Below are 144179 nucleotides of genomic sequence, written 5' to 3'. Positions count from 1 at the left end.
GAGGGAAAAAGGGAAAGTCAGGGCAATTTGGCTCAGAGTATTTTCTACTCCATCATTAAACAGGGATGTCAGTTATTTATGAAGCGGCCCTATTGCAACTGATCCCAGCCCAAACCCACAATATACCCCACAGCCTATCAAAATTATGCACACTTACAATATGAACATCATATTCATGATTTTTACTCTAATGGTCGATATAGTTTGAATACACATTCATGGATTAATCTTTTTTCTGTAATGAGCCTATGATGAGTACAGACTGTCTTTATCTGTGGCCGTCCTAACCAACAGGAGCTAACCAACACTGCCAAGCTCACAGTCCAGTTAAACGGCTAAGTAGGTAGCATGTGATGGGCAAAGTAAGATTGTTTTGTCTAATCTGAATCTAAAGCACCTCATCTTCAAAAAAATCATGGATTTTATGTCCTTGGTAACCTGGAAAACTTGATTCTGAATATAAAAAGCGACCTCACAGAACACAAGCCACGGCGCCATAACCAAGAGTGTCCTTGGGAAAGTACGTACATTAAAGGTAAGGAACACTGACAGCCATTAAGTGCAGGAAAAATACAAAACATAAAAAGTCCTGCCAACTCTTTCAAAAAATAATGGAGCTATCAGCTGTAATGACATGGCCTCTGCAGCGGGAGACTCAGGGAATATTCAATCTGAAGGCTGTAAAAGAGTATTGTCAACCCTGTTAACAGCCGACCCCTAAAAGCAATGTCTGGTTACATGTTAGGACTAAACCGGTGGAAGCACTTCCTCTGTGCACTCCATCTACCCCAGGGAGATTGAGTGTGAAGATAATGCACCAAGAAAGATGTCATAGTCACAGCTTAGGCCTCCCTTCCCATACCAATGTAGTCGTACTCTGGAGGCATCAACAAGGTGTAGGGACAAGAAAGTGATAAATCTAATACACGCTGACTGAAAGCTCACAGAGTCGGATGCTGTTAAGGCAAATTCTTCTCTTTTTCTTCTTTTTTTTTCATCAGTTGAATAAGTGGCTCACTCAGGCTCAAGCAGAAACAGATTTCTATATTCCGTCTATTCCTCCTTGAGATTGATAAAATGAAGCCTGGAAACTGTACTCAGTGATTACTGACGTCATTAAAATTGCACCAACGGCTCCTCGCCGAACAGCGTGTTTGCGCCCCCACCCCGTTGACCTTGCGTGACTGAAGATAGCAAAATGTCATAAGTATGGATTGTAATATATTTTTGACAGGGTTATTTCATGCGGTCACATGGGAAATGGAGATGTCAGCACACTGTTGTCAAGGCATGATGTAAACAGATATTTTACATGCCTGTCACACTGGGGCTAACGTCAGGGAGCAGTTGCCTCAGGACCACATCTCTAATATTAGATTTCCAACAAATACATCAACGTTTATACGAAACAACACCTAGAAAATCATATTACCACAAAATCCATTAGTCTGGGAGAATAAATACAGTCAATTGCAGGGTTTAAGACACAATGTTGAGTCATAAATTATATGAACAACACTCCTCTTTTGTTGTAGCATAGACGAGGCTGCGTGTTGCAGAACACTTGCTCGGCTCTGCGTGCTTGCATGGTGATTGTGTCCTCGCATTAGCAATCAGGGCTATGTACTTTAAGGGTGACAGTAATGAATTACTTGCTCTTTATGGACAGCAGGACACCCAGATAAGTGATGTCTTTCCCTACAAATTATTCTGTTTTAAGATGTGCACTTTCACATCACTGTGACACCGACAATCTCCTGCTGATTAATAATGGCCATCGGTTACAACTAACACCTCTGAGAGTGTAACATAAGATAATGATTAGCCTTAGTTTGTTTTGGAAAAGAAGCTTAATTGATTTTTGTTGTTAACTAATTTTGAGATAAATTGGTGCAGCACTTATTCATTCTGCTTAAAAACAGCTTAAAGTGTAAAGTGTAAGTGTATATACAACAACATAACTATTTAAACCCAAGTCCTCCATATTAAACACGTTTATGGTGTGACAATGCTGTGGTTACGGTTTGGTTAGGTTTAAACACGTGCTTAAAAAACAACATGGAAACTGGACACGAACATAATTACTGCAGCCACTAGAGAGGGCTTTGTCACTTGAATGTAAACATGTGTGGTTTTTGGCCACTTCCTGAAATAACTGATGCTGTTGTTCTTTGGAGGACAGTCTCTTTAAAGCAGTATTAATTAAATGTGTTAGCTACTAAGGGCAGTGGATCAAGCTGTAAACATAACACTGACATATTTTGGTCTCCACCAGCTCCTGAGGGAAATATCTGGCTCTTTATCTGCTATATGTTCGCTAATTCTGAGGTAGCATATATTCATTTCTTTATAGTTTTCTTTTCGCTGAAAATAGCTGCCTGCTGTAGCTGGTGTTGGTGAGAGTGAACCAAAGTGGTAACATTGCGGACCTAAAAACCAAAAGAATGAGCTGAAAGAAGCTAAAACGCTCAAACACGAGTTTGGTGATAACTCAGTGTGTTTGTCACTAAGAGCAACCCCTTTCACATTACACATTGTAATTGAATCCATTGTTAATACAAGAATATTGATCGTTGCCGCTTTAATTTAAATATTTGGTTCTTATGTTTAAGTGATCATGTGCTCATATATTTTGAGCTTTAACAAACATGTCTTCATACTGCACTAACATGAGCCAAAACACTTTTGCTTTTGAAAATATTTTCCTTTTAAATTTTATAGTTATAGTTTCAAACACTTATGGTGAAAAAAAATATGAAGTACAACAGATATATCAATTCAGCAATCCTGAACAAGTGGGAGCTATAAAGCTTTTACGGCCAACAGCGACTGTAACAACACCATCAACGCTTTCACCACCTCACCACTACACTTAAGACACACTTTGAGTACACACCCCACTGCACTGGTTGCAACCTTGGAGTCTCACAAGGGAATATGCAGCCTCCTGCAAGATACACACTGGAGATCATGAATATGGAAATCGAGGCCACCTTCACCTATTAATACGCAGATTCAGACCTAAACTTGGATCATTTTACACTCTTTTTTTTATGCACCCAAAACTCTGCAACATCTGATTTTCCCAGATGTTGTTTACCGATGTTAAACTTAAATCTGCATGCTAATAAATGCCGTGGAAAACAAGTAGAATAAGAACTTTTTGTTAGAAATTCATAAATAAAATTTATAAATATTCAAAAAAATCCTTAATCCATTAGTTTGGACATTATTCTTTTCACTCTTGTAGGCACACTTTTTTTTTTTTTATCACAATGTGATAATAAAGCTTTGTCGCACACACAGAGTCTGGTTGAATTTGAAGGCATCATCAAAAGAAACAGCACTATCCGAGCACATGGAGGGAGCCAAGAAATGATTTTAATGTGCTGCATTTAACATTCAGTGCATCCACTGTACATGGATAGGGCTCGGATCAGCGAGGTGTGCTGCCATGTTTCCTCTAAGCCGGCGGTGTCCAGCCCTGTGCCCTGAAAGATATGCAGGTTTAAATTCCAGCCAAACCCAACACCAGCTGATGTTTTTCCTCTCTGTCTGGTTGAAGGCATGTTGATTAGTAAAATTAGTGGGTGAGGTTTGATTGGATTGAAAACCTGCGCACTCCACCACTGGCTGGAAACGCTTGTGTGAATTATGTTCTGCAGAGCCAGATTGCACAGCAGACACCCTCCCATCAGCCAAACAGGGTGTCCAGGAATGCTGTGACATTATACACACACACACACACACACACACCCACACGTAGAATATGTATATTGGTTGGAAATTGATCTGTTACAAGTGTTACAAAACCACAGAAGAAGAGTACATCAGAAATTCATTTGAAATCCAAAATGTTGCAAGTTGAATCTCTTCACATTTTAAATGTAAGTGAATTAAAGATGCTGTGCAACAACAGCAGAGTTAACAGAAGTGTAACAGTAGCGTAACAGTAGTGTTAAAACCGTACAGATTGCACTCCATGTGAATTGCAGGCTGAATAATTTAGTGTTATTTGGTGTTAGACCTTTTTCACTCAGAAACCGTCTGAGTCTGTGATGTAATAGCGTTTAAGGACTGACAATATGTGATGAGTGCCATCCTTAATTGAGACTTTATCTGTGTCCTCATTGGCTCAACTGAATGACCCAGAAATGACAACTGCTTTCACTTCAGTCGGCCTCTTTGAATCTCATAAAAACTTCTTAAAAGGACATTTCTTTAAAAATGACTTTAGTTGAGTTTCCTTTCTCCACTACTCTTCAGCAAGTGCTTTGTGAAAAAAAATCATTTCGTGTCTGTCATGAATCATTTTATTAAATTTGCAATATGAAACTCATAAAGAAGTGTTTTAATTTTGAATTGAACAATCCTATTGTCCCACATAGATTTCGTATCAGGCTTAAAACAATTCTATTTAAACATCTGGACATGTTAAACATGAATCTTAAAGACATCTATATATTTCTTTGTGATTACAATTTTAAATTGGACAGTAAAATGTCTTCCCGCTCACATTTTTTACGCCTCTCTATCCACCTATTATCTTGAACCAGTGGTTCAACTTTGTACTGCCATTCAGCGCAATACTGCAGACCATGCAGTGCACAACAATGTGTAAAGCTGGCACATGATAAAACGTTGACTCCTATGTCATGTAGGCACTAAATAATGTTCACAGTCAAAGGAAGAATACTACTTTTCCAGTTATGAATCACACAGATGAAAGTACTTACAGGAAGTTAAAGACACACATGATCATTAAGTCTGTACCCTATTATATTTATATTTTTCACACATCGAAGGCTTGTGCATCTGGTTTAATAGACTGAATTGAAGACGTTCTCTGAAATACATATTTTTCAAGATTTCAAGTCTTGTATTAGCGAAAGAAAATATTAAATGGCTTACTCAGCATTATACAAGGACACACACACACGCCATCCTCACATAGTAAGCACAGAATGTTTTTTATCAGAACAATGAATAAACATTTTATTTTTCTAGTTGCAAGATGTCATTTTTAACTGGATGTATGAAAATCCTGTCATATTAATTGTGGCTTTTCATTTGGTTCTAGGCAGTTTGAAATCACAGGGTATTGTAGCTGTGATGCTAAGAGTCAAGAGTCAAAGATAATGAAAACTTGACGCGTAGCTCTGCCCAGATCCTTGGAGTTATGATTTCAATTGCTATGCACGCCTTGATTTTCAAGGTCTGGAGTCTTTCCTGAATGAATGCTTGGAATCTGGCTCTGGGGGTTAACAAGGAGGCTCCATATACTGTTTAACAATTCAGCCCATGCTCAGCCCACGTGACGGTGCATGCAATAGGGCCTGCACTTGTTTATATCTCTGGATAAAGCATCCCACTGGCCGCAAATTAAGCATTCAGGCTCGGCAGCCTTGTTGTGCTCCAGTATGACGTGTTTAGAGTACTAAATCTGACTCTGCGCCCTAGGTACACCGCAATCTTGTTTGGGGTCTCATAAGTTCTAAGGCTGTCGTATCCTTTGAAACGACTTCAATGCACACGTTTCGCACGTGATATAGAAATAAATTCATCCTTTTCTTTAAATGGAAAGACTTTTGTGCGGCTTGTTGCTTGGGAGTGATTACAAATTAGAGGCACAGGTTTGTCAAAAACATAAGAAAAGAAAATGTAGAGAGAAACAGACCTTCTTCTAGATAGTGAATGATGTAAAGATCATTATTTTATTTGTGTAGTCCAATGGTGGAAACCCCCCACCAGAAGACAAAAATGAATATTAAACAAAATGTCATTTGCCACATCTTCAGATCCTTCAGCTGCTCTGACACCGACTGACAGTTGTAATCCTACCTAAAAAAAAAGTATCTGGATACACTGTAGATGATCACCTGGAACTAAGTTAAATGAACTGTGGCCAAAATAAATTCGAGGAATAACCACTCATTCATACTGAGCCTCAGACTTCAGCTTGCTGGGACCGAAATGTCAGCGGAGAAATACAGATCAATGAAATGAAGAGATCCTCTCAAATTCATTTCTATATTTCCCTGAAAACTAACCAGGATAGAGTCGTTTGCCATCAATCAAAAGCTAAATCAAAAGCTACACATGAGCCACTTTACTCGAACCTCCACTGAAAAACTACATCACGTTTTCCTCACGTATGGTTGTTTTTGAGGTGTATGAACTTGGACAAAAGGCATTTTCGACATAAATATTAACGTCTGCATCAACCCCTGCACCAGACACTTAACTGTGTTTTGATTCCAGTCCACCGGATGTTTCAGTTCAGCACGGCCTTGTATGAGATAAAATAGCCCTCCACATATGTCAGAGAGACGTTAGAGAGAGTTCTTATTAGAGCAATTAATAGATCTTATCTCGCACTGACGACGGGGGAAAGCCGGATCACACACTTTAGAGACAATTCCTCTGACAAGATATTACATGCATAATTAAGCACAAGATCTCAGTTAAGCGCTGAGAGGTGAGCCTCTTAGGATGATACATACAAGAAGAGACACATGTCCTTATTTCACATTTTTAGCACTTAGCTCTGTTTCCTGTGTATTTGGCACTGCGGGGCAACGTGGACGGAGACAACCCACAGTGTGAGCTGCCTTCCCTTTTTATTATGACTCCTTCCTTCAATTAAACGCTTCTACATTTTACACAGATCAATACAGAGGAGTCTATAAAAATGTCAATACCTGAAGCATAGACTGCAGCTCCAGAGAAGCAGAAGATAATACAGCATCCCCCGTGTGTTTGGCTAACAAGTTTCCCCCTTTGAGCTTAATGCAGGCTTCCTTTGTGAAATACCAAAGCATTGATTAATCCATCTGTACTGATCTGAATTTTCTCTGAGTTGTGTTGCATCCCTTTGAAATATTCAAAGCAGAGCTCTTGGAATAACTATTGTATGGACCTCTGCTCTCCTAGGGGCAAGCAATGAAAGAGTCTGCATACAAATGAAGTATCAGCAAAGCAAAGGGAGCACAGAGTGATTGAAACCACACTTGCATAATCATGCTTTCAGATAAAAAAAATAGCAAGTCATTCATTACAGAGTAGTTGTAGAGAGAATTGATTGCTTTATTAAGAGCTGCACAGGTGTATCCGTACCTGAGATATGTGAATTATTTACATATGTGCAGTCATGTGGAAAGGTTACTGTAGGTATATCATATAGCTGAGAATTATGTGTCTCCAAATCTGGAGATTTTGAGGATTAAATGTTCCTGCATGTGCTTTCACAGGACAGTGACAGTAGTGCTTTTTCATGTATCTTGTTCCACACAAAGGGACTATTAAGTAATTCAACAAGACTTTAAGAATGTGATAATAGCCCGCACACCGAGAGCATCTTGACACGTTAAATCGTGGGTTGACACACGTCAACTTGTTGGGATACACTACTGTCATATTTCTTAGCGTTGAAGCGCATCAACTCTCCAGAAAAGCTGTCATTTTTTTCATATTCCCTCCCTGGACTGGCACATCCTCGCTACTGCAACTCCACTACTTCCTCTGTCTGTACGATGCATCCAGTGTGTGCTACGGGGGCCGATGGACGTGCGTTAAATGCAGCGTTTCACTCTCCGTATGTGGTTAAAATGTATCACCGTCTCTACATCTAATGAGTTTAATCAGACATTATTGTGTTGCAAGTTGTACACAACGACAGGCAGTGTTCTGTTTACATTCATAAAACAATATCATATCAGGCGATGCATGCTGGTGAAATTTAATAATTATGCTAATAGGTCTGTAGCTTGTCTTTAAATTAATTATATCTGAAAATATATTAATTTTAGATGAGTACATATTTAATGAGCAAATAAATCTTTCCTTTTTGGTGTCTCACTGCTGTCACACTAGGAAGCCGGATGATGTTTAAAGTAAAACTGAAATCAACTGAAGGATTAATGGTGTCATGTTTGTATTACAAAGCATTATGTAAGCCTGCAGGGCGTAAAAAATGCACAGAAAATGAGAAGTTTTAGAGGCGACCAGCAGCTGGTGCTTGACCAGAAAAAAACCCAAATCCTAAAGGCTAAACAAATATTTTTCTTAGCCTACATTTACTATCAAAATACATCCAGGCTCATGGCTTTATTGAAACTGACATGTATATGTGGTATATGAGGTCAGTCATTTTGATTCAATCTGTTTATAACCTTGCTTTCTTAAATGGCACATTTTTCACTGTGTGTTCTTAAATCCCACTGAACACACTTGAAAGATCACACACATGAACTATTTTCATGTGGCTACACTATCGCTTGCTTTCACTGTGAAACTTCCAGTCGAGTTGGGGACTTTCAAACGTTAAAATTTGCTCTATGTAGACAGAAAAAATGTAAGAAAGTGGTTTGCTTACTAGGTAAATTTATTTTTTCAAATTTCAGTGCAGATGAAATTGTGAGAGGAGCCTCTCAGTGCAGGCGAACAACCTAGAATACTCCTACACTTCCTGTTATGTTTATGCTTTTCTGTCTCTGAAAGACAAAAGCTAAGGGTCAGAAACACCTCGTCAGTGGGGTCCATGTTGGCACAAAGCAACAATTCATGCACCTAGCTGGATCATCTGTAGCCCTCAGGGCGAAGCTACCTGGACCTTGACAGACTGCAGGCAGGCTCTGCCCTGACACCCCAGGCGTTCACATCCTCAGCTGCTTTATTCCCTAATTTTGCTTTAAAATATTCAGCAGTGTTAAACTCTCAGCTGTTATCAGCTTGGCTGGCTGTCTCTGTGCAGAAATGCAGGGTGTGTTTGACTTTTCTTAAGAGATTCTGCAACAGGGGTAAGCGTCTCAGCTGGCCCCACAGTGTTATCTCTGGCACGCTGCCAGCGTGATACAGTGTTCTGCACTCGGCTGGTTTCATCCCATTAGAGGCCGACACACTCGTGGGACGATAGGGGGAAATTAGTGGTTAGTCAGCCACCGACTCACAGGACACTACAGTCATGTTAGCAGTGGACACAATGCTGCTCAGTGTGATTTTTGGTAAACTTCTACTACCTTCACTATGAAATGCAACACTGAACCTATGCAGTGAACCAGTCAGACTGCTGTTACTGACCTCTCTGATATGCCTCACTACTCCATGGTGACTATTAAACCTCTGCATACTTTTCAACAAGGATTAGACAAGAGTGGCTCATTCTGATGCTCTGTGAAAAAAGAACATAAAGAGGCTCAGCCGTAAATATAATTCACTGAATAGGATGTTTGTGACAAAGCGACAGTGTTATTGCAGTGAAATACGGTTTGACAAGTTCTCACTGCAACCTCTTGATTAAACATCAGAACCAATGGCATTGTGTTTCTAGTCTATTTGAAGTCATACAGAACAACATAACTTAAAGTGCTGCTAGTGGTATTTTAGCAGCTGGTGCCCTCGTCAAGTGTTGGTATTTTAGTCAGTTTCAATGATTATAACTGCTTTCAGTTACATGGGTGCATACTGCATTAACATGACCAAATAATGAAATACATGAATTACTAACTAAAGAGATTGTTAGTTATTTTCTGAACATAAACATACTTTTGGAGGATTCATTTGGTATGTATCAGATTTTAAATGTTTCTACTCTGATGATAAGTTAACACAGAGGGTTATAAGTGGATGGGATTGTTATATTGATAATATAAAACTATAATCCAAGGATTCTAATTAAAATCTGTAATTAGGTTTTTTAATGAAGTCTCAGTTGACAAAGAGCAAATAATGAGTCTGTGTACTGCACCACCTTAAGGGGCTCAAGGGGCAGCATTGGTTGCAGTATGAAATGCTAATGAACAGACTCATTCAAAGCCATGTACATGAGAGAAAGAATGAAAAAGAAAAGCATTCAAATCCAGTTCTTTTAAGATATCTAGGACAGAAAGACCATTGCTAAAAATAAAAGTGTACAGTATCCACTTCAGTCCTACGTTTTGTTTTGTTTTTTACCAGGGAACATGAACTGCCAAACATATTTTCAGTGGGGGGGGCTTTATTTTCATGAACCCTGCAGCGCGGCACAGATCGTACTCAAGTGCATCTGAGTGGCCAGGCTAGTCGGGCACACCTGTGGCGCACTTGGATGGGGTGGGACCCGAAAGAACACCTTATCATATATTGTAGCTGTACTCTGATTATTCTGTTTCAACAAAATAGGAAACACTGGATTTTCAAGATAAAAGCCACCAGGCAACTGTGTAAATTCTGCATAAATGCGCCTGTTGATGGACAGCCTCACTCTCACTACTGGATCCGTAGATGCTATTTTCTAGTTAGTTTTGGACTATTTGAAGTGAAAATATATTCTATTCAATGTTGTTTTCTGCGCCATTCATTTGCTATGGCCAGTTATCCTCCTCTAATCTTTGAGCTGAGGTGAAGGCACACAGTAAGGATACCTAGAAAACCATATCTATGTTTATCTTCTGATCAAATGTACCATATTTTTCATACTTGAATCAGAATAATGCATCCACAAATACTAAACGTGATTCATTATTGTTATTCAAAAAGGTCAAATAATATTTCCACCTCAGTTTTTTGTAGGTGAGATAGTCATATATTTTTTAATTACAGTGTTTAACAATGAATTCAGTGTTCTGACACATATCATCTTTTAGTGCAGCAGTCGTTGCAGCAGTAGTGGATGCTGACGCCAAGAACTCTCAGTTGAATAGTGTAATTTGTTTCATAGTATAATTTTTATTTCTACTGGGTCCCCCATAAACATAATCTAAACAATAAAATCTGACAATCCTCCCAAATCTGTTTCTTTTCTTTGCCCTAAATAGCATATTAAAGCTAAGCGATTCATAGGCTGTATTCCACCACAGTCCCTCGATCTGTTCTCATTATATTGCAGTCATTACTCTCTCAGCTGACACCGGGACATCTTACATGACAAATGTGAGCATATTTTGCTTTATGCAGGTGGATTTTTCCTCTTTGATTTTTCTGAGCAAAAAAAAAAAGATGACAAATACATTTTCCACTTCAGATGATCTTCATATGAAAGGTGCTTTAATAAATAAAAATTGACTTGAATTGACATATCTCTCCATTGTAAATGTCTGCAGATACTGTATGGAAGAATATGTTTTAAAAACAACACCACAAAACTGTCAGTGCAACTCACCGCTGTAGTGAAGGTAATACAGTATGTAGTAGGATTTGTGAGCAGTCTGTTGAGACCATTGGCAAAGTGTATCGTGGACATAAGGCTGCCTATCTCAAAATACATGCGATATGCGATTAAAGGCCTTGGAATAAGAACACATACTTTATGAAAGCGATGTCAACAAAATCGTGAATCATGAATGAAGGCAGAGCAACGTCTGAAATCTCTCCTTTTTGCGACCTGCACTACATTTGCTGTTTATTTTTTCTTTTTGAAGACTTTTCCGGTTTAAAACCAACACTAACACCAATAAAATATGTGTAATGAAATATGTCCACTGTCCACTGCATGTATACTCCTTTTGGCTAAACAATCCCAAAATGCAATGCTCCACCTGTTTCTGAGATGACGGATGTGTAAACCATTGATATGTGACACCACACCTCTCAGTAGTAACACAGAACGATAATAATTAATACAGAAGGTTTCTGAAGTCTCAACTTCTGCTCATTATACCCTACTGAGAATTTACCTGTGCTGACATCTGGGCTGCTAACTACAGAGGCTTTCTCATGATGACAGTCCACCGGGTGAACGACTACAGGAAGCAGTATAATACAGGAGGCAATGTGAGAAGGCTTTCTGTTTTAGAGGCAGGAACATGTGTGATGTTACTGATGGTGAGATCGTACATTTCATTCTGTTTTATGGTTTAACAAAGTAAGAAAAGTTTTTGAATCTGATCAGGAAGCAAATCAATGAAACCTACTCAATGACTATCATGTTTTGTTTCCATTCCCACACATTAGCTCTATTCTAAAATATGTATTTAGTCTGTAAAACAGTCAACAGATTAAAGTTGGATTTCAGGTGTATTAGCTTGTTGAAGTTGAATGTTAAGTGGATGAGCCAGATAGCACATTTATAAAAGCCCTAATGACCATTTTGCTCCCCCCTCTGGTCCAAGCTGTTGTTGGGTTGTGTCATATTGTGGCTGGTGTAAGCTGCAGGAAGCCTCTTGTGTCCATTACTTGGAGGAAAAGAAGCGATGGATCATATAAGAGCTGTGGAAGGAACGGATGTTCAGGTCCAAAGTTTCAGCCACATTTATACTGTGACTCTTCAGTATCGCTCCTGTTTGTTCAAAGAACTGGGTGGGACTGAAATAGTTAGAGAAGTTTCTCCTTGTCAGATCTAATCTTAATCTTTTGGTTTAAAGGTATGTATGTATATATTGGAAGCAAATGAGTGCATGGCTACACTTTCACATGACAAACTCCACGTGCTGCAAAATATATCTAACGCACCCTTTGCACTCTGGGCTGTTTGAGCTGTCAGTGACCTGCCCACTCTTTTGGACAAGGAAGCACACCTGCCAGCAGTTCACTCATGTTCACTCTTCAGGAAGACTTTGAGGAGGAAAAGGGACCTGGTGACTGAATGAATGTGCTTTTTGCTGAGATGCCTGGGATCACCGCTTCACTTTAACAAGCTAAGTATTTGCAGCTTGTGCTATATGCTAACATGTGCGTGTCCATGTCTCGGCTCTGTTCACTCTTTGTTAGTTTGCTTAGTGATACGCTGACATGAAGCTACGGGGCTGATGGTTTTACTTCTTGCCTGCAGATCTGCTTGCTGTCTGCTAGCTGCTAATTTCTGTTGCTATGCTGCTACTATCAACCTCTGTGCTCTCTTTGCAGTGGTGTTGCTTTTGAATGACTTGATTGTACTTCCTGCTGATTGTTGTTTGGCATGTGCATTGTTTTGCTGTCACGCTGCTGATTGTCATAGCGGTGAAAATGAATTCTCCTGTTTCAGTATGAGGAGTGTTTTGGGCTGAATTGGTTTTGCAGCATATTTTCCCCTTGGTTGTTGTTTGCTGTTGTTTTATTGGCGTCTTTCCTATTGAGACTGCCAGGTCTCTCGTAATATTGTGTGTTGGTTATAGGGATGCAATCACAACTGAAGTTTTTCACACATGCCTTTCACACAAATATTTCCCCTGTAATATTGGCTTCATGGGGAACTTTTTTTTGTCATACAAATTGTAGGTTGACGTTTACATTTTTCCACCCACTTAGCTAAGTAATAAAAAGGGATTTCAACGCAATTCTCACTTATCATATTTCATAAGATAAGTGATAGTAAAACGTCAAAGCTTTGAAATGCTTCTCTTACTGACTTGGAGTAACTATTTTGCATTCTCCTCTCTTCTCCAACCTCAACGCTGCTTCAGCTCGGCACAGCTGGCGCTTTGTTTCCGTGAGATCACAGAATGGCCACCACTTTTTCTTTCCTAAGAAAAGTATTTTATTGTACAAAACGACAGCTAATTTAAGTACCAGAATCCAAACAGCTTCATTTGTGGATGCAAGTGCAAGTATTTTAGAACTACATTAGCATTGTCTCTGTAACATCTGATTACAAACACAATGTGTGTAGAGCATGCAGGGAGGACAAAATGAGTACTTGCTGCATGTTCTCAAAAGTGCTAAAACACAGAAAAGCCCTCTGAATGATCACACATTCAGACACTGTTCTATGGGTTTTAATATTGCTGTCATGTAGGACTCAAACATTAAAAGATCTTAAGCCATCTGGCAATGTATTTGCATAACAAAGTGTTATTCTAAATGGTATTCGAGTGGTATAGTGATTACTGGCAGCGTGGAGGCTTTTGCATCTGTATTGTATCCAAAAATGTGGAGCTAGCAGCTACCGGCTGACTTGTTTGATAAAAGTTCATCTAAATCAAAATTTGGACATCTTTTTACTGCTTTTGTTGCTGGATCAGCCGGAAACATATGGCCATGGTGTACTTGTACGCCATATTCGTTCCACCTTCCTGGTCTTTAGTCATTCCAAAAGACTGATAGTCTGCGGTCAGACTAAATAACTCACTTCTGTGATAAAACAAGAAGTAAAACGGTACATTCAGCTTTCATATGAAGCGTAATGACAATAAGAAGACCCGTACTTCTTCTTTCTTCTCATTATGAGGTCTTCCTCTGCAGAGGAATGTGGTGGATGACGGCCTACAGCCCTGGGACTACATTTCGGCGATACAAGTCAAAGTAAAATATTTAATTGAACACACCCTTCTGCTTCACTGATCACAGCAACAAATCAGATTTAACTTGTCCTGATCATGCCCCCCCTCCCCCGCCACAGAGAACAATCTGACACTCGCGAGACCTGGTATTTAAGGGCTGTCTCTTTTAGACTCATTCAGATTTTTATGTGTGGGACAATGGGAATAAAATAGTTGCCTCAGGAACACTACTGCTCTTGACTATTGCAAATGAAATTTCATAATTCAGAATAGTAATGACAGAATATTATACTGTACATCAGAGTTTTGGGTTGAACTTCAATTAAATAAGCCAAAAAAGTAATATCTAAAAATCTCCCATTACAAGAGAGTATAATGCATTTATTTATTGAATCTTAGTAAAAGCTCATTTACTAGCCATGACAGTTGGATTTCCCTCTTTAGTTCCTACATTACCCACTACCCTTGTGTATTGTTCTGAAATACAGTGGCATGTCCAGACTGTTTTGACTGGGGCACTGACTTATGCAGGAGTGGCATGAAGTATGTGCACGCACACACACACACACACACACACACACATAAACACGTAGTAATAGCATTAATTTACCACTTGTGTCTCCACTACTGTCGAAGTAACCAGGTTACTAAGGTAAGGCGTTTACCTGCACTGCAGTAACCTGATTACTGTAAGTCTGCGTCTACATGCAGCAGATCAGTAATAGGATTCGTCTCCTGCCCCCGACCTTATTTTGGAAGCGCTGCTGTGTTATTTTAGCTGTAGTTAAACAGATGATGCTGCTTCCTGACTTTTTTTTTTACTTTACTTTACTTGGTTTGTGTGTCTCTGTTGGAGCAGACTGACAGTAAGTGCAGTGAGAGGACAGATGGACAGAAAGACAGAGTGGAGCTTTTCATCACAGCGCAAATGTCTGAATTTTAAAAAAATGTTCTCTAGCGGAAACAAACTTATTATTTAGACTAAAAGAAATAAGTCGGACTTTAGTTGGACTGTGGATGGAATTATTTTAAATTCCACGAAGCATTGCTCTGTGTAATTATCCCTCCTTTCACCCACTGAACAACTACACTTTAACAGCAGGCACTGTTTGTATACTTAAGAAGCCGATGAAACACTTGGTTAGCTGTACAGATGGTTGAGAGATTGGCATTCTCCAGGAGAAACTTACCCGGAGAAACCGGATTACTTTAACCCAGGTCTCTGGTTTACGTGACATTTTAGAAATCTGCTTACTGGAGAAAGCAGACTGTAACCCAGTTATTTAAGTACATGTAAATGCTCTGATTGAATATCACTTAAAGAGCTTGGAGCTAATGTTGTTTGTGCAATGACCAACAACAACCACTGGCCCCCTGGATTGTATAACTCCTGGTCCAGCCTTGTGAACCACTTCCTGTTTCGCTTCATGTTGCCTTGCAACGCAAAGGCAAAGAATTCTGAAGACAGGAACAATATTTTATGATATTTAAGATATAGTTCACACAGTCAGAAAGCGGTTGTCTAAGTAAATGCACGAATGACATTTTAAATTTCATTTCATGTGGCATTTCGTTGGCAGGTGTATCAGTGGGCTAATAATATTCCTTACATAGTGCAGTAAACTTCAACTGAAAGGAAGCTATTGTTCATGCCTCAAGTGTTACAGTGAGAAAAAAAATGAATATTTTAACTGTCCTCACATGCAATTATTGTTCATAAAAGTCAATATTGTGTATTCACGGTTTTTAATGTATATCAAGTTCGAATTTAAATGATTAAACAGAAGTAAAATGTAACATTCAAGTGAGTCAAAAGAATTGTTTGAGTTAGTCAGTGAAAGGAACTGACTAAATAACATGCCTGCCTGTCACTGAGGATTGAGCACAATAATCAACCAATCTTAACAACTAGTTATTTTAAATTGTTATGGAAATTAAATCGGAGAGATCATTGGATTCTGCAGTCAGCGGCTCCACACAGCAGCTGTATTTTACTTGTCAGAAAGACCTCAGCTAAACCATTGTGATCTAAAAAAACAATGATGCAAATAAGACATTTTTAACCATGGATCCATAATGAGATTCAGTTTAGAGAACAATATTCCAGCCATCAGAAAAGATCTTGTGGCTCTAAGTTATGTCACACTTACTGTATATATATTTGAATCTCTCCACATATAAGTTTTTATCAAGAGCCACGGCAGTGTGGGCTCCATAACAGCATCGCCATGAATAGTAAAACAGTTTTCAAACCCTTGAATTATGTAAAGCCTACAGTACATCTTGTGATTAAGTTCCCCAAACTTCTATGAATATGCTGTAGAGAAGGAAAAAAAGTAACTCATACTACAGCTTCAGAGTTCCCCATCCCTCTACCAGGGAATCTGCTGCCCTTAGGCAATTAGAGTAGCTGTCAATGCAACAAACGGGACGGCTGATACCATTTATTTGGAGAGAGCAAAAAGGGAGAGAAAGAATTGCAACCGAGAGGGATACAGAAGCTCCCCAACAAGTCTTCTTGCATACTGATCCTTTATTGTTTACTGCCAATAATGCCTTAATTATTTGTTAAACATTTGGCTACCTGACAGAAGCATAACACGGTGGTTGGTTGCATTAAATCTAGCTGTTTTATGAATGTTTCCATGAACATCAAGTAACAAAGTTTCTCTCACTTAAGATATAATGCTGATGGTTTGTGATGAAAACTGAATGCAGGGACGAGTTTCAATGCAAGGACCTACATGCCGAAGCTCCTGCATGCATTTCTGAATTTCTAGTCCTATAAAACTATGAAATCTCTCAGGTCCTCTCACCAGGGTCTGGTTGTCCTGAGGACAAGGTCGTAACTCAAAGGGAATTGTGCATTTGCCATCTGTGCTCTAAAACTTTGGAACAACTTCTCCCTTGGTATTTAACTGATTAAACATGTTTGTCTTTTACTTTTACTGTGCTTGGTGAACCACTTTGTAAGTTTGAAAAGTGCTGAGATTTATTCACGTAAACGGGAGGTTCCATAAAGGTTATCGTTTGTTGAAAAGAGCCAACAAAGGAGAGACGCTACTGTAGATTTTGAGGCAGAGGATGTGTTGAGCTTGACGTGTTTCTCATAGCAACCGTTACAGAGAGGGACACAGAGTTGTGTAGGGTACCACTTCCTGTAGATACATAGATCTTCACATGTGGGGAAACCTTAAATGTTAAATGATGTAAGAAAGAACATCGTATATGTATTCTGTATTGCATACTTTTGAAAATCGGGTAACAACTTAGAAAGTCATGAAAAGTCCATCCATTTTCCTCAGGAGCACTACAGGTGTAGTACTTAATAAGTAAACATCCCATCTGCGCTACCATAACTGTTGGTTTTATGACAATAATGTGATGAGTTATATCTGCAGGGGGTTTAATGCAAAGCTCTTTAACAGAATAGATATTGTTGCTCTGCTTCCTGTTTAGATCGGGTATGAGTTTAATTTGTAGGCTTGGTGTAGTGACACGCCGGAGTCAGTGCACTTCTTTTGTGGGCTGTACAGATTGAGGATCAGATCTGTGAATGGGAAACCACATGGAGGTGTCACGGCCACGCAGCTTTGTGTCAATGATGGTATTTTCAGCTCAGCTGGTATAAAAGGAAATCCGATGGAAGCCATTGCCACAGCTCCAGACTCAACTAGAAGGTAAATGATGCTCTTGAGGTCATTCAAGGTGCACAGCAACACAAATCTGAAGGTGGCACAAATGTGAAAGACTTACAGTTCAGGCTTCAACCATTGTTTCATTGTTAAACATTGTATTTTCAAGGTCCTGACCAGAGGCCCTCATGTTGTGAGCTTGCTGTGACTCACTGTAATTTAAACACTGTATAATACACTGTAATTTATGCTGTCATTGGCATGGAAAAATAATATTCCACTTTCAGAATTTCCTCCAAAAGGTGAAAATAACGTGGAAACGATGGCTGTCTTCCTGCCAGCGTGTCTGGCAGAGTTGACAGGCGTTCCTGTCACTGCCAAAGATTCAGCGTTGTTTGATTTGCCTGGTGGCTAGTGTTAATTTGCCACCCCATACGCTAACATGAATAACTGCTCTTCAAGTCAGACAAAGTGACTAATTGCAGAAGGACTTAGTCTTTTGCAAACAGCAACCAGGGCCAGCCTCATTTGTTTTGATTGATAGACAACCACGCATATGAAAAGTGTCGTCATGAAATAGAAATCAGGAAAACACGTGTCATTTTAAGAAATCTTGCTGCAAAGTAGGTTTTGAAAATAGGTTTCATTCCACTTTATTTAGCATAATACTGTTATAGGCCAATCAAGACAGAGCCATACAGGCTATTTACGGTTATGGCCACCGGACCCCGATCTATCCACCAACACCAGCACTCAGTGAGCAGCAGGGTGAAATGCTCCAACTGTTTTCAGAGAACTAAAGTTACAATGCATAACCTTAATTTCGTTTCTTACCGTCTCTACTGTTGTAACACCAACATAACACAGGGTCATGACACTGAATCAGGCCAGTGGTGTAGGTCACTGCAGCAGCACCCCTCACCCTTTGTGTGAGGGGATTTCCTTATGTGTTCAAGTTTTTTCCTTTTTTCCCTTGTCATCTTAGTGAATTTGGCCTGGGACTGAAAACTGGAAACTGGCTTTTTTGGACAGACATTTTTCTCATGTAAGTAAACTAAATACATAAGACTGTTATTTATTTTGGACGGATGTCACAAAATGTCTTCAACAATAGCAAACCAGCTTTATCTGTAGATTAGGAATCAGAGCTTTGCTCAGTATTTTCTTTTCAAATTCTGTCGTATCACAAAAGAATCCTGGCAAGAGGTCTCTTTGGTGAATCGTAATTGGACTCATGGATTTAAGGTGGATTTTGCAGTACGGCCTCTGCAGAACAGACTTTAGGCTCAGTATTGACACAAGAAGCTGAACATATTCTCAGCCCTGATTTTAAAGCAAGAACCATTTTAGCGTATATGGGAAAAGAGGAGGTCAGCAACTACAGTAGGCACCGTCTGGGTGAACTGTATGCCTGACGTTTCATTGACTTGTCTTGCAATGAACGGGGCAACCTGTATTTGAGTGAGATTTCTCAGATCCTCACAATCCATTTCTTTTGTAACACACCTTGTAGCTGTTTTGAAAAGTACTTTGTTTGCTTATATTGTTGCAGAGCATGCAGTGTTTTAGACATATGCACAACCTGTCTATTACCAAATATTAAGTGCAAACCAAAGCTGAATTAATGCTAATCAGTGATTTCAATAAATATTTATTTTATTTTATCAGATCACATGTGCTCAATACATAACCATTGTATATAGATGTAGCTTCATGTACAAATGATGTGGCTGTAGCATCAGTGTCCCTCGAGAAATAAACTGAATGTCCACTGAAAAAGACACATACCAATACTGTGTATTTGCACAAATCCTGCACTAAACCACTTACCCTCTAGCTATAAACTGCACAACTTCTGTAAGGAAACAATAATCCCATCAAATATTTTTGTTAGTTTTGCATTTTTTTTGGTGCTTTTGTAGAAACTATTTTGGCAAAGCCCTTTTCATTTAACCTCTAGTTTTTGTTTACTTGCATATTTCAGTCTTAAATAAGTAAAATCAAAATTTTCCTTATCCTCTCTGGAAGGAATAGTTTTTATCTCTGGCTACTGTGCCTCTGTCCACTGTCTTCAAATTTTATTTAATAAAGATCAGTAGTGCGGAGCAATGTGGAGAAACAACATCTCAGCTGAACTGCAGAGAGCCAGGACACAAAGTCTTCCCCGACTCCCATCAGCAGGGCAGTGGAGCAAACCCACAGAGCACGAGAAGAAGGAAAACTGGCCTCAGTAGTATTAAATTAGTGATCAAAATAGTAGAAAACCCAACATAAAGCGCAGGAGTAAGAAACTCTTCCTGAAATTCTCAAGATCTTTTTGTGTTGAACGTATTTCTTCCACAATGATAGGCACATAATTAAGCATCCAAATAATACTGGAGAAATTAGTCAGAAAAGCAAAACACAAGATTTGTGTTTTGTCAAATACTGTTTATTTTTTGCACACACTTTCTCATGGAATATATAATTGGTGTCATCAAAATATAACATTTACTCTTTGTCACTTGTGCAGCTGCCATGCTTTATATCTCGGCTGATATGTATTATTTTTATCTTGATATTCATTTTGAATACACTTAACATTTAACTAAGTGAAACAGGCTAGAAAGGCCTGATTTGTCTCTGTTACATTTTAATTTGCTGAAAGAGCGCTTTAGTGATTCCTGAGGAGCCTATTTGACTTCCGTCGGTTACAATCAGTGATTATTCTGGTATTTTTGGAGCTCTCTACAAAATATAGATATAGTTCGTTTAATTAGCATTAAATTAAGCAATGCATGTAATGAAAAACCTTTATATGATGTAAGCATAGGCATGGGTTAACTTCTAAAAACAGAACAAACTAAATAAACAAAATATATATATAATATGATGACTTTATGTAAGTTAACTTCTCCAATTACTTTGTCTCCTAAAAATGGGGAACTTTATATAAAATGCTTACTTTATTTTATACTGTTCACCCTCAAATTAAAGCAGATATGCACATCATGGTCATTGTTTCATTGCAAGTCCAATGTGGGGAGTACAGAGCCAACAACAACAACAACAGTACTGTCAAAATAGTCCATTTTATTTATATAGTCCAATATCACAAAACACAAATTTACCTCAAGGGGCTTTACAATCTGTACGGCATACGACACCCTCTGTCCTTTGACCCCTAAAATGCATTTCTGTCTACATTGTACATGCTTGTGTGTTGCATGCAGGTCTGGACTGGGATTCCTGTAGTTTGTTTGACCATGTGCTTTTGGCAGCAGAGAGAGAGAGAGAGCATATTAATGTCTTATGTAGTTCCTTATATAGCATCAAAGCCTGTGACTGGTTGGCCTCACATCATATAGGATCCTCTCACTTGATGATTTTGCTATTATAGGTATTATTATATTATTATATTATATAGGTATTTTTGCAGTACCTTCACAAACGGCATCGCCTTCTTTAAAAATCATACATACTTGACTGATCATTACTACTGTTATTTTAGTTTAGCGGGGGAAGGCTTATGATGCGCTGCAAACTAGAAAGAAAACAGCACGGGTTTCTTCCTCTTGACTTCACCCACTTGCCATGCTGTTGACACTACAGCTTTTAAACAGGGGAAATCATCTCATTGCTAAAAACAATGAGATTCAAAGGCCATCTGATGACAAGCAGTATGTCCTTCTCTGAAATCACCAAAAAGGCCAGGGAGATCACTTCAGGTCTTTGGTTGAGATGCATTTTTCTGAACCCACATTCACTGTAAACTGAATGCTTCCTTCAGTACCACAGTGCAGTAATTAGAAACTACTTGGTCGTCTGTTTTATGGCCTGGACACAGATCACACACATACACCAGCTGTTTCTGGGTGCTCTCGTATCCCTCCCCAGGTCTCGCATCTACCGCCCTGCCCACTGCGAGAATGAGTTCATTCTTTTCAAGGAGGTCAATATGAAGACAATTTTAGCCAATGATGTATCCTCAGTGGTGCAGCCCAACATTTCTCAACTGTCATCACCATCCTGGCTCAATAACTTTGAAAGATTGTCCTGGACAAGGTCAGTCCTCAGTCACCGTGTCCCAGTAGTTTTCCAGCCGATCTTACTGCAATCACAGGGAGCCGGAAGGCGCTAAGGAGGCTAAAATGATCTAACACATGCTCGGCATATTGTCATCGCCAGCAAACTAGATTCAGACAAACGGAGCAGTTCCCTGCAGCGCGTGGAGCAACAAAGACAATACAGGCATAGAGGAAGAAGAAGACCCAGAATACATAATAGTATATGAATGTGATTAAAGCTTTAATGGTCGACTGTACAAATTTTCCTAATTTTATGGTGTATGTTTTTTGATGTGACAAATGATCTTAGTGGGAGAATATGAAACTAGTCACGCAGATACCTCTCTAAAAACTTCATTATCTTTTGACCTGACGAGAAATGGTCAGCAAAGCTGCTGAAATGGGATGTGGCCGTGAATAAATGTCCCGACAAAATCCAACTGAAAAGTGAGTGATTCATGCTGGCTTTATATTCAGGAAACACCACTGAGGTTCTGCTGTGCCTTACAGCACTGTAAGTCTGAGACACTGTCATTGTCAGGTGTTTCACAAGAGGGGAAATCTAAGTGACTATAGCAAACACTAGTGAACTATCAGCTAGCTATGAACATTTACTGAATGCACTCAGTGCCGCTGAGGTCACTGAAGTGTAACAGTGCAGCATGCAGTACTTACAGTACTCAACTCAAGTTCAGCCATGCTGTACGTAGGCAAAGCAGTGCTTTGAGCTAAACATTAGCATGTCAACATGCTCAGTGACAACATGCTGATGTTTAGCACGTGTACATTTGATCATCGTAGTTTAGTGTGTTAGCATGCTAACATTTTTCTAATTAGCGTCACATGTTGACCTGATGATGGCACTATAGAGCAAAAGTCAAAGGATCATCAAAGACAAAGTATATTATCTATGGACCGTGAATGTCTGCACAAACTTTTATGGCAATCCATTCAATACTTGTTGAGAGACTTTGGTGACATTGACATTGCCATCCCTCGAGTCAGGCTGCTAGCATGGCTAAAAGGGGCAGTCATTTATTTTTGCATGTCATCTCATTTCTTTTTTTCTTTGTTGTTTTTTTTCCCAGAAAACATGTTCTAAAAGGTCTGCTGATATGTTTTTTTTTGATTTTGGTCTGCACTGCCACAATAACAGATGGTGGAAATGCCCTTCACACTGAAAAACAATTTCCACCACTGAGCCAAGAAAACACCTCATGTACGTGCCCTCAGCAACACAGGTTTGGTTCTCAATTGCCAACGTTCTCTACCTTCATTTTTTTCATTTTTCAGACCAGCCATATTAAAACCATTTACATTTTAAAAGATCATTGTGACATGGTAGAATAGAAATACCAGGGTTCAGCGTGAAAGAATGGCAGAGGATATGAGCAATTTGAATCAATTATCGGGGGAATTTCTTTTAATCCTACAGCGAAACACAAAACCGGCCTGTCAGTCAGATTTGAACAAACATGGATTAGCTACAGTATATCAGGAAATAAGAAAGGGCGAAGCAGGAACCGCTTGATTGAAAAAAACCCAACAACCTTTCATTGACAGGGATTAAATCATTTGGGCTTTCAACATGAAGAGCACTCTATGCCTCCAGTGCAAAGCAAAACACTCAATTTCTCAGCAGTGGCTTGACTTGGCCAGTGTGTAGCAGTGACTGTACTCAGGGGTAATGATGCTGCCTTTCACTCTATTAGACTGATCCATAGGAACACAGGTTGCATACAGTGATTTTCTTCAACATGTTCTATATGGTTGCTGCAAATTATACTGCAAAATGTTCACAGTAGGCTACAAAACGTCCACATCTCACATCCCATAATGATGGCGACTGCAGCTGCATTGCCTGCACTAAAAGAAATATGCATAGATTTAAAGCCACAGTGATGTGGCTCTTTCTTTAGCTTAGATGCATGCTGGTAGCTGAATAATTGCAATTGGACCATTAACAGTTTTCACGCTGCAGCCACCAGAAGAGTACAGACAGTACTGTAGGTTGTAATTCTGAAGATTTGGAATTTGTGCTGGAGTATAACACTCGAAATCAAGTAAAGAGTTTTCTTTTTTACAATGAAATTGACCAGAAAAAGACAAAAGAGACACACAAGCACACACATACACACATGCCTTCTCTATATCCTTGTCTATAAACTGGCACTGAATCCCATTCTTGTGATAAGGAATGGCAGACCTGTGATGTTAGACGCCGCTGCTTGATATATTATTGGAAAGGACGCCTGAGCACAGACTATAAAGGAATATGTATTTATAAATCTTTAATATTCGTCCTGGGTTTATGGTGTCGTCTTCCTTTTGTTCTCGTGATGTGAAGTTTACTTTTCAAACCTACATTACACTACATTACATTTACAAGTGGAAAGAAATTATAAGTATATATGAAATGTGTTTAGTGTATACCAGAGGAAAGCCTCTATTTCTAATCCTAATGTATTTATGTCAGATGGAGAAATGTTTCACCAGTTGGATTTAATATATTTTTTTATTATTATTATTATTAGTAGTAAAACCTGGGAGTATGTTCATGTTAGACGTGAGAGCAGTGATGTGTGGATTTAAGACATCTATTAAGCCCAGTGGCCTGGACACCCTGCGTATATTGCTCAGGGTCCCTGCTGTACGAGTTCTAGTCACTCCTTTACAATCAATTAATCAATACTTAAATGCTGCAATACAAAAATGGATTTTTTAAGCTAAAAAATGTTTACTAGACCAATACATCATTACAAATAACAGTGGCTTAGCAGAGCTCTGAAAAATGCTGTTTTGACAGACAACCGCTCGGCTAAATGTATTAAAACACAGAGCGGTCGCTGCGCCATAAAGCACAAGCCTTTCTCCTGCGTGTTCCAGCAAGTCGTTTTTTTCCTGACATTGTGGGAAAATGCAGGTGCATTCATTATCCTGTAATTACCCTGCTGTTAGTCTTCTGGTATATTATTCATTACATGCATTCTCCACACAGTGTTGTGACAGGAAAGGTAAAATGAATGAGCGCCATAGATAGGATCAACTTCACCAGCACTCCCATCATTAATACTGTGCTACAGCCAGGAAGTAACCTGCTCTCAAGGCCACTGCTAAGTGACCGCTCTCTCACACATATACACACACACACACACACACACACACTCTAAACCTTGGCAATCTAATACTGAAAGCACGAGGGCTTGTCCAATATTGGTCCGTGATAAAAACAAATCTCTAAAATCTTTTGTTCACATCACGCTGCAAAGATAAAATTCTAGTCCATTATTGTGGGTACAGGTGGCACTTCATTCTTGGAAGTTTTTCATTTTGGTGCAGGAAAGCGCCAACAGCTGGAAAATGTAATGTTTCCGTAAATGATGCTTCGCGCTTGATGGTGAACGCGATGCCTGCTGACTGATAATGTTTCAGGGGGTTGAAAGCGGGCCAACTTAGAAGGATTTGGGAGGATGTAGGAGAGAGACGGGACAGTGAATCACTCCGCAGGGATCGCTGCACAAGAGGAGCAGCTCACCTAAATGCAAGCAAAGCTCTGGGAGCTAGATCCTTGTGAATAAGGCAAGAACACATCCACATTGCATTGATCCACTAGTGATCCCTGCTGTGAACAAAGTACACAGCAACAAGAGAAGTCTCATGGAGATGAGACACGTCATTATATAGAAAGAAGAAAAAATGGAGATTAAGGGAATCATAGAGAGGGTGTGATTTATACAGTATGTAATATGTGAATGTGTAAATTATAACATGTATTACGCATAGCCCAGTATCCCTAGGAATTATGCTGATGTATCTAACGTGTTAGCAAACAGTTGCCTGTTTACAGAGACACAGAGAAGCATCAGCATTCATATGGAGTCGTGTTTGTGTCCACCTGATGAGTCCAATATTCACTCTCCTTTTTTAGCTCTGGCTCTTTGGCTGCTAAATGCTCCACTGCGTTTACCAGCTAGTCGCTAACTGTGTCTGTCTGCCGTTTGGTGACGGGCAGGTAGTGTACAGCAGAAAACATCTGCCTGCTGCATCTGGAAATGATGCAGATGAGAGCAGTGAAAGTGAACCAGTTGCAGGCTGTAAAACCAAAAACAATGAGCTAAAACAGGCTAAAGATCCATAAAGCTGAGGGGAACTGCAGAGCCGGGTGATAATTATCTTTAGATTCATCACTACTAGCGACCTTTTTTACATCACAGATATGTTGACATATAACCCATTGTTAATATAAAAAATACCGATTAGAGCAGCACATTGTAGTCACAGGTATTTTAGAAATAAATCCTTTGCAACTGAACAAAAAAATGATTGTGGAAGGCAATCTGAGTTTTTGCAGAATCATCTAATATCAGCGTTTCTGACTGATAAGAGACTGGCATCATGTGTGCTTCAAGAGTACTTCCTTAATTGCGATTCCTCCAACAGAGGAATGTGTTATTCTTAAACCAAAGAGACATTATGATCAATGTGTGTTTGTTTTTTCTTAGACATTAATATTTTGATATTGTCTCTGCTAAGGTCGGAAGTATGAACCTCCTTCATGGTTTGACTACACAAGCTACAATATCTTGTGCACTACTTGTATGTCTTTGGTCTGACAAAATCATTTTCTTTTTCTTTTTTGCAACTTTCCAAACTTCACTTGTAATATTTTCCTTCATATGCGAGACCACTATAATTAAAGAAAGGTTTTGGTGTAAAAGCCTGTAGAAGGCAGACACAGAGTCCAGACAACATGTGCTCAGACTGCTCATCAGCACGTCCCAGCAATCAGAAAACACATTTCACTTCTCTGCTGTGAAATTTAATAAGTAAGTTGTGCATAGTGTTATCACTTACAGTACTAGAAATCTTTTGCAAATCATGATCTGAATGAGGAACTGTTTCACATAAAGACCAATTAAATGGCCGTCTTTGTTTACCTGTTCCCCCGTGTGTCTCAGGATAACATTCAAAATTGATTTTGCTTCAGGTGATCAAGAACTGTCCAAAGGAGTCCTCTGCCGTACGTTTTTCCTTCGACCTGCAGACCCACTTGGGGTTTGATTCTGGCCCTCATCTTATGCCTTGGCCTAGCAGAGTTTCTGCAACACAGCAACATTCATATTTCAACGGCAGAATATGAATTATGCACAATAAGCAGTGAGAAGGAATTTAATGATGCCTCGCTGGTACAGTCTGCCTCAACAAACGAAGAGTGATTCGCCCTGTCTTCGCTGCGGGGATGGAGGTGCTGATTTGAACAAATCTTTGACCTCATCCCTCTTGTTGCTTAAGGTTTGCAGTCAATGCACAGGTTTGGAGAGGGAGATGGGAATGAGGGTACCTCACCCTGTCAGAATATTGATCCGCTCTGACATCTAATGTAATGATTCTTTGTCAGTAAAGAAATGACTGGACAGGCTGAATTTGGGTCGTATCAGCAATGACTTTTAATTAAGACTCCTCTGCCATCTCCTTTTGACCTCGTCATCTATATCACACTGCAGCCAATGAGAGTTGATTTTTTTGTCATCCGAAGAGCGAACACTTCTTCCACAGAAATTGGATGAGTTATCCTCTGTCGTTCTGTATAACCTTGATTTGTTAGGCAGATACATCCTCTGCCTCGAGATCAAATATTATTTTGTAACAGCAACAGTATAAACAAACTCTTGTATGCACAGAACGGTTCTCCGAATCTTGAAAAGCTCCGTGCTTGCATCTCTAAGCCTCATAAACAACAGACGGACTGTTTGGGCTGTAAGCTCTGGGACAAATTTAAACATTTAAAAACCCATGTACAGCGATACACACTTCCACTGGTAACATCTGCGCTTATCAGAGACACTAATGTTGTCTTTACGCAGAAAGAAAGGATATCAAAGATGCATGATCTATTCATCCACCTTGTTGTCGAATGTACCAATTTCTGTATTCTTCAACTGAATTTTCATTCAAAATGAAATGTTATTGAAGTCAAAGTCCATTGTGATTTGAAGTAGAGGTCAAATAATTTAGCATTTTGTATCATAGCTGTGAAACCAGGCGGGACGTTGTAATGTAAATTTAAATCTACTCATGGTTGTCATAGAAGCACATTTATGTTTGAATGTAATGACTACTCGGTCTCTCTGTTGCACACGTTAATATTTATAACATTTTGACCTCTTTAACCCTGTGAATGTTTCCCCCCCCTGGGATATTTGTATGTATTAACATGCGTTGCCAATACTTCAATTTCAATTCAATTCGAATTACTTTATTCATCTCTCAAGGGGCAATTTGAAGCAAGCGAGTCTGCAAGCACAAGTACATAAACAATTTATTTACACACAAACAAGTAATATAAATATGACAATGTTAGAGTTGAAATGCACAATATCCAACTCAAAAGCACATTATGTCAAAAAGTGTCTAAGTGCATTTATCAGCCGTACACAAGGCAAACGGACCATTTCTTGTTCTGCGGCTGTTCAGCCTAATGGCTTCTTCTTCTTCCTCTGGCTGACTGACATCAGCAAGATTTTATCCACATAAAATCTTTTTTCTCTGTTTCACCTTCATGAGAAGTGAAGTGTTTCCTGCTGTGAAGAAAGAACATACATGTTAACCCCTGAAAGACTTGGAAACCTCTTATGTTTCATTTGAGCTTTCCTGCCGACGCTGGCTGACATGATGCATGCAGATTTAAAAAAAAGTCTCCTCCTCATCACTCATTAATTCTACATATTCAGAATAGAGTTAATATGGTATGAGACGGTGTCTTTAGCATGAAGAGCTGGTACATGCTAACATGAGATCTTTTCTACATGAGCAGTCGATGACATATAATATTAACTATGATGACTTGGCCAAAAATATGTAGTAAATGTCTGAAGGAGGATTCATGGGGTTTGATTCTCAGCCAAATCAAACACTTTTTAAAATTAGAAGCTGCTTCCTGGGAGTCGGTGTTGAAATAGAAAGGTGAAAGGCTGCATGTTGGCCAGGTGTCCTGTTTGGGGAGGTGCGTTTGTTCACCTGTGGTGCCACATAGATACTATTCACTTCTGCATCACGACACGCAGAGCTGTAATTATAATCATTACTTATGCCCTGTAGGGTGAATAAATACATAAAATGTCATGTATGTTTTGTTTTCTTCTGTGCATGCTCACATGACGTACAGAACAGCATTGCCCTTGTGCTCAGGTAGCCGCAGCCATCAAGTTGTTTTGTTTTGCTATTTTCAAAGATTGGTCTGAAAATAAAACACATTTGAAGGTGTGATTCTGAAGGGTTCTTTATTTTTTTAGGGGCTGAAATGGTTTTCAAAATGTTTTAGTTTGTCTGTGCATGGCCTCAGGCATCCATTTGGTTCAAGTCACAACACTGTAAATGCCTTTGGACATATTCAGTTCACCACAGACTGACTTTCTCAAAATGAATTTTGTCTCAATTTAGGGACAGATTCTTCTTGCTGTGTGTCTGGTTTGCATATCACTGAAACAACAAGGAGTGTTTATGCTCAGGATGAGGATTTTTTTTAGCCTGCTAGCCTACGCATAGCAAATCTCCTCCTCCTGAAACAGATCAAATACTTAGACACTGAAAGCTATGCATCTGGATTATAATTGGGAGGTACACATACTGTAGTACTACAGTGAAAAAAACAGTCGTCCACATATTCTGTAACAAAGGAATCTGCCAGCCAGAGTTTCTACCAGCTAGATCACAAAAACTCAAAAACTGCTCCCTCCTTCTATTAGACCTTCATGGGATGCAGTTATTTTGTGTCTTCTGAGTTCCTCATCTTACCATCTGCTGTGATTTCATATGCCGTCAATTTCCTATTCAATTAAATGATAAGCCCTTTTTCACTATTCAAATGAAGGCAGTGTCCAAACACTTCTCAGGAACAGAGGTTATTCAAAAACCCCCAAAGTTTGCTCTTGCAGTACCTGTAAAAGGCGTTGTGCCATTGCTCTCGAGGAAAAGTATAATCAATATGTTTGCAGGATCTGTGTGCACCTCTGGTAATATGAATCCCCTTCTTCTTTCTTGATTATAAACTAGGTCTTTGAGAGCTGGTTTCTGCTGTAAAATACACAAATTGGCATTTCCAGCAGACGGGAGATGGTCTTATTTGTTGAAGACATTAACATATCGCTTGTTGTTTGACAGCATGGACAGCAGGCTGGGAATACCTGCATGCAGCAGTGTAATCCCAAGAAGGTTCATTACACTAAACCTGCTCAAACCTTATTCCCAGGAGGACACGTCTAAGAATCACACACATACTGTACACATACTCACACACAACTGCTAGATATTTGAGTTGTGTTGTCTTTATGTTTCCTTTGTTTAAAGGAGTTTCTTTTTCTTTTTTTGACTGTGTATTCTGTTGTCTTTCTTAAACATGCTGCAACATATGATGCTAAATACTGAAAACAATACTCTTAATATAACCCAGCCTGTGTTTCAGAGATGTAGGAGTCCTGGTTATCTGTACAAGACCTGTACGTTTCCATTGAATGGCGCTCTAACGATTCCCCTCGTCCGAATCCACATCATAAAATCTACAGGACCACTGAACTGTTTACTGCGACAGAAGAAAAATCAAACATATATATAACTTATTATATTACTGCAAATATGAACTCTAAATACTGTAAATATTCCTGCCATTTCCTTTTAAATCAATGAACTGTTGTTTTACATATGAACTTAAATTATTGCATGCTAATTTGTCAACACACTGCATTTAGGCGCCTATATTTCCAGCCCCTAACTGTTATCAATGTCCTTGAAACAATATTTTAACTTAAATGAAAGGATCCTACATGCTGTTTTACTTAGTTCAAGTTCAACTATCTAAAGAAATCTTCTTCTCGTTCTTCTCCCAGTCCAAAACGGTTAATCGCCTTTGGATTTAAATAGCATGCTAATTAGTCAAACACCAATAAACTGCATCAAGACTCCTACAAGACTAACGATGTTTTCATGCACTGACCATATTTTGCACTTTAATATTGGTCTGCACTGTTTTGCTTAGGAGTTGGATTGCTGGAGGCGAAAACCTGCCATGACTTTGAGTCCTGCATCATTTATGCATTGTCAGCATCAGGATGCAAAGGTTGCAACAGACTCAGTCCAGTGAACAAACATATTGACATGTTGCTGCCCACTAAAAGATTAAATCAGAGCAATTGTTTGCTCCATGTTGTTCCAATGAAAACAAATAAAATTTTTATTTAAATGCGCATTTCACACTGAAGTCTGTCAACATCAGAAGACACTGAGAAAAAGTAAAGGGGGGAAATAATGGTATTTAAAGAGCTGGTAGAGGTAGAATAAAGAGCATAAATCAGGCCAACGCAAACAGCAAGAATATCCTCCAGACACAAAAATAACTTTGTTTGGGAGCATTACGTTCAGTGCATGTGCACTTGAATGCATCTCTGCACGTTAAGTGAACATGTTGTGTTGGCGGTGAAGGTTTTTCAGTGTGCGTTCTTGTACTTTAATGTTTGTGAGAGCCATTTTGAGCTGCAGGCCTTGAGAATCCGAACATTTATTTTGTAAAGTGAGGTCATTTTGGCAGGTACTTACTACTTCAAGAGGCTGTTCTAGGGTCAGAGCATCGGTGAAGGGTTCAGGTTAGAATAGAAGTTTGGGAAACTGTTAGATCTTATTGTAACTCCTTGACCTGTAATCCTTTTTTAATTTTACCTCAAGTAACGTCTCACACGCTGTCACATTCTGTATATTTGGTTTGTCCAGTGCTTTAGCTTTGGCAGTTTATACAGAATGAAACTGAGTCAAACTATTTGTTATGGCTGCACCATTATGGCAAATAGACAACTGTTAAAATGTGCATCATTTTATGCAAATTTCCTTGTAATTTAGCACCACGTACTGTATTCTGTGTCTTTGAAAACCTCAGAATCTTGTCAAGCATTGATCTGTATTTGCACAAAACTTTCCATACAACATTCTTTTGTAATGATGGATCCACCGGACGCTCAGCACAGTTGAAGAAGCTATTCAGGATCAATTACTTGTTAGTGGGGGGTCCTCATAGGAATAGAATGATGTTTCTGTGTGTGTGTAACTGGAAGCTAAGAGAGCTTTTCTTTATTTGTAAATTGTGCATAATTGACCAAAGCCGTCACATGTAACAAGACTTTTCAAGATAGGAAAGAAACACACTGGGGCTCTACTGGAGGAAGTCCTGCTGCCCGGTGAGATGTCGAAACCTTAAACATCAACAGAGTAGTTCTCTCTGATTGTGGATCAGGTTTTTTTTTACTGTAGTCTTTACACAAAACAACAGGGCCTGTATAGAATACATTCAGGAGAAATTCCTTTGGTCTTTTTGATGTTGGAGCTCGTGCAGAGATGATCAGGATGAAAAAGTGTGTTAAAAAGATTAAGTTAAGTCTTTTGGCTGACCTCTGACAAACTTAAAGAGCAGAATATTAAATCTTGATTGAACAAAGGCCCTAACAGTTTAAATTATAGAAGATGTAACAAGGTCATCACTGCAGCCGCCTGGTCAGAAAAATACTGCATGCCAGATGAGGAGTTTCTGCATCTCTCGCAGCCTAAAATCATGATTCTGGTCTTATTTGCATTCCGGCGCGTGATGCTTTTCATCATCCTAAGATTTATGCCTGCCACATGTAGGGTCAAGTATACTCCTTCAAACTTTATCTCCAGGCTGACAGAGGTAGTGCTGGTGTGGGAGAGGATAGTATATCATTTAGTAACATTTAGGGGGAAATTTATGTTGATAGGAAATGTAAACTGTTGTCATGACCAGCGAGGGAGAGGGAGCAATCAAACATGATGAAAAGATGCAGCTGTCAGCATTCCTGTCCCGCTTTGACTGAGGTTAGATTTAATACAAGGGGCATAATAATAATAATAATATGGCATATTTCATCTATTCAATAGCTATTTTTACCAGTGTTATCTTCTATTTATGTTTTTAAGTGCCATTCCATTGTCTCTTATCAATCTCAATACGTCACCCCACTATACTACACTCCCCCTTGTCCCCTGTAACTCATGTTATTCATGTAACATAATAATTAAAAATAATTAAATACTTTCAAGTACATTATACACTTGCATAACTATATCAAGGTTCAACATACTTGAGTGCACACTATAATTTTCCATTAATTTTCTGAAATATTTCATATTTTGAATTACTGCATTTTTTAATAACAAGAAATCGACTTGGAAAATGGATGCATACACATTTGACACTCTACCCCCACACAAAATACCCTCATTAGTGCCAGACAATGGGCCACTGGGTGTTGATTCCCTGAAGTGTGAAAGTTTCTGCCTCCCTTCAGTCTTGCTGTAAAGAAACACACTCACTTCTTTCTTCTACCTACGCAAAGTATTCTTCCTCCACACGAACATTGTCGTCTGATTCCTTTAAGCTATAAACTCCATTTTGATTTACATACAGTATTTTTCATCTTTTGCTCTGCACTGACATGAATGATGGTACTTCTTGTCTGATGTACCCTTTGTCGTTAAATTAAACATATTCAATGGAAAACTTCTCTCTTCCACATACAACCAGTTGCATCGACCAAAACATACTAAACTTGACTGCACCATATCAGGCCTTGCCATTCTGAGCACATACACTTTATGCACCTTTTCTTCCAGTTGTCTTGTTTCTGTAAAACTCCCTGTTTGGAGGAGGATTTACTGGACTCCTGTTGTAGGTGCCTTTCAGAGCAGTCAGTAAAAATGAATGATATTCTGGTGTAGAAGCCCATAAAGTGAAGTGAGGCTCATGCCAGGAGTAATGAAAGCAAAAACAGTAAATGTAATTCACAGCATTATGTAGTGTATTCTCCAATATACAAATGCAGGTTGAGTTACGAGAAGAGATGCACAGTACCAGCTTGGATTCACTCGGCCGCCAACATTTGGGTTTTTCATAGAGAGGACTGAGCTGTCAGGGAGAGACAATTTGAGGAAAGTCACTTTAGCGACTCTGGCAACTGTAATGACCATCACTTTAAAAATCACTTGCAAGCCATGCAGTGTACTTGACCGCGTCAGTAATGGTGCAGTTTGACAGAACTTGAATTCAATTTTAAGAGTAAAGGATTCTTTATTGGATTACTGCTGGCGGCGACTTCTCAGAGAAACACAAACTTTGCTGTGGAACTTTTTTTTTTAAATGTCCAAACAGGGAGCTTTGTTAGAGATCGATATGTTTGGCCTCTAAAAATCCTGATCCTCCCTTTAAAACTTCTTCTAAAACAGTTTCGGTGAACAGAAGACAACAAAGATGTTTTCTCAGGAGATAAATAAGTGTTTGAAGGACTGGTCTGATTAGAGACTGGTCTGTAAAAGCACATATCATATATACATTAGAGACAATTTTCAGAACAATAAAACAATCAATTAAAACTTTTAAATGATCAATAATAGTGCCCTTAGGGTCAGTGCATTTCGTCTGAGGCAAACTGGGAGGCAGTGACCAGGTGCTGTGTGGTAATCCCTGATTGCCTGCTGCAAAGTCATGAGTATTCAGAGCATGATAATCGTCCTCAAAGTACATGCACGAATACACAAAACAACACAAATAATCCCTCTCGTCACTTCTGGGGCAAAACATACCCTGTGTGAGGTGAGGGATTAGAGCAGCTCTGGTGGTGGAGGTGGTTTGTTGTGGGTGGGGGGGGTTCAATAAATCCATCATTTGAGTGTAAGAAGTCAGCTGGACATCATGAAGGACCTCCAACGCCAGGAGCCTATTAATTGTTTTGTTTATGTAACTCCAATCACAACATACCACACCTCTCCCACCGAAAATTAATGATCACTTGCAAAAGGTTAATATCCACTCAGCTGAAAATGAATCAACAGTGAATTAATGAGATCATTACCTGCATGGATTGATAACGAAATTAGTCTTCTTTCAAAGCAGGACTTTGTGGGATGTGGAGGTATTGATTTGAAAAATAACGTATCTGTTGGAGAAGCCCTTGACCAGATGGCCTGTGCTGAGCGAGTCTGACTGTTGGAGGTCGCAGCCAATGAAAGAAGTGTTGGAGCTGGAATAAAATGTCTTTTAGACTCCGTAATGCTTGATATAATTCAATATGATGAATAAGAATGCTGTGTTTTGTAATTAATTTGACTAAATAGAAACGGTATGTTTTTTAGGTCTAACTCTCACAAATTTGAAAGAAATGGCTTTTTCTACCAACCGTGTAAAAATGATAGTCTTATCAGTCTTGCTGAAGAGACTCAAGGTTTTTCTTGCTCTGGCCTGTTTTTGCAGTCTTGAGGAGCTAAACTATATCAGCAGGTCCCCACAGTAATTTCAGGAGTGATTCATACTCATGAAATATGTCTCTGCAGAAAATTGTACTGGGTTATTAATTGGCAGGGAGTCAGACGGTTCTTGGAGAAGACTCTAGAGACGGGTTGATTCATGTATCAATTCTTCATTTGAACAGCACTTCAAAGTTAAATAGTCAAACTGAATCTGCAACAGAACTGACATTTCACATTGGTACCAGCCTATAGCTGGAGTGTGCTTTACACTTTCTCAACGTTAGAAACATAAACCGAATGTTTGCAGAAGAGACGGCTGGTTACCTTCCCCCACCTTCCTCACATATGTCCCACTTTTCAACTTCACCACAGGGCTGTGCTTTGCATTGTTGTAGGAATGTTGGGAAATCTCATTTCCTATTAACTACCTAGGACGTTTCCTGGAAAGAACAATGCAATTTGGTTCTACTTAGTATATTTAACAGTTTTGCAGCAGAGACTTTCTATTTGGCGTCTGTAGGGTCAGTGAGGTGATTTTCGTTATTGGACAACCACATTAGCTGTATTTTTCGGCAGTAGTGTGTAGATAAAAAAAAGATTGGTGCATCAAGCTCCAAGATGATTGGTATTGATGCATTCAAGCAGAGATCTACACTGTAGTCGAGAGATGCTGGTTCCTCCGCCTGCTGCTTCTCATCCTGTTGAACATTTATGTAAATGTGTAACACAGTGCAGACACCCTGGCTGAGCTGTGGTGATGCTTTGAGATGGGGAGCAGACACAGACGAGTAAAAAATTGTGAGCGATCATTTTTTTTTTTTAAGAAAGAAAAGCTAATGTGTCAAAATGTGACTCCATTTTGACAAGATTCAAAACAAGGTTTTGTTTTCAAAAGTTGGAAACAGAAAAAAAGCTCAGAAATCGTGTTGAAGTTCCAGAGTGTATTTCTGACACTGTTCTTCATTCGGTTTAGTTTCTTCTTCATTTAGTTGAACTGATCTGACTTTTCCAAAACTAGATCATAGTTCTTCAGAAAAAAGATATATAAATATCTGTATTGGTATGTTAATATTAACTGAATACATGACTAATCATCTCAATGCGTCTTTTTGAGAAGACTAAAAAATGCACTTTGTTTTTAGATAGAAACTTGAAGCTTGTTTTACTGCTCTTGTTTTAGCCTGTTTCCTATAATACTGCATTTCTGCACTGGCTTTAGGTACAATAAACATTCACAAAGAATATATGAAGCCTTAGCTGGGCCCTTTAGCCTCTTTACCTCCATGTCTTGAATTGGTTAATATTTCTAGATTTACAGTGACACCAACATAATTAAATGTTTTGTTCCCTGTATGTTTCTGTCCTGGAGAAAAGGTTTGTTTTGTGCAATAAAAGCTTTAATCTTTGTCTGACAGCCAACACTACTATTATATCTGGTTCATTTGAGGATTTGTTTTGTTTCTCTTCACAACTCAGAATGCAAATGTTTCCCTTTTTTCCAATATTCAGATCCAAATTTTTCTTCACAGACTGCTGATGTTTTTACCGTCAGTGATTTCAACAAACAGCACTGATCCTAGGAAGGGTTCAGCATTGATGCCACTGATCACACTCTTTGTTTATAAACATATACACCCATCCATCAATCCATTTTCTTCTGCTCATCCGGGGCCGGGTCACGGTGTTAGCAGGTTAAGCAAGGTGGTCCAGACGTTCGTCTCAATGTTTTCCAGGTCCTCCTGGGGGATCCCGAGGCGTTCTCAGGCCAGATGAGATATATAATCTCTCCAGCGTGTTCTGGGTCAATCGCTACCAGCTGGAGGTGCCCGGAAAATGTCCAAAAGAGGGCACCCAGGATGCATCCTGATCAACCACCTCAACTGGCTCCTATCGACGCGAAGGAGCAGCGGCTCTGCTCCGAGCTCCCGCTGGATGTCTGCGCTTCTTGCCCTATCAGAGGAAACTCATTTTGGCTGCTTGTATCTGCGTTCTCATTCTCTGGGTCACCAAAGCTCAGGTGAGGGTTGGAACATAGATCGACTGGTAAATCGAAAGCTTTGCCTTCCAGCTCAGCGCCTTCTTCACCACAACGGTCCGGTACAAGGCCTGCATTGAACACACACATCTCACTGTTAATGCTGTATTTGGGCTTAAGTACAGTTGCTTCAAAACGTCTATGTCACTGATGTTTGCTTGTTTGTCCTCTGGCTTGGATTTTCCAACACCACAGCTCATAAATAAATTGCTGTCCTTGAGCCAGCTCTAAAGTCTCTGACTATGTTCATTAACTCAGAGGCTTGGCTTCTGGAGGAGATGCCGACTGAATCCAACTATGACTTAGTTGCCTCAGGCCTACTCATACTGCCTGCTGAGGGCTCATCATTATCCAAATTAAAATAAATAAATATTTTTTTTTTTTTAAAAAGCTCAGTTCTGCAATTTTCCCAATGATTCTATTCCCACTACAATAGTTGCGAATTTGACACACATTTGAATGTCTTACGTAGGTAAGAGACGGCACACCCGGAATACTCCATGGCTGTCTGGAGCCTTCCCTCAAGTTCCCCAGAGTTTCTGATTCTGCAGTGCGCTTGTCTTTTCTCAAGACCTTGAAAAACTAGACACTACTGCCTAGTGCTTCTATTCCGCTGTATGCAGGCCCTCAATTCAAGGTGACAGAGGAACACCTTAGAAGAGCGTTTCTGCCAGTGGAGTGCTGGGCTTCATGACAAGCCCGTTTTGGCCTCCAGCCTAGACACTCAATTCTGGTCCTTGAGGGCTGGTGTCCTTCAGGTTTTTGATCTTCCTTCTGATCCTCCTTGATAGTTAATGTGGAACACTTGGTGGTAAGGATACAGACCAGGTGTGGCTTGTTATCTGTTGGAAAGATCAAAAATCTGCAGGACACTGGTCCCAGAGGACCAGACTGAAGTCTCTAGTGTCAAACATGTCCTATTCGGTGCCCAAAACACCTAAAGAACGGATCAGAACATCACGTAGTCTGGGGAGGCCATTCGAGGAAAATGTGAAACCTTGATCAGCTTCTAACCATAAATTATATCAATACATACGTTTAGGTGCTGGCGCTGGAAACTGTTTTAGTATCTCAAATATCTCCTTTCCTTTATTTATATTTACACATGATGTGTAAGTGAGGATATCATGATGTGCCCTTGATTGAATTTTCATAGCATACTATTATCATTCTCCAATATGACTGATATCTTATGATTGTATGATTGTAGGCTAAAAAGGTCCTTGGTTTTATCCTTATCTGGTAGTTTTGTTTTAAATTAGTTGCCAAATAGTTTTCCATGTTTTAATTTTTTAGGACAAACTGCAAAACATTGGATTTCCTTTTAAATCCACGTGTTCATGTTTTTAACAGAGTAAGTGAAAATAAATGCATTAAATATGTTAGAAAGAAAAACATGCATAACAAACTGACTGAGTGTATCTGAATGACTGTACTTTTCAAGACATGAAGATATATAATAAAGAGTTATTTCTAGTAACTTTCATTGTTGAAAACTGTTTTTTCAGTTATAACATTTTATGCAATAAGATAAAAAAAATCTAAAAATGCATTATGTGTTTCTCCTTCACAAGTTGGGCTCCTGGGAGCTGAATGAAAAGTAATTAGTGTAAATAATTGCTATTTTGTGCAGATGGAAGCGGAGGAATTCCAAAATTCAGTCTGAGAATATGAATCGGATATATATCAAATCTTACACTGCTTCAGAGTAAATAATGTGCATTTATGCCAAAACCTGCGGCTAGACATACACACCGTTTGTTTACACAACAAATTGATACGGTCCTGTAAAATTCAAATATGTTCAAAATGTTACAAACAAACTAGAAAATCAAAGTTCAGTGAAATATCCCTGTTTCTCTGAGACGTTGAAGAAAAAGGGACACAGAACACAGAAGAGTGCAGGTCATTTAAGGGGGAGAAGAACCACCTTAAATCATTCATGTTCATTTTTTTGGATGTGGAAAAATGTACATGAATGTTTTGTTGGAGACCGTTACAGGAGAGTGTTTTTAGATCCTGGTCTTTGAGGCAGAATAGAGTACTGACAGTTTTCTATCCGACCAGCTAGTTAATTGCAGTCACCTGGCTCTCTCTGATTACAACAAAGTGGGTCCTTAAGACTGGGACTGATCCAGCTTCAACCATCATGCATGAGAATCGTCTAAAAGACTGTGTGTGTGTGTGTGTGAGAGAGAGAGAGAGAGAGAGAGTTGTTGTTGTCGTGCTGTTGTTGTTGATGATATTGAGTATTAATAAAGGAGGAGGGGTGGGGGGAGACTGCTGGGTTAATACTATTCAGTTGCAACTGGATTACTGCACATTATCATAGCACAGTTTCAGCAGCCAATGCGATTTTCTGCCGATTTCATTAAACATACATGAATTATGTATGCCTAATTTATTGGTCTACATTATCAACAGGTTTATCTTCCAGTGATTACTGTTTAATTGGTGATTAGATGATGACTGTGAGCACTGACACTGAGTGGCATTTGTTGCTTTTGAAATCATCTTTGCTTAAGCGGACTTTTTAAACATCCCACAATACCTGCACTGTACACGCAGCATCCCATTAATTAACAGAACACAGGGAAACTGAATTAATAGTAAACACAAGAAGGGTAAAAATAGCTTAGTAGCAAACACTGTGTGCGTGCTGGACCTTTCTGTATATCAGTTGCAGTAATGAGTCGACCTGTATTTCTTCTGGCAATCAAATTGACGTTTTAGTCATTTTTGAACACTTCATCTTTATTTCTAACATCAACATCTGCAATTGTAATGATTCTCTGATCAGAGAGCTCAACAAGGTATTTTAGAGCGTTCAGGCCATGGCTAGGCATTCGCAGAAACACACAAGATGACTGAAATTTCAGTCGCTGTAAGGGCTTCACGCAGGCCTGTGTGTGAGACGGAGGTGGGGGGGTAGAGGAGAGAAGAGGTTTTGAGTCAAGATTTATGAGAGGATGCTTTTCCTCTCCTGAGGTGCTTGAAGGGGAAGTTCCTGATTCAGGAAGCTGCGGCAGATGAAATGATTACTCTGGGTTCCGAAATGGCAGAAAGTGTTGATCTGAGGATATAGGAACCACGTGTGATTGAAGACATTTTTATAAATAATTCCAGTCCCGTTGTTATGGACTTTGTAACGGTTATTACAGCAAGTTCAGACCTAGTTTGAACATCAGTTTCAGCTCTGAAATGAGGTGGAGGATCATTTATACTCCACAAAGCAGGGCAACACTTAAATGCATTTTAGATTCATGAGAAACTTTGCGATGGTGGAAATGAAGAGTCTTGCTGAAGAAATGGAGGAGATAGACGTTTATGTTTGGGTTGTGAATTTCAATATGTTCAGTCACCAATGTACAGGTTGTCCTTGGCAACCAGTGGATGCATTGTCCTCATTTTCTGCTGCCCCCCCCCCCCTTCACTCCTCCATACACCTGAAGACAAAGATATTGGAAAATAGAGAAAAAAGATGAGTGCAGAGAGCGAGACAGGGATTGTGCTTAATCCTTAATTTGGTGATCAATAAGATTCTGGTGCATGGGTAGCAGCTTCATTCAATGTGTGTCTAAGCCACCTTGGGAACTTTTCCATGCAGATACAATTGCAGTATGGATAAATGAATGATTTCATTATGAATGAAAAAGATGAGCGCGTTGGGAGAGTTTACAGTTTCATTTTCATCTTATTTCATTTTGTGGGTATTTGTTTTGCAATTATCCACTGCTGTTAAAAAACCTTTGCTGTATGTAAACAAGGAACAAATACACATTGTTGTTGTTTTTTACAGAATTTCAAACCTTTGCTAAAACTGAACATGTTTTTATTTTATTTATTTACCATTGTGTCTCTTTACATAGCTGGTGATCATTCACTCAAATGAAGTGAAAAAACAATTAGTTGGTGGTAATGGAGGCTTCACTACTCCTGAAGGTTTTTGCAAACATTCATTCGACAGCTAAACTATTCACACTGGTTTGGTTCAAACTGAGCTTATTTTTGCTGTACCCTTTCATTATGCCCCTCAGCAGTATATAATTATAAATCATATAACAGAAAACTGAATGGAACACTTTAAAGCACCTCTCATATACAGATTATAGCCCTTCAACCAAAAATAAAACACATACATCCAAGAAGCTTCTTCACGCCAGGAATTACTGTTTCAGCTTTTTGCCAAATTGTCACTAATGACTGACAAATATGATTTTGTATGTCATTTTGAAATGATGCACTTAAGCAGCAACAGTTTGATGAGCGGGCGATGCTCATTTATCATCACAGCCTTCTTTACTGGATGCTGGAATCACTGATGAACCACATAACGCAGCATGACCCCCACCGGGAGGAACACATGAAGGACAAGCTTAGCATGTCTTTCATGCGTCGCAACTCTCGCAGGACGTATCACAGCACTCCGCCTGTACCTAAAACAAGCAAGGTACAAAAGAAAGAGGTGTGTGTTTCTGTTAATGAGAGGTTGGATCCAAGTTTTTACTTTGGAGTGGAATTCCCTTATGTGATCCAGGAAATGCAAATGACAAGCAGGAGTGCATATTCATAGATGGAAAATAGAGTCCTCATCTGTCCTAATAACACTGTGGGGTGCCTTCTGTGGATTTCTTTGAGAGCCTCTAGACTGAGTAGGAGGGACTATCTGGTATGGAAGGTGGATTATACATGTTCTGAGGCTTGGGGAATTGATACATTAATAAATAATGATGCAGGCTTTCCTTAAATGTATGATTATCTTTATACAGAGCGTTGCGCCTTGTGAAATGGCTTCCCACCAAACTATGTCGGCTCAGAGGATGACGTGTGTGCAGACAGACAGAGAGGACGGGGGGAGGTAAAAGTGCAGAGAGACAGAGAAGAAGGGGGGAGGTAAAAGTGCAGAGAGACGGAGAGACTGTCAAGAAAACACCAAGGGATGGCTGCACCGAAAAGCCACAAAGTGGAAGTTGGGACTCTGGGATAGTGAGACTCAGAGGAAAGTGTTCAGGCTTGGCGCTACAAAGGGCAGTATAGTGCTTACTTTGATTGAATCAATTGCTCTGTGTAAGTAGCTGCTGGTGCCGGCCTCCCCTGGGTGACAGAGGGGTCTGCGGAGAGTGAACCAATCCAGCCATCCATGGCCAGAGAACAGGGAGGATTAACAGAGCAATGCATCATAGCTGTAGCAACCAGTGATGTGTAGCAGACTGTATTTATTGACTCATTGACTGTATTGATTGTCTCAATTGATGAAAAGTCCAGAGACAACAGACAGACGCACAGCGAGTTATGCAAAATAAAACCAAATAAAAAAGAAAAGACGATGGGTCATGTTGGTATTTCATTGCATGAGTAAAGGAGCATTTCACAGCAAAACCCTGTTATCACAAGCACCCGCCCAGTTAGTCCTGCTGATCACAAGTGTTTGGTAGTAAACCTCTGGTTACAGCACATTTCCCTGGCAGACATCATCTCATTCAAGTTGAGTACATACAGTAATGGCTTGGTAATTTACCTGGGCACGTATGTAGCTTTCTCTCTGACATTGACATTGTTCCAGCAGCAGCGGTTTATTTAACACGCCATTAATCTCTAACGACAGAAGACCGCGTCGCAGCAGATGTTTGTTAACAAACTTGTGCTCGGTCCTCCCGTGTTGTTCTTCACCCTCATTGACATGTATTACTGTGACAAGAGGAGGGTCACGAGGCAAACAGTCGAGCACTGTAAGAGTTAACTGATATATTTTAGGTTTGTATTGGCAACAGGAAAATTGTTTTCGTCAAGATGCAGAATTGTTTGATCCTCAGCTAACCCTTGATATTTGTAGTACATGGATTCATTTGTCAAATTATGCCAAAACCACTGATACTGCACCACATCTGAGTGCATGGTCATCAGTATGCTAATGTCCAACTATGCAGTGAAACAATCCAATTATTGAATGATGGCCACTGTACATCAGCTCTCTTATTGAATGTGTGTGCAATTAATGAGTGCAGAGCAACCAGAACACTGACACTGAGTAAATTAACACTTTGGTAAACTTAGACTGACAAAAAAAAAAAAAAAAAAAGATTGTCTCCACTCAGAATATGGACAACTGAAAAGATGAGCACATGTCAAACGATTATTGTACTATATGTCTATAATTTTTCTCTTTTCTCTCTCTTCTAAAGCAGCAGGACAGTGTGAGGAGACATAATACAGAGCACTTCATGGCCTTAGCCATTGAAATAGAATATCTTTTTGTACTGAATGCTGGTGAGTGGGTGTGAGGGCAACAAACTGCAGGAAAGTAAAGGGAGAAGAAACAGGCAGAGTTTGCCCTTAGGGCTCATGAGGTAAGGACACTTAACTCATCGCATGCATTGCCATAGTCAACATGATTTTATATCAGGTCTATGCTTTAAAAACAAAATGAATAAATCATCTCCTTTTCACAAATATAAATATATTTTATGTTTAGTATATACAATAATGACTTGCCATCATCAACAACATTAGTATTGAAGGGAGAGAAAAAGCATGTCAGTAAACTCTTGCTAATGGATACAGACACTGCAAAGACAGCCATGATTGATTGGCGTGCTCAAGCACTCTCTGAAGACGAAGCGAGACAAGAGTAGTTTCATTGAGAAGGCTGTTGGTGTGGCTGCGAGCCGTGCCATGCCGCAGTCTACTAGTCCTGAGAGCTACGAGACTCACTGTCCTCCTCCAGCTCCCATTCAAAGTTCTGGCCGGTCATTTGGTAGAACATCATGTTAAAGGGTTTGTAGAACTTGTGCAGCCGCCGAATCACGTCCGGGTCAATTTTAGGGTGAGTTCTCCCTTTAGACTTGCCGAGGCATCTGGGAGTGCTGCTGTCCTCCGGCTTCTTCAGACACGGAAATCCTTTAGTTTTATTGAAGTAAAAGTGCTTGTCTGTGACGATCCGTTTGAGTCCCAAGAAGTCCTGCACTTTGGCCATCTCACCTGCAGGATCCACAATGAGCCGCTCCCCGCTCACAAAGTGCATTTGGGAGAGAGGGAAGTACTGCATCCAGCTCTCCAAGTGGAGCGCATATATTCCTATACGCAACGCGCTCCATGAGGCGTCGATAAGACCCAGCGTCCGGTTCTTAAAAGCCAGAACCTCAAAGGTGGGGATCTCAGGTTTCTTGGACAAAGTCTGTGTGTAGTCTGAAATGGCTCTCGTGACAGGATTACGCACCACAATAATAAGCTTGATGTCCCTGGCCATGGAGTGGATGCGCTTTGGGGCATGGTTAGTCACAAAGTAGCTGGGTGTCTTCTCCATGGTGATCTGCCCCTCCAGCGTTGAAGGCATCAGGTCTCTGGGAACACAAACAGGAGAAGAGAAAAAAAAAAAGCAGCTTAGCTCAGTTTTCTCCTCAACACCTCTCGCTGTGAAAATGAAATACCTAAGGACACAGTGCAAGCAAATTTGGTACATTTATTAAGCAGTACATTATTTGAAATTACAACTGAAAATAACTGTTATTATCACTGGACATTATGTTGCGAGGAGAAACATACAGCTAATTACATCCACGGAGTAATATGCAGGAGATAAAAGAAAGAGGATGAAACGGCAGGCAAGCAAGTATGCTCATTGCTTAATTGACTCCATCTGTGTTACTCCAGGAGCTGTTTTGGAACTTTAATAATGAGTTCGTTGCATATCATTAATACCGGGGTGCCTGGGGTATTGTTTTGTCATACATTTATTATGCATGCAAGGCTCACACTCTGTGCAGGCAGTTTTATTTCTTGTGCACATGCACTTCCAATGCAACGGGTGCAGGCAGCTCTGTTCCTCTCCTCTCTGCACCATGTTTAAGGTTAGTGGCTGTTCATTGAAGACAGCAGTGATTAATTATAAGATTCAAGGTGATAATTTGTAGTACAATAGAAATGTCCCAGACTTGAGAAATTTATCCCGGGAATAACGGGCGGCCATTTGCCATTGCCACAAATATTATGTTCAACTTGGTCTGTGAGAATGAGTTGTAGGATACGACAGTGCAGAGGCAAGTATATCATACGCACAGAGGCAAGTCTTGTTTCTTCACTTTCTATTTTTGCATCAATAATAAAGCATAGCAGTCGCCTCAAGCAAATCCTTATCAAATGTTTACACTGATGTTCATTTCAATCCGTGTTGTTTTCTTTGTTTGTAGGCTATGTGATTCAGTGCTAAATTGGTACATTAAATCCTCTGTGAGACACGCCGTTTATTTAACTACTAACAATTACGAGCTCAGGAGCTCCACAATATAATGTAAAGTGAAACAGAATCCAAGCATGCACACTGTTTTTTCCTCCCCAGAATTAAGTAATGCTTGCTTGGAAATTAATGCGTAAACAGCCAACCAAAAATCCAAAGGATTCGATCTGGTGACTCAGAGTTAAGTGCAGAAAAATTCTCCGTAATTCTGGGATAAAAGCCATTTCCTTCTCCCTGCAATATTTTTTCCATTAGGCTGCCCTGCACCCCAAACCTACAGTTGTAACGATATAGTCACATCAATCATTTGCATCTTGGACATATTCTAAATGAACTGTTCTCCAGCAAAGAATCCAATTTACTCTGCAAAACATAAGAGCTGTTATGCACATATCGACCACCCTCACACACGCATGCACCCATGGATACTGGGCTGAAAGTCTCACAAGTGGCCTGGTAATTGCATCTCAGTAACAGTATTGCCTTCCTGATGGGTAATTTCCCTCCGGATTATGTTTGTCTCTTGACAGTATAGAACTGTGGTTACTTCTGGGCCTGTAATGGGATATTAAACATATCTACAGATAGCATGGTGACTCGAAAGAGTATTCGTTTTCATTATATTCCATCACTTTCCACACTTCCTCCCTTACAGTAATGAATGGCTAAAGATTTTTGTAACCTTTCAAGGACTTCAGCTCTGCCATTTACCTCAACTCCAAAGTAGGTGGTCTGAGGGTGCAGCATCACCATGTATGGTAATAAAAAAGCTCAAATATACCACATCAAATCACCTTGAAACAACCGGCATCCTACTGTATGGACATGAGCTGCAGCGTCTCCCTGGTAATGTGCTGTGCATCTTTGGAGCATATCCAATTGACAGGACAGATGTACAACGTTCAAGGTTACCTTTTAGAAGGCGTGCACATAACAAGCTATTGTCCCCATTGGGCTCGACGCTAATCATCATACACTTAATTATAAAACAATGGACACTGCACAAGCCAAATACTCTGTTATGTTACCGAGGCTCCGTTTTGATTGGGAATCAGTCATGGATCATGTACGTCTAAAATGTCAGTGGGACGGCGAGGCGGGACGGAAATCAAAATGCTGATAAACAAGCTAATTTCTCTGTGCATGGCAAATGACTCCTCTGGCCTTGCAGTCTAGTGGAACTGGAGTAAACAAGAGCAAACTGTTAACTTGCTTTTTTTTTTTCTCTGCATCAGCTGCACAGCTCAACACAGGTCATTCAGGTGGGTAGGTAAATAAAATCCATAGAGCTAAAGAGGCCCTGCGAACCATCTGCTGTTTGCTGCCTCAGACCGAGCACATACCACATAACATTTGCTTTCTTGCATTTCAACACATGTCCAAAGCTTTATTTACATACAAGTGTGAAGATGAAGGTGCTTCATACTTGGAGGAACTGTTAATGATCTGTTGCATTGACAGATAAAGTAGATACAAGTGAATAATACAAACAGACTAACAGCAGCTCAAGCAGAATGTGACTCTGTGATTCTTCACTGAGCAGAAAAAGGTTGAGAGCAATTCAATTTCCTTGGAAAACATCTGAATGCAGTCTCATTACCGTTCTGTAATTCATAAAAATGCTGACAAAATAATTCTCTTGCAATCATATCCATTAAATGTAGCAAAAACATGATACAAGTCAGACAAATGAATATTAAAGGAGAAAATCAACCTTTAAAACTACATTTCCGCAGTTGTACTGAGGTCACGTACTAGGAAGGAAATCCATTTCACACCCACTCCACATGAAATTCAGATCCGGAGCATGTCCAGTCGTCTCTAAAGGTTGATTCTTCATTCAGAACGTGCAGTATACCAAATCGCAGCGAATCTTTGTGTTTATTACGACAGAAACGAATCTTTGCAGATAATCACTACTCTTCATGCCTAAACGCCCACCGCAAAAGTGCTCTGGAACATGCCCAGGCATTTAACTCAATGTTTTATTATATTCTGTCAAACTAGTGCACGGGGAATATTTTGAGGCATGATGAGGTGAGGGATCACGCTAATTTACATTCACGGATACTAATAGATCCAAGCTGTTTCTGGAGGAATAGCGTTTCACCAGAGAAGCTAAGTTCTTTCTAATAAACTCTGGCAGAGAAATAAAAGCTCCCCCGGTCACTCATTTGGATTGATCACGGCTCTGCTGCAGAGTATCAATCCGCCGAGCTTCCTCCATGTCATGTCAAATACAATCAATTATTCTATAGGAGTCCGCCCATAATAAGCTCCTGAGTTCTCTGAGAGCACGGTGCCAGTGATGTGGGCAGATTACTGTGATCCTCTAAATAATTAATGAATAAAATAATGTGATATTTAGGTGTGAATTATAGAAATCTCTCGTTTTTTTGTTTTTCTGTCAATATTAACGCAGTGACAGAAAGTAATCCCTCTGTAAGGGAGGTGTAGGAATCTTTGCCTTTTGCAGAAGAAACATATTTAATTAAATTTTTATAAAAGAGATGATGGAGGATGAAAGCTACAGTCAATTTCATGTAAGTATGTTTTTGAAAAAAAGCTGTTTGATCATGAATTTTTAAGTGTCAGGCATTCTCTCAGTAAAGCAGCGCCTTAACTGTCGGTGCACGCAGACAACAGAAAGTATCACAAAAGTTAATTTTATTGAGGCGTTACTCCGAGTCTGATTGCAAATATCAATCGAGAGTGTAAGCGGCTATTCATCAACAACAGTCAGTCAGGACATTTGAAGTGAGAGATACTGTGGTCAGTTTGCAATGAATAATCCCATTATTACACCCTGAGTGACATGTTTGTGATTACAGCAGCACAAAGAACAAAGACACTGGTTTACTGAGAAGTGGAGAGGGAAAAAAAAAAAAAAAACGTTGGTCAAAATGAGTCATTCTTCACTCGACTCTCAACAAGTGGTGCGTACATGTTTGGCACACATAAAAAACAGCCTACAGGCCACGGCAAAGGGTCTTGGTGGGTCTGTTATGGAGTGGGAGGCATTGTTTTGTGACGGTTAAGGTGCAACTTTCAGGAGGAAAACAAATACAGAGTACGCTGCCATTCTCCGTGATCAGATCAGGCTCAAGTAATGGTGGAGAGTTTGGTTTGTTTTTGTTTTTCTCAACCTGAATCTGACCTTCCCACCTGAGTGAAGAGAAAAGGATCTTTTAGGTGGGCTTGACTTGACGCTATCCACTGGATCTAATTATGTAATATACAATAGACCTACTACTGGGTTTTTTTTACATGAACATTTTCTTCTGTTAGTATCATGCAGGTTGTCAATCAGAGAAATGTGAAAAACTGGCATTCTGCTTCTCCATGCATCTGAAACCATATGACGATGACTATAATAAGAGTGTATAATAGCAGTAACAGTAATAGTAGACTCTTAAAACATGTTGCATCATATCTTTCTGGTCCATATCTGTCTTCACAGTCTTTATTTTATATATTGGAGTTCACCTCGCCCTGACACTCACTCACGTAGCTTCTCTATTTATTTTTATTCAGTTAGTATGCTCCATATTTTTCACACTTTTATTCCCAAACCATTGTATTGCATCATACTGAGGGGTGTTTCTAATATTCTGTCCACCCCATTAACATCACTTCATGTGAGGGATTTCTGTATTTCCTCTTTTCTCTGGGCTGTCCTGGGAACTGCTGGGTCTCTGTAATAACATTATAAAGAGGCGGTCTAGACCTGCTCTATTTGAAAAGTGTCATGAGATGACTTTTGTTGTGATTAGGCGCTATATAAATGAAATTGAATTGAATTGAATTGGTTTGAAGTGGGCGGACAAAGACATGGACAAAGATGATGTCACTTACTACTGTGCACCAATCAGGATTTAGCAACGTATGAATCAGAGTCTGATGACAGTTGGTGGGTTGTTTGGTCACTGTCAGTCAAATCAGATAAAACCACATCAACACAGCGGGTTTTTAGTGATAGATATACATGTTTTTTGTTTCTTTAACTTTGTTGCTTATTTAGTTATGAATATTTTTTATTATTATAAAGAAATACTTTGAACGAACGACCAACACAGTTATTTATCTGCTGAGGGCAGCCTCTTCAAATCTTTTAACCTAACATATGTTTTACATCCTATATGCTTCTCTCTGTTGTCCTTCAGAGTGCCACAGTACTCTGCTTTCTGCCACCTCCAGTATCCAGGTCCCTGATCACAGACGAGACATCTTTGAGTCCATCATCTCACCTGCACAAACTCACCTTCAGATGTCTCAGTAATTACATGCAACATTTCTGAGTGGGATTAAAGAGGTGACCCTGTCATAAATAAATATAGTTATTAATCTATATTATTATTGCTCGTCTCTCCTGAGCACATTTAGTTTTAGTGACAAGTAAACCATGTCTGTTGAATGACAAGAAGAATAAAAATGGTGAGACTAATTAAAACACAACACAGCCTCCCCACTCTAAATAAGCCCATTATACTTGTACTTCTCCAGGACTGTCTGCTTCAACAGAATAGTTGAGGACAGAAGTGACAGCTGGTCCTGATCAAAACCCTATTCCCCACTCTCTTCCTGAGATCCCCTTAAGACCGTCCCACTTCCAACAGTGGGCTAGCCAGGTACTTCTCCTCCCACATCACCAGACTGCAGCGCTGAGATCTGAAGCTGTGTTCAGATGCCCTTTGGACATAAAACATCATGAAATAAAGCGTGGTGACGAGGGAAACTATGAGGATGTTTGGGATGCTGTACCACCCTGCATCATTAGTCTACGAGCTGGAAAATTAGTCTATTTTTAACCGTATTAAAGTCTGGGGAGAAAATGGAAGCAATCTTATCTCAAATCAGAGACTCAAAGGAGGATATTGCTTTTTTCAACTTCAGTGTCTAGTTTTATCATTACTGGCTATAAAAGGCGCTGATTTCTCCTCACAAACCTAGAAAGAAATGTACAGTACAAACTCTTAACCAAAAATAAAAATCTTACATAATGGCTCATCTGTGCTCTAATAAAACAGCAGCAGTCTGCCACTCCTCTGGAAGATGATTTACTTCTTTTATTGTTCTTTGTTTGTTTATTTGCCTTTGGATGAGCTGATGAGAGAACTTCAGGCTACAGTCATTCAATTTGATCACAATTGCCCTCAATATTCTGTTATTGATGTTTCCACTACAAAAACAAGCAGTCGTGATGTGCTAGGCCCCGCGCTGCAGCAGCAGCAGCAGCAGCAGCAGCAGCAGCAAACACACCCATAGAAAGAAAACGAAGGCTCGCCACTGTCGCTGTCGTTTATTGACAAAGTTGGAAAACAGAGAGAAAACTACCTGAGAATATAAGAATATTAACAGGCCAGTCAATAGAACATGGTGTCTAATATGATGTGCTTTTTCTATAGAAGTTAAAGGTTTGTCTTCTATCTTTTCACTCATCCCTGCGTCTTCCAACAGTATTCTCTGAAACCCTCTCGAAATGCGTATTTGCTCAAACAAAAGCACAAAACGGCCAACTGTAATTGGAAGTCACACCTGAATACGTCAAAGTCAAAGGCTAAAATTTACATCCTAGAAATGTTGCAGATTCGGTTCAGTTAAGCAGAACCAATTAATATGACAGGTTGAACATGATAGATTTCCTTTCCTGAGAAAAGCGGCCGGCACCTTCAGAATCATCTTGCTGGAGTTGACCGCAGACGAAACTCTCGGCACTATGTGACCGCAGCATGTGAAGCAGCATTTTACATGAATTCTCCGTTATTGTTCATTCATGCTCATTCACAACATGACATATTCATGGGATTAGCCATACTTGTATTAAGTGGGTTCATCTGAGGTAATTGAAGTCCAGCAGTATGTGTAAAATTATCAAATGTAATTTTCAAAATGAGAGCATTCCTGACAGATTTTATTTCCAATTAGGCACAGTGCACCAAGCCGGCAGGGATACAGCATCTGACAAGACGACACAAGATTGAAGGGCATCACTTACTGTGTGGATAAACAAGTGGCTTCAGAAAATATAAACTGCTTTCCATCAGAGCAAAGCCATATGGCTGAAGCCATCATCAGAAACAAATGGAATAAAACCGGTCATTAAACAGCATCTGTGTCTGATTTCATTCTCCGCAACAGAGAGCAAAAAATATTTTTGTTTCAACTTGAATATGATACAGTCTATAATCTATCATGTCATATATATAGTATGATATATTATAGACAGTTCTTGTATGTTGCCCCGAGGTATGTTGAACAGCTGAAAAGCTTACAGAAAAGAGAAGTTGCCCCCCCCCCCCCTTTTTTTATATCCAAGAGGTTATTTTTTGGCAGCACTATCAGTTAAACACCTGAACATGAACCTTTCCAGGAAATTACCTATCACAGTCACTCCTTTCTCCATTTTTTCCAATTCATTATGGAGCTGTAGGTCAGTGTGACACCACAAAGGAGGAGGCTGCACAAACTCTTCCCTTTCTTTGTGGGAGACATTAGTGCGTCTATCCAGTAATACAGACAGGACTTGATACAGAGAATCAGGCAGTTTTCTTCTTTTATAGAAATTTAAGGTAACTCACAAAATGTCAGGATGAATATAAGGGAAGAATTACGGCAGGCAAACGTGTTACTTTTGCCATTTCTCATATTGCAAAAAATTGGGAATGTGTGCCATAAAACTGTTAGGAAATGTCAGCGTCGGTCTCTGTCTGCACAGAGAACAGCAATGCTACCGCTGGGTCTACATATTTCATCAACCTTTAGGCATTTACACTTTCCTCTAAGAGAGGCTAGACTCTGAGTTGACTAGTTACTGTTCATTGGCTTTATGTGTTTGTTAGGTTACCAACATTATTTAAAGCTGCTGTAAGAGGAATACGTATAAATCAACAATGCGAAATGGAGCTGGTAAGCTCCCATAAATGCACAAAAAATATCCAATGAATACAAAATGTAACAAACTATACCAAATGGACTATAAATATTCCAGTGCCAATTTTGAATAATACAGGATGCTTTAGGGAGTTTATTAGCAGAATGGTAGCAGTGAGTTCATGGCAGCATTTCTCTGTCTACTAAAGTTTGTCTCAATGCTGCCGTCAAAAGCTAAATAGTCCTTTTCAACTCCATTCAACAAGCTACACTTTGATTGGTTTGTTTAGGGCCAACTATATTTAAGAAAAGTGGGGAATAGTATGAACCTCCTTCATCTGTTTGCAACACAAATGCTCCACACAAAGCAAACCACTTTCCTTAAACTGCTAAACTGCATATTAAACTTTATTATTATTAATGATTAGCTTATTAATAAGCTGTGTTTTTATTTTAGAAAGAAGAAAACATGTTTAGCGAATAAACAATTATCAAATTTTATAAGTAAGATAGAAATGAGAAGTAGTTTTGCTGCATTTTGCTCTCTGTCACAGACAATTTTCAAGCTCAGTGAGAATTTCACAGGGATAAACGGTGTGGGAGTCTTGTACTTTGTCATGAATTAAAATGAGGAAGAAAGTTAAGATGACAAAAGACAATTTTTCTCCACAGCCCTAAAATATTTATAAAATGATCAGCAGAAAAGGGTTAGCTAGCTTAGTTTATTTGCCAGTCCATAACTTTGAATTCCAACTAATATGGAATACATTATGATTCAAGAGTCTCCGTCTATATGCCGTCTCCAGCCTTCAGTGTTATGTTTGAAATCCTCGGTGGACTAATCGCAGTGGTGTTAAATGTCCAACCTGCCTCTAGCATGTCACTCTCTTTCTTCCTGAGCCAGTGAAGACGACGTTAGGTCTCCATCAGATGATCCAGATTGTTTGAAGTGCTAGAAAAAGATTCTGATTCGGTAGTGATGTGTGTGTTACCTCGTTGTCATGCATCCATTAGGACCATTAACACTAAGGCCTACATCCACAGTGGCCCTTCCTGCTCTTTCTAAAATGTTCCTCATTTTCAATTATAATTTATTTCCTTCTAAATTGAATCACTGAGGTAATTTAATGGAGAACAGTAGTGGAATAATAACTGAATAAAATGTAATTGAATTGTAATTCTTCTGTATGCCCACTGCAGTAGGGCCTCCATCACCAGAAGTGCTGCCAATGCCTTGTGACTCCTGTTTGACCCCTTGTTATAACGGCCACATGTGCAGCAGCACACTGACATGGAATAGCTGCTGAATGTGTATTGGTCCTGCTATTTAAGTAGTGGCGCAACTTGACAGGCTTTAAATGAGTCTTAAAACGCAAAATGTATGTGAAGTGTTTGGTCAGCAATTTACAGCTGCAACTGGTCAGCAACTAAATGTGACAAACGGGAGGGATTTTCTCTCTTGAGGAGCGCTGTGAGTTTATTCTAGTGGGTGAATGTGGAAGCCTGATCATTTCGGATGACCATATTTATGATTGTGTTCTGATAGCCCTTTGTAAACAGTGTATTTCATTTTAAACATGGTGTGAATCATGTTTGATAAGTTACTGTATAGCATGATGATACTGTCAGTAAATTGTCACTGACTGTTATTCCTGGTAATGACATCCTGCAGGTATTTCATATATAGTTCTATACTGAGGAATATCTCCCACATATGTGCCTGGGAATGTGTCGTACTTTGGTCTTTACATTTGGAAAGTCTCCCAAGATTTTTCCTCCAGAGAGAGGAGGCATGAAATGAATCTATTACCTTTTGTATAGTATGATTTACCAGCTCCCTATCTCTATTTCTTTGCCCAAAGATCTCTCACATATGTTTAATACACACAAAAGGCACAATGGTGTGCAGTGTGCTACAAAGGCACCTTATATACCAATCAACCACTATGGCACGAGTTAAATTCTTTTCAGCTGCTGTGGCAGGTCATCTGGGCGGGTTGGCCCACCCCAGTACTCACTGTAAAATATTGATGTTGGCTGTAGCCATAGAAGAGAGAAAGGGGATGGAAATGGGTCCTCAGTAGATACAGTATGGGGAAAGGCTAAAATGTATTGATACTGACCATTACTGTTTCTAAACACCAGGACAGATCAACGTCAAAGAAAAGATGGAGGATTATCCTGATTCACTTCTGCAGTGCTCTGATGCCAAACAATTACATTCTGCATCCAAAAGCACAATATTAATCTCATTGCCTTCTAGATGTCGTGCATTCATACAGCTGCGGGCTGCCCTGCAGCGATCTGCTGGAAAAGTGTTGCTTGCATGTGCAGCTCATAAGCTTTCACTTTGATGTTTGAATAAATAAAACTCTTTGTAAAAGTACTTTTTAGTAAGAAATCCTGGTTTGAATTACAGGAGGGATTGGGGGCGTGTGAACCCCCCCTAATTAAGACTTGGACCCCCCAAAGGAGGTAAAAACAACAGGTCGGGGGTTGAAACATTTATATATCCTTCTTACCTGTAATTGTAAATATTACAATATATTTCCCATATTCATGCCTGAAAGAATCTTCTTATACGGTTTCAGACACCCCTAAAGTGGACCATACCATTTCTTAACCTCAGCGTTAGTTGGACATCTCGTCTGCTGGCCTCACTCCCATCATTGCAGTGGCCTGTGTCCTCATTAAAGTCTATGCTCATGTGAGAAAAAGTGATTGTGATTGTCATTGTATAATTCACGCTTAGAAGAACTGATCCCCTAAACAATACGTTTGTTGACTAATGTGAGCAGGTGGGGGTCGTTGATGAATATAAGATACATGTATTCATTTTTGTGAATAGTGGAAGTGTCTGCATTGTATATGATAAGGTAAAAGTCCTCCGAGTGAAATCAGAAGCGCCTTTTCAGCCAGACTGCACTTTGAAACTGATTAAACCACACCGCAGTTCTCACATTTGGACTGTCATTTGCGAGGAAAAACAATTGATTTTTCTGGTAATCTGCTTTTCAACTAATTTCCATCATTGACAACACCACTTATGAACCGTTAAAACCTTTAACCTTGTCTTGGCCTGTTGTACCTGTTTATTGATTGTGCTGAGAACGCTGCTGAGAATCACTATTATTAACAATACACCCTTGAATCCTTCGTGTAGGCGAGTTCACTGAGGTTTACACACACACACACACACACACACACACACACACACACACACACACACGCTAGTATCCGTGACATGAGGGACAATTCGCTTTATCATCAGTGTGTTTCATCAAAACAGCTGGAACAGTCTGGAGGGAGCTCTAATTTAAAGCGCAGCCACAAACTCAACTGAGGAATTTATGGCAATTTAAAAGCAAAGTGTGAACAAAATGACTGAGCGGCTAAATATCAATTAACTAAAAGACATTCTTCAAATGCCAGCAGTCCTCGATGAAGTGTCACAACTGAAATGTCTGCTGTGTCGAAAGTAGTTAAAAATGTTGTTAAAGTTGACATTATGATGCTTTGATGCAGCGAACAGATGAAAAGGCAAAATCATGTCCAAGATAATTACTTTTCCAATAAATGAAATGTGTCAAATAAATGAGAAATGAGCATTGCATGAAATCTTTTACAGCTATAAAGATTATTTAGACATTTATGAGAAACAGCAGTACAGTCACAATTAGGTTTATTGTCAAAATGCATCATAAAGGCAGAGATATTTCAAAAGTGCATCATTTTATGTCCCTGTGATTTAAATTTGTGTTGAGCTTAAAAAGAGGCAGAGATGTTTGTAATGTAACATCTGGATGCAAGGAAATCGGCTGCTAAGAATTTTATAATCATGCAGACAAGGCCTAAGCTGCTCCATTACGGGCTAAGCTGACCTATCAGTGGGGCTCTTGCTAATCCAAATTGTGCTTTAGCTGGCAGAGATTGCTCAATTCAGACTGTTGCTTCAGTCTGCTGGGAGAGAAAAAAAAGCTGAAATAGTTCACCTGCCATGCGAGCTGCTATCATTCATGAGATATTTATCTCCCACTATCGTATGTGCACAAAAGCTGAGCAATTTTTTTCATTTAGAAAAGCTCATTTCCATGGTGGATATTCTATTTGCTTACCATATAAATGCCAGCTATGACCAGTTTGGAGCGCCTCAAGCGCGCTTTCATTTGACACAAGCTTAATAGCCCCAGCTTTCATACTTACATCACACTCAAATGTGCTGAGTGACAGTTATATTTACGACTGCAGACAGGCAAAAGCACAGAAAAGGTTCTTTAATGTAAGACTTACTGTTTACTTGTACAGTAGAAGAACATGAATGTTTTCTCTTAGGTCTGACAAAAAGCCCTTTTTAGGGTGCTTCTGTTTTTCAGGGTGTCGATTTTGGGAATGCAAATGCAGAGTTTGGCATCCTTAAATTCTTGTTTGTCTTCAGGGAGCTTTTATTTTTACTGTGACTTCTGTAAAGATTCCAGACACCAGGTTGGCTTTTCTATTCCAAAGCTGGTATGACTACAGCTAATATCAGCAGCTCACAGTTGGCTCCACAGACTGTGTAAGCCAGGCTGACATGACACTGGGGAAATTAATTTGCTACAGTCATATAATGGTTGGTTATTTAATCATAGTTAGATTTAATCTAACACCTTAATCTCAATGGATTGCTTCTCCTCCTGGAGTTTCATACCTGCTGAAGACTGACGGGATTAGAGTCCACTATGAAAAGGACCTATCTCAGAAGTATGAGTGGGTCCGCTGCTGTCAGAAAGAAAACATGGCACCTAAACAACCACTCCATAAAATGTCTCTCTTTCTGTCATGTATATTTAATAATTCTCAGGATCAAAGCATGTGCCCTCCCACTTTCACTGACTCAAAGACTTGCAAATATAATATTGAACGAACACCGACCAAAGCCTCTGCAGGACCTCTAACCTGTTTATTATGGCTGTTCCGCATTACTTCTGCTGGTTACAGCCCAAAACCAACAGAAAGATATCCTTTTTTTGTTGAGAAAATGGACAGACAACACCTCGGCTGTGAAATGGCTGTTGCAAGTCATTGAACATCTCGCTGGTTTTCAATACTCAAGATGGGAGGAGATATGAGCATGTAATCCTTGAATGGATCTTGGTATAGCCCTCAGCCCTTTGAGCAGCTTGTTTGAGCACTTCCAGTAAACCCCATGCACACCCTTAATCTCCCAAGCAGAGGTAGTTTGACACAGCCAGTGAATTTGCCATAAACACACATCACAAATGCAGGATAATGTTTTAGAGATAACTTGTGTAATCCAGGCTGCCAAAGGGAGAGCTTAGAGAGAAATGTGTCAAATGTTTATAGATAGAATAAAAGCAAATATTAAGCCTTAATCTCCAGTTTTTTTCTATTGTTGTCCTCACATGTTCTGCTCATGTTAAGCTACTTTTCATTCATTTAAAACTGCAGAACAACATGTTTCTAAATTCTAATTATCACGCAAATGGTTTTGAGTATATTCCAGTTTAAAGGCATAATATGTAACATTTCCGCATTAAAATGTCGAGACCTATGTAATATATTTTGTTGAGTTGTCTTCTTACATTATCCCAAATGTTTCCAACAGTGTTCAAACACAAAACTTCTGTAATTTTATTGAAGATAATGGTGCGTAGTTGCTCTAACTTCCATGGAAACACTAGATGATACTTCAAAGAGTGAGGAAGAAAGGAATACAATCATTTTTTTCCTTAATTGTCTCTGTAGTCGACTCATCTAATGGTAAGTTAGAAAGTAAACGTTACGTTAGCTAACGGTACTTGCAGCGATCATTAGAATGAAATTACATAACGTGAATAAATGTAACGTGAATAAAACTTTAATACATTTCGTCGTCCGTGAACATGATTTCTGCCTGAGTCACGTCAGATGAAGACAACAACTCCCATGATCCCACGCTACTTCACGACATCATCAAACTACGTCTTTTGTTATTGTTTTGAATGAGAGACCCCTACAAGTAGAAATGACATACTGTGTGTTTAAATCAGCACAAAAGACAAAAATACTTAACTAATACTAATAAATGTCAACAATAAAAGGATCCAGGTACTAAAACAAGATTCAGGGACTAAAGTGAAGTGATCTTCAATGAAACAGTTTCTCCAAGTAATTTCATGGAGTGACTGAGGGCTTCAGTGTCACACAGCAATTTGCAATTAATTTAGAAGACAAGGGTGTTAAATGCAAAAATAATCCGCTGCCCCAAACACATAAACACAAGTTATTCTGTTGGGAGATGTGCAGCCACTTCACTGCTGTGTCATCTGGACAAGTGCAAAGTGATAAATTATTAAATTATTATTATCGGTTATAATCCTTGTGTTGTTGGAACACAGAATGACATAAACTTATATTGTAACTTGAATAAATTGTGACTTGTTGATACCTGAGTCATTTTGACATTTTAAATATCCTCCGATGTTGGTTTCATTGTGCTATTTTGAAGTGGAAAACAATGTCTATGAAATGTTTAATGTGTGTTACTGGGATTTAACATACGTGATAACGTGGTTTTGTGAGTATGACGGTTGATGTTTTTGGTATTCTGCATAGACCATGGGGGGAAGAATGAATTTCAAAATATAGCGATAGTGATTAACTCCTTAGCCCGAGCAGTCACGCTTGATCGCTCACACGAACTGGTTTGAGCATCATGAGGTCAAGTTTCCTCTGACAGCAAGTCGGAGAAATAAAACTAAAACAACCACTGAGTTTCTTGTGATGTTTTGTTTGAAAGATAACAGACACCAGATACTATTCAGGTCACGAGGCAATTTACTGGCACAGTTGGCTTAGAAATGGAATGGCTGATCACGTTTGCTCCATCACCATGTATGTTTCAGCATACCTCCACATTCGGAGGCATCGCGCAGCATTTAAGTAAACAGCTCAGATAATAACTAGCAGCCGAGGGCCAGACAGTATATGTGTGGCTATAGCACCATGGAAACCAGGTTTCAAGTCACCTGCTTTCAGGTAACATATGGCCTGTACCTCAATACTGTACCTCAACCTGCTCAACAATTGCATTGGATGAAATTTAATTCTGAAGGAAGTCACATCAGTTATTCCCAACAGGTTTACTGTTGGTAAAGGTATGTCAGCGCTATGGTTCAACTTGGCTGCAAATTTGACATCATTCCCCACCAAATCTGTGCCACGACTTGGCTGTTTATTTGGCCCACACCTCTGCCAAAGAAAACTTGCTGACTGGATAATGCACTGAGAGACATACTGTGCACCACACTATCCCAATGCACATACTTATTAACTGATAAATGCATATTTGCAAAAGCAACATGTAGACTCTAGTCTGTTGAACCTAAGTTCCTGTTGTCCTTATAAAACAATTGTCAGTATTCTGCACTTCTACCAAACACATCCTTGTACATTGATGTTATCTGAATATTTCCTGTCGCTGGGTGGGGGGTCTCCTGGAATATATTTCAGAAGTCTACCTGATTAAAACCTGCTAAAAAAAAGAGCTGAATAATAACTTCATTACTGCATATGTTGACACATGTGCATTCATTTTCTGAGATGCAAACATATTGCTGACCATGAAAGTCCTTTATCAATACTTAAAGCAGGTCCACTTCCAGCACAGAGGATAAGTGAGTTAAAGCAAATTATCCATATGGGCTGAGTAGCATGTTTTAATTACTTGTGAAACCTGCTCTGCTATCTCTAGCTGTCCGCGTTTCACATCAGTATTCAATTAAGCACTGTGATCAGATGATTTGGCAGAGCAAACTGCATTGCGGCTTTTTGGTGCTCCTCCCGCTGTAACGTCTTACACTGAAGGTACATTACAAAGACGTATGCAATATGTGAATACATATATCCACATGTAAATTTAAAAAACTACTTTTTGGAAACATGACATTTTCAATAACAAATTCAGCGTGCTGTTATCGTGACTTGACTTCCCTTTCTATCTTTCAAACAACAGAAAACTGGGCTGTGAACTGGTGCGTTGTCTCTGTCAGTGCCCAGGTTTCCTTCAGTGAGGCAGATCTTTGTTACTACACAGTACATCATTAACCACTGTGAGCTCTTCACTGATTTATCATCCAAGAAAAACAGTCTTTGGTGTGTACACCATTGAAGCTGACCCATCCTTGACCTCTCCATGTTACACTGCAGTGGATGTGGACCCTCCCCTCGTATGAAAGAAAGGCTCTGGTCATTGGAAGAATATAATTTTACTATCTGTCTGCTCTCATAAATCAAATTGGACACCGGGGTGTGTGAAGTTATACAATAAATTAATTGCCTAATGAGTCTTGCACATACAAGCAATATATTCTCATGATAACAGTGATAGAATAGAGTGCTTCTGAAAGGCTTATGCTTTCGTCAAGAGCTTACAAAAACAGCGAACAAGAGCCCGCTGTAGCTCGCTGTTAGCAGACGCATCTTGTAATCTTGTAATGGCAGTTCAGATATAATTCACATCACAATGCAACTTCATATTCTCTTCAATAAGGATCTGTTTAGGCAATGAATGCGCAAGGAAAGCTCAAAACTACTTCTCCAAAAGCCCTCCTCAGTGATTTTATCAGCTCATTCAAACATCCGAAAACAGTTTGTTTCTTCAAGTGATCTTTGTTTATCTCCACCAGTCAGATATTTAGTGAAGTACAAGGATGAGGGGAGGAATATCCAGCTGCTATTTCATTTAACAAAAAAGTTGCTGTTGCTGTTAAAATCCTTCTAAAATCCTATGGCAAAACGATACAACCATACACTTTATGGTTTTGTGTACCTTTGGTCTGTTGTTTCATGGTTTGGGCTACTTAGTTCCAATTAAGATAAATGTTAATGCTACAGCATACAATTATATTTAATTAATAGTAGCACTAACTTTATTTGTAGCACCTTTCATACAAAGATGTAGCCCAAAGAGCTTTACAACACAGGATTAAAAACAATGTTAGGCCAAAAACATGAATGAAAATAAACAATAAAATGTTTCAAAACAATGCAATAAAACAATACCAGTAAACCAACAGGAAAAAATGATATGAATATTAAAATGTAAATAAGATTAAGAGCTGATGAAGTTGGATTACCTCAAATTAAAAACCAGATCAAAAAGATAAGTCTTTAATATAAGAAAAGGGTTGCTGTTCTAAGATCCAAGAGGGGGGGTCTTTCCACAGTTTAGGGCCATAAAACGCAAAGCAGCCTGAGCAGGTTTCTTGTGGTAAATATTACTAACACCTAGAAGGGAGGCAGTGGAAGATCAGAGGGTTCTAGTGGGAACACAAAATGAAATGTCAGTGTTATAGTGAAGTGCCAGGTTATTTAGGGCTTTAAAAACAATTAAATGAACTTTTACTTTTTCAGACAAAAGTGTGCTTCCAGCTTCGTGGCAACAGTTTGGGGAAGACCCTTTCCTGTTTCAACATGACATTGCCCCCGTGCACAAAACCAGGCCCACATGTTTTGGTGTTAAATAACTTGACCAGCTAGCTCAGAGCCCTGAACTCAACCGCATCTAACACCTTTTTGGATGAACTGGAACACCGGCTGTGAGCAAGGCCTCATCACAACATCAGTGGTTGACCTCACTGATGCTCTTGTGGCTGACTGGGAGCAAATCCCTGCAGCCTGGCTCTTGTGGAAAGCCTTCCCAGAAGAGTGAAAGCAGTTGTAGCAGCAGATTAACGCCCATGGTTTTGGTTTTGGTTTTGGAATGACACGTTCAACAATCACATGTGGGTGTAATGTTCAAGTGTCCTTGTAGCTTTAGAAAAAGAGCAACAGGTAATGTTGTGAATGATATTATATTATATTATCAACCATATTATGCAGAACATAATATGGTTGTTTTTTTCAGTTTTAGTAGAATTGGATTCACAGTGCATTCATTTTTTTCACTTCCTGCAGTTTCACTGAGCAGATGTTGTTGTAATTAATATTACACACCACAGTCATCTTCCACACAAGGAGGATTTATGCTTCATGGTTTAAACTGTAAATTTCAAACTGTTGGCCTCTCCCACCACTTGTATCTTGAAGAAATTATGAAACCAAAAGTGGTTTCAACAAGGATAATCTCAGATGAACTGAAATGGGTATAGAGTTATTAATGCTTTTAATGGACAGTTTTTATATCTGAGCATAGCAGTTAAAAGCCTGTCGGAAAGAATTTTCTCCTCAATTAATCCTCTGCTTAGTTGTTCACATGATCACATTTCAAATGTACGTTTTCAAGTCAACAGGCACTGCTAATCTTTACAAGCCCTGCTGACTGTCGTTGTGTGCAAAACCTTCGGCACTTTGCATGATTCATGTTAATATTCACACACTGCAGAAGCATGTAATGTGTTGCTGGTTATTCCAGAGTAACGAGCTCGGGAAGAGTTCTGCTGCTTGTCTGGGGGAAGGTTTGTGAGCCAGGAGAATTTCAGGGCATATTATGAGAAACAATATTATCATGAGGTCCACCTGATGATTGCCTCATTATAAATGGTCTCCACGTTGACTTTTACCTCAGCAAGACAGAAGGCTATTAAAAGATGCTTTATTCTCCTTCAGGATGTTCATTATTCCTCACAGCTAAGGATGCTGACATCTCAAACAAAAACCCTGAAGTGACCAGCCTCGCGCCTGTCAGAGGGAGTTGAGATAAGCCTCATATGCATTCAGTTTTCCCTATGTTTATATTTTGTTTAAGTGACCAAGAATGATGAGGTCCCATCATGATAACGTCACTTTTGCAAACAAGCATACTTCTTTTACACTTTGCATTTCTTAAACTGATCTTTGTCAAACCTAGTAGCAAAGAAGAGCAAACAGAGGTCTTTACGCAGCTGCTTTAGACATTTCTGGGACAGAAGTCTGAGAAAAAGACTTATATTATTGATAAAGATATGGTACAAGTCCCATTTGGACAGCTCTGTATTCACGATGACTTAATGTGCAGCTTGTGACAAGCACAAACCAATCCCATGACCACGTTGTCAGACATTCCCAATAAAGCCTGTAATTATTCATGTTGCTTAAGTGCTCCAAAGCAGAAAAAGTGTTTGGTTTGACTTACTTTTCTGAGAGAAGCAGCTTGCTGGAAAAAATTTGGGTTTGTTTTCTTCTCAACACAGTTGGAATCCTTTTAAATTTAATAACTGCTTCTTGGGACAAAACTCAAGGCGCTGGCAAACCCAAGATGTCTTTAAAGGGATAAGGTGTAGATGTGGGGCAACGTCTCAGTTTATGACACATGCTAATTGCTACCAGGTAATTAAAATGTCTAACTAGTGTGTTTGTATACCTTTAAGGTTAATTTTGTTATCCTAGACGGGTTTTTTGAAGTCCCTGACATACTAGTAATCAAATCAGACACTTATTATGTTGATTTGATTAGTATTTAGCAACATAGTGTACCCATGGTATTTCCCTGTTATTCTCTGAGCAGATGTTCAGTGCAGTCTGATGGAGCACCACGGGCATGTAAAAGAAGCTGTTAAAACAAATATTAACGAGCTATTCTATATACTCTGCATATTTACAGATTCAATATTCAGATTAATTGGATGTAATTAAAATGAATTACTTTAAAAAATCTATTTTTTTCAAAATAAGAAAGTGATTGTCATAATTTTCTGCATGCAGTGTGTTCAACTATAGTATCATCCAAAAGAATATAGTGAAAGACAACACAATATTTAGTATATCCCTGAAAAATTAAAGCTGCGTGTTTTCTGTGGTCTGACACAAACACAACTGACCCTCAAGCCCCGCCCCCCTTATTGCAACGCTTGTCTAGCTTTACATTCACAACACATAATGCAGATAACAGAGATAACTGTGGCAGATTTACCATAACGATCAGTTTTTTTAAACAATGACTCCATGGCTTTTGTCATCTGAAAAGACTGTTGCTAAGCTAATGCTAATGATAAACCCCATGAGTTGGCTCCTTCTCCTTAAATTTTTTTTCACTTTTCAAGTGGTCTTTTTTCTAATGTCACCTGTAACCTCACAAAGTAATATAGTACATACAGCTAAGAACATGCTCCTTGCCTTTAGAAATAATGCGAAGGTAGCCTACTGCTGTGGATAACAAGCTAGTTAGCTTGACATGCAAACTTTTCAGCTTAAATAAGAGCAGATAAACGCATTGTTTAATACATTTCTTGCACTTTGATCTTTTATCTTTGGTTTTGGAAAGGCTAAAAAAGTACAAATCCCAAAAAAGCAAATCTTAACAGGCTTGCCGTGCCCAGTTATAGTTGCTAAATTATGATTGGATGTTTACTATTTGGGGGCAGGGTTTAGCAAATTATCAATTTGAAAAGTTGCTGTCTCAACCCCAATGACTTCTGTCCATTATTTAACACAGAGCTTCTTTCAGTTCTCCTCGAGGCTTCTTGTGCTTTAAAAACATCACTTTCACTTGCAGCGAGTGTGTTTTGTGATGTTTTGATGATATGACACTCTCTCTTGCCGTGTTTTCAAGAGTGTGTTCTTGGCCCCAGACAATCCTCCACGTCTGCTGCGAGCTGAGTGACAGAGTGTCCCGTCTGGCTGTCATCTGGCCTGACCATGACAGAGAAGCACATGGTTGCATACACATTTCTCTGTGCCGAATCTGCCTATGGCATTGACACTATCTCAGCTGGAATGAGCTGTGCTCAGACCCTGAAAGCCAACGCTACTGTCTGCAATAGAAGTAGCTTTGAGGTTGCTCTGAAAACCTGTCAAGACACATCACTGTTGTTCCTTTTGGCAATTTTAACTAAAGTGGCAACACAAGAAACACAATGGAAGCTCATACAGCCCAGCAAGAGCCCCCTGCCCCACAGCTGACAGGCTGATCAGCTGGTAGTTTGGTGTATTTTTTCATGAAGGAACAGCAATCCCCCTCATACAAACATATCCAAATCCCTGATCATGAATAGTATGATCCCAAACATCCTAAAATTTAGTAATCTGGAAAATGTGCTAAACGTATTCTCTGATTCTCCATTTTCTAATTAAATATTGTGTCATTTTACAGTATTAAACGTTTTCGTCTTTCATCGGACCTCATTGTAAATGCAATAAACTTTAATTTGTTCACTGTAACTAAACCAGACTTTGCCAAGTGTATGTTAACATTAATGAAGTTGTTCTAGTGACCTCTAAATTTGATTTGACTTCAATACATCACTTGCCAAGACACTCACCATTGTTGGCAAGAAAATAGCACTAAGCTAGTTGTCACTGTGTTGTTGCCATTAACATAAGCTGTCCTAAATATGCTGAACACAAGTCTTCCTCAATACCACCCCAGGGGCAATGCCTTAGAGAACAAAATAATTAACAGCTGTGCTGACACTTAAATCTGTGGCGTTTTACTGTTTTCATTATCTGTGTCAAAATCATTTAGCTGTGTCATCTCCGCCGAGAACAAACAGGAAATTGTAAACATTCAAACATTTTGAGATCAGTGAGCTGGACAATGACATTGCAGCATGAATATATCGTATTGGACAGTATTTTTTTTTTATCTCGAGTTATAAAAAAACTCACAACATCCATGGAGACGCATAAACTGACTTAAACATGATGCCGCTTTTCTGTCACAACATCTGTCACAAATAATAAACCTGGATGATTAAAAGAATAGTTCAACATTTTGGGAAATACACTTATTCACTTTCTTGTTGTTGATGAGAAGATTGAAGTCTGTACAGTCAATATGAAGCCAGCAGCTGCTGAGCTCAGTGGAAACAGTGGAAACAGGTGGAGGTTTTTGTATGGATTAAACAAACACGTTTAGTGTGTGTTAACTGGTGAGCTTTAGATGTGCTGGTAGGTGGATTTTGCTACATTTAGACAGAGCCGGGCTAGCTGACCCTGTTTCTGATCTTTATGCTAAGCTAAAGTAACCTGAAGACTGTAGCTTCACAATCACTGCGCATGAGAGAGGCATCGATCCTCTGATCTAACTCTCAGCAAGAAAGAGAATAAGAGTGTTGCCCAAAATGTCAAAGTATTCCTTTAAACATTATATTATGATTAGGTCTAAAGTTGAATTGAGGGAAATGGCTGACAAAAACCCCCAGATAATATCTCACAGTCACTCTACTGGTGACACATACTTTAGTGCCAAAGCTACTTGCTTTCTGTCCTACACCTGGTTATTACAGCAGATTGACTACACATGTCACGGAGTCTCAGTCATTAGAACAGCAGTCAGCAGAGACTGATCAACACACTCGGGATTTCTATAGGGAATATCACTCACATATGCAGAGATAGCCGAAATAGTCTTCTTGTTCTGCATAACAACTACAAAGCCAAGAGTACTTTTAAATCTGTCAAGACATGGTTGGAAAAAAAAGATAAATGCTTTTGTCTCATAATAAACATGTTTTTAGCATATTGGCTCTCCTGTACATCCGAAGGCCACAGAGGAAATAAGTCTGACTTTTCTGTTTGTATTGAGCAGAAGGTTATCCTGTGTTCCTCCCCACACTTGCATGAACTACTTGTTGTACTTTAACATTAGAATAAATCTTGTCTAAATGGCTGTCATTCCTCCAGAGCAAAGCTATTTCAAAGGTTGCACAAAGGAGATTGTGAGGCCATTACCAGCATAGGCAGAAGTGTTTCGATAGCTGTTTTGATAGGGTGGTCTTGGGAAATCTTGTGAATAGAAATATGACGAAAATGTCAGTCAAAGCAGTTAAATGTCATCTAAAATACAGCGCGGATCAGGGCCTAAAACTTCATTGCGGCCAATTAAAGATAAATATGCCACGGACTGATACGAGAGACGTTAGGTTATCAGGTCACTTCCATTTCATAGCAATTAGTCTGCTGTAGAGCCAAAGTTCTTGTGAAGGCTGAGCTGTTCAGCACAGTGTAAGTAGCTCTGCAGACCTGGCACATGACATCAGTTAGCTCGAATCAAAGCCTCTGACCTTTGCTGCCTCAAAGAGTGTTTCTTTACGGTGCTTCCTGCGATTGTAGCGTGTACATATCACAGTGAGGGCAGATCCTGTGACCTCTAGGCCGGTGTTCAGGACACCTTTTACCCCTTTGCCTGTTGATGCCCTTCATGTTGTTCAACACACAGTCTTTATAGGGCAAATAAAGAATAATAAAATGAAGTTCTGCCATTTCCATTAAAATTCACCTGTGGTTGCAATTATTTGCCAATTCTTCCAGCACAGAAACAACTGCTGGGAAGAAAACACAAGAGACCCCCCCACTCTTATGTTCATTATGTCAACAGCAGACTAACAGCAGCAACGTTACCACAGTGGTTGATTTAAAAAAAATCATTTCAAAATATCAACTATTTCATTGACTTTAGAAGAAATATGATGTGTCATGAACCTTGTTATCAGAGATCAACAGGCGCGTTCAGTTTCACCTTCTGCTTGTTCTATCCTCTGCACTCGATTAACCTTTTCTTAGGTTTAAAATATAATGCTTACATTGGTACAGTGAATGAAATGTGTACCCTCTGTTCTGAAATAATGCATGCCATATTTACACTTCTGCGACATTATTACATTAGTGGCAAAGAGTCTTTGCTAATTTCATCAGGAGAGACTGATTGAAAAAGCTTTATTGAATCAAATTATTTAAAATGTTGGCATAGACCGCACTTGAAGCGATTGCTTTTGGGGAGGAAAACTAAAAGCAACAACTGGGGTGACAGCGACAAACAGCTGATGGAAATAAAGTAAATATCGGTTTGTCATTAATTCCCCAGCGGTCGTGAAAGAAGCTAAGCTGACTTAAAGTGAAGGGATGCTGCCTTTTAAAGATTCAAACTGAGCAAATGCCTGGTTAGAAGAACAACTCTGGCTGATTACGTAGGAAGTGATGAATATTTAAAAGAACTGTTCTTATTGATTGAACAGGATTCATTTGACAGTTGTGCTGAAATGCACTGACCGACACACATTGGACACCTCACCGTTACTGCGCTTAATTTCTTTATTTTCTTAGCTTCTACGCTCTGTGAGTGCTAAAATCTCATCATTATTGTTGAAAATGATATATGTTATGTCGGCCTGAATAATTTATACATGATTGTGTTGACCTAGATATTTTATTCATGATTGTCTTTGCATTGGCTGCTGCAGAAATCTTACTTTTGGGGACCCTGATGCTCCAGAGGCTATTTTGTTATAAAACCTGATGTTCCTTGTTCAATATCAGAGTTTATGTACTGTAGTAGCTACAACTAAACAAAGAATGCAACATTAATCTGCAGCCTGTAGCATTCAGCAGCAGACACTGAATTATTGATGCCTTTTGTCAGTTTTGTGAGGCAGTCATCCCACTCTGCCTGGAGTTTAACAGGTTAATCACTCAGCCACATTAAAGCCCAGATTCCCACAGGTTGACGCAGCAATACACTTGAATTTGGATGATCTGATGCTATACATACAGTACACCAGCCAGGACGGCACTCTGGAGAAATAGAGAGTCGGAAACAAACAATATCATTAAATATGGATGTTTGTCTTCTCTTCTAAAACAACGTATTTGACCAAGTAATGGATTGTTCACATAGCGATTGAGTCAAAAAGACATAGACTATTCAAGCAAAACAATGCGGCCCTTTGAGAGGATATGATCGCAGTGAAAAATATCTTAAACATTACGGTCGCTACTCAGCAGCGGGAAGATACTGTAGTAGAAGTGCTTGGAAAAGCTGCACACAAGGTTTTAAGGAAAGTCTGACAAGGTTTGTCTACAGCTGTTAAATTTTAACTTGTGATCAACTGATTCCTTTGATGTTTTATTCTGACGTCCAATGTTCATCAAGTCCGCTACTTAAAATTGTCTTTTGCCGTCCCTGAGCTGTACTCTGTTAGACATGTGCTTTTGTCTGAAGGGCCTCTTCCATTTTCCTCTCCATCCGCTAATTGGCACAAGTGAATAATCCACTGCACCAATGACACTAATAGATGTGAATGTATTGATTTTTCAGTTACTGTGATGACAGTAAAAGGTTAGAATATCTGTGGGAGATCTGCTCACTTGACTTGACTAGACAGCGTTTTTCAGCTGTAAAATATAACAAAACATATTGAATATGTGCCTCTAACTAATAAGTTATCTTGTGCATCAGTGTCACAACTGAGCCTCTCTGCATTCCAGTTAAGGTGAGCTAGTCGAAGAGTGAGACCACTGGGGTCAAAAGTCAGAGACATCAGTATGGATTTATTTGCTATTGGTTATTACCACCATCTGTCTTGTTTACGAGGTGTGATATTTGTCTTCCATTTTGCAATTTAATATACAACAACAACTCACCCATCTATAAATATTCTTCCTATATAACCTGTTTCATCTCCGTGGAAGATGTAACCTCTGTTCAGTTTGACTTTGTCTGAAGTCTGTATTTACTCCTCTTGTCTATCATCTGCATGCCAGAAAGTACTTTTAAACTTAATCTGGGGGAGGAGAAATTAAATGGCACGTTAAAATGAAAAATGCTCATGATAATGACAACCACGGCAGCCATGATAAAAGGCATGGGAACACATAGCTCTGACATGTCATGTCAAGTCAAGTCAAGTTCAATTTTATTTATATAGCCCAACATCACAAATCACAATTAGCCTCAATCGTCTTCACAATCTGAACTACATACAACACCATCTGTCCTCAGACCCTCGATTCAAATCGAGGAAAAACTGCCCAAAATGGGAAACCACAGGAAGAGCAACAGAGGAGCGATCGTCCTCCAAGGACGAACACACAAGCAATAGACGAGTCTACTGACAAGTGTGGCTGTGTTTCAAAAAAAAAAAAAAGAGCAATGCATGTACAGATCCTGTATACATAAACCTGTTCCAGCCTCATATCCACCAAGACCTGGGTGAGTGATAAGTTTGCACCGGCACGGTGTGGTTACCATGGTAACAATAAGAAAGGATCATACCAGGGCCATCTGTTTATTGGAGGAAAATGAGAAAGAAAGAAAACAAAAACAGATTCAAATATACTGTCTTTTTATGGCCATGGAACATTCAGCAGATGTAAGGTTCAAAATAAAATGAGCTAAAAATAAATGATGTAATTAAAAGATCATGAATAACTGTATGAACAAGTAGTGGCATACTCCTGTAGAGTTAACAGATACCTTGCATTATATGTAAATGTTATTAGAAACCCACTCATGTACACATGTCCACATATTTACAAAGTAAACAAAAAAAGATTATTACCAACTATACTACTCAGCTGAGGCCAACCCTCACAGGGCGGTACAGTATAAAAAAATGACTTTCACTGGGATCAAAGGATGGTGAGGAAACATGGCCATAAACAGTAGAAAGTGCATTCCTCTGGGTTTTGTTTCAACGAGCTGAAACTTCCTGTCATGAATTTCAGCTGCGGTGGGTTTTACTGAAGCATGTGTCACTGAGCAAGTGTCTCATTCTCAGCTTAGTGCCTTGCTGCTTATACTCCAAACATAACACATGCAAATCAGAAGGAAAACAAAGATTTAATTATTTATACAAATATACAACAAATTAGCTCAGTGAAATGAGAGAATATTACAGCTGTTGTGGGAAAATAACTGCTTTTTCATACGTTGTAATAAAGATGGCAGTAATGACCCGCAGGACCTGAGCAGCAGCAGACACTAATAATTCACAAACTATAAAATACAAACATTTCCTCCTATGGAAAGGAATTCCTTTGTTTAAGCATGCCAACAGACCTGTTAGACCAGTATGATACATGCTCTTTAAAAACAATATAGTAGCCAGTTAATTCTGTTAATGAGAAGCCCAGGTCAATATGATTGATTGTTTATTAACATAAACATAGATTAGATATTCATTGATTAGACTGAAGCCACGTATCATAGGATTCATGGCCTCAGGCTAATTTGCAGTGCCTGTCCCTACATTGCCCTTAATTGCTAACTGCTGCTTAAATACTAAAACTATGAATTTTTCAGCAACCATTAACGAGCAATAGCTTAGAGAAGGCATTTAATGGATCGCTGTTGAATTATAAACCTGCATGGGTTTATTTATGAGAGTGGCTGTGAAAGATAATGTACATTAAATAGTATATGAAACTTATTTACATTTTCTCAGGGACGCGTTTCATTTCAATGGCCAAAAGGCAAAGTTGAAATATTATGGAAATAATCTTGTCTCTCTAAATGACTGTGTCATGCAGCTGAGTCATGAAATGATAACTTACCCTTTTCAGCCAAAAATCACCGGGTACTGTGAGTGTTTTCCCTTTACAACAAGATCACATTCATTTGCAGGGCTCTGCACAACATTTTTTTGGGAGTGGGGGTTTGCCACTGATACATAGCCTGAATAGATTAACAGACATTAAGAAGCAGCCACTGATTTAAAAAGGGCCGTAAATATCTATCATTACAAATCTGAAAATGTGAGAGCAGCACTGAGCTGTGTACTTCCTGGTAATCCTTTAAAACCCAACAAATTCAGGGAATTTGGGAAACTAATGCCATGCTTGACCGCTTTGATATGCCTATGCTGCTTTAGCATAGCAGTGTCGTGAGCAGAGCCGGTTTTGACATCTAAATCACTGTTTGTCAGCACATGTGTGGGGAGACAGTCAGTTGTAATGTGCAGCTACAACAGTCTGCTGGAGAATAATCTGCGGGGGAGATCACACGCGATCATCGCTCTGCAGAAAGGTTATGCGGTGTGAGCCACGATTATTGCATTTGAGAATGAAGCAGACAATCATCGTTATTAAAATGAATGACAGCAAAAAAAAAAAAAAAAAAGACCAACTAATTGAGCATGTTAAGTGTCCTCAAACCAAATGAGGTCTGACTAAATGCATCCTTGGAAATATGAAGCTGCATTAGGTTTTTGAAAACAAACAGTCAATGCGTTCTTTACCAAACATCGCCGCATGCAGAGGCATATGGTTTCCTGCCAGATACATAAAATCAACAATCAGCAGAAAACTGCATGCCAAGGTACAACCCCATGATTTCTAAATGTGCTGTGACTATGATGGAAGTCCTAAATAAGCTGTGTCTTTTTCATTAGACTGTGATGTGCCGTCTGCTTCAAACTGACGCTGAAGGCAGTCAGGCACAGGAAATACAGATGAAAATACTATCACTAATTTACAGGGCTGATGTCAAACATCCGAGATAAGTCTGAGATACACTTTTCCTCCAGATTTCCATACCGCAAAATACTGGTCTCTTTATGTGTTCTATTAGTTTTACTTCTCTGTGACAATGAAAGACTGTAAAAATAGACGCAGTGATCAAAGGCACATGTGGGACTGGTGAGAAGAAAAAGAATTCATCAGCAGTCGGAGAAAGTGGGTCTGCTGCTCGCGTCTGTCTAAAAGCAAAGTAGAAAGTACGGAGCCGCTCCTCACACATCTCCTCTGAGAGCCAGGTGCTCCAAATCACCTGAGGTCACCAACTCTCCTCCCACGTGGGCATCCGTGCCCTCCGCAGGCACTATCAATGTTTAAAAGCTTTATAAGCGGGGAGAGACTGAGAGGCAGAAGAGGGGTTTAAAACTAAAAGCATGAGAGAAAAACTATTAGGGAGAGAGGGTCGGGGAAGAAACAGCAGGGATTGGGAAGTGGAAACTGGATAGAGAAGAGGTGGTCATTTTTGTTCACTTTCCCGCCTACATCTCTAAAACTTCTTATTTCTGAAACCTCATTTTGGGCGGTTTGTGTCAGGCTCATCTAACAAAGCTGCTAATTCCCCACGCTGGATAAAAGCAAACTAGGACACAAGTATGAAAAATTGATGAGAAACAAAGCATAGAAAAATAACCTAGACTGTCTGCTAAACACCGGACAATAATTTTATTTAAACATCAATTTAGCCAGAAGGAGCAGTGCCTGGCAGTGTACGACTGATATAATTAAATACTCAGTCGCTTCATACACAGTGGGTTTAATTACTCCCCAAAGCTGTAGATGAAGAGAGCGCTGCTTTTTTTTTTTCTTTTTTGTTGGTGATGTAGCACTTCTGAGGATGTCGCTCAGCTTTGGTTCTGGGCCCAGTCACCATGTAACACACTACCGTGTTATGTGTATGCTACAGAGAGTCACTTTTAGCATAGCTGAGATCCAGAAACCTGCGGTGTAAATTACAACAACCACAGCCGTCAGCTAGAAGTTGGTCGGGTGAGAAAGCCATTACTGGAGATGTTACAAGTCATTACTAAGTGCCGGGGTATTCTTGGTAGTCGAGCAGCATGTGTGTAAATAAGTGCTTCTGATTAGGGAAAGCAATACGGAGACGCGCGATGAGAGGGTTGAAGCGCACTACATGTTTTCTTTGACGGAGTCTGAGTCACAGCTTTGCCTCCACAAATAGAGTCTGATACGCCGGGAAGACCTTTTTACCTCCGGTGTCCATCCTTCAGATGAAAGTGTCAAGGAAATACTTGACAATATTTTGATCCAGCATGAAGTTGGAATATCAAATAGTCTCTGAGATTTGGAGCTGATGAACTTTTGTCCTGCTGTGTGACATTACAGCGTACTCCCCTGCACACTCGACACAGCATCCAGAGCATTGAACACTGTCTCAAGTGTGCATTTGAAATACATCAAGAATGTCATCCTCTTAAAGGGTTTATTCACCCAAAATTATAAAAAAAACATTTTCTCCTTGAAGTACCTCAGTGTGAACAGTGTTCATAAAAGTCTTTCTTCAGTAGAAAGTAGTTCCAATTAAAAAATGTTGTCATTTTTTCACTGCTCTGAGGACCATAAATTGAATTCCATTCACTTCCATTGTTTTGTGTTGGCTATCTGCAACCTTGTGCATGACTAGAAACCAGGAGAGGTAAGTGAGAAAATATGCTTGTTTTATTTGACTGCTGTTTTGCTTGACTATGTGGTACATGACAGTGCATTGTTTGTGAGACATTTCTTGTTGCTTACAATAAAGTGGCATAAGAAACAAAAAAAACACAAAATAAATAGAACCAACAGTATTTGGAACATACTGATAATAATAAGAATAATAAGAATAATAGTAATATATCAATGTGACATATGATAATATTAAGAGGAGACAACATTCATACTGCAGGCTCATCATGTTGATATAAGTCCAAAAAAAACCCCAAACTGGTGCCTTTCTCTTGGTTCTGTAATTCATCCTGTGAAGCCGTTTTTGGTGTTTGTCCAGTCTTTTATTTCTGGAGATTTGGGTGTGTCTCTAAGTGTGTCTAAGTATTGTCCTAGCAGCCGCTGTGAAGCCTACCATGATTACCAAAAATTCTCCACTTGATATGTTGTGTATTTGGCTTCTGTCCCCTAATAAACATAATCTCAGAGATAACGGTAATTTTCTTCCCAACTATTTGCTCAAATATTCCAAAATGGTTGTCTGAGAGTGGGTTGGATAATTGGGCATTCCTCATTCAAAGCTCTTATGTCTTTCTGACATTTCCAACACAAATTGCTATTTCTTGATCCCCGTGTCTATTGAGTCTCAGTTGGTGTCCAATAATATCTGTGTATTGTTTTGTATTGGGTGAATTTATGTATTTCCCATTGTTGGATACAATTTTCAGCCATTCCTCGTCCTCCATTATACATCCCAAATCTTTCTCCCACAGCTCGATGGCGCTCCTCAGGTAGCGTGAAATAGTCTGTGATGTATTTTTGCACTGAATCCTGGAGGGATGCAGTTTGATGTACTTCCAAAAATGTTCTCTTGTTATGTCAGCGTATGACATAAACACACCCACTTATTATAAATCAGCAATAGTACACACCCCCTTAAGGTGCCACTTCCTCCATCTGATGCTAATCATACAGTTATGCAGATCATATGTTTCATGAAGCTTGTCTGAGCTTTATATGACAGTTGCATGGCACATTCAATCCTACTAGACACCTCTAAACACATACACATACATAGAAGATGTTGAGAAGCTTTTCATCACCCTTTTCCAAACCAGCTCTCTGCATATATTGTATGAACAATGTATGTAGTGCTCGTATTCAGTCGGCGTTAAATAGTGCATCATCAAACTCTGCCTCATCAATGGCAGCATCATTAGGCTGGAAGCTTTGTGAGCAGTAGTCCGCCATGTGACAACACTGTCAGGATTGTGAGTTGCGACTGCACTTAACGAAAAAATTTGCATCTCAAAACAAATCTTTTTCTACTGGGCCGGACGGAACGCCGCCTCTCGCTGCGTCTTATGTACTTTTCAAGTTGTCAGCGTTAGCCGTGTCACATTCCTGGGCATAGCACTATGAAAGCGACCCACTGTGCTGTAAACGAGATGAGATGAGTCCTGTTGAGAGGTGGCTGCACAATCTGTCTCTTTTTGTCCGCCTCTGACCTTCTAATGATCGAGTCACGGGCCCAGGATGGCAACCTTGTCTAAAACTGCAACTCAAGCCAGAGTCTGAGGAGGAAGATATGAACGGTTAAGACTATGGCGCACAGAGACTCATTTCATAGCACCTTGCGAAGCTGATAACGAAATCCCTCTGACACTAGGGAGGTAGCTGCCCTCCCATTTTAATTACCTGGGAAACTGCAAGCCAGTATTACTATAGCCTCCAGATTCTTTGATGGCATTTGTCATTTTAGAGAGATTGGAAAAACTGTCAAGTAGGGCTAACCCCTCTCTAAACTAGCACATAGATTTCCAGCTAATCCGGGAGGGAGAGGGAGACTGAATGGATAAACACTGAATAGAACTGAGCAAGCAAACAATTTTAGCTGCTGCTCAAAGCACGTCTGAAAGTAAACACCCCCGTCAAAGAGATGTTCCTAAACTGTCATACCTCGAAACAGAGGATGTGCTACAGTGGTTTTACAGTGGTTTACAGTGGTAAACTGCACACCAGTATGTGGTTTTATTTATTTATTGCGCTATTTTAGTTGTTATAAGACGGGGGAACATTTTCACAGAGGACTTTTCTTCTCATGGCCGAAAACATCCCTTGAATAAGAAAGGGACTGTTATAGAAATACTGTGTTCTTCCGTTGTAAGCAATATGCCCGGGGTGAAAAGGCGCTAAAAGCTAAAATCTGCTCAAAGTTCCTGTCTGATCCACAGTATGCTTAATGACATGGAAACACTTAAGGTCAGGACTGGTGTTCTTTATGTGTCTACTGATATGTGCTCGAGTAATTAAGGAGGTCACAGGATTAGAGGGTAGAGGGGAAGAGTTACAGTTTTTGAGATAGCAAAATAAAGGAAAATGGCGTCTTTTTACATCAAATCGTATGTCTTCAGATGGTTTACGGGTACAATAAGCCACTTCCTGTGTAGATTTTTATTCACACATTTTGAGCTTTCATATTAGGTTCAGACTTTGCAAAATATATAAAGCTTACTTTGATTTACACCACTGCAATACCACTGTCAGTGCATGCTATGAAATAAAGCAAAACATATGTGCTATACCTTTGTATACCTTTATTTTTTTTCTTTCTCAATGAGTAAGACTTCTTTAAGGACAAGATTCAATCCAAAGTGCCATGAAAACAATCTAGCAAACAATATTTTGTAGTCGACCCAGTGTCATCTCGAGACCACCAAAGCCCATAATGTGGCTTTTTTTTGCCTTTTATTAGATAAACACAGATACGGACAGGAAACATGGGAGGAGGTGTCGACACACTGTGTTTATATAGTATGCATTGCATACAATCATTTAATTATTCTGGTTTCATAGAGAAAGCAGGTTTCAAACACTGTTATTCTAAACAGTAATCAGTGTTACGTATCCTTTAGAGCCGTCGGGACTTTAAGTAGCACAGCGAGGTGATGATGAACGACTCTGAAGGAGGGTCCTATTTTTCTCCTTGATCAATGTTATCACTCCGTTTTCTGCGATGTTTTCTGCACTCTGTTCTTGTCCCCTTTCAGTAAGTCTCACTTGAGATAGTGTCAGTGGAAGGGTATGCTGAGCACTTTAACATCCCTTCTGTTCTTGAGACACTCTTTGTCTCTCATCAAGTATCCAACCAGACATGGACAAGCACGCTCATGGGTTATCTGTGATCATCACACACAACCATTAACGATAACACCCCGAGCACACTGCACAATTCAAACAACTGTAGCTGGGTGACACGGTGGTGTTTTTACAAAATACAAAGGGAACTATAAACCCATTTAGTTTCAAAATTCTGTTTAGAAAGTGTATATTTGTTTCATAACAGATTTCCTTCCAAGCAGTGTTTCTGCTGCAGTAAACAACACCCTCAAACCCTGACTAAACTGTGTGATTTTCAGAAAACTGAAACAAAATATGTCTCAGGAGAGGAGAAAAAGAGAAGTGTGCTCATTTGATTTACTGCAGAGACTGCTAAGAAGAAAACTTGAAAGACACAGGTTTACCAGAGTGAAGCAAGGCTTCCCCCGGCACACAGTAAATTATCTTTTTCACTTTGAAAGTTAGAAGCAGAACTAGGAAAACAGCCTTTGGGGGAAATGATGGACATCTGTTAAGAGTGATATATTTCTGCAAGAAAAATACTGTTTGCATGCTTACATGTGAGGTGTCACCCAGTCAGGCTTTATACTGTAACAATTCTTCTGTCTCTCGCTGAAACTCATTAGAATATAGTTTAATTTGGTAAACACCTTTCATACCTACAGGAAATTTCATCAGCACATCACCATGATCATTGATTGTCTCTCCGTTCTTGTTGTTGACCTTGCTATATTTCATCCATTCAGCTTTATCAATACACTGTACCTTGTGCTGTAACTCAAATATCTAAAATATTTTTAACTACATTTTACAGGAGCTGCTGCTTTTTTTTTTTGCTTGTGACATTTAGCGAGTTTAAAAGCTCATTGATACATTCCACAGGTCTGTCATTAGATGCAGGGAGAAACCTTTGAGTAAAGGGTCTGCAATTGAATTGTGCACTGAGCGTTGCCATTTGTGTGCAAATGCTAGTACTTACAATTTTCTTGTAGAGTATTTAAACTGCCTGGTCACCAATTAAGCCTGAACAGCACAAATGTAGGAGACAGCGAGCAACTTTGAGGACTTTATCTTGTCCAAGAAATATCTGAACATAAAAGTAACATTTACCGTGAATGAACAGATTTATATTCTCCTTAAATTTCATGTTATAAATTACCAGTTCTTTAATATCCCTTCAGTGGCTGATAAGGAGGTGAAAAGGCCTTTCCTGTGATAAATTAAGATTCCCCTCTCTCTGCTCCTGACATGTGGTGATGTGGCAAACGTTCTCTACATTTAACACTTCACACGGGCTGTGGTTTCCAATAGGATCACCAGGAGTAAGAGGCATTTAAAAAAGACAGAGAGAAGAAATGAAACCAGCCGAGCCTTTACTACATAGAGCAAATGTCTTTATCCCTTACGACAGCAGTGAATGTATGTATGTAGCGAGCAGCAGGATAATTGTGTGGATGCTCCTGTTTTGTTCAGCAAGAATCAATGTAGTCACCTATTTAATATCAGATACATCTTTCTGAAAAACTTAAATCTTTGAACTCATAAATATGGTATGTTTTAACCTTTAGTTCCTACTTTATTATTTTTATTGTTTTACTTGTAGACCTACTAATAATGCATCAGTTTGTCTCTGTTCAGTTGCAGCATTTGCATATAATTACTCTAATTGATCAGATACTTTGACTTAATAGGATGCAATTTTATATAAATATTCAATAAATGTGAATGTGCCTCCCCAAACTATTTAAATGACTGCAGTGGGTTATACAGGGTACAAACTGGAGTTCACTGCCCAGACTGTGAAGATACATCACACACAGATGATGAAGAAGGGCGCTGAATAGAAAATGAATGCTTAGGGTCCATTCTTATAAATAATGAAGGAGTTTACGTTTGACCAGAAAAGAAAGGGAGAATCAGAAAGTGTCACACAGCTGATGTACATTACGGCTGGCTAAGAGCAAGCGAAGCGCAAATAAACAATGATCCCGAGCACCGGCCTACTTCGCCTATCGAAAGCTTTAGTGTTTTGTTTAAGGTACTTGGTCATTTGGGGGAAAAAGCGGAGATTGTTAATTTTTAACATATCTCTTCATTTATTTATTTTCTGCATGCGCTGACCCTTTGTGTCGTCCATCCCCGCTTGAGAGGAGCTCTCTTGTGCACTGCCACAGGGAGCCAAGTCATGCAGCGTAATGTTAGTGCATGCGGCAAGTGCAGGCTCGTGTGACACACAATAACATGTTCAGGCAAAAGAATCAACACAGTATCCACGCTGAGACACAGGATTTCTGGTTTTACACATTTAAATAGTATCCTCTTTCATCTTTTCACCACACAACAGATGCTCACAACTATTAAACTATTAGTTAAATTAGGCTAAAAGCTGATGCTCAGCCCGACTCCCTCCATATGTGAAATGTGCCTGGTTACTAAATCAGAATTAATTTAAATGACTGCAAATGCATTTGAAGGCAATCTGACAGGGACGGAAAAGAGTGGTAATTGTGATCTTGGAAATTATCCCATAATAATGAAAACATGATACCGATACGTCACCAGGATAATTGTGTCTCACCTTACACTGTCCTCACAACTACATGATTATTCCTTTTTTTTTTCCTTCTTTCATTAATTTGTTCAAATGTGACAGCTGAAGGAATCATGCCATTCCAGGTCACAGCAATTGCAGCTTAAGTATGGCCATTCAGAGAGAGCATGTGCAAACAGCATAAAAATGTCTCAAAAGCAGCTCGTCTTGCTGTTATGAGGCAATATATGAGATTGCATGTTGTGTAAGGCTGTAATGAATTGTCACAGAATACCAACTTGTGTGCCTTTTACACAGCATGAGAACAAAAGACAAAGGAATAACAGAGCTAGTTGTCTCCGATATTGGATATTAGACACTATGCCCGCAGAATTGCTAATGAACTTCATCCAGTTTCATGCTAATGGTTATCAGGGTGATTTCATTCCCCTGGCCTTTGTGTGTAATTATTGATTGTCCCAAGAAAGGTGGGGTGTACAAAGCCCAGTAAACAGCAGGTAATTAGTATTTTGGACCTTTGGCAGGATAATGTCCTGTGTTGCTTTTATTTGTATGCATGAAAGCAGAGAATGTAAGAATTCCTTTCACACACCAAGATAACCGGGACTAGACTCCCAAGCTGCTACCTGGAGCTTCATTTTATCTTCCCTCTTAAACATGTTAACAATTAGAAGTTACAATTTGAAAATATTCAAGTTTTCAATTAAAGTAAGTTAAGGAAGATAAATAATCTGCTAAGGGTTTTCCATGGTAATGGGAGTGGTGCATGGAAGAAATCTTCCTTGAAGCCTCATTGTGCCTGAATGCCTGAAAAGGAATACATGTTATTCCAATATGCCGACATTATTCTCATTATCATGATTTATCTGAAGCTCTTCGAGAAAATACAATTCGTGAATTCTTCTTCTCCCAGAGGATAAATGGCGCAAATGAAGTATAATCTAGAAGGTAGGCTTTCATATTCAGGGGGTGTCTCAGCTTTAGGACCCAGTGGTGGTTCGAGGTATAAGTGATGCAGGGCAGCAGTGCGTGGGGTGCACACGGAGAAGGTGAAAGGTGAAAAACGGAGCAAAAATTTGTCTTGAGCACCAAAGCATCCCGGACCACCGCTGTGAGAGCCATGTTTAAAAAGCAGGACACATCTTAAAGACTCCTATACATTGTGTGATTATAGCAATCTTGCAAGCGTCACATCTCATTTTAAATCATAACTTTCATGTGGCAGATTTGGAGAAATGGACTCCAGGACCACTGTTTTGGATTGAAGATCCAAACATTTCACCACAATCCAGTTGCAGTCTTTCTGTAAACAGACTTGGCCAGTCATTGCTAATAAAACGAATTCCTGAGGTCATATCCACATTAACTGTCCTTTTCTTGAGGGGCAGAGGGAGCAGAATAACGTCTTGTTTCATATCTACTAAACTCCATTTAATAGCTCCCATTCCTCCGGTCCTAAGCACTGATTACCAAACACTGCAGGTGGGATGCACAGTGTAGACTTTGCACCAGCAGAGCATTAATTCACCATCATGGCAATGTGGGACTATAACCATGTGGTTGTTGCTCATGGAAGTGGAAGTATTACTTGTATTTCCATCATGGGAAGCAGCCACTTATCCACCGGAAACCATTTTTTAAACAGAGTCTTTCATGCAGAGGGAAATGGAAAGCTGATTTGTGCAGCTTGGTGAAGCATCACCTTTGCTGGCATGGCTTGGATGACCTGTGTTGGGCTGGATGAATACAGCAGACTTGCATGAAACACAACACACCATTAATGGACATTTGTTGTGGATCACTCACTCCAAAATGTCAACACGGTTACAGGCTGCCACTTTTTTTCTCTATTCCAGTCCTGGGAGCGAGGCGACGCAGGGTCACTATTAGAAAGCCCCTGCAGCGCTACATGTGCATGCATCATTCATGGGCTGGCAACAACATACACACACACCAAAAATGATTCCAGGAAAACAGGAACATTATAGAAGTTTGTGAAAAGATGAACTCTATAGACAGCATGTTAGTTTTCTGAAAAGATTCATTCTGGTATTATTTTGATCCCTCAGCCTCACGTTACAGTCTGTCCTGGACCTTTTCATGTAGGCGCAGTTCCTAAATCCAAGACAACTTTGGCTGTCTAAAGTTTTGGGAATCGAGTGCCAATTTTCAGAAGAAATATGCAGAAACACCCACACGAGTCGAGCCTCTTTTTGTCCATACAGGTGGTAGAAATTCACACAGACTGAGTTTTAAAGGGATTTCTTTCTTTATTAAAGGTCTAAACCCTAACTGCACCATGACAAGGAGACAGGTGAATTGCTGATCTATTTATTTAGTAATTGAAAAAAGACACGTTTCTACTTTCATGATTAATTTACAGCTAAACAGGAATTGCTGTACAAAACTGTAGAAAATGTAAAAACTGACTATTAACAGATTAGCAAGAACAAATGAGAATATATCAAAAATCTTGTGTGTACTTTCAGGTTTTGGAAAAATTCTATCTTAAATGTGTTTGCACAATCCGAAAAAGCACAAAAAACAAATATTTTTATTGCGAGTGTCTCAGCTGCAACCTCAAGATGTTTGTATGTATGTTTATTGAATACTGACAAAATCAAGAGGACATTTTAATGGATTTAGTTTTATGGACTTGCTGTTGAGTAGGTTCATAACAAACACCACCTGCAATGGCATATGTTGTCTCCATCCTCCTGCTAGAATAAATCAAGTGCAATGATCTCAAAATAAATCCAAAATGAGTACACAACTTTTATTGCAGATTCTCTGCACTGTAACTATGACAAAAATAAATTAGCCAAATACTGCTGGATGCTTGCAGCTTTGTGGGACTTCAGATGACAAACCACTGGACATTTTCTGTTAGCTTATCTTTTGATTTTTCATTTACATTTTGAACTAGATGTCGCCCCATTAATGCTCTTTAATAGCACCCCACCAAACAGAGATCCCTTCATGAACTGTTAACTATTAAAACTGATGTCTGCATGAGTTTCCTATGAAGTAAGCTGAAACTGTTCTGATGTAAAAGCTTCAGTGAAAACTGTTAAATCTTTCAGAGATGTGCAAATCCTCTGAGTGGGGGCACAAAAACCTTCTCTGTGTACCTGATGCATTATTTAACCACCTACTAATAACACTAAGCGGTCTGAAAATTGAATAAACTTCAGGGAGGCACCAAGTAATTAAAACAACCTTTTCATTTATGCACATGTATGGCGGTAGTGCATGTATAGAGCCATGCCCCGGGATGGCTGCCATGCTCCCTGATGGACGGACAGCCTCTGGGCTCGGCTGTCTCCCCCTGACACCAGATGACCTGATTGATTGCAGCTACTGCCAGTCTTCCTGAGAACTGCCGATATCCAATGTCTTGCCAAAATAAAGGCATCAAGTGTGTATCTACAATTACAAAGCTAAGACCATCTGCAAAAGGACTGCAGACTCATCCCCACCTGAATTTTCAGGTGCTCCAGGCTCCGTCTCTCTCTTGAATTTGGGCCTCACTTTAGGAAGATTAAAGTCATCAACAGCTTGATGCTGCTTTTGGTGAAGTTAAAAGAGAGCAAGATAAGCTGGAAACATGATGATAAGGAGCTATCCATAGAACGCAACAAGAAAAAATCTTTTCAGCTCTACGAGGTATAGGATAATTACTCCACGGTTTTTTCTCCCCTTTTATCTTCTGCGGTGTTAGATGTTGCCTCTGACAGAATATGGAGTCCAATACATCATGAAGGGAAAGCTAGAAGTCATACCTGTGCTCCTTTAAGAACTTTCTGAGTGTTATATAAAGGTGAAAAACACACTTCATTAAAAAAGACAAATGTGAGGAGTGGTGAAATGTGAACAAAGAACACGGGTGTGTGTCAAGACAATACACCTCTTTCTTTAATTAATTCTGCCACACAGCTCTCACTATAGCATCTCAGATTACAGAAAGCAAATTGCTATGTAATTACATGCTAAAAGTTAGACGATTACAGCTATGCTCTCTTTTCTACAGTAACAGCTGGATAATCACATGTAAATTAGTTTTGGGGGCTGTTACCACTTACCTATGTGAATGGCATGCTGAACCACTGAGGGGCAATTTAACTCTCAGATCACTTATTCTTCCATTAGGAATAACAAAGACTCATGTACAGGGAATGATAAAGAGTTGGGTTTTTAATGCACCAGACACTTCTTAAGGTTAAAAAATGTCTGGGGTGTGATTACACCAATGGTAACATCCTGTTCTCTAAATAATGAAACTAATAGTAGCAGTGATTGGGTTATTTGCTTAGTTTAGTTCCCTGGACGTCTCACATGGAGAATATGGAACGAGGCCGAGGTGGGCATCGTCTTTCTTTAAAGGGAGGGGAAGCAGAAAGTTGGCCTGGCAAATGCAGGGACTTCTTTTCAGCTTCTCCACTGCGGTACCTCCTGGCGATCACTTATCAGCAGGCAAATCAGCTTAGTCATTGACCCCGCGCCCTCTGGCACTCATTAGTGCAGCGTGTGACAGTGATGGAAGGGTGGGCTTGTCCTGGAGTACGCTGCTCACACAGGGAATACATGGGTCACAACCAGTGGGTGGCCAGATTAGTGTGTACCAGAGAGAGCTCTCTGGTGTGCTCTGCCCTGGGCGAGCTTTTGCCTGCTTTCATGCCCCCCCCCCCCCCCGACTGAAAACCCTTATTCCACCTTTTTCTCTTCCAGTTATTCTTGTTACCCTGGATATCGGAGGAGAAACTAGAATTGGAGAGTGGCTGAGCTGAGTGATGTCATGTTGCTCAGGCAAGCACTCAAGGCATTATGGGCCCAACGTGCTGAGTGCACTGAAATGAGAAAGGATCAGCTGCAGCTTTCTAGCTCTTTCTATAGAATCAGGGGCCGTGCACAATGTGGCATCTTTGGAGAACCCCTGGGGTCACTGTGGCAGTACATATACAGTGTGGTTGTTATTGACTAAAGCCAGACAAATAGGACAGTGCACCTGTAAAAGTATAGAGGGGTGCAGTAGCTTTAAATATAATGAAATTCAATACAGCAGCCCATTTGTGGATCATATGTAATACTTTTGTGTATTCATGTAGAATATGTGACTTTCACTTTGTGTAGTTGTGTAGATTTGCATATTATTGTTTTGCACTCACAGCCCATTATATTACAATACTAGTTATGCATTATAATATGAAATATAATAGCATTATAAGTACATTTTACAGGACTATTGTATTGCAGACAGTTGTGTAGTGGCAAGCAAAAAAGGTGCTTTCTTATACTGCTATGAAGCAATCTATCTTCTTCTCACTAGCTTTAAATATCTAATTATCACGAACTTCAGTACTGAAACTCAGACAGACAAATAAAAATCATCTGTCACACACATTATCACAGTAAAAGTCACATATGTTGAGTGAGCCCTTCACACCGACTACCTTTTTACTCATCAGAAGATTTATTTTCAGATCCACACATCCCCTCCCACTTTCTCACAGTTCCACCTGGGGATTGGATTTTCAGTGCTGATACTACTGTAGGTGCAGGCGCCGAAGCATTTGGAGGATTCTTCGTGTAGCTTTAGGCGTCTGTTGGCTGCGCTTCCCTAAATAACACAAAGTGCGATGTTAACACATACAGTGCATGTGCAATTGATATAATTACTGCCTGTGACAGAAAATACGTAAAGAAATTACAGAGAAAGAAAAGATTTAAGTATGTGGGATGTGTGGCTAATTTCATTCTTTAGTATAGGCGGTGTGAACACTATGGAATAGTGTTCACCCACATACTGTATTGTCCAGATTAAGCCGGTTGGACAGAAGCTCCCATGGTATTTAATCAGCTTCCCCAGGCCATTACCCCAGTATGGGGGAGTGCAAACACCTAGTATTGTCTTTTCTCTAATTCTGTGCTATCTCATATTAAACCAGCATGACAAGAGCAGACGATAGAGCGGCGGCGGTGGTGTGTGTGTGTGTGTGTGTGTGTGTGTGTGTGTGTGTGTGTGTGTGTGTGTGTGTGTCTGTGTGTGTGTCTGTGTGTGTGTCTGTGTGTGTGTGTGTGTGTGTGTGCACACACACAGAAGGGTGTACTCTTGCAAAGCTTTAAGGACTGACAAGAGCAAAGAAAGTCCACAGAGAGAAGGTAAATAAAGGAATATCTCAACCTCTAACAGGAATTTTAATTGGCTATTCAACGATATAATTACACAGACTTTGAGTAACAATTACGCCAAATATATGACCTTCAATGCTGTTAACAGTAACCAAATTGGCACTGCTGCGTTATAGCTGTGGTGTCCTTAGAAAGAAATTATTCAATAATGAAATTATACTCCATTTAAAATGATGATGGACAGAGAGAAGATTTTTTTCTTCCATTTGCACCCTTTTGTCATTGCTTCTGTTTGCTGATCAAACGCCACCTAACCTCAGTGGACTGGTTTCCTCAGAGAAAGTTTTCTTTTTTTAATCATATCTTGTAATAAGGTAAAAGTCATAGATTGGATTTACAAACTAAAAATAAAAGAGAAGTTGTGACGTTTTAGTACAGAGCCGGCCCCTCTGAAATGCAGAGGACTAACCACAACAAGGCATTAACATCATTATGAGCCACTTTAGGAACAGCGCACAATTGTGTAAAAAAAGTTCAAGCTAAAGTTAAAATTGTAATTTTAAGTACATTTGGACATGACAACATGGCTAGGATGAAATGTGCACCACTGAAGACTTAACACTATCACAGACTTACATCATGATCTGACTGAGCTAATAAATATTTGGTTTTCACCTTCACTAATGAATGCGATATCAGATCTTAATCAGGCATTAAGTGATTGAATTGATATGAATTGTAATAGTGATGAACATCAGCTGGGTATTGCTGTTTTTCACAGTGGCAGTCAAATGCATTTTCAACCCAAATCCTTTAGCTCTTCTTGTGCTCCCTTCAAAACAAGCACACATCTGAGCTGCAGAGCAGACTGAGGAGAAAAGTCGGAGGCAGTTAAGACGTTCTGGCAGAACTCACTCAACAGATCAAAGTGTGAGGCTTTGTCCGGTGTAAGATCAGCCTGTGAAAATGGGACCGGGGACTGGCAGACTCAGCTCTTTCCCTCAGTATTGGGTTAATGCAGTTGTGCCACTAAATCTGTCAGCGCCTGGAACAGCAGGGCAGATGTACAGCTGCAAGCTGTAAAATGCTATTACTGGTGCTACAGTCAACAGCCATGCAGAGATAGCTTCGGATGCAGAATCATAAACCTGATGGTTAAAAAGAACCAATTAACATTAAACTATTTTTCATTGTGGACCATTTTACCAGTTGACGGAAGTCTTTCATATTATGGCCCGTTAACAGAAAATGTTGGATTCTGTATTTAATGTTAAAATTGCAAACAATTATGTAATTTTGTTTCATTGCAATGATTTTAAACGTGGTGGAGTTTCAGAATAATGATGTGATAATCACGTGTAAAGTTTAAACAAAGCGGGCTGCTGTTACATATAAAGACTGTCAGGTTTATCACAGACTGTAGACTTCTGTGTTGCAGGATGATGTGTCTTTGTTCTAAAGATGAGAAGATTTGAAAGTTATGTCACGCTTTCATCTCAGACTGACTGACTTCGCAGGCTGGTCTCCACGAATACAGCTACAATTTAAATGAAGTGTTTTAGTGTACAGATCCATCCCCATGTCCACAACAAGGACACACTGAGATATCATTATAATGCAGACAGAAGCTACAGCAAGAGGACACCATGCCCAAGAGCATTTTCTTTTCTCCCTCCAAAGCCATTTCTTTTTGTATCCATTATGTTTCTGATTCAGAGGGCCTCAGAGGGGAAGACAAAGAAGATTTACTTTGTTCAATACAATGTAGGCCGTAAGCCTTAAAGCAAGGGTCAAGCCCCACAGAGTATTTTCTGACCAACTCTGGAAAGGAATCAGAGAAAACCACCAAACCCAGACTTTTCACACTCTACTAAGTTATTACATAGCAAAAAAAACAAAACCACGAGTTAACAAAAACATTATTACAAAGTGCTGTTATGTGAGAAATGATATCCTCTCTCCTCTATGATCTGGAGTTAGTAGCCTCATTTCTTTTCCTAAATAAAATAAAATGATGGATGTAATGTAATGGATGTGGAGTGTGCAGCTTGACTAAACCATGTAAACCACCACTACATTTTGTAATACATTATTAGATGATAATTGTGCTTAGTTATACAGGGTCTCAGGGCTTTTAAACACATAAAGAATCATTTTGAATACCGTTATCAAAAACGAATAATTACTCACAAATATACAAAGAAATACAATGAGTAGTTTCACATTTAAAAGTAAACCACAGGTTCATGAAATACTGTCACTGACAACATTGTTTAAAACTTAATTATTATGAAAGCTTCATTAAATAAACTGAGCATGACCTGGAAATTAGCTGTAGAAAGACAATAGCCTTGTTTTTATTCCTCATAATGTTGGGAATGAGAAGCATTTAGTTAAGTTAATGGAACGTAAGCCATTTAAATACAACTGGTAGTCACTTTATTGCTAACATTATCTCCAGGATAGTTGATTGCACCATACGTCTGCTACACATCTGTAAACCAACATCTTGTCTACATGTTCAGCAGCGCTCAGCCTAAAACTACGATGTAGCTTCACATGTAGGACGGAACAAAATAGACTTGACGATGCTTCATGTTGAGGTGCTTCATTGACGGAAACGTGTGTGAAACAACGCATCCCCTGCAGACGGTCTGCAAGATTACACTAGACTTGCAGTGTCAACTTGATATAAGATACCTTCAAACAGATTCTTTTCACGTGAATTATGTCAATATGTTCATCACTGAGCAGTTTTGATGTTACCACAGTGATAGTATGTATTTGATGCATCAATCCTTCATCTGTGCCCACAAAGACTTCAAATCTTAAAACATTTGTTTCTAGTTTATTGTGAGATACGTTTTAAGGCATTTGTTTTGTGCCTCAGCTGCACAGAAATGTAAACGTGTCAGTATCTACTCAGTTAAGAGTACAATACAAGAGATTCCTGGGATTTTCAGCACATTCTGCATTCATATGCAGCCCCATTTACCCGCCATGACAGAGTGGCAAATTACATGAACATTCTTCAGCTGAATAATGTCGCAAACAGCGAGACTCATTACTTTCCTTGATTCAAGAGTAGTTCTTTGGCTAATCTGTTGTGCAGTGTCAAGAGCTGATTTTGATTAGCTGGCTAGCAGAGTGAGAAAGTCGGTTTACTGTTGCCATGGAAAACTGTGTTTCACACATTGATCATCTCACCATTTCAAAAGAGGATTTTGCTCCAGTAAGGTTCTAATACTTTTCTAATGATACTGAATCAAAGCAATCACAATGATCAAGACATGTATGAACCAGATGCCCTGTGAAGGAGAGAAACATGTGTGCTAACACTTGCCTTTGTTGCTGTTTTGTTACTGTGCTCATTAAGATTTAACAGGGGGAAAAAAAATCTATTTAGCCACATGACCAACTGTTTGCTCTTTGCATTGCAAATGTTACAGATAAAAGGGTTTAAATGAACTATAGAAAGAGCACAATGTACCTGTAATGCACTTTTTTATTTGCAAGTGAAGATGCACCTGAATTTAAACTAATATCAACGATACACACTGCCACTTATTTATTGTTTATATCAGCTGCCACACTTTTAAGGGTAGTGTTTAGTTTGTGATGGGTGGAGAGTAACTGACTTACGGACTACATATTTAGTCCCAAGGAATGAATGAATGATTGCACACTGATATGCGGTGTTGCACTGCTTTAACTTTAACAGGAAAGTGGATGCCGGTTTGGTGTGTGAAAGGGTTAAGTGCATCCCACCTCTGGCTCTGCCTCGACAGCGTCACTGTTAACAGGCCGGCCTCTATCAGGAGGGATGCAGCAGGCATTACCACAGACAGGTATCACTACAGCCAGGATGAATGAGGACAAGAACGAAGGTGGATATTAACATATCCTCTCATTAGCATATTAACAGTGTGCATGAAAATGTGGCCCCATCTCATGCCTCAATTAAACTACACTTGAATTCCAAGGTCACTGCTACATTAACTCTGATCCTCCAAAAAGTCTAAATAAATCAGTTTCTCAAAGCACAATATGTGATATATATTCACTCTGAAAAAAGAGGGTCAACAATGTGAGGGCGTTATTTTGTCAGTAAGTAAGTGTTTTTGTGGGAGTGTGAGGGTGTTTGTTGTATTTTCTAATTATTTTCTCGTGCTTTGTGCTTGTGCTGAGATCACAGAGATATCGCTGACTGAAACTCTTCTATAATATTCACAAAAATGAAACAGAATAATAAAAAAAATGATGAAGGTGTGACTAAATGCTACATGTTGTCAGCAGAGAGATGGTGTCATATTATTAAGGATGGGACAATTAAAATAAGAAGTTTCAACTGCATTTGCATTTGGCTCCACAGTCAGTGTCACAGACAGATTTGTCCCTTTCACTGTTTTGAACAGTAGTTTGACAGATGGGGAGGACTGGGCCGAGCGTAGGTTAACATACGCTAAGGCAGGATGGTAATTCCCATATCTGTGCAGAGGCACACTGTTTACATAATATTCCAAAGGGAGTTGTGAACTGCATGCTGCATGCTATTTAATATAATTCACTCCACAATTTCCACATTACTGGGCATGCAAACAGCTCACTTTAATCATGAGTGAGTCATACAGTATATAAATAAAGCAGGAGGGTAAACCATATATAGGCAGGGTTAAGAAGGTTCAGCTGCTGTTCATCGAAACGCTAGAACACGCAGGACATGTGATTGCAACTTTTAACGTGTCATGGCTGTTGGTACCAGGCTCCCAGAAACAGGCACGCTGTAGTGTCTACATTTAACTGAGAATAGCGTGATAAACTAAAACACACCATTTCACGGCATGGCTCATAATTCAAAAGAAAAAGCTGAAATTGTCTTGGTGTGTCACATACAACACGATAAAACATTGAATGAATTATAAAAGCTTAAATTTCAAGGTTAAATGTTGCAGAATGAGGGGAAGAATGCAGTTGTACACTCCTGTTCTAATTGCTGTATACAGTATACAAGTACCCCTTGCAACGCATCTCATTTGTTTCAAATATTCAGTGAAATTGCACATCTATCGATGTGTTGCACCGACAGGCTGTCAGTTTGAGGAATGCTTTGTCATAGTCAGGCCCATGGGCAGTGTGAATTGAGTTGCACAGCTGGAGTTATGTTAAACGTAAGGCGAAGTGACAGAAATGCTAATCAAGTATCAAAACTGACACTGCATTCCCATCGATGCACATCAGACCTTCAATGATTTATTAGTCAAAGTGAAAGCATGTGTCACTGTGTTGAGTGCTCATGGGTAAACACAGCTCTCGCCAAGGTGCACCACTTAGCAGCTCCCCCCCTCCGCTTCCCATCGAGCATGAACAGCACCCTCCACGAGGGCCGCTGATAGTTGAAGAGTAACTTTCAGAACAGGTAAGCCACACGCAATATATCTAAGCAAGTCACTTAGAGTGTACTAAAGGGCTATTATAAGAGCAGAAGGTAGAAGGGGGATACTTCAAATGGGTTCTTCTGCTGAGTAAGCCTTGCCGCCCTCCCCCTTGCCGACTCCCATTCCCTTCCTGTCCCCAGATCAGAGAGGGGACGGTGAGCTGCAGCAGACCCCAATTATCAGGCCGTCATTCACAATCCTTCATTTACCTCCTCAATCGCTGCTCACTACTGCATTCATTTTAGTCAGGATATTCCTGCCAGAGCCTTGGGGAACCGGGGGTGGAGAGGTTAAAGACTCCACAGAGCATCTGAGTTTTGGCATAAGAACCGAGGGGACGAGACATAAAAGACAGAGAGCTCTGCTTTTTCCCATACTGGGTATTATTTGCATCATGGACAGAGGAAGAAAGTTGTCTGTTTGCTGTGTCTCCACTTTGGTGTTGCCAATTAATTCTGAATTTCTTTGTGAGTGGATTGCTGGAACAGGGCCTGGTTTGATGGATAAACAATGCTCCAGTGCATAATTTAGTTGAGCATAGAAGTGAAAACATAAGATCCATTCACTCTCACTCTCTCAGTTGTATTCTTAGCATCCACTTAAACTGACTGCGGGGTTGTAATGAGATTATTGTGATTGAACAGCTGAAAAACTGATAATTGGACACTTTTATTTTGTCACTCAAATGTTTGCAACATCACCAGGAATTGCAAAATCTAAATATATGACATGTAATCACACCTGCTCCCCCCTATGCATTAAAGAATATCACATACAGTGATAAATATTGGAATAGCTGCTTTCTGAATAATTCATACATCTTAACATCTGAGAGAATGCCCGCCCCCGCCAAGTCATTTCATTGGCCGCCTTGCAAATCAAGATGAAGTCCCTGCTGCCAAGTTTTGCAGCTATAGTGTGCTTGTTCATTTTTAATAGAAAGGGGAGAAAAAATAGAATAGCTAATGATGTTGATTATTCAGTTGGGCAGACCAACATGTTTGGTTTTCCTTGAGAAAATAATGAATCATCTAAGAATCATGGACTTCCCATATAGAGGATACTGTTCTCATGTATGTGTCAGCAGACACACATTCATACACACACACACACACACACACACACACACACACGATTATTGTCCAAGGATCTTCTTTGCATTAAATTTGTTTGTTACCATTAACAAGATTCCATTGTTCGTGTTGCAGAATCTTTGATTACTTCAGAAGAGAAGAGGTTGGAATTAATATTCTACTCTGGGAAAAAAAAAAAAAAACATAATTATATACCATGAATAATAGTATGTATTTGTTTCTTCTAGGCTTTTTCTTTTACTCTTGGGGAGCAGTTATGTGAATATGATGCCTGCTTTTCTCTGTTACAGTATGGACAGTATGAGCTGTTGTTGCATGAGAGTAGCCCGGAGCAATTTATGCTTTCATGTGAAAAGCGAAGGGGAGAATGTAGTGGGAGATTAATGGTACATAAACAATATAAATGACTTTGTAAGCATAGAACCGGTGTCCCTTATATGTTTTTTTCTATCTTCATGCATTTATTTAGTAGAGAAGATATTTGGCATCATTCAAAGTTTAATCTCAAAAGACACACGAGGGTTTTGATTTCACATTTGCACTTGAATAAAACGAAAGGTGCTTGCTATGGTTGATTATACACGGCCAAATCAAGATAAACACACGCTGACAACAATAATAATTCTTCTGTCTGACCACATCCGTATCATCAGATGATGAAATGAAATCTGATATGTATGTGCAGAAACCAGGCTGCTGCAAAGGCAAATCATCTGGCACCGTACTGCTCGCTGAGAATGACTCATTTTACCTTTTGTTTCATTTCAAACAGGTTAGTTACAAACCTGAATCGCACATGCTGGGCACAAATTTACTATCGTGTTTATGTTACGCCACCGCCTTGATATGGTGTTTGTTTGTCTGCATTCTTTCATGAAATCATCTAAAAAAAAAAAAGAAAAGGAAAGAATCATTTATTGAAGAGTTTTCCAAGTGAGCGAACATTACATGGACTTATGAATCTTCCACAAATCAATTTGAGGGCCTCTGAGGATTTCTAATGGAATGCAAATGTAAGTATCCCAAAGAGAATAGTACCTTTAATTAATTTGGACATGGACCACACATTTTGGACTTTGGATTGAGGTGTAAACAGATGTTTGGCAATATACCTCCTCTATGTAATAAAGATGTCCCCATTGCACTCCCAAATAGCTCCAATATGCAAGTGAGGAAATACACAGTGTGCCCTGATTTATTTGCTGTTATTAATGGGGCGGTGTTGAAGGAAGTGGTCTGTGGCTGCCAGCACAATATCTGACCTCTGAGAGTGCATTAAATCAAAGCATTAGGGAATGCAGTAATAAAGAGGCCAGCTAAGGCATTGAACCTGCTCCAAAACAAACAACCCACAACACTATGAGGCAGAAATCACACCCAGAGGCTTCTCTCATACAGAGGAAGCCAACATGGAAGTCCACCATCATGTGTCAGCACAACTGTTCATTCTCAAATGTTGTAAGTTTAGGTATCAAGCGACTTTTTTTCTTCTAAAAATAAAACAGATTCAATTAGACAAGTTGTTTATCGGAGCAGTGGAATTACATTTTGCGTTCTTTCGTCAATCTGGGCACAAGTGCAAACTCACGATGATATTATGGGTATAGCGGGAAAAGTTAAAAGATCACCAAAGTCATCATGATTCATCATCTGGAAGGAAGACTGAATGTCTGTATAACATTTTGTGCCATTGAGATATTTCACTGGATAGGTGAACATTTTGACGTGATGACGGCACTAGAAGAAAGGTTAAGGGATCATTAGAGTCATTACAATTCAACCCATTGGGGACCATGAATATCTACTTGCATGACAATCTATCAAAGTTGCCGACCAGCTGACAGACCAACATTCCCAGTAGCTATGCCGCTAGCATGGCTAAAAGGACCAAAACCTGACACAAAGCTGACATTGGTCAGCTAACTTCTTTTGGAATGACTTAACTACAAACTGGGCATAGAGAGGCTTCAACATAAGCATGCATTCTTTGAGTTCTTTGACAGTGAAGCCAATTGGGCCAAATGTACGTATAATGTATGTATTCACTTTCTCATATTTGTGTCACAGCAATGTCAAGTTGTTGCTGTTGCTCATTCAAACATTTAATATGGAACTGTGCCACTGTGTAGAGCATCTCATCTGCCTGAAACATTGTTCTTGTTAAGCCTGTTGAACAAGTTTTAAACTAGTAGCAGAGCCAGCAATTCTTCAGAGGTAAAATCACAACAATTACAGTTTACTATAACTTCTTCTAAATTTCTTAACAAATTTCCCCAAAGATCACAATAATGCCTCTAAATGAGTTTTTCAGTTGTCAAGACTTTACAGTGACGTGTTAATTTGGTCAACAGTTGTGCGCAGACACCCGGCAACCATCTGCTCCACAACTTTTCCTCTCACAGACTTAATAGTCATTACGGCCAAGACCGTGCGTCACCTCAATTACTGTATTTCCCCTGAGCCGTTGCTATATGCAAAAAGTCTTTAGATGCAGCCCCCACATGGCTGAACACTCTCTTGACTCCTACTCACATCTACTTGATCTGTCTGTCAACTCACAATGTTTGCACGAGGCTTTACACTTCTATTGACTCACACACTCTGCCAATGGTCTAGAAAGCTCATGTATAGTATATGCTCGGTATATTTGAGTTTATTTGCTTCAGCAGTTATTGCGTAACACCTAAAGTTCCTTGTAACCGTGACACTAACTGAAAAATGAAATGCCGCTTTGGCCTGATGGAGGAGAACATGACTACATGTGGTCTTAAGTACTTCACCACCTTTGCTAAATGTGCACATGTAATTGTTCTACGATTTAGGAATTCAGAAATTATACCTTACATGTTTTAAGGATGCCTTCATGGTGGATGACAGTCAAAATTCTATGTAGAGAGGTGTCTGCTGTGTACAAGATTTCATAGAGATTCAATCAACTTTGCTGGAAAAAATGGTGAGAAACTAGTTTTGCTAAACAAAAGGTTTTCATCGAAGAAGAGTCTTAAAAGGCTCTTGGTCTCGTGACATTATGTTATACAATATTCTTTAAGTTTGAAGAAATTAAGTAGCACATTGTAAATAAGCTGCATTTTTGCCTCCACATTTGACTTGTAAATAATAAAAATAAATGTATCTTTTTGTACATTTAATACACAGGCTATCAACTCATTCATCTGTTTCACATGGCATCCATAGCATTCATAATCACACGCCAAATGCAGAGTGTGTCGTCTGATGTGGTGGTTTCACATGAACCCTGTGTTCCCACAGTAGTATACAGGATAATGAGGTTGCCTACTACCATGAACTACATTAAAATGCATACATTGCTAGATATACTGTAATTCCCCTCTATCACATTTCCATATTTCCCCCACCTGGCTTCATAGATAAGAGAAGAGCAAACTGTTCACTTCTGTTAAAACAATGCTTATTCCTTAAACTTCCTCCAGTCACAGATATTCTACCATGTATAGTAGTCGGTGGTGAGGGATTTTCTATTGTTTTACATGCTCAAAGCTCCAAGACCTGACATTCTTTTTTGTAATTGCGTCAAAACAATGGGAGGCTGGATGATTACATTAATTTTCACCGCACGATTTCTCTGGCGACTTTCAGAAATTGACAGAACGTGCAGTGGACATTGTTTTGCTTTTCAGATTTCGGGCTTTCAGAAGTTGAAAAAAATGACTTGGGAAACAAAAAGCAATGAAGTCATGGAGAAAAAGAGTCATGTCTCACTCTGTGGGTTAGCACTTATCCAGGGCAGGGGGCATAGCCCCTCTGATGTCAAAGTGTCTGTGCAACTCACTCTCTCATTATAAGTCTGAATAATTTGCCACCGCACTTCCGCATACATTCCTCTGTGAAGTAAAGAATGGCAAACCTCTGAAAATGTATTTTACTGTTGAATCAGAATCAAAAATATTTTATTGATCCCTGGGGGGATATTGTACATTCTGCATTTATAAAGAAATGTAATTCTAAATTATGTTTTTAAAAGAAAACATTTGCTGAATCGCTGGAGAGCAATTACAATAGATTGGTTTGATAAATGTTTGAGGCAGTAGTTCTAAATCCAAGCCCTCTGGACCTAAAGGCCTGCTGGTTTTCACTCTGAACATGTAATCAGGAAGTGGTTTACACCTGGGACGCCAGGTGAAGGCAATTACCTGCAATCAACTACCTGGCAGGATAGAGGCAAGCAGTGCTTTGGGTCCTAAAGAGCAGAGCAGCAGTGAAAATAGTGGTATATTTTGAGATGAGAGGAATTCTCAGAAGGCATTAATGCATTCTTGTGTGATGATGCTTAATGTTTATGTTTAAACCAAGGCATTCCTCCATTAGTTAACAAAATTATAAAAAGGGTACCCTACACTCTGGTACCCAACCACATACAAGAAAGGTATGAACATACAATCTGCGACAAGTTGACAGCCTCTAACAATCATGGCTGTACTATACATGAGAAATCCATACAAACGAGTTGCATGTCCATTAAAATATCCCCACAAATAAAGATATTTTAAAATAAGTAGCTGCCATTGTGCCACTGTGTGATGATCCACCTGTTCAGATGTGACAATACAACACAAGGACCGTGAAATAACACGAAGAAACATATGCGCATTACAACCAAGGCAAATGACGCTATATATTATGAAACTCGAGGTGTGAAATTCCTTCCTCTGGTATTGCTCCGTTGCTTAACTAATTATCATGGCACATTAATTTTCTAAACCCCGAAGACTTTGTTGAGTTTACCCAATGTGCAGAGCGTACGTGTTTATTCCTGTAAAAATGAGGTGTATTACAAAACAAATTTAAGAGAAAGTAATTCGCTCTGAGCTGAGACGACACAGAGCCAGCAGCTGCTGGGACGGCTTCATTTGTATTCTACAGATTGTATCAGAAATTTGGAAAATGTTAATTGGAGACAATGTGTTAAGAGGCAGATATGGTCTGACATGTAGCCAACATAATAGTATTAAGGATTAATTAATTATTACAATATGCTGAGGGTGACAACAGAATGCCATCCTCAATACATAGAAATACATAATAGATAAAAAGATAGCAGTGAATGCTAAACATTTGCTTGGGCAAATATGCTGGAGTGCCTTTCAGCTGACACATTGAAATCAAAAGGCACTGCTTCCCTGCATCAGACAGTGGACATGTTGACAAAGCCCTCATTTATTACAGATTCCCGGCCTGGCGAGCATAGCCCCAGCGTGACGCTGATTAGAGGGCTTGTACGAAATAAGCTTGAGAGCCCCATTTCACCACAAACCTATATTCATTTAGTTCTGCAGATTTATACATCCAGCTATCTAGGCACGAAAATCCAGCATGACATGAGAGTGTATTCTGCCCTTTTGAAAAGGGGGTTAATCTCTCTTTCTTTCATGAAGAAACCTCAATCTTACAGTGACCAGCACGTCTCATATGATGCAGCGGCTGAAGCAATAAATTGAATTAAATAAACCCATTAGTTACAGCAGATACCTTCTCACCTCGGCCCAGATACACTTTCATGGTGAGTTGGTCCCTTATAAAGACCAGAGGACACAGCTTAAGATTGTGATTGTGAAAGTGACCTTGAGTCAAAAGACAGAAAGCATGTCCTTGTTCATTACGCAAATCAATTAAGACAGCCTGTTTGCTGCACAGCGCAGCCCCAGTGTGTTCTGCAGGTGTTTAAAAGCAAATGTATGCTCATTCAAAAATCAATTCATAGTTGGGATTCAGCCTCCTCCTGTCTTGTAGGCATGAAACAAACCAGAGGTCGATTAGAGTAGAGAGCGACTATTGGGAGATTCACAGTGGACGTACTTAAAATGCATGGAATGACTAACCAAGCGCAGTTCACATGAACTTCCTTGTGAAAAAAGACCCAGAGAGAAGTCAAGGATTCTAATCCTGCAGCAGCTCAAAGCAGACTGCTACGTTTTTATAGTTTTTGTCCCTGACAGACTCCTCAAATAAAACACACCGGATTTTGGCCCTTGTTTTTATATCCATAGTAAAGAAGTTGCTGCTTACTGACAAACGTTAATGGCTGACTAAGGTTAGAAAAGTTTGACGACATTTTTTCATTATTATTTTATTGAGAGAGTAGAGGCACATTATAGACAGCAATCAATATAATCTTGCAGATTTTAGTGATGCATGTACATCATTTTACTCAAAATGGCTGAAATGGCATTACATGAAAAATGACTATCAATGGATTATTTTATTTTGGAAAACATTTGTTTACTCTGTAAGTCACTTCAGAAAACACTGGTGTAGGCTGTATTCGTTGGTGTATGTAAACGTGGTTTGTGAATGTTGGCTTTACAGCAGAATGAAACTGAATTCTCCCCATTAGCCCTTTGGCAGCACTAACTCTGTATTATGAGCATCATTTCAACTAAAAGTGTTACCAATTTTTGCCTTTGTCTGAATCACAATTCATTTCTGATTTTATTGTGTGTGGTTGTGTGGTGCATTGTACATAGAAGACAATATATCACACATATCAAAAGCCCCACAAGGGAAGAGTTGGCTTCATGGTTGAGAGCAGGTAACAACAACCTTATTAGAAAGGCAGAACACGTCAACTCTCTTCTAAATCTCTAATGCCAATAATCCAAATTATCCAGGGAAAACAATCACCTCCTGATACAGCCATTAGCAATTAGCATAATCCCTAAAAGCGTCCTTTTGCATTTCATTGGCTTAATCCAAGTCTCAGTGGAGTTTGGCAAATGCCACAGCTTGTGTTAATGACTTCAAACATACCAAATGCGCCGAGAGTGCTGGTGGCAGAGATTTTTCATCACGGAGTTATGAAATCAGGATTTTACTGATTGAAGAATTCCTCTTCAAAGTGCCAGTCAATCCAGCTCGGCAGCATCTCTACTGTATGTAAGAAGTGTGTTGAGTGCAGTTTACACATCTAATACTCAGCTCATACATTGTTTCACACTGTGCTAAAATTATTCTAACGGAATACCCCATGGTGATTTGAGGGAAAGAAAGAGCATGAATAAGTAAACAACATAAAGCGATGAGAAACTTCAAAGGCGATGGGACAATCACAGCAAACAAGATCCTGGAAGCCAATGAATGTGTTTGTCTTTGTTTGTGACAGTGACTCAGGGGTGTAAACAGAGGAATTAGCTCGCACCTCCGGAGTCTCAACACATCACAGAGCCATAATTGAATTAAGTCTGTCAGGTTGTTGCTGAACTGTAGAGGCTATGAAGAGCACGAGATACATTTGGCTCCAAAGATCACCACTATAAATGGTCCTAACTTTTAATTTCCCTCAAATCCTTGAAAAAAAAAAAATCAGTAATTGGTGAAAAATGGCTGAAATGGAATCTATGTTTAGCAGCCAGCGTCAGATGCTAATTTCTGTGCTTTCACAGGGTTTTCTTGATGGGAAAAAAAGCCATATGCTGCATATTGCTGCATATGTCTACTGCGTAATGGTCATGATAATTCTGTCTATTCTAGTGGGAGAAGCCAACATTTTCACCAGCCCATCCCTCCGCATAAATAGTACAGAAACACCTATCAGCTCATGGACACACATTTGAAACATACTCCCAGCAGTCCCTGCATCTTGGCTTCATGACCATTCCTGTCAGGGTTTTCCCTTTGACTGAACAAATGCATCAGCTTGTGTCATGAGACCACATCCCTCGCAGCCAATAAAGAGCATGAGCAGCGCAAGTGCTCCAGGAGATGTGGAAGGAAAATTGGAATCTTGACAAGTATGATTGACATGCGTATTTGTCCCAAGGTAGTCTTATTTGCAGAGATTTAAAGACGTCCGTAAACCAGCATTCTGCCGAACACAATCATTGTTCCTCCAGACTAGAAGCACATCACGGCAATTCTGTTACATGCAAATAATCTTTTGGGAGAGATGAATCCCTTTGAGCATAAAATGACTTCAGCTTATACTTTATTTTGGGTCCAAAATAAATAATTTAACAGATGAAGCTATGTCTTTCATTTTCAGACAATCTGTCCATGTCATGGAACAAAAACACAAGCCTAAGTCCTCCCTTCTATCCCAGCAACAACGGAGGAGAAGGCTGCTCTGAATTTTATCTGGCTCTTTTGATGGACACAAAAATAAAGTGGATATGAGCCTTGATGGTGAACCATAACCCACGGCCACTTCATAGCAATGGAAGAGGAAAAAACCGGTGAATTAAATTCTAACCATAAGTAAAATAGACTTCCACTTGAAAGCATTGGAGTGTAGCTACAGCAGGGCAAGAGAAAGAGATGAATGTGTGTGTGAGAGAGGAGGGATGCACATGAATTCTGAACAGGACTAAAGGCAGGATGAAATTGGCTATACCCATTAACTGCTCATGAGGTTTTTTTCTCCATATGCAAAAAGGATGGAGCGGCATTACTTCTTCCATAATTCCCATGTTACAATACCAATTGCTAGAATAAGATCAAACCAATCTGTAATCCTGGTATGGAATGAACACAGGGGCCTCTATGCAGCCAAAACAAAACACCAGTGAAAGGAAAAAGCTCCTGAAAGGTAATTCAGCACTGTGCTCTCTACAGTATGTGTTGATCCACTGTATTAGGATATTTGCTGCAGAAAATATGAAACCTGGAGAATAGTGTTGTAGTGGTTGTACTAATTAGCTGTGCTGAAATAGTTGCAGCTTTGTGGCTGTACTTGTTGAAAATCAAATCTACGGTGTATTACAAAAGGAAAAATTTCACCTGAGATTTCAATAATTCAAAACCGGATGATGTTGATAACTTCGAACAAATCTGTGATGGTCCATCTGCAGAAAAGGGTATTCAACTGGGAAAGTGCTTCTAGTGCAACCCTGTCTCCTGCAAATTCCATTTATACTTCTAATTTACAACTGCAAATACATTTAGCAGGAAAAGTATTTTGCCGCCTGAATAACGTATTTAGGTACAAAATGAGGAAACGCTTTTAATGAACATATAAGATAAGATAATCCTTTACTGATTCCCCAGAGGGGGAATTCGGGTGTTACAGCAGCACAAAGACAGATATAAGTGCAGATAAACAGAGAAACTTCAAATAAACTAGATCAATTCTAAGTATATAAAATAAAATAAACAAGAGCAATTAAATCGAAACTCAAACTTACAGGCAATAGCAGTACACATACGGTATCCACAAATGGTGTTGAACGTGAACAGATAGTGGCATAGTGGTGTGATTAGTAGCAGCAAAGTCAGCAGATTATAGTACACCTATGAACAGAAGTGGCAAAATGTTCATACTGCAGGTGCAAAACAATGCATGTCATTTGAGTTCCTCCATTCGTTGCAACTATACAACAGTTATTTTGAATGGTTTACATTTGTGGCCTTGGTTAGATATTAGAAGAGGCAACACTGAATTCAATTTCTCTTAAAGGAATAGTTTGACGAGTTAGATGAGATGATCTATAACACAGTCGTGTCTGTACGCTAAATATGTAGCTGGAGCCAGATGCCAGTTAGCTGAGCTTAGCACAAAGGCTGGAAACAGGGGGAAACAGCTAGTCTGGCTCTGTCAATGCAACAAAATCCGCCTACCAGCCTCTCTAAAGCTCACTAATTAACATGTTTTGTTTAATTCGTACAAAAAACGAAGCCAAGAAATCGTCTGGCACATAACCTCCTGTAAAATGGCGATTTGTCATGTTTACACTTTGATTTTTGTACGGATTAACACAACCAGATGTAACGTGTTACTTAGCTTCTGAACATCAACACAACTTAGTGAACATCTAAAATAAAATATTATAATGGATCCCCTCAGGGTTTCCAACAGATGTTTGGCCTAGGACACCAACATGTCCAGAAACGGCCCGGCACATAAAAAACATTGAACCGATTTCCAATGAATAAATAATAAACCCATAAATACACGCACAGCTTACATGCAGCGCATACCATTAATGATTCATGTAACTTGATCTAATCACGTATATATGTGGATGTGCAGTTTTACCGTTTTTTACTGCACTCACTGGTACTTCACCATTACACTTGACAATCAGCTGCATGTTTGATAATCACAGAGGAGTGCCTTTTTACCATCAGAAGTTACTTCTCACTCATGCACAAGATGACGTCATCATTTTGTTGATTCAACAGGGTGGACGGGAATAACATCGCAGTATAGAAGTCTTACTGTTCAATACCTTGATTTATGTGCTCCTGTGTGTGAGGTCGTGGGACATGATGTGTTATATTCTTGTGCTATGCTGCATCTAAAGAGATGCTCAAACAAGATATTAACATGATTGCTCCTGTGGTAACTGGAACCTCAGAGCTTCATGTTGCTTGGGAGTTTAATCAAGTGGAAAGAGGGTGGGCAACGAGAAAGACTGTACTGAAGCGGTCCACTCTCTAGACAGCACAGGGGGACGCTGCTAATTAAAAAGTTTAATTCCACAACTGCAGCACTGGCATCAGAGCACTCAGAGGTGCGTCCTTGTGAGTCTTGGCGCCGTCTTATCAGGCGTAAGCAGATTCTGCCATGTTGGGAAGGAGCGGGACAGGGATGCGCTGCAGCAGCACACAGGCCCAGCTGGAAGGGATGGCATCCTGCCTGCTCGGTGATCAGGCCCACCTTGTGCTTTCCCATCTCCCCACTGAGTGGAGTCACGGGCTCCCAGTCAGGTGGCAAAAGTCAGGGGCTAAGCTGCCCACGGAGCAGCTGAGAGAGGGAAAGCAGGGCTAAACAAGGGATAAACGCTGGATTTAGACTTTCTGCTGCTGGGCTCGGCAGTGGATCCATGTCTCCATTACACACCTCCTGTCACCGGGTCCTGTCTTACGACCGGAGGTTGCAGGTACACTAAAGCCGGTGCTGCAGCACACACTGTTCCTTCAAAGTCCCACGACAGCTGAATCAGACGTGATACACTGACACTGTCTCCATGAATAGACTTTAATATATAAAAAGAGATGGGAATTTTCCACAATGCAGTACAAAGAACGGATACGTGTCTTTGATAAGGTGAGGAGTGAACGCACACTAGCGTATGACCTTGGTCGAGGTAAAAGTTTTGTAGCTGTGCAGGAGCTATTGATTAGAACGCATTACAACTCACACAAAGAGAAAAGTCCTTGGCAATGGCAAGGCTCATTCCAGAACATCCAATGAAAGGCCACATCTTATGAAGCATTAAGAAAAGATGATTGAAGTCAGCAACAAAAATAAAATAGTTTCCGAGTGTGCTGGAATAAAAACAATGTCTGCTGGGACTAATCACCACGGAGCTGGAAGCTATCGCTGACTCGTTTCTCAACACAGGGACGTAGCCCTGAAAGGATAAGAACACCGCTCCAAAGATTTATAGGCACATCCCCTCTACTTTTATTGCAAAGGGGGTTAAAGTGTCATTTTAATAACACAAAGATATTAAAGCTTGCAAACCTCAGTAAAACGTCGGGCCTGGTTCACAGTTAGCTGATTTATCTCATGTATAAATACTTTCCAGAGGAGACAAAGGATACACAGGAAATGTTGAACGCTGAACAGGTGATTTTTCTCACATGTTGACCAGAGATATCTAAATTGCAGGTGACTTCATTATCTTCTTGGATTTTCAAATCCCTTCTTATTCATTAATGCCGGTAAATGAGCCTCAGGAGTTTGTGCAGTGAGATGAAAGTCACGAAACTACTTCAAACTAAAGTTGTTTAGATTATGACCTGCTGTTGCTTCATCTTTTTCTCCTTAATATATGCTTTGAATTTAGTGCTGCCAAGTGCCGACTGTGGGGCTATGATTTTGATAAATGATGTATTCACCTCATAAACAGGTGAGCTTGGCAATAAATCCTTTAACACTGGGTCAAATCCATAGAGACTGTGGTGAAACTGTGGTGTTACAGAAGGTGGCAGCTGTGGTGTGCTGACAGAGCGATAAGTTATTCAGGACATCTGCACTTCTATTACAGAGAGGGACAAGTGTTTCTCCGCACATGGCTGTATTGTCTTTTCTCCTGGCTGCTGTTACCTTGGAGTATACACTCTTAGTGGCAGTTATTTGATAAAGTACAATATATAAATCGATTTTATATCCTGTTAAGTCTTACACTGAGAAACTTTACGAGAGAAGTATAATTTATGGCTTTTGGCCAATTATTGTGGGACCGGACGTGAGTGTAAGACTTCAAACAGGACTGTTCATAACAGATTAAATGGATGGACTAGTCATGGATTGTGTTTCAACTCATGTTAGTTCTTTTATTATACTTCTTTTATTTGAAGCACAGAATGTGTTTTTCTGTGGAGTAGATGTTAATAGTGTGTATTTAACCTCTCAGATGATTGAATATGAATTAAGCTGCATGGTCCACAATGACCTGATGAAATCCTGTTGAATCAGCTTTGAATCACAATGAAATGCATCTGTATTGTTTCAGATTGTTGATTCTTTTTAAATTAGAGACAAAGTCAATGATGCCACCTGTATATTTTACATTATTGTTGCTCGTTTTGCATAACAGAGTTCACACAAGCTTTCTTCCGTGTAGGATCGTTTTCAGAAAGTGGATGTCTTAAAGTAGGTACACACACACACACACACACACACACACACACACTAGAAGCACAAGGACACAGAGACAGAGTTACTTGAATTTTTCAGATCAGTGTTTCTCATTCATATCTATGAATTGCACACAGAATTTGGTTCTGTATGTAGCTGTATCTCTCACTCTTGTATCGATTTTTCGATAAGTATCAGTTCAACTTTGCACCTCCGGCAGACACAGATACTGATCATCCCAAAGCCTAAAGTTAGAACACCAACATATAAAGTATGAAATGCACTTTTCATTACCTTGAACATTAGCTTTTGCTCATAAAGTACAGAGATGTCTGAGGACACATCCAAGCTTCAACATTTAGAATTACATAATTCCACTATTTCTCAGCACAATTGCTCCATACAAGAGTCTTTCAGTGTGAAGAAAGCCTTTCTTACTCCATGTGAAAAGACTTACACCTTGCTGACTGTCCAGTTCACACATCAATGCAGAGCAGAATTCCATTGAGCCTCAGCAGATGAGAAACCTCATGCCTCCCGCTGTATTATTTGACCAGGTCACACATGCTTTTCAACTGGAATTAATCTGAAACAGACAATCTGACGCTTTTCAAAATGGTGTTATTTTTTACAATGTGGAAGGCCGATACTGCCACTGTTAATCTGCAAGTTAAGTCGAATGTTAAATTGCTTGAAATTTTCCTATTTTCCTATTTTGCAATGTAATCGTGTAACTGTTTTTAAATCAGAAAAAGAACTGCTCTGTCAACAAGGTTCCACTGTACGTGATCATGCCATGTTTTTCTATCTGTCTCAAATAATTATTATAATACACAGCAATATTTTTTGTTCTTTCTAGGTTCTCGCTCTGGCAGTTGCTCCTTTCACACCCTATTTGTTAACACTAATGTAAACGCTATTTGTTTGACATTTTGCAAAAATGCAGAAAATACCAAGCAGTCAGCCTCACTAATAAGCCCTCATTAGTCCGGTCACTAACTGGTGTGGATTCCTGCTGAGAATGCTGACCCACAGCAGGCATAAATCTTCACGTATGATCGATAATCAATGACAATCTTTAGCACAATTTATGAGGCACATTATCTTTCCACTAAAGTATATGAACACTGGCAACTGAGCTGGAGTAACATTTGCTGTATTGCTCATCATGCATCAAACGTTTCCTATTCCAGGATGGGCGTTTGCACCAGGTTGAGGCATGCTCAAGACAACAGATAAGTTAAATCCTCGCGGTGGTGGCTCATCCTCTTTTCTCCGAAATAGAGGCAACATTAGAAGCGCCAATTGGCTGTTGAAAGTCCTCTGTGTACGGTAATGATGGCACTACATTGCTAATTGCTTGTTCAAGTAAGCCCAAAACACACTGGAGAAACTGTCCAAGAGTGCTAAAAACAGGAAAGCAACACCAATCACCAATCTGGGCCCGTCTATGGAGGCTCATACCAGACTCACAATAACTTGGAGACCTGATGTGAATATTAGATGTCTGCTGGATTTGTGCAGATTTTGTTATGGACATGGAACTCTATATACATATAAATACAACATAAAAATACAAGAAAGCATTGTTTTCCTTCCACGTCCATACTCTGAGTCTGTACTCTGATTATATATGATGAACTTCCTGCTTAGTATCTTAATCTTATTAGTTCTTAGTTACTTTTTCTCACTTTGCTAAATTCCCCCAGTTGCCAACTATGTCAATAATGGGTCCATTTCCTCGTATGGAGAAATAATCCCCTATATAATAAACGTACAACCTTTACACACTATAAACTGACAAGTAGTTGCCTGTATTTACTCCAGCGAGAGCCTGGCGGTTGTAGAATAGGAGGACGCGCTGCTGCTGCCGACATAACAGAGCACATACTTCCTTTTTTCTTCCACTGTCACTGACGTTTGACCATGTTTACCAGGAGAATGACAACATCCTTAGAGGAGCTGATTCTTTATGATACGGCTGATATGCCAATGCCATAGAAAAATGACAACTGTACAACTCCTGGACAGAGAGGTGCATTTCTCTTAATGAGGTTTCTGGAGCAGAAAGGTGTACACTAAATGTTCAAGATTCAACTGAAAAGTGGCATAAACACATGTTTCCAGTGTGTTCACAAATTAATTTAACATCAAAGTCTCTCTACTGATCTACAGGCTTATTCAAGTGGACTAACCCTACTACCCAACAAACCAACTGACCTTTAGTGAACCACACAGTGCTGCAGTGGAAAGGGCTCCAGGCGAGCCTGAATGAACCCACACTGTATATTCTCACTTCATGGCAGGTTCTTTAATTCACAGCTCAAAACTCAATGAAACTTCCCTTCATCGTGTTTCCTTTCTTCCAGAGCATCACACAAAGTAAGAGAGAAACACAATCCCAATTCTTCCTGAAACTCACTAAACCTGAATATGTATAGGATAAACTGTAAAGACAAATATCACCGGTCAATACACACTTCTAGTTCAATAACACACAGATTTGATTCACTGTGATGAGAACAGACTGAAGGAGCATTCAAGTACATGTAAGATGCCTTTGGATAACATTCCCCGTAGTTTGTGTACCATATCCATCAAAACGTGGAGCAGGTGTTACTAAGACAGAACCAAATTTATGAATCACATTTTATTGAGATTACTAGTCTCATCCAAACACACCAAAGTCAAATGGTTGCAAACATCTGTAACTGATCATAATTTCACTTCCATTAAGTGCACATTAGCCAGAGCATCACATACAGAGAAGAGAGATGCAGTATAATACATCATTTAGAAACAAACAAACAAACAAACGTGGTCTGAATGAATTTTTATATCAGTGTCTGGTGTCTGATATAGTGGCTCAACTCATGATTACTTTTAACTGTTTAACCACCAACTTTAAATGGCTGCACCCATTGCTGCACCCATTGCTGCCTGTATATGTTTTTCCCTCCTGAACGCACCATTCTGAGGTGATCGTTCTACACAGGACAATAAAATGAAGGCTGCTTTAGGGATTTGTTTGGCTTAGGGGCCCTAAAACACACGAGCCACACGTATTATTGTTTATGTAAGCATGTCATCCTCCTGTCCAATGAGCCTTTCAGCGTGAGCGTAATGAAACAGCTTGCATTAACACAGGCTAAATGAACAGCCGAGAGCTCCCATGTCTATGCAGCAAGATGAAAGCAGATGCTCCGCAAACCCAAACACCAGCGTAACAGATCCGGTTCTACGGAGAAACAGAAGGGACCTTGAGTCAGCGTCGTTCTCATCAGCTCATTGACTCCATTAGAAAGTCTTGAATTCCCCTGGTCAAACATCATAATGTGAGAACAACGTCTAACTGAGCCATGACCAACTGACCATGAACGAACCCTCAAATTGATTTTTCCTCCCGTAAACACGGCAATGATAAACAGGTTCTTCTCTGGCTAATAAACCTGGGCTCAAAGTGAATGTCAACCATCACACACACACACGAGAGGTGATGTAAACATTTCACGCTCCTATGAGAAGGTGTTTCAGAAAATACAGCACTTAGATAGATTATATGCAATTGAAATACAGGAGGTGCTCTGGTAATTGATGGGTTGAATGTTCAGTGAAGGAGAGAATACTTTGGGTAAACGCCATGGGGGAAAAAAAGACCTCCTCTTTAAATACTTACTACAACATATTATATGTGATATGCAGTTCAAGATGTATCACATAAAAATGTGCCCTCTAAAAGAACTCCCTCCCTCTGTTTTCATCTGTGAGCATGACTGTGCATGTGTGTATGAGACTGTGAGGGAAACTAAAACTGAGGGATAAGGAACTGAATAATAAGCCAATTTGGCAAATATAGAAATGACCAACTTTAAATGAAATATCTGATATGAGCATCATGTGATTATTGTCTCACTGTGTGTTGTGTATTTCATTTTCACTAGTGGATACAGGAACCAACACGAAGCACACAATCACTGTCAAAATACTAAAACATTTTCTTTTGAGACTAAAGAACAAAAGAATCAGACGTTAAAATAAACTGCACAGTGACTTCTGTGTGTGTTTGCGTGCCACTATGTGTCTGCAAATATTTCGTATCCCTGTTTAAGGTCTAACTAACTTTGTGACAGAACATCTCTTGATATAAGACAGAGAGACCTGCTGTTTAAAACCACAGTGGATCTTCAAATGGGGTTCAATGTATATAAGAATACACACCTTATGATTCAGAGGTGAAAACTGTTCAACTACTAGGTCCATACGCAGTTGTATACTCTGCCAATAAGACTCTCAACACAAGATTATAGACTTCATTCAGTTACTGTTTCAGCCTGTTAAAGGACCATAACCAGTTTCTACAAATCATGTGTGCATTACTAACCACTTTTCAAAGCTGCTGTTCAGGATGTTTGAATGTACTTTCAGCAGCCAGTGCTTTTCGTTTGTGTCACTAAAGGCAAAATAAAAATCAACGTGCAGAGACTTGAAACTTGCCTGAGTGAGATCCACATAATCCCATCCACAGTGAACAGAGAAAGGCTGAGTTTGTTTTTATCAGAAGCAAAAATGATCTTGTGATAAAGTGGCTGGAAGTGCAGAGACTGAAAAGTTTGCATCACCAGGCAGCAATACAGCTAGAAACAAGTAGGCAGACATGATATTCACTGTGATTGATCAGCTCTCCTGAGCAGGTTTGAAGTCTCTCGCAAATAGATTTTCTTACATCCCACAAATGAATGAAGAGCAGTGGCTCTGAAGCTGCAAACACGCGTTGAGAACTGTAAAACACAGTAAACACAGTGCAACAGTAAACAGACTATTAAAGACTGAAACGGCAACTCACCGGTACCAGTCCAGCCCCTTCTCGTAGTTCCTGTCAAAGAAATGTGGCTCATTCCCGACGGCTCTGACGTCCGGGTGCACCCTGAGAGCCTCCAGCAGGGCTCTGGTCCCCCCTTTCTTCACCCCGATGATGATGGCTTGGGGAAGTTTCTTCTCTCCGTAATCCATGGTGCAGTTCACCCTGAGTTCGCTGTCCGTGGTACTGAATTCCTGGTGCTCCCTCTCCAGCGCGGTGGTGTGAAACGCCGCCGCAGATTTAGTTGGAGACGCCTGAGTCCTAATCCACTCCACTGTCCTTTGTTCGGCCTCAGCATGATCCTTCACGGTGGAAACCGCGGTGGTTCTCTCGGCCTCCGTGAATTCGGTAAAGCCCTGGGAGGCGGAATAAAGTTTCTCCCTCAATGTCACAAAAGTTGTCTCCTCCGTCACCAGCCTCCCTTGATACACGTAGTTCTCTTGCAGCGGGAACTGCAGCGAGTTGTAGCAGCTCATCAAGCTATAGAACAGGTATGTGACAGAGAGGGAGAGGGTGAACATGAATAAGATTTTCCGGGGCACTTTAGAGGTGAAAACCGAAGTGCTGGACCAAAATGCCATCTCTGATAGCAGTGATCCTCTCAAAGAAGTGGCCAGACATGTTTCCACCCCGAGTCTTGCATGGACAAAATCAACAGCAATAATCAGTCACTATCAGCGCTGCTCCAGCTAAAAAAGCGTGAAGCTGGACCAAACCAACGGTATCCAAGCAAACCGCATATTTATAAGGATAGCCGGGAAACAGATCGTTGAAATTCTGGAAGAATATCGCGTCCCTTTTCTTGAGTATCGATTTCTTATTCCAAGGCTGACAGACAATGTCACAATTTATTGGACTGAACTTGCAGATTTGAGAGGCTGGAGGTCTGGCGTCCTTCCAAATGAGCAGCCTGGCTTGAACTGGACAGAGTATGATGAAGGAAATCCTGGCATCTTATAAAGACCACAAAAACAAAACAACAAAAAAAAAGGAGAGAAAGAAAATGAACAGCAGAGTGTTTAAAGTAGGTTTCTTGTCCTCAGCCCGAAGTCCAGTCTGCGATACAAGAGTGGATCACATCCGTCCAGGCAGCCTGCAGATCCACTGAGTCTTTTCAACGAGAGGCGAATGGGCGCACAGTCCTTCAGGCTCTCTCTGATTCCTCTGTGTAGTAGAAACCATCCACTCTTCCCGCCGCCAGGCTGCTGCTGCTCGCCTCCTCGCGCCTTCTCAGATTGGTAGGATCCTGCGACGCGTGCATCGGCTGGGTGAGCTCATCTGAACTGAAGCACCGTAGAGCCACACAGCACAACTAGTGTGTACACCCACTTTTTCCTCTCTCCGTGCACAAGTAGGGCTCTGAACGTCAGATGTCCTTATCTGAAATAGTCGCGTGGAAAGCTGCTTCTCCTCATTCACGCGCCTGCTTGCAGAGATGGGGATCACGGTGCTGGGATCTGTGAGAGCTTATTACATCGTGAATTGTTTTATACTGGATAAAGTTCACTATAAAACTCCATCTCAGAAAGATTATTTTGATAGAGATTACATTTTAGAGGAAGCTCATGTCTGCACCCTGCTGGTTTTCTGTGGAGCATCGCATACGTTCATTTACAAAGACAAAAAGACCGGAAAACAAACTTATCCTGATAATTATAAAAGCAGGTTACATGAATCAAACTGGATAATGAGCAACACTGTGTTTTGAATAAAAATAATGAGTCATGAAGGGTGTAGTTCTCCTTTACATATTTCTAAATGCAAGAGAGCACATGCAGAAAACAATCCTGTGTTCTGCATTATGCTGAGGACGGGGGTGCTCCTTAGGCGTATAATACACTGAATGTATTATACATGGCTGCAGACTATAATTACTGATGAGAATATTCACTAGACCTTAACTTGTACACTTTGTTGCCGCAATATGAGGATTTAAAATTGCACGCCACTGAAATGTCTCCCTGTATTAGAGAATCTCATTCATCACACACCTCCAACACACCAGGAGAGCCGGCGTCACACTAAGTACTGGGTCCCAAATAATTTGCAATGCCAGGCTCTCAGAAGAACAAGCCGCTGTTATAAATACAGTTCTGTTTTGAAATGTAGAAAATATTCATATGTTTACGTTGCTTGACCAAATTTATCTCCTCTAACTGCCTGTAGCCGGCTCCATGCAAACCAGGGGTGACACAAAGTCATTTTCTTATAGAGTGTTGCAGTGTTACTAAAGGACAACAGCATAGAGAGGCAGCTCTTTTGCATTCAGCCAGTGCATTTTCACCCAAACAGAAAATCTATGTCATCCAATGAGAGCCACCAGTTTCATATTGCTGACTTTCCTAACACAAAGGTCTTTGAACCCAATGGAAATATAGCTACTGCAGGTGCTATCAATATTTTTATAATCACAATGTATGAAATGACAATGTGACAGTGTGAAAGGGTCACACATGATGAACCTACAGATAATTATCACCACACTCTTCAGCTCCCCTCGGCTTTACGGAGCTTTATAGTGAGTTTCAGCTCACCATTTAGCTGTCGGCACACAACTTTACTTGCTGTCTAAAAACCAACTGTACACTTCCTCAGCGCCAAATGCGCGCAGTTAGCGACTAACTGGCGAACACAGTGGAGCATTTAGCAGCTAAAGAGTCAGATATTTCCCTCAGGAGTTGGTGGAGACCAAAAACTGAGCTAAAAGAGAGTAACATTGTCCAGGTGGTCAGAAAGACGACTCCAAATGAATGCTAACGTTGCTCGGTAACTGCTGATATGTAAATAAGCAAATGTTCGCTAACAAGTTTGCCATTTCAATTTCAAAGGTGATGATGTGTCAATAACTGACCCCAAGTGACCAAAAACAAATCAGATATTGTAGGTCAAAAGGCCTACTGAAATGAATTTTTCTCAAATAACCATGCGTGTTGCTCTGACGTATGACGTTTTTTTGTAGCGGTGCTTTTTCTTAGTCACAAATAATAAATAACAATAAACAAACCAAGTCAGTAACTCATAATTTTATGGCCAAATATGAGTTATCTTTCCCCCGGAGATGCAGATGTCTAATGAACAGCATCACTACTTGTCAGTTTCTTTGGTAGAAACTTGATCCAAAACGCTATTGCATGACTCAATTGATCATATTTTTCTCAATTCGGATTTTAGATGAAATTTGATGTCCCAACCAATATGAAATATCAAGTTATTGGCAAACATAAGCAATGCAGGTGATTGGGTGAGGGGGAGGAAAGCGTGGACAAGTGTTTGGAGCACAATGGTTACTGGGTGTTTGGCAGTCAAGAGAGCGTAGGAGAGCTCAATGGGTTTGTTGAAATTGTTGTATTCGTAAATTGCCACTCGGAGAAACAGAGAGCTCTCTAACACGGACTGCCCTGTTCGTAAATTCCCACTGTTATCAGACTCCCTACCTAAGAGTCTAAGAGTCACCCCGTCAGAGATTTCTGAGCATGCTCAGACACTCTGGCTGTGGAGCAGTTTCAGCAGAACGTTTCAGTGTTAACAACACAAGTGAAGTGGTATTAAGATGGCTGCCACCACTCAATGCTGATGATAAATTATTATCAGAGCACGAGAGAAAATAAATTGACCCGTTTTATCTTCCCTTTGTTGTGTCTGTTATCTGAGCCATTCATAAATCGCTCAGACATTGTCTGTCCCCGTGGAAGCTGAGAGCTCAGATTGTGTCTATTTGCATTTACAAACAAGCATTCACTCAGGAAACATTGAGTTTTGAAGTTTAGTTTAAGTCCAAGCAGCTGCTTTGGTAAGAAGAGAATTTACTGGTTGTGTCAAAAAGCCAATATCAAATGAGCATTTCCTACCTTCAGTACAGGCAACAGGTCTTAACAGGATTGACGCTAAAGGTTATAAAACATCCCCGTTTGCTACTTCAAGTCCACCAACAGTCATTTACTCACTCCAGGAGGTTAGAAATGTCTCCCTCATCTCCTTGTTCCATGTAAATATGGCACAAGCTAGCCACTAGTCACAATCTACTAGCACACACTCAGTGTTAATCACGATGAGACTGTGAGCCACACAAAGCACAGTGGCCCTCTTTGCAGCTCGCATTAACATTCACCTCATGTCTAGATTGTATTCAGATATGAATTATCCATATTACATTTATACCTGGAATTAAAAATGTGTCTCAGCTATTCAATGTGTCTGCCGTTTCACTGCGATTATGATTTTCAATCCTGACAATATCCACTTACAGTTAATACAAAATGATTCATCTCATTTGTATCATCTCATAGTCTTTAGAGGAGTCTAGTGCAGCACATGTGTATCATATGACACATATGACACATCTGGTCCACATTGTTTAATGCACTCAATGCTGTTGTTTTTGCCCTGTTTGAATGTTTCTATATTAAAAATACAAGACAAATTCACTCCACAGTATTCATTGGAACAACAGCTGAATAGACAATATGAAAACAACATATTCTTAATAACAATATAAGAGGTATCTTACATAACTTCGGGTACAGATAATGAGAGTTCTTCATGGCTTCTAGCTTTTTAAATCTATGCCAGACAGCTCTACACCCATTATTGGTGGTCAGTGCTTTGCTCTTTGTGGTGGTGCGCTGGGGATGCAGGCTGGACAGCCTGGAGGCAGTTAGCACAGACGAGGTTAAGGACTAAACTGCATCTTATGCAACACCTGCAATCGCTTCTATGGTGAACCAATGCGGTGACAGAGCTCCTTCAGTGTCTGATTCAACATCGCAAGATGTAACACGAAAGACTCTGGAGACTGTTTTATGTAAAAAAAAAAAAAAAAAGTCTGTCTATCTAATTGTCTTTTTAAGAAGCACCAAACATGAAGTTCCTGCTGTCAACGCAAAATACACCCAGCCTCTGGCACTTTCTCAATATAGTTACAGCTCAGGAGCTGCTGCACCACCTTGAGATTTGGGTCTTCTAATATGAAATGACCTGATTCTGAACTCTGCCACAGTCTGAGTCTGTCTGGTGGAGCTGAGACGAACGGCCATTGTGGGGAGGTTTTGGCAGGTACAGCCGTCCGGAGTGACAGTGCTCAGTGTTATTTAAGTCGAGTACCGTGGCCACACCCTGTTGTTCCCCTGGGGCTGACAGCAGAGATGGTTTAAGTCTACAGTCTTGTTGTCTGCATTTAATGAAGACAACAAAATTCATGAGGAAAATGCCTTCGAGTGATACTTGAAGGCATCTTCCTCATGAATTACTTTGAAGAATTCCTCTGCAGGAACATTGGAAAAACAAGCATTTCTTGCACTGTATTGGGCCATTAGCAGAAGGATCGTTAAAAAGATTTTTGGGCATTTTAATGCAGGATCTCACTCTACTGACAAAAGAATGAATTTCTTTGGAAACACCAAGCGGGAATGCCACATTTATTGCCACAAACCACCTTTACATTCAGCCGCCCAATGACAGATGTGAGATTCATGCTTTATTTCTGGGCCTGGCAAATACATTTGGATCAGTATCACACAAACCTCTGCAGAAAGCATACCAAATATAATCAGAAATCTGGTAAATGCATATGTAAGGCAAGCTAAACAACAAAATAAGCCAAGCAAATACATGAATTCCATGCATCCAGAGACCTGAAGCCTGGGGCCGTTCATATAAACAAAACCTGGGATGTATTAACACAAGCTTGATGTGCAAATATATGTCCCACTCTGCAGCTGTGCAGCCTGAATATGTACTGTACATTTTGATGGGGAATTGTATGTGTTGGACGAAAGCAATGAAATAAATGGTTTGGCTATGAAATCAATTAAAAACTGTGCATATGCCCTAAAATAGGTTTGCTAACATGCTAAAATTGAGTTTTTGGTGTTACAGTGTTTTAAAAATATGGAACCCCTTTATCTTTACAGTAGTAAAGTAAAAAGTGATAGTGACTACCTAGTGTCTCGACTAAAATGGCTTTTGTGTTCCATAAATGTACCTATATAAATACAGTATTTTGTATTTTACATTGCTCTGGACAAATTGGAACAAAAGATAATAATATTCATGTAACCTTTTCCCACACAGGCTCCAACAGATGTGTCTTAACTGAATAGATTTGTAACAGACTTTTGGTCAAACTTTGGTTATGATGGTCAAGTGCAGTTATTGATTATACAACAAATGTCCAGGGGTATTTGAATTGTTGTAAACAATGTAGTGGGTAATGAGTAATGGCATTGAGGGAATGGGAATAAAATGGAAGCAGACTAGAGTTACACTCTGTACTAACTGTTTTGAGCCGATAATTCAAAGCTACAACCCTGGATTTAGAAACACGCTGAGGTAATCACCCTGTTGGCTTTGCCAAAATAATAAAGTTGTAAGTGAAATAACTTTCATTATTTTATGTTTATGAGTAAAAAGGTGCAATGACTGCTTTGGTTCTCTTAAACAATGGCAGAGTTTGGCAAAAGAGTGGATTTACACATAACTGATTATTCTTGTTTTAACGAAAATGCTCTGCTTTGACAAATATGACACACATCTGAGCAAATTAACATGTCAAAAATACATAACCCAAATCGAACCCACATGTGATCCGCTTCACAGTCAACAAAGGTTTGAATGTTTAGGATTGCTGTTCAGAGTTATGAGATGACAGAGAAACTGAAAGTAATACCAAATTAAGGCTAATTGTCGGACATGACAGCCATTGATTTAGTTTGCCATTAAGCTTGTTCCTGTGCAATGTACAATTTCACATGACTGTGATTTATAACAACAATCACTTGCGCTGATGAGATCATTTTGTAAATTAATAAAACGTGTGTGTAGATGTTTTCCCCTGATGTGTGTGAGTCGTTCTTCACAAACATCCATACCCTGACAGATTATCTGATCCTGCATTACATAAATACAGTTTTGGAGCGGTTTTGCAGAACCTGCACATATTCCAGCACTCACACTGGATCGTTACACTGTCCACTGTCCTCTTGTTGTAATTCCTGCATAGCTGCAAAAACTCAAAATTCCTGAGTGGGCCGTTTGAATCCAGATAAGTTATCTGTCACTTTGGCCTATTATTGTTGCTAGAAAGCTGTTTTTGAATCGCTGAACTTGCTGGCACAACTCAGAAGGGTCAACTGTCAGAATGACTAATTGATGCTGGGATTGACAGCATTGATTTGTTTTGTCCTAACATTACAGATCTCAGTGGAGATGTTTGTGGCTGTGTCCCAATTTAGGAGCTGCCTCCATCAAAATTCACCATTCCAAAACCAAATACATCATAATGCGTCGACAAGGCCTGTCCCATTTCAAAGGCTACTACAGATGTGGCCTAGAAAGGCAGCCTTGTTCAGGTGAAGGAGGACACATCATTGCAGGCCCTCAGTGTGCAGTAATCCATTGCACCTCAGCCAAATAGTGCCGAGATATTCGAACCACCAGACTACACTTTTGTTGGCTTACGAATTGGGACACAGCTTGTAAGTCTTGTCATGTCACGTCCTCTTTTGAGAAGGCAGTTATGACTTTAGTCGTTTATTCAAATGGAGGAATCTTTGGCCTCATCTTCAGGAAAATATTTACAATTTTTGCTTTTGTTTTCGGAGCATCCCCCATAGGTTATGGCAAAATGCACACACATAGATCCTATTTACAAATTTCCCACTAGTGATGAATAAGGCAAAAATATGACCAACATCAAAATACATGTCATTGTTACATTCGAGCAGAGAAATGGTTTCAGGTGGACTTCACCTGTTTTTGCTTTCAACATAAATGTAGAAACTGATGGGTATAAAAGCCACATCTCTGAAGGTTGTTTTTTTCCCACTCAATAATTTTACTCATATACTCTGAAAACAATAACCATCAATCCAAACAAAACACCATATCATCATTTGTATCTCAATGCTCAATGCTACTGTAAATATTTGGTAGCATAGAATAACGAAATGTCTCTTACTACATCTATTTCCTTTATTTCTGTATAATAAATCGTTATAAATATCAACAAGACTTTTAACGTTTAAGTATGATCCATACAAATTATGAGTTGGTCAAAAAAACATTCACTAAGTGATATTAGTATTTCTCTGCAGTTACCTATGTACTGTTAGACATCCTGTAATTTTCAGAAAACTACAGTACTGTATTTCACAGGATTCTAAATGCAGATGGCTATTTTTCTCTAGTTGTGGTGTTTATTACCAGCAGTTGTTGCACTGCGAAGTCCGAACAACAAGTCCATTAGTCGATGGCCTAACCGAGGAGAACAAACAAATGGCCTCTGTGTTGAATGGCATTCATGATTCTCGTCGCACTTTGCTGCGGCTATATTGTCTTCCCTGTTTTCAAATGCTGGGGTGTCGATGTTGAGGTGAAATGATAGATACTATTCTTTACTTGATCAATAATTCTGCTTCCCTCCAATGTTGTCCAGGCTGCCACACTGTGGACTAATTAGATGATAAAAAGTGATGGATGTGTATTAAATTCTGCTGGCCCTTAAGAGAACTCCTTTGGGCTTTGTCCCATTTCCAGCTGACCTTTTGGATCCTAACTTTATTGTACGTGGATGCAGTTATATCAATTTGTTGGATGTTTGTGATTCAGCAATTGGCCTGTGTTGCATTGATTCACAAAAAGAAAAAAGAAAAAAATATATAAATATATATATATAAATGTGTATATAAATGTGTATATATATACATGTACAGTATATATATAGATAGATAAAGAAGTTTGGGAAAAGGGACATCGGGTCAATCTTCACATCCCACCTACATGAATAAAACAAAGCAGAAATGCTTATTGATCCTCATTTCAAAACACGAGATAATGAGATTTCACAAATGTTCTCCCAGATAAGTCACAGTGGCTTTGCTGCAAGAAAAGGGGCATGTTATCCCTTCTGGTGTTTGTTGTGCCAGAGAATCCAATAACCTCTATGAATGGGTCATACTGCATGTTCAATAGCATCCTATGAGGAGATATACAGACCAGTCCACCATTACTGGAGGGAAAATGAAGAAGGTATATATCAAGGCAGCTCAGAGTTCACATGGAACGGGTATTCCCAACAGGATCTAGGACTAGAAGGCCATTCTACAGTTACTGCAGAATATTTTAATATGGCCTATTTTGCCACCAAGGTTCAGTAAAATCTGAACATTTTAAGCAGCAGCAAGTGGCAGTGGTAGTTTAGTGTTTTCAAAATGGATGTCTTATTAAATAGTTTATATCTCACCAGGGCAAAAAGCAAGAATTCTTTTTTCAACACCACAAAATGACCAACACTCTGTTCTGGGGCAAAAACTAATTTCAAGACTCTCCCAATCTCCTCCTCTCATCTACTCCCCACACTCTCAGCTGCTCAGTGACGACGACTAAAACACCTTGTTCTCAGGCCATATCAACCCAAAACAACTGGGTTATTATTGTACAGTATTTTGCATTATGAGCATAATGAGCTCTGTCAGTGTTTTTTGCCTCTTAAATCTGAAGATACTAACTATTTTAATATGACCTTGAATGTTCCCTAAAAGATACGGAATTTAGTAGATGTGGGTGTCACTGTTTTGGATGGTGTCCATGTCTTTGTTTTGTCTAATCAAACAATTTGTAGAGGATTTGGTGTTTTTCTCCTTTTTCCTCTCATTGTTTACTCATGCGTTTTGATCACATTTTCCTTTTTACTCATCCTCCCATTGTGCCAGTGTGCTATCTTTAGGGTGTTGATGTTAGACTGATGTAACACTTGGCCCGCTGTGCTTTTTTCTTTAAACATGTCAGAGCACAGCCAAATAATGGGGTACAATTAGAGCAGTGGTGAAGATGTTCTGTTGGAAGCATCATCACAGAAAAAGCAATGTCTTGAGTGAGTTTCTTTTGGAACTGGCCTAAAAATCACTTTCCTCTAATGGCCTATCAGTGGAAAGTGTCTTGAATATATGACATCCATTTGCCCTTTCCACAACATGTGCTTTGGAAGTCACTCCCAGCTATAATGTCCTCCACAGAGTTGCTGTAAAGGCTCCCTTTTCCCAAGGCGCTACAGTGATGCCTGGACTGGAGCTGCCTTGGAGCGAGCTGCATGTGGACCGCAGGCCTTCTCCTGAGTCGTTGTTCCTGAGTTAGCAAGACGTCCCCCGGTGCCTTCCAGGTGTGGCTCCCTCAGCATAATTAAGGTGGGATCTGCCAGGGCTTCTGGGCCAGGGTCATTCATCAACTGGATCACCCACAAGATTAATGTGCACTTGCTGCAGCGCTCCAATGGATTGCTGCCACTTGCTGAGATCATTAGCGTTGGCCTCCGTATGACTGCAGAGGGCTCCGCTCAGTGGATGGGGAGATTTGCAGCTTTGCATACTAAATGAATAGTCCATCATTGCCTAATTAAGGGATTATTGGAGACACTTGTGTCCAGTCCCCCGGACAGTAAACCATAACTGAAGGGCAAACTAGATAGATTAGCTCCACCTGCTTAGTAGCAAAGTGCAAAGTAATGAAACTGCTGACAAAAGTAAGCTCAAAGGAGAACGAGGAGGGAGTGCGTCATTACACAGGATGTAAATCCCAAAGGGACTCAGACACACTGTTTAATAACTCACAGTTTTTACAGCGTAAGGAGTCGAGATTGCAACATTTCACCATTTAGCTAACGCTGATCCAGCTGATAATCATGTGCCGCCACTTTCAAAAGACACAGAGTTTGTAATGAGTGTAATTACCTTCCATCAAGCATTAGTCTTTGTAGAGCGTTAATACTATACTAAAATAACATTAACACTTTATTAACCAACAGACGATTCATACTTCACCAGCGTCTAAATTTGTTTTCTAATTACCAGAGAGAAAGATGTCCAATAAGAATACAGTTTGGTGCTATTATCCCGTTTCCAAATTGATCAGCAATCTTCTTCAGATAATCAATATTTTGACCTTTTAAGTCACAACAATTAATCTTCTTATGTATTTAAGTCACTACACAAAGCCAGGCATTGAGGAACAGACCACTGGATTCATACCATCTGTTATTGCTTTACCACCCGTGTAATAGTGCTAACCACTGCGCCACCATGCCGCCCTGTGGTGCACCTGTTAACAGTTACTTGTTTTACACATCCAGCAGACACGGAGCAACACTATCATTCATTTGGAGTCGTGTTTCTCTCCAAATGGCAAAAGTGGGATACTGTATATTCACTCTCTTTAAACTCTGCTTTTGGTCTCAACTCCTAATAACTAAATAGCTTCTGGCCCTGTAGCTGCTAAATGCTGCACTATGTTCACCAGCTAGTCGCTAACTTTGTCTGTCTTAATTTTTGATCTCAACTTCACACCTGTAAAACACACAGCATGGTTGTGATGTTATCGCGTTGACTAAATCTGTCCACAGACAGACATATAAACACCACACACAGACTCTCAAGGTGAAAACACCACCAGCCACATGCTGTCGCAGCTGGTAAAAACAAATACTGACATATTATTGGTTTATCAAACGCTTGTAGCTGATGTGCTAACAGACAGAGCTGCATGAGCATCTTACTGGAGTCATATTTCTAGCCAACGAATAAATGCATTAGCTCTGGTTTGGTCTCTTTCATCTGCTGAGGAAAATAAATGTCTCTGTGGTAACGCCAGTTTGTCTGATTCCGTTTGCTGGAAATAGCTGCATATGGATTTATACTGGGGTGTTAATGAGAGCGCAGAGACTCAACCATACTGTTTATGTGCAACCTAGGAAACCAAAACATAAAAGCAGCTAAATTCTGCATAGTCCTCTTTTATCCGAAAAGACTTACAATAAATGCATTCAACCTCCACAGGAACAACGGATAGATGTCATCAAAAATATAAAATGATTTTCTGCAACAACACAAAATCTAACATAAATTTGAATATGTCAAAATCACCAAAAACGAGAGGAGCCTCCACTTGTTGTGTAAACCATTATACAGTTTCACATTGAGAGGCGAGGGGAGGGCTGAGCACGGCTTTTCTGGCTGTAAGCCTCTCTGTATATGAGGCTTGTTTTTCATTGACTGTGTCAGGAATCAAGAGGGCTAATCCCTCAGAGACTTCAGATGAAAGTTTCAAAAGAAATAATGAAAGGCATACTGCCTGAGGGTGCATATCAGGGTGAACGTACAGCAAGCTGGAGAGAACAGCAGAGGCGCACGACAAGCAGCAAAGGAAGAACATAACAGCTTCCCTTGCTGCCACCCCCACCAGTCTAACTATAAATCACATATTCTGTCTCCAAGACATAAACAAATACGCAGCAGAGCACATCAGAAACTTGGCACAGCATGAATACTTATAAAACGTAACATTTTGCAGCTTGTACTTTTAAAATATCTGAATGATCCGTAAAAATGACTAGAGACTTTATAAAAGGGAACAAGAGAATGCTGGTTTTTTTATCTGTTGGCTTTGTTTCAAAATGTCTTCTAACACTATTAAGAAATCTTATGAAGCATTTGCATATTTTGTGACTAAGATATATGTAATTACAAGGATGTGCTCTATAAGATACAAAGCCATTGAATCAGATTTGGCAGCAATGTTGGGAAAAGGTCCTCTCTGTGCGGTTGTGTGTTTGTGTGTGGTTTTGTTTGTGTGTGTGTGTTTGCATTTATTTTTTCTGTGCCTGAGTGGGTGCATGGGTGAGTGCCATGTGGAATCTGTCCACGTTGTTAGGTAGGTAAGAAATGAAATTTACTCTTGGCTTCACACTTTTGGAAAAATAAAACAATGTACAGAAATGTAACAGGATTATACCTGATGTATAATTTAGCAATTAAAACAACAATATTTCTATTAAAGTAATAAATAAGAGTGATTAAAAAAGAGCTGGGTAAATAAATCTCCCTCTCTGTTCACACCTCACCACAGTATGGCTGTGTCACTGTTACACCTGTTAGCTGCTCACCATCTGTAGACTTGCAACAGGCCACAGAGTCATTTGGGCTACAATGTGACTGCATGTGATTCTTTACTAAACTGACCCTTGTTTCATTTTTAGTTTGGCATTCCAACAATTGGGAATGACACCATATGTTTCTAGCATTCCTTTGAGTTGAAAGATAAAACGGCCCACCAAGAGATGAGTCAGTGTCAGACGTTACCAATTTTGCTTCTCCATTACTTCCAGTTGGTTTTCATGATGCGTTTCACAAACAAATCATTCTCGTGCCCTGAACTGCTGCAGCAGATGAGACATGTAGACTCTGACCCGCGGGCTCGAGCTGCATAGAGTGAGCACCATACCTCTGAAGTGACCAAATTAGGATGCCATACTGTTCACGAACCATGTGCAGTGAATGGAGAACACTCCTAATAGTGCTGGCAGAGAAATGCATCTGCATTCTGCTGGTCATGTATATGTAAATCTTCTTTTCTCCCCCCTCCACTGTGATGATTTGTAGGTAGGGCCGGGCAACTTGGCCAATAACCCTTGCAATTATTAATGTGCAAATAAGATTTTTTGAAATATGCTGTAAAGTCAAATTTCTTTATACAGTGAGACCAGTGTGGCTGTTCGAAATGGTTGGTGTCATCGCTGCCAGCCCCAGGCAGAGCAGACAAACTATAGTTTCATAGAGGCGTATTAAGACATCCATTCAGCTCGGTTTACATTTCTGTGTCCACAATAATTAAGAAATAATTAAATGAGGGGCACAACCTCCGTCTAGTTATTCAGTTGCTCCCAGTTAAAACCAATTTCTGTTTTTATGGCAACAGAGATGAACACTGTGCATTCTGTTTACTCCATATAATTTACCTTCCAGCCCAGTATCCAGCACACGGCCAGCTTGTAAAGTACAATGGTAATATGCTTTCTGCTGGGAACAGGTGCAGTGTGAGTGCTCAAATCAACTGCTTCCAATCAAATGCTTCTATAATAGCATGCTGTTTAACTTTATGAACACTACTTTCCTAAAAGGGAATTTATTTTGGAATGGAATAAGGACTCTTAACCTTAGGATAAACATTTTCTCAGATCAGATTCCTAACTACCTAGCACCCTGCTGTCATCATGGTGCAGCAGGTGATATATAAGAAGGTGGTACATGTTTTGCTGGCACCTCTGGTGAAACAAGCTAAAGATATTACAAGATGTACAGCCTGGCTCTTTAAATGGCAATGTCGGCCTGCTGCTCTGTCTGTCTGTCTGTCCAGACAGAAACATCTCAACAGCTATTAGATGGATTTCAATTAAATTCAAGTATTCATGGTGTCCAGACGATGAATCCCAGGTCAATGTTTTTACTTATTCAGAGAGATATCTCTACATCTACTTGATGGATTGGTACCACATTTAGTACAGACATTCGTGGTTGTCAGACGATAGATCTTAATGACTTTGGTGATTGACTTTTGATCTAGCGCCACCATCAGTTTGACACAAACATTTCACACAGACACTGATGAATTCTAGTTACTTTGGTCAACCCCTGATGTTTAATCTATCGCCTTCATCTGGTCAATATTTCAGTTATTCCAAATACTTTGGTTTATGAATAAAAAGCAGCAAAACTAATGACATTCCCATCCTCATCGGTAGCTCGTGTTTAGCTGTGTTTAGTGCTGAATAACAGTATGTTTGCATGCTAATGTTAGCTCTGTACAGCCTCACAGAGTTGGTAGCATGACCATCGGCTCTTTTACTGTGTCTACACAGGAGGCGTGAACAGCAGCAGCACAGTACTGAGTGCAGGTCACCAACCCAACACTACGTGAGTAAAAGGGAAGAAAATAGACTTGAAGCGTAAAAATACATTTCAGGACTCTCATTTTGTAGCCATTCTATTTACTTCACCTTTTCAGAAAAAGTATTGGTAAACAATAAACAAGCATAATGCATATCATAATAACAAGAATACACTGATAATCCACAGTGTAACCTGTTTACATAGCTGAATGGAAAATGTCACAGAAATGACATATCTCCTGAGTGAATCTGTGTCGGCATGACAGTGCTTTCTGAACGACGGAGGCCCAGATCAGCTGTGAGGAGCGCTGCACATTTCTATGCACAGAAAGAATAGTGGAGGCAGCTGTCTCTGATTCTCCACCCGATTTACCAATAACTGACTTGCAGAGTGGGTTTCCACAATTGTTCTGCTCTGCTGGGCTGGGAGTTTCACACATTGCATCAGATGCCAGAAAAACAAGAGGGTCAGTGTTTATTGCAGGCATCAGAAAAAGTCAGATTCAAGTCTCCCCTTGGGTGCCTTCATCCCCAACCTGAATCTCATCTTCCTCAACACCTCCTCCGCCGTTCCACAGCCATTCCTCCATGAAATGCAGTGATGTTGAGCATGAAATACACAACGTTAAGACATTCTCCTCTATGTTCACATCTGGCCTACCTCAATCTACATGTTAATTAGGGCTGAAAGTGCAAACCTCTGTGCTCTGTTATCTTTCAGCGCACTGGTTAAGACTGATGGGTGATGAAGCTTTAACTGTGACAGCCCTGAGAGTGTGTAGGAAAGCCGTCCCCAAAGTATCAAATCAGCCAATGGTTAAACTGTTCCTAAACCCTATTCTAATTCATTAGCTTTACATTGAGTCTGACATGTTCTTTTTTTCCCCTGATGTACCTTTTTAAGCTTTTAACCACATGAGTTTGAACCCTTACGTCTTTATTACACTGTTGGCCTTTGAAATCCTGAGTCCTTTCTTTCATATGGTGTAGTGACTTTAAAGTAGACATTTCTTCAATTGAATGCCTCATTAGAAGATCAAAATTTTAATGAGTGAAAAGAGAACATTTCTGTTAGTGTTGAATGGGACTCTTTGGAAGCACATAGCTGTTTTGGAGGCATGTTTGCTCCGCAGTTTGTCCCGTATAAGCAATATTTCTTTACTGTGTGTTGGGAGAACTATGAGAAAGGAAATGTTTCTTCCTGTGAACAAGCATGGAGTAATTTAAAGGATTTATTATAGGCAAGACATGCTGGGCGCAAAGGGAACATTTGTCCAGACGTGAGATTCAGGATATACAGTACCTCTCCATTCAGAGAAGACCAGAGGGTAAATGTTCACATGGACAAGAAATATGGTCCTGCTCACTGGAGTTTGATAACACCCAGACAGAGGTTAAGTTTATCCACTATGTCGAGAGATAAACATTCTGGTTTGGTTTTTCCATTTCTTCCAGGATACACAGAGTTCTTATCACTAAAGTGTGACATGGTGGAAAAACAGAAAGCCTAAAGTTGTCGGAACAGCACTCTAAAGGCAGAGCAGATGACATGTTCAATTGGTTATTATTAGACTACAGTCACATTGAGTTAGTACTTTGAAATATAAAAAATGCAGATGCATGATATATAAATTGTTGCCAAAATCTGATAAGCCTCATTCCTGGCAACACAGAGACTTTTTCATCTTTTATTGCAATATCACCATGTTTCCTTTCAATCAGAACAGATTGATACGAGCATCTAGAAAACACTACTTGTACCTCCACTGACTAATTTACTAAACTCTACAATGTCCTTAAGTGTCTGCATTCACTGAAGGTAATGAGCCCAATATAAAGAAACGTGTAAGATGTTCATATATTAGTATAGCATTTTCAAACATTTCTGCTCATCTGTTTTTTTCTACTCTGGCAGGTTGAGCCTTGAAAGCTTCCCTGTCAGATGCCAACTGTCACACTGGTGCCTCAAGAGAAAACAATTTTTTTTAGCAAATGTCAATTTTTGAAATCTGTTCCTCATAATCATCACAAATGGTTTTAGGAATGCACAGGAAGTTACGAACTCTAAATCAGCTAGTAATTGACTCATCTAAACAAAAACTAAGCAAGAATTAATAAAACACACTCTCATGCAGCTTCATATCTTCAGGCATCATTTTGGTCCCGATATTGAAAACTTGTTTCTATATCTTGCCTGATGATCATGAGATGTACATTTCTTTTAATCCCTATCAGTAAAATCCAACCAAACACTGCAGAATTTCTCTCTATAAAAACAGCCACGATCACTGCCTTGAGGCAGTAACAGGATATATGATCACTTGATTTATAACACTGTCACAGAAAATATTCTATCCGCAGCTCTATATTTCCACCTTGCATGTATGACTGAAGTGTACTGAACAGTTTCTGCATGGCCCACAAATTAAAAGGAACCAGAAGACACGAAACAAAAACATTAGTCTGAAGCTCAGTGAAGGTCACAGGGAGCTCGCACAAGCTGCAGAGGGACCTTTATCAATTCACTCCACGTTTTGGGTGAAGAGCAACTCAAGCTATACCATCAATTCGTGAGACTCTCAACTGTCCAATTAGTCTTATCTGTGCTTTGCAAGAACAAAAATGTGTCATTTAATAGAAAAATGTGATAGAAATGTGTGAATGTAACTGTCCAAAGAATCAAGAACAGAATATATCACCAATTTAATACCTAATTATATAATAATTTCAAAGCTCTGCTTGTGTCAGTGCCATGGGTGATTGCACCCAAAATGACAAACGAAGATTTCAATTAAAGATGGCTTTCAAGAAGGAAAATTATACTGGCCCTTCTTATAGACACAGTGTTACACAGCCAGTTATTTAATCCTTAATTGTGCATCAAACTGCAGGAGAAAGTCATATGAGTGAAACGCTGAGATGAATCAACCACCTAATGGGCATCACAACAATTTAGAGAGGAGGAGTTTTTTTTAGTTTGACTGATTTTCTTTTAGTTTAACCACAGCAGAAACATACAAGTTTGTAACCTTATATTCCACATGCCATCGTAGCTGTGTCAATGTGAAGGAACAGTTGTAAATAAGACAACTTCTTTATCAGATGACAGACATGTCTGATATGTGTCCCCAGCAAATGTTTGCACAGAATTCCAGCTGTTGAATTTCAGACATCAAACAGTGTCATTACGTCTGCTGGCATCAAGGACACCTCTCGCTTGAAACAATTCTACACTCCTCCGCGGGCAAGTTGTTACTTCTCGGCAGGTGCCTGTTGCGATTGGAAGTGTATGAATCATAGAGCGGGAAGGCTGTCAGCAGTGATGACACTCCTCATAAACACTGCTGACCGCTGGCCATGGCATTGTACTTCTTCATCAGCTCTCCCCATCACAGACGAGTGCTGAGGGCGCCGTCCACATCCTCACTAGAGGGGAGCGCCAAACTCTCTGTGGCTGACAGAAAACAGCTATTTACTCTGGAGTGCAACTGAATTGTAGTGATGTTTCCTTGGCAAAATTTAGGCCCAAGTGCCCACGGCGTTGATGTAAAAAAAAACAAATTTGATTGCAGCGAGTTTACATCACACTGTAATGCGGCGCAGGCTTTTATCAACATAAGCAAGCTGGGCCTCAATGATTGGATGTTTGGTTCACATTAATATTTCTCTCAAGGCTATTATATTAATGAATATGGAAGAAAAACACAGACTATATGTAGTTCTGCACAGTTAATGCAGGGTGATGATAATTCAGCAAGACAGCAGCAATTTGATTTAATGGTTTTCAGAGTTGTTCTGCTGCACTCCATGAAGCAGTGAAGGTTTACTCACATGCTTTAGGTTATTATTATTATTTTTTTTTTTTACAAAAAAAACGTGTATCTAGATACAAGTGCAGTAATAAAAGCAACAGTAAAATGATTGAAAACAACACCAATTCTCAAGAGACAGAATACTTGTACCATCAGAAGCAGATGGGGAGTATGAGGTTACCTGCTTCATTGTGTAGTTGGCGTATGGATCGCCATGTTTCTGTTCATTTCAGTCCACTGTTAATCCACGCTGGAGTTGTTCACCACTTTGATCCAGACTGAAATATCTTTATTGACTCCCTGAGTTTTCCTCGAGTGCCATGCTATGTGGTACATACATGCATGGTCTTCAGTGGACAACTCCCAATGACTCTGATGATCTGAACTTTTCATCTACAACCTTGTCCCCTAGAAATTAGGTTTACATGCTACTAATTTGTTTGGCCAATTACATTTTGTAGAAACATTTTTAAATGAATCAGTCAATGAACAAGTTGCCGATACATTCAGTATCAACAATTTGTGACTTGGCAGGTACATTAATAAACAACATTTCGTCATTATGTTGATAGGAGATGTAATCCAGACGGCACTACTTTTCTCTGCTTTTGAGAACTAGTAGTTTATAAACGTATTATCTCGGAGACAGGGTTGTCTTGGAGCTTTACCAGCACATCAAAGTTTTCAATTATCCAGTGAAATATCTCAACATCTTCTGGATGGATTGGCACAACATTTGGTACATACATTCATGGTTCCAAGACGATGTATCCTAATGACTCTGGTGATCCCCTGACTTTTGCTCTAGCACCACCATGAAGTTGATGTTTTTGGTTCAAAGTGAAATGTCTTGACAACTATTTGATGGATTGCCTTGAAATTTGGCTCCAACATTCATGCCCCAATATCAGCATGTTAGCTTGCTGACATTAGCATTTAGCTCAAATCACTGTGCTGTGCCTTAGCACAGACACACAGAGCTGCTAGCACGGCTAGACTTGTAGTGTTCCATAATAGCATCAGTGACATTAGATGACCCATTCATATTTTCATGTTTAACATAGAGGTTTGAGTGTTTTCCTCTGCTGCCTGTGGTATATTTCAAGAATGGACCAAAAGTCTTTGTATTAACCGACTGTATGGATGAAACTGCTTTCTGTTCTGAGTCCAGGAGAAAATAGGTGAACAAATACTTTCTTTTATTTTGGCCATAGGTTAGCAGTAAATCTCAGTTTTCTGATTGAAAGCCTTATTCTCTGATACCGGGGTGTTGACATTCATTATTTTTATGTTTTCCTCCTCGCACCAACAGTTTGATTTCAAATATATCCTTTAATAACTTTCCATAAAATAAATGAGATGTGGATTGTGTTAGCAGTAGCTGCTTTTACCTCAGGGTATCAGGGACAAAGTGCTCGTGATTAATAATTCATGTGATCTGTTTGATCCCCATCATCATAGAAATAGTTTCCTCCAGCTTAATGCCCATCAGTCCAAAATTAAATAATTTTATAAATCAAATACCTGCTGTCTCTGGAGGACAGCACACCTCGCCTCTCCTCTAATGTCTCTATTGCTCTACTTTGATATGTGCTGCATCTCTAAGACCATGTGTTGTTAGGTGGAGGAGAAAATATCATTTCCGAGCAGACTTCAAGTAGCTGGATTAGATTTTAGCTGGCAGGGTTGTTAACAGAAGTACTCTTCTTGGGTTGGAGGCACAGAAGGGAACTGACTGCAAAATGAACGCAGGCCTAACTAGGTTTCTGCACAGCATTTATTCACTCTGGGGGCAACATGTCATCTAGCGCACCTCAAGGACCCGGGACATTGTAGAGGGGTGAAGATGAAATGACTGTAGAATGAAAAGTAAAGTTTCATTATGAGGTGTGAGCATCATGTTGCAGCCCGCCTTTATGCCAGACACTGTTGTTCCTTTGAAATATTAGATCATACTTCTATTCCTGCCTCTGTGCTATTATGAGAAAATCAATCTCTTTATCTTGCTGGAAAGATAGCTTCATTATTTTATGTTCATCAATTCAGTGCTCTTTATTCATGGCCATATGTACTAAAGGCATGACACATGTCGGTTCTTGCTATTGAAATGCAGCACACTTAATGTCCATGTTTCTCAGGCTTAATGGAAAGACATTACGCAAAGGCAGTGATAGAGGATTAAAACAAATGGCTGTATTTATAAACCAGTCCAAATAAGCTCTGCAGCATATTGGTCATCTGGCAATAATTTCAGGTTTAGGACCATAAATAACAGAGGAAATTACGTGTCGGATTGGGTGATCTCAATTTTTTAAACAGCAAAGCATGACGATATTGATTGATGTTCTACGTATGCACTTAATCAAAGCACAAAGAAATTTAAACTGTCTGGCAACATGTGTAGTAGCAGTCGGTCCTTTATGTGCATCTTTAAGGAGGTCTGGTAAGTAGGGAGCTATGTGCTAATCAATGGCTGTTAACATTCTTGTGTTTATATTATATATTCCAATATATCAATACCTTTTTATGACCGTGGATTTAATGCAGTTCTAAAGATATTGTTGTTTATCATAGTCTATCTTTCTGATGGCTACACGTTTTTGTTTTGCACCATATCTAATAGAAGATGAAATATGAAAAGTCAAAGCAGAATTATAATATAATATAAGGTTAAAACACAGTTGACAGTGAAACATTTCTGGGGATAAATTTACAAAATTAGTGGGAAATGAAATCCAGATTCTAGGACCCAGTGTGTCCAACACATGAAACAATTCTCATTGTAATAGATAAATCTTTTGTAATACTCGCCCAAGCTATAGTAGAAAAACTGAATAATGGAGTAGAGCTAATGTAATGTGATGCTGAAATTAAGCATGTATCTTGTTTTGCCAACAATCCCTACATTATATGCTATATATGCTACAGGGAATATTATACACATTCATGTGCGAGTGTCAAACAGAATCTAATCGTGTGTCAGTATAAAGAATTACATTGTGGGTTTTAGAAAGGATGGTCAAAGACAACAACCACACATATGAAGGTTCAACATACTGAACAAGGTTTGCTTGTTTCCCCACTTATTATCACTCACTGCTAAACACTAAAAGCACCCTGAACTCTCTGATTAAATTTGAAGACCTTTACAAATGAGAAAGCGTGGAATTATAAAACAGTTGTTTGCAGAGTTATTGTACAGGGCTTTTATACAGCCATCAGTAGTGCACAGCATTGAATACCCTGAACCCTTTGACTGACCTAACGTTTGTTCAGTAACTAACCATCTGCAGACGTTCTCCTCTCAGTAGTGTCTTTACCAAACATCTGAGTAGTTTAGTTGTAAGGAAACACAACAGGCTTTTGTGTTTTTATCTTTTAACTTTTATCAAAAGATGCGCTGTGCTTGAATACAACAAGCAGATGTGCTTCTCTCCTTTGTTGCAAGCGATCATAGGGAGGTCATGACACGTGTGCTGCACATAGTGCAACCAAATTATGAATCTATGCGATAAGAAATACAGAGTATGAACACAACTAAAGCTTGTTTGTACTAAAGTTACTGATTTATTTAATGATTTGTGTTAGATTTTATACATTTGTTGTTAAAAGGGGTGACTCAGTCTTTTAAAGAAGTATCATCACACTTCTGCCATTTCCCTTTGCTTAATAGGAGTAAATGCAAGTCTTATACTGAAACATGCTGTGATTGAATGGCTTATCCTTCATAAAATGACTCAACCGACAGCCACCTACACATCCAATCGAGAGCAAACATAAGCCTGTGTCACTAATGGGGGAAAAATATCCCCTGATGTTGTAATCTAGGTCAAACAGAAAAGACTTCCAAGTGGTTGTTAGCCTGAATGAAGTTATCGTTCTGGTTTTAATGCCATAAGAACACCACAGAGTAAGACAGTGTCTGTCTATTTCATGCAAGATTATTACCAGAGTCCCCTGAACAGTCAAGCTGATTGGGGATTTTCTATACTTTAAACTCAGGCATATATAATCTCCTATAGTATAAATAAAGATTTCTGAGTTACACAGTTGGAACTGTATAAGTGCGTCTGCAGATTTACAGGAACTTCAAGGTATTTAAATAAGTAAAGTACTTTTGAGAGTTAAAACCCCATGCATCTGAAGGAGTCCCGTTCCATATGTACATTACATTAGCAGGCAGGCGGATGTGTTGATATTGCTATGGCTACAGTGTCAAGTAGTGAAAGCACCCGATCCTCTGTGTATGGATTCTGCAGGGACTGGATGCAGTTGAGCAGCAGAGAGGAGCTGACATGCACCTTTATCACATGGCTTAAGGAGGCTGAGGCTGAGGAGAAGACAGGACTGGTGATGAATGGGCTGCAGGCCTTGCCTCCCGTCTTCCTTTGACAGAGCTGCTGTAATCTGTTACAGAGCCACCGTTGCCTCTATTAACTTCTGACACATGCACACCTGCACACTCACTACCACTGACCTTCCACTCCTCTGCATTCAATCCCATTCAAACTGACTCCGAGGCGAGGGAACAAGAGAGAGCGAAGCTAAATATTTGAATGTGTTTACTGTAGCTGCTCTTTTCACGCTGATGTTAGTCACCAGAGCAGAACTAGATTTTTCTCTCAAACAATCTTGTTCTGTTGGTTTTGTCAGAGCTGTTTAAAATGCACTTTCACTGCAAGTTGATGTTTACTGGTAAGTCTCAGAAACTTCAATACGCTGATTAAACCGCAGGGTTAAAGACTTGATTAATCCGAACACTGCAAGATATCTATTTCTACAATCAAGGCTATACTGTACACTCAGGGGAGCCAGCCATTTATTTTTTTCCTTATTTTTCAGTTTTTGGTGTCAAGGAAACTGAAATTATTGCTGTGTCGACATCTCCATCAGCAAATGCGTCATCATACCATAACATCTGGAGTGAAACCAAAGAATGACTGTAATAATGTTGATGGTGGAGCACATTGTGTATTTTCTCATTGTTTCTATTTTAGAGGATTCACAGAGGAAATAAACAATCACCTCCTGGCTCTTTTTTTAGGATTCATAAAACCTCCACTTTGACTTCCATAATATGATGAGATAATGCAAAGTGTTTCTTTTCTGTATTTTGTATACAGCATCAGTGGGGTGATTTTCTTACCTCTTACTGCACCTCTGACACTGAAGCCAAAACAGAAATCTCTTAGTGTATCATCTATTCCTCAGTCGAAAATCTACAACCTCAACTATTATAACTACACAGTATATGAAAGACATGGGAATGTGTTTGGTTCTATATATTTCGACATGATTTCATTTCACAAGTTTACATTTTACAATGTCGTTGCCTCTTTTTTTTTACTGTAAACAAGTAAATTTAATGGTTGTAAAACAGAAAATACATTTGTTCAAACTGAATTATTTTGTGGTAAAAATACAACATACAAGACAAAATGCATTAGATTATGAAGTACTTACTGTCTACTTTGACTCTTTTCATCTTTTCTCTCCTGTAAGTAAGCCAGGCGTGTAGCTACCTTACAATAAGTGGAGAAGAGGATTAAAATCTGATATCAGTCGACACTCAGTGGCCTTTAAGTGCCTTATCTACCATCTTAATGGGATTGAGAGCATATCCATTACTCATATAGAATTGAGAAAGGGTCAAGGAGACAACTATCAGAAAGATCTATGTAATGAATCTACAGAAACCACAAAATTATTTTTGCTGTGGTGCACTTCTTTCCAGAAATTCACCTTCACTGTATTCACTGTTAGATACAAAGGTATAGTGATTCATTATAACGCATGCTTAGGTTTTACTGATTCTGTCTGTAACTACTTTGGTAAAAGTGTAATTCTCTTTGCTTAAACTGCTTAAGAAGTAAGCGTGCTGTGAATCGTTATTGTGCATATACTGTTCTGAGTGTGTTTGTACTGAGTAGTTTACCTAAACATAACCACTATAATGGCATGTGTATAGTAATGTATTGATGGCTCGTAATGAAAAGAAATTGATTGTTGTGGTTGGTGGGTAGAACATGGCGATGATGTAATTTAGTCGTACAAAACAGGATTTGATTGTAAGGCCGCAGGAGAGAAAAGAAGTCGCACCATTTAATCGCTGCATAAAATGATGACAACATTGAGGTATTCACTAAACTGAGCTGTGATGTCCCCCCCGTAATTACACCGCTGAAGTACACAGTAACAGTTCGTCTACCGGGTCAACCTAATCCCCAAAGCCTACAGAGGAAGTCAATCACGGTGAGTAGGTGCAGCAGCTGTGGGTTACAGAGGCTACTACCTGCATTTATTTACAGACGCAGACATAATTAACCTGAATATGAACTGGGTTTATTGAACTCATTCAGTCTCAGACGTTACTGAGACAAGCTCAGGCTTCTCAGACTTGCTGATAGAAATCTGCCACAAAATTTAATCTAAATATCTGGATGGAAATATTGACACACTGAGCCCGATGTTGACCTTTCAGTAACTTCAGAATAGTTGACTATATGATAAAAGTCGCACATTATGAGCTTCTGTCTTTACTTCACTACATACAACAGATCAATGCAGCAGCAGAATGTAGCCCGATAGTTACACATACAAATCTTGAAGGAGAATTCTGGTCTATCACAACTTGGATCTTATTTTCATGGGTTTGGCCATAATTTTCATCAGTTATGATAATGTAAGGTGATTTTTATTTTTGGAGAAATTCACTTTGTATATTATAGTATTTTGTTTTGTTTACTGGGATCAATGGCATTATTTAATTAATGGTAATTATATATATATGTTATAGTTTAAAATATGTATAATTGCCATGAATTAAATCATGTCTACAATGTCTTCATTTTTATGTAGATGAGGAACTACATAACACTGTGCACACTGCATGTAAAGTTCTGTTGTCCAACTGTTGTGGTGGTCACTACAGCGAGACCATGTCACTTTAGAAAGACGATTTAACACATTATTTCTCATTACATATGTTACATATCAAAGTTAGAGCAATAAAAGCCACACTTGCCCAATTCAATACATTCATGGGGGTTGATGCTACAGCCTTGCTTGGTCTGGTATAACTAGTAGCTTATGGAGGCTAATGTCAGCAAACTTTAGAAAAACTAGACTCATCTCTAAGCAACAAAGCTTCTGTAGCCTTATTCGTGCTTTGCTATACTGGAAATTGATTTACAGCAATTCAACCAGAGTATATTGATCCCACTATATTGTGCTGCTGGTGAACATGGAGGGAAAGCTCCTGTAAATCTTGTAAATCACTGTTGTAAATGAGGAAAACACAAACAAAAGTGACACATTTTTACAGTTGACAGAAATAGATAGATCAGGCTTTACCGCTCATTGTTTCTCGTGGGTGCTGTAAATGCACACATAAAGATGACAGACACGTCTCCCCCACAGTCTTTCGGCCACTGGCCACATGGAAACACTGATAAAGACTTTGAAATCAATAGGCCACCCAGTGCTTTATGATCTTTGGGCAGCAGGAGCGCTTATGCAGCATCTGGCCTCTGACCCTCGAGTGAATTTCCAACACTTGCTTTCTGTTACTGTCTTTTATGTAGTCCACAAACCCTGAAGGCCGAACATCACTGGACATCAGAGGTCACTAAATATCATTCACTTTTGTTTTTTTCACCTCATCCAATTTTAGTGGAATCCAATCACAAGTGTACAGAAGTCTGGATCTGCCCCTAAGGGAGCGGTGCTCAGGAACCCATAACAACCCGGCATCCTACAATGAATTGTTGCCTCTAACAACGTTGCGTGCTTCCTGGCTGTAGCAACAAAGGTGAGAGTTCATTTGTTTTCATGAGGTGTGTCCAGAGGAGGAGGAAGACAAATTGCAGAGCTGTGTGGCGTTGCTATTTGGCTGAATGCCTCGTCCTGCTGAAGCCTCCCCAGAGAGTCCTGCTGCTGGCGTCAGGTTCCACAAGGGGAGGGCAGAGGGGGTATCAGCTCCTGCCCACACAATCAAAATATAACATGCAGCATGCCTTTCAGTGGCTGGCTCAAGTAACTTGGTAATCCAACTCTCAATGTTGCACAGATCATTAAGGTCATGCTCTGATCTTCGAGGCGCAACAAACAATTGGTCTTGGCAGTATGATGTTGGGATGTTTCACCGTGACGGATTTAGCTGTGCAGCATTTGACAGGATGGACAAACTTTGAGTCAAGACAGACCTGTAAATCTTCAGCTCGGTCCCTCGTATAAATCTTTCATGCACTGGCTCCCCTGATGCTTTTAAGAACATGTTTTTTTATTTAGGGTGACCCCTCATTTGTGGCCAGCATTGACTTGGCTGATTGGCTCCTCATTTCTCCCTTAGAAATACACACTTAATTGGCATTGCTTTGCACTGCAGCCACGCTGTGATTTACTGCAAGGGGTTCGATGCTTTATGGAACTGTTCTTATACAGCACATTAATGCGTGAATGGATATGTCATGTGTAACCACATAGGAGTGTCTGCAGGATAAGGGCATGATGCAATACTCTTCATGCTTTGTGTTCTCTTGAAGCAGCAGCAAGTGTTTTTTTTTCTCTTGTCAGATGAAGGCCTAGACTTTTATGGAAATGAGGCGCCCAGCCACAGGGTGTACATGTTGAATGAGGCACTAGATAGAGTCAATCTATATTGGCTGTTCATCATCTTTTTTTTTTTTTCTGCCCTGTTTTAAGTTCCAATTTGAACTTTCTTCAGCTCTGCCTTTCATCTCTCCTGGAGTTGCTGCAATTTACACTTTGTCTTTCAATTCCTTCCTGTCTGATGTAGTGCTTGGTTATCAGTTCACCTCATGCCTTCCCTCAGTCAGACTTCTAAAAGGTTGTGGGATGAATCACGCGGGGCATTCACTTCGGTGAGTATGAGGCAAACCCTCTTTTTTCTATCACCCGCCAAAACACCCTCCTCTTTATTTAATGTCTGAGCACACTTTCCATTTCATCTCAGACAAGAAGCAAGGGAGAATTTTCCCTCTGTTGACATCATAAATCTGAACTAGATTAAAAGTACTACTGCACTGTTGGGTAAACTCTATGTTCTCATCTGTCACCTGTGGAGGAGTTAACATTCGAGACAAAGAAGCAGAACGCAGCTCACCTGCAGATGCCTGTTCAACTACTGCCATCTGCAGTGCGTTACAGTCACAGCCGGCTCTCTGCTTCTCCCGCTCACTATTCAATTACAGCTCAAGGAAATGTGCAGTGGCTCAGTGATCAGCGTCTATTGTATGCAGAACCAACAAGCATGAAATATAGAACAGAGTAATTACAGCCCAAACTAAGCAGACCTCAGGCAGAGTCTGCAGAGAAATACGATCCAGCTACAACAAACATTTAGCAGCCGTGACTTTGTCTAGAAGAGGACGCTGAAAAACAAACAGCCCTTATTATGTCTGTTTACTGTGTCAGGCCTGTGTAATTTGTTAGTGTGAACAGAATGAGAAGAGACATGACCTGTAATGGCATGAGAACGGCAACTCATTGGGCATCGACTTTGCTGCCTTACACCTGCTGAAATCCTCGAGCAAACGCTGAGCAGTGGGGACTAAAGATGTTTATTCAGGGGGAAGAATTCAGAAACCCGTACGGCAAATGACACCAGCACATCCTCGTCTTTTTTCACAAGAAATGTCTCTTTTCACAAATCAGGATCTAAAGGAGAAGACAATATAAATTTTCAATTTATATTCTGTCTATCACAGAAATGGGACCACACTGGCAATGCTGTGAGGACACATGAATCAGAATATCTGGCTGTATAAAACCAAAAGAGTCTAAAAATATTCATTGTATTTGTCTGTGTATGTGTGTGTGTCTCGCTCGCTCTAAATGGAACGCTAACTCGCTAACTAATGAGCAAATTCTCTGCTTATTGCCAAATCTCCCACTTAAAATGCCGACTATTTAGTGACCTTGATGCCTCAGCTTGATGTTGTTAATACAATAGTAAAACCCTTAACCTTGGTGCACTTGGAATATGAATGAGTTCAGAAAACAAATAGGACAGAAGCTTTTTCAGGAGGATTAAGGGTCATTAAAATATTTAATAGCTGTGTGCCTGTGAGTATCACTTAAAATCAGTGGAAAAACCCTCCTACTGTACAGCACGTAAGCCTGTGTGGATTTAATCTTTGTATTTGTGCACGTTTGGGTTGAAAGCGCAGGTCAGCATGGCCACAATCCCATCTAATCTGCAGTGCAGCTCGCTGTCTGACTCTGGCACCTCTTTGTGATTTTAAACCCTCCAGCCTGGATGTGCTCCCTTATCCCCCAATCCTAGGACTGCACACACAGCTTACTGACCTCTGATCTGCCATACATGCTGTACATGCGCTTTCTGACATCTTCACATTTTCACACCTGTTTAAATCTGAAAAATAAAAATGCCACTTGTATCCGCAAGGTGAACGGTCAGATGTGACTGGTGGATTGCAAAGATAAGATCTATGTTATTCATTGGCTGTGGAGGCCTGTCAACACTGGAATAACCTACATATATCTGGCTTCTGCACCACTTGATAGGGAGAGGAGGTGCAGAGGGAATACATACAGAAAAAGGAAAACAATGAAGAATTGTGAATGTGACTTTTTTATTTCCTTCTTGCTTGAAACAAATATTAATCTCAATTATTCCCAGGGCTAAAACTCTACACCTTTTACCACACATTTCTACACATACAGGTTAATTTATGCAGTGCATCAGAGAACCAAAACACTGATTACACAGTGCTTGTGCAGATAGGCATCAGTTTGAACTTTGCTCCTTGCCAGGTTTTTCAGGCCTCCAGATATAATCAAATTCCCCGACTCATGCCAGCTCCTACAGATTGAATGAACAAGCACCTGCTGTGCCAGTCTGGGAAGGGGACGGAGCTGGCAGCTTGTAGATTAAATAAAGCTGTCTAGTCTGTGCCAAGGTAATGGCTTCTCAAACCAGAGTTAAATGTAATACTGATTCCGTGTCAGTGTTGCTTTGTTGGATAACTCTGTCCGGGGTATTGAAGGAGGGGACCGTAGCACACGTTGCATTTAGGGCTACAGCTGAGATTGCCTCAATTCTGGGTCCTCAGGGGCCCTAAAAATGATCCCTTATTTTCAGTTGCGCACCACACCAGCAACAGGAAGGTGTGCAGCATAACCTAATGAATCGGAAGAAAGAGGAAAAAATGAATACTGCAGGAATATGAGCTGTTACGGACATGTTTTAGTATTCTGTACATGTTTTTAATAAATGTATTTTTGCACAGCACTCACAACATTTTACATACAGTCAGTGCTTTGGCTGGGCTCAAGTGTGGTCATGCTAATGATTGCTTGATTTGAATTGTTATCATGTATCATACATGAATTTCTGAGACCTCAACATCATCAACAAGATCAATAATTACCTATAAAAGCTAACAATCTGGCACATGTTAACTGCCCTCTAGTGGAGTTCAGTGTAAGGTTCAAGGTTCAATAAACACCTCAATTTAAAAAAAGAAAAGAAAAAATAATTTGCTGATAATTATTTCATGTGTCAGGCAAAGTCAAAATGTAGCGTTACTCAATTCCAGTCACATTAACATCAAATATAAATTTAGCTGCAAAGGAAAAAAAGCTGTCAGAGGAAAGGTTGTTTATATTTAGACCTGTGCTTTGCAGGGATTAGGTTTTGGCATCTTGTCAGAAATACAGTAACACCTCTTCACCAGTATCCTCTCCCGATGGGTTGCACAGGTTTTGTCTTTGGAAATGCTGGGGAAACGGGGTGTTCACTACATCCCACGCATCCCCTCTAAAAAAAGCACTCACCCTTATTACTAAAATTTAACATGGATTTAGGCTCCCTGTATTTGGTCTGTTCCAGTAAGACGGCAATTGGACTTGGAACATCTGTTTTTTGTCAAATCTTCCATGAAAACATCAAACAGTACAAATACTGCATATTTGTGTATTTATAGCTTCAGTAGGTTCTATTAATGCATTCACGTGTGAATACTGTGATATGATAGAACTATTTTAATCCGACATGATCTCTGTCACATTGAAATGTGCTTATTTTCAGCAGGATTTAATGTACTTTATATGTTGTCTAAAAAATCAACATCCAGTGTAATGTAACATATCAGGTAACAGTGTCAATAATTTATTCGTATTATCAAATCACATTAAAAAGATTCTATGTGAGAATAAATAGTAAAATAGTATGATTGTCTGTTAAAGACTACAAATCAGATGAGTTTAATCTGCCTTTACAGACCTAATATCACCAAATTATTTCACTTATTATTTCAATAGTGTTCACTATTAGTAGAAACATCACTGGGTCAAAATGTATCCAGTATCCAATGCTGAGTCAACCCCTGTGTTGATGTTATTTTTTATATTTTTGGATTTTGTATCATTTGTTTTTATATTACAAACTAAAATATGGTATAGTTGTGAACTGTTATAATCTACTCTAGCTCTTTTTAAATGTAAATGTCAATTAGCTTGTTAATGATTGTTAATAATATGTGTATCTTTTCCATTTTTAAGTAAAACTTGAGCTCGTTGTGTCTAACACTGGGTCAAAATAACCATATTCTAATTTGGGTAAATAACCCAGCAGTAATTTAAAAACCACACCACTGATGCTGGGTTTAAAACAACCCATTGGTAAAGTATTGCGTCAGTGCTATATTGATCAAACTGGTCAATATAGCTGAAGAACAGATCTGCTGTGCCTTATCGAGTCTTCTAAAAATACGCAGTTTTCAGGAATAGTCAAAATCTTTCTGAATAGTATGAATACAATATGTGGTAGGAGAAGTAGAATAACTGGGAGAGGACTGCAGGTCCAGGATGGATGATGAACCCTTTGAAATGCATTGACTGATAATGTCAACATTGACTCACTTTTTGGCATGCGAGCACATACCGCCATGTATTCTGGGTCACATCTTGATGAGGCCATTCACTCTGTCAAAACGCAACCGCTTCCTTTTTTCTTGAATCAATTTCAGTTGAGATAATACAATTTCTTATTTCATAACCATACACTGGCGGTTGCCATGACACAGAATCAATCCTAAACTGTAACAAATGGCTTCAATTCATAGAGGGAAATGGTTCCCATTTGTCCCCAGCTGGTCAATACACATTTGAGGTCCAGTGGAGACCTCTTTAATGAATGTGTGCTGGCTTGTTTTTACCCTGGGAGACAGAGACATCATTTCTGACTGCGTGTCTCTGGCCACATTTTGCCAGAGCTTCATGCCATCATTGCTGCAAAGCCGGTTTTTCTACAAAATGTTCTGGGCTGATCGGGCCCTTCTCTTTGGCACGCTGTATCACATCCACCACCAGGGTAAAGGACGGAGATAATCGCAGCAGCTTTGTATGCTTTACTCGCCTCCCCATTTTTAAAGGGCAGTGCTTAAGGATGCCTCAATGTGAAAACATGCTCGCAATCTGCAATACAGAGAATAGATGGAACGCGGTAGAGCCCGACCTATACTGTACATTTCTCTTGCTGTGATCAAAGGACATAAAGCTCTCTTTGCACATAAACCAGTTAAGTGTTGTGAGGGGGTTCAAGGGCAGGGGCAAATTCATAATCGATAACTGCTAAAGATCCTAATTTAGCACATTATTCATGTTGACTACTTTGCGCCGTGGTTATTGATCGATGGACAATGTCACTGAGATGACAAAGACAAATAGGTGAAATAAGAGTACTTATCAAACAAGGTCAGAGAACCACTGCTGGTCAGTCCATATGGAAAATCATCCTATCCCATCCCATCATAAAATAATAATAAAAAAAAACATCCCATCTCATGCTACATGTGCCTCTTTTGTTCACATATGCTGTTTTCTCATATTGTTTATTCACATAGACTCGCTGCAGGGACGTCTCAGGTAATATCATCGATCTGTGATGTTGAGGGTTGGTCATCTTGGCCTCCACAGCACAGTTGTCAATAAGCATCAATTTACGGCGGCATCCAACAAATGGGGAAGGAATTCAATTTGCCAGCATTCATTCAAAACTATTTTGTTCTATGGTCTTGCTGACATCCACCATCGAGCAAAACCAATGTGGTGGAACCCACAGACAGGCTGCAGGCTGACGGTGAACGCTCCCCCCATTACTGCAGGAACAGATCAATCCAGCGCCACTATGGAGGGAGTGCAGACAATTGACTATAAATATGTATGTTTATAGGAAACTATACTGCCTAGTGGACATTTGTTTAGGTATGTTGTCCAACACAATACATGCTAAACAGACACTATCCTCTGACTAAATGCATGGGGGAACAGGCTTCTCCTGAGGAGTCTGTGCATGGCAGGAAGTAGAAACCGCTGAAGCTTTTGCTGTAATATGACACCATTTTATTCTCTAGTTTTCTACAGGCATGACTAACCAATAACTAATGATTTGCCTAGAACAGTTCAGCTCTTTAATTCCTCCTAACATTTTGAGAATTTAGCTCTTTTGCCAGGCCACAGACAGATAGTGAGAATATTCTTCTCCGTCTATTAACTAGTTCAAGATGTTTTTATTCTTTCAGAGCTATAATATGCAACATAATGCTTGTGAGCAGATGAAAATAAAGGCACTGTACTCATAGTTGCTTTATTTAACAGAAAAGTCTGCTAGATTTTATTGCATATGTGTGCTGAATTTATAAACACAATAAGTCACTCAACAAGTGGGATCGCACCATTTCAAAAACACAAAAAACATCTAAATACTGTGTTTGTTTCAGCAAACAAGCCACTCCATGGCAAATCAGTCACTCCATGGCAACTTGCATGAAACCAGATCACACACAAGTCACACAAGTGATCTTCACAACAAAAAAAAAAACAATCTGAATTTTTGGTTAATCAGATTTCTTTTTCTAAACCGTAGTATTAGCATACAAAAATTATGTAATTACATACATAATCCCAGAATAACATTTGTTTTTGTTGGAAATATTCATTCATTGATTTGGTCAAATACTTGGCCCAAACCTATACCTCTGTCATCATAGAGCATCACCACCATACCTGTCAGCCCTTGTGTCAGAACAATGCACTGGACTTGTTCTGCTTTGGATTTTGTTCATTTCTGTTGCACACGGTGGCGATTGCAGTCACTTGCGTTGCATCCGCCGTACAAACAGCTTGTCAACACAGTGCTGCAGCTAATTCCTCAGTCTGGTATCTATGTGATTACCATCTCCACTCACACAGACTGAGGATGAAGGTGTAATATATTGACCTGTCTATGGGTGGCACTACATCAACATCAACAGCAGATGAAAAGTCCTGCCTGCACACACAGGTGACTGACATCACACACACGCACATTCACATACAGTATTTATGAGTGTACACTACTTTCCTTTCTACACATTATAATGTTTATCGTCACATCTCTTGGCAAGACTTGCGTTGATGAAGTGTGTTGTATGGTAGCTCATTAAAATCCATCAAACACTCCATTAAGCCACTTCCCAGCCCATCATTTCAAATGTCTAATGGTTCAAAGCATGGTTGATGTTCAGTCTTTTATACATTTTCATTAGGATCTAAAGGGAGCAGCGACACCGCCACTGCCGTGTTCAAGACCATGAACTCAAACCAGCTGTTCTGTATCTGACAGCGAGGCAGGTGAAAAGTGTCTTGTTATTGTGACATAATCATCACGTCTTTAATAACATGTACTGCAGATAATGTAGTAACATTAATACTTTTATCTCACTTTGTCTTTAATGTAAACTTCACAG

At 39.7% G+C, this 144179-nt stretch overlaps 1 protein-coding gene across 1 annotated transcript; it reads right to left on the bottom strand.

Annotated features, from left to right (window-relative positions):
• Positions 1-43871: 43871 nt before the first annotated feature.
• Positions 43872-110465, bottom strand: hs3st4 (heparan sulfate (glucosamine) 3-O-sulfotransferase 4). Its single transcript, XM_070922903.1, has 2 exons — positions 109870-110465; positions 43872-44526 (listed from the first exon to the last, which is right to left on the bottom strand). Exons 1-2 carry the CDS (start codon positions 110463-110465, stop codon positions 43872-43874), a joined length of 1251 nt encoding a protein of 416 aa, XP_070779004.1.
• Positions 110466-144179: the final 33714 nt, after the last annotated feature.

Source organism: Enoplosus armatus, chromosome 17, assembly GCF_043641665.1.
Source record: "Enoplosus armatus isolate fEnoArm2 chromosome 17, fEnoArm2.hap1, whole genome shotgun sequence".
Taxonomy (NCBI): Eukaryota; Metazoa; Chordata; class Actinopteri; order Centrarchiformes; family Enoplosidae; genus Enoplosus; species Enoplosus armatus.
Note: the sequence above shows the minus strand (reverse complement) of the source record. Positions and strands in the feature narration are given on the sequence as shown.

Excerpts from the sequence above, each read along its gene's own strand:
- hs3st4 (XM_070922903.1), bottom strand. The coding sequence starts at position 110,465 with ATGGCATTTTGGTCCAGCACTTCGGTTTTCACCTCTAAAGTGCCCCGG. Across the intron at positions 44,527-109,869 it reads AAGGGGCTGGACTGGTACCG|AGACCTGATGCCTTCAACGC; the intron begins GTGAGTTGCCGT and ends TTGTGTTCCCAG.